The sequence below is a fragment of the Petromyzon marinus genome, chromosome 29 (genome assembly GCF_048934315.1).
Source record: "Petromyzon marinus isolate PM22_M1 ecotype Great Lakes invasive population chromosome 29, UKy_Petmar_22M1.pri1.0, whole genome shotgun sequence".
NCBI lineage: Eukaryota > Metazoa > Chordata > Hyperoartia > Petromyzontiformes > Petromyzontidae > Petromyzon > Petromyzon marinus.
Window position 1 is genome coordinate 7,250,213 of NC_133695.1, and position 123,805 is coordinate 7,374,017.

Here is a 123,805-nt window from a genome sequence, read left to right on the forward strand (position 1 = left end):
TTGTAGTGGCAAAGGAGGTCTAATGATGACGATGTTAGGTTGTTGATGGCTACATTAACTGAGTTGTCGGAAGAGGAGGATGGCGATGATAAAGTACAGTATAGTACCTCGTACGCTGCTGCGTTTACCTGCCGCGCGAAAATTAAAAATAGTTTACAATTTTGTCATATCGCTATCGCCATCGTAAGATCGAAATATCGTAAGTCGGACCGTCGTAAGTCGGGGACTACCTGTATTTTTATTACTACCCGCATTTTTATTACTACCCGCACACGAGCTGGTTTGCTTGCTCCATATCGTCTCGATCACCGGCTAATCGAGCCCGCCTACACCTGCTACACTATCAGAAAATCAGAATATTCATTGATACTGGACTTTATTCTCAACATGTATTCATACTCCACCTGGCCATTGCCTCCAGTCGCTTCATTTGGCTAAGCACAGTGACTTGCTGTTCGTAGGCCACACTCAGTAACGATTAGGAACAATCACAAACCGCGGTCACATTCCCAAGACAACAACAAAACAACAGCAGCCCAATTGTGGCTCCGCAAACCCTGATTCCCTTCACTATGAAAGAGGAGAAGTCCAAAATTCTCCAAAGGTTTCCCTGCCGGTAAACTCCGCAGGTAGCGGGCATGGGGACGGCGTCTAAGCCGCAGGCGAAGGTGACACCGGTTAGCGCGGCGCTGCGAACCCCGCCGACCCGAGTTCGATTCCCGCTCACGGCCACCAACACCGGTGACGATTATCTGAACCGGGTACTGGGCCTCCCCTAGGTCGACTCAACCTCAAATGAGTACCTGGTGGGTTGTGTAAAAACATCGCCACTGGGGAGACAAAGGTGGCCGGGCGTGGTGCTGCCCCCCCCTCCGTGTGCCGTGCCGGCCTTAATAAGTGGTCGCTAACAGCACTTTCCCCAACAGTCTGTTAAGTGGCATGTGCCCCCCCAATGATCGGATCGAAATCCCTAATTTCGATCGGATCATTAGGGTTTATTAGTAATAAATCGGCATTTTGCGACCGCCACTGCCACTGTGTAGCATATTATTATGTGCCAGGGACTCTATGAGATGATAGGACAATAGTCTGAGTCCATAATTGGCAATAAGTAACGGCAAAGCAGTTATAAGTGATTCAGAATTGTGCGCAGTTGCGTATACAGTACACGACTTCCCTGAAGGCAAACACCTTCAACGAGCACGATGCCAATCACACAACGCGGTTCGAATTCGACCCTCGATCGATGGTTGAGCCATCGCCGCACACGCGTCTAATAAAAAGCAAAAGACAAGTCCTTACTAACAACTCCTCTATCATTTTTCATTGCTGGAGGGGTTGCCCCCCCGCCCCCACCTGAAAATCCTGGCTCCGCCATTGAGCACGTGGCTCCTTAATAAAGACACCATCTCAAGACAAGTGCGTCCAAGTCCTCATTACGCCTGTATACAAATTATTATAATTGTTATATGAGAGTGCTTGCACTTAAATTGTCTCTACAGACTACGATCTGTGATCAGGAAATCGGCCTTGGTGCGCCCGTGACTACTGTTCCACGGTGGGCACTCACTCAAAGTGTGTGTCCAAGCAATAACTTGGACCCTGTAAAACCACTAGCTGGCCATGAGTCTTGAAAATGATCATTCGTGTCTGTTATCTGCAGACTGGCGTCAGGAATGCATCGCTTCTAGAGTCGAATTGCAGAGCCAAATGTACCCATAGCTGCCTCCACCCACGCGGGGTGTCGAAGTGTCCAAGCCCACCCCCGAACCCTGCTATCGATGGGCGCTGTGCCAATCTTAGCCGATACGAAAAAAGCGAGGTAAATTCCAAGTTATCTCGCAATGTGAAACGATATCCCTGCAGCAAAGAAAAAAACGGCCAGGGTCTGGTATGTCCAATGTGCCTGGGTAGTTGTCTGGGATGGTTTTGCAACCCGGGAGATGTGTTGTGCCACCAACAGAATGTGACCCTCTGATTCTCAGAGCCCCACAAGACTCCACCGCGTGCGATTCACCGGCATCAACGACCCGGGCGAGAGCTTTACGGTGGCGATTGCGGCTCTCCAAACCACGAAGTGGACTTCTTTGGTTCTTTCGGTAAAGTCACGTAGAATGAGAATAAAATAATAAGTTGATAAAATAACACAATAAAATTCTCACGACGTTTCGGCCACAACACAAGCGGCCTTCATCAGGTGAAGGGACGAGACTGTCTGGAGGACAGCGCTGGAGCGAAGAAAGCCACGCTCACATCGCGACCTTTAAGCTGTGTGAGAAGAGACAAAGCGCCTTGACAAAGGAATTACCATAGAATTTAGCATTGAAATAGCTGAGTGATAAGCTTGTGACTGGTCACAGAAATGGCTATGTTAAAGTTAAAGCATACACATTCACAGAGGCACCCCTTGACAAAGGAATTAGCATAGAATTTAGCATTAAAATAGCTGAGTGATTAGCTTGTGACTGGTCACAGAAATAGCTATGTTAAAGTCAGAGCATACACATTCACAGGCGCACCTAGTACAAATCAAACAGGAGAATTTAGCATTGAAATAACTAGGAGAATTTAGCATTGAAATAACTGAGTGATTAGCTTGTGACTGGTCACAGAAATGGCTATGTTGAAGTCAAAGCCTACATATCTGAGCTATTCACAGTAACTGGGTATACACTACACTATATAATGAATACTTTATAGTGAACCAATAAAAACTAAAATTGAAATTACCTCAATGTTATCAATAAACTCTATATATTCTCCAATCAGCTAAGCTACCAACAATAAGTCGTTATATATCACAATGCTATATGGCGAAAAAATGGGTGGATTCTTACCCTCAACTTTAGCACCACGGATAGCTACAGGCCCCGTTCAGACGGACGAGTTCATCCATGGTCGGAACGGAGGAGGGGGAGAGAGACAGCTGCGAGGCGCTGTTATACTCCATGTTGTAAACCATACCATTAACCGTGGTGTGAGAGGTATTAAGAGTCAATGCCAGCGAAAGAGCTGCGGTCTGAAGGTCATCGTAAAATACAATTAATTAAGAACGGAAATGGTTTAAAACATCTTTCCAATGTTCTTAGTTTTTTCGGTAAAGTCACGTTGAAGAGAAACAACAAAATAACAAAATATATATAAAACAATATATATATTTTGTTATTTTGTTGTTTCTCTTCAACGTGACTTTACCGAAAAAACTAAGAATATGAATTACTGCAGTCACGAAAGCTTTAAATCAAAATCTTTCCAATGGTTACTAAGCCAGAATCCATCTTCTCGGTTGAAATTGTCTCTGTGCTTGTATATGTGAATGGTCTCATGAACGAATCTCTCATGGTAGCCGGTTGGTTTGCAAAGAACCTCCGTCTTGGAGAAGTCAATGTCATGTGAGCCCATTGAATTATAACAGTGATCTGCCACGGCAGAGGAGTTCGTTCTACCGTGTTTCAAGTCTGCTTTATGTTCGCGGATGCGGTCCGAGATATGTCGTTTGGTTTCTCCAATGTAGCTACTACCACAGAGGCACTTTAGTTTGTAAACGCCCGGGTACTGTATGTCTGGAACAGCATCTTTTACAGATGGAACCAGATCACGGATTTTATGTACTGTGTTGAATCGGACCTGGATCTTGTGTTTATTCAGGATTTTGGAGATCTTTTTAGTGACCCCTGCGATGTAGGGTAAGGTGATGGTTTTGAGTGGCTCCACAAAAGGATCCTTCTTCATGACTGGAGTGATGGCTTTGCGGATTGTGTAGTCAGAGTAACCATTAGCCCTGAGAGCCTGGTGTACGTGCTTGAGTTCACTGGTAATGTGTTCCTGGTCGGAAATGCATTGGGCTCTATGGTATAGAGTCTTGATGAGGGAGTTCTTCAGGAATGTATGGTGGTGGGAATCCTGTTTCAAGTAAGCATCTGTATGGGTAGCTTTCCTGTAGACAGAGTGGGTCATTGAACCATCATGTCTCCTTTTCATTAAGACATCCAAAAAGGGTAGTTTGCTATCTTTTTCGACCTCCATGGTAAATCTGATGGCTGGGTGTATGGAATTGATGTGGTCGCAGAATTGGTCTAGAGCAGGCTGGCCATGTGGCCAGATGACAAAGGTGTCATCCACGTACCTCTTCCATAAGGTCGGGCGTAGAGTGGCAGTCTGGATGGCGTCAGTTTAAAATTTTTCCATGAATAGGTTGGCTACAACCGGAGATAGGGGGAGCCCATTGGGGTGCCCTCAGTTTGTTTGTAGAAAGTTCCATTCCAGGTGAAGTATGTGTTGGTTAAGCAATGTCTCACCAGGGGGGGTACATCAGTATGCAGTCCATGATGAACCAAGTCTTCAATGATAGCGATGGTGTCAGGTACCGGGACTTTGGTGAACAAGGACACCACATCAAAACTGACAAGCAGGTCGTCTGGGGACAGGGAGATGCCTTTGATTGTCGATACCAGGTGAGTAGAATTTAGTACCGCAGAGGTGTTTTTTCCAGTGAAAGGTCGCAGTATATCAGCAAGAAAACGTGCCAGTTTATAGGTGGGGGAGTTGATAGTAGAGACGATGGGACGAAGGGGTGTATCTTCTTTGTGTATCTTTGGAAGGCCATATAATCTTGGTGGTCTAGCAGCAGAGGGTTTCAACGAGAACTGTTTGGTCTGATCAATTAATGCTGTTGAATCAGAGATGGTTTTGTTCGTTTTGGTAACCAGGCTGTTGGTGGGATCTCTTTTTATTTTTGTATAGCTGCCATCGTTGAGTAGTTCTTGAATTTTGTTGTTATATTCTGTTTTGTCCATGATGACAGTGGCATTGCCCTTGTCGGCTGAGAGGACGACAATATCATCCCTCTTTTTTAATTGAGATAATTCAAAGCGTTCATCTTTGCTGATGTTGCTGGATGGCAACTTAGCGTTTTTGAGGGTTGCAGCGATTTCAGATCTTGCTACGTCTGCAGAGATGTGACTCAAGCCCTTGAGTGCAACGTCGACATGGGCAATGATATCATTAACCGGTATGTGTCTCGGTGTGACCGCAAAGTTTAAACCCCTAGCTAAAACGGATTTCAGACCATCAGAAATGGAACTGTTACTGCAATTAATTACGACCTTGTTGACGTCTATCTTTTCGGTGTGTGGATCCGATTCTTTGTTGGAGAGGTGATTGAATTTGGAAATCAAATTATCCCTACATTTGGTCGACATAGTGGCAGCCGAAGAGGTAGTCATATTGTCTACATGTTCCCAATCCGATGTAGACATTGTTGCCGTCAATGTTAAGTGTGATTTGTAGAGTGTCTTGTCTAACTGATCGAGTTCGGTGCGTGTAAGTCTGATTTTTTCCGAGATAAGAGCGAAGCTAGTTCTAGCTAGAATTCGTTTTGCATTTAGAGAAGTTGCAGCAGCAGAGGTTAGTGTAAATGCGGTTGGTATTACCTTAGAGTCGCGGCATCTCTTCAGAAAGGTGAGAGACTCGATTAGTTGAGCCTTCTTATCCCGGAGTCTGTTGAATGATCTTAAGGTTGTGTGGAATCCCTCCCCGTAGAGGCGGTTAAATTTCGATTTAAAGTTTTCGTGACTGCAAGGATTCATCTTCTTTGGTTCTTTCGGTAAAGTCACGTAGAATGAGAATAAAATAATAAATTGATAAAATAACACGATAAAATTATCACGACGTTTCGGCCACAACACAAGCGGCCTTCATCAGGTGAAGGGACGAGACTGTCTGGAGGACAGCGCTGGAGCGAAGAAAGCCACGCTCACATCGCGACCTTTAAGCTGTGTGAGAAGAGACAAAGCGCCTTGACAAAGGAATTACCATAGAATTTAGCATTGAAATAGCTGAGTGATTAGCTTGTGACTGGTCACAGAAATGGCTATGTTAAAGTTAAAGCATACACATCCACAGAGGCACCCCTTGACAAAGGAATTAGCATAGAATTTAGCATTGAAATAGCTGAGTGATTAGCTTGTGGAGCCACTCAAAACCATCACCTTACCCTACATTGCAGGGGTCACTAAAAAGATCTCCAAAATCCTGAATAAACACAAGATCCAGGTCCGATTCAACACAGTACATAAAATACGTGATCTGGTTCCATCTGTAAAAGATGCTGTTCCAGACATACAGTACCTGGCCGTTTACAAACTAAAGTGCCTCTGTGGTAGTAGCTACATTGGAGAAACCAAACGACATATCTCGGACCGCATCCGCGAACATAAAGCAGACATGAAACATGGTAGAACGAACTCCTCTGCCGTGGCAGATCACTGTTATAATTCAGTGGGCTCACATGACATTGACTTCTCCAAGACGGAGGTTCTTTGCAAACCAACCGGCTACCATGAGAGATTCGTTCATGAGGCCATTCACATATACAAGCACAGAGACAATTTTAACCGAGAAAATGGATTCTGGATTAGTAACCATTGGAAAGATGTTTTAAACCATTTCCGTTCTTAATTAATTGTATTTTACGATGACCTTCAGACCGCAGCTCTTTTGCTGGCATTGACTCTTAATATCTCTCACACCACGGTTAATGGTATGGTTTACAACATAGAGTATAACAGCGCCTCGCAGCTGTCTCTCTCCCCCTCCTCCGTTCTGACCATGGATGAACTCGTCCGTCTGAACGGGGCCCCTAGCTATCCGTGGTGCTAAAATTGAGGGTAAGAATCCACCCATTTTTTTCGCCATATAGCATTGTGATATATAACGACTTATTGTTGGTAGCTTAGCTGATTGGATAATATATAGAGTTTATTGATAACATTGAGGTAATTTATATTTTAGTTTTTTATTGGTTCACTATATAGTATTCATTATATAGTGTAGTGTATACCCAGTTACTGTGAATAGCTCAGATGTGTAGGCTTTGACTTCAACATAGCCATTTCTGTGACCAGTCACAAGCTAATCACTCAGTTATTTCAATGCTAAATTCTCTTAGTTATTTCAATGCTAAATTCTCCTGTTTGATTTGTACTAGGTGCCTCTGTGAATGTGTATGCTCTGACTTTGACATAGCTATTTCTGTCACCAGTCACAAGCTAATCACTCAGCTATTTCAATGCTAAATTCTATGCTAATTCCTTTGTCAAGGGGTGCCTCTGTGGATGTGTATGCTTTAACTTTAACATAGCCATTTCTGTGACCAGTCACAAGCTAATCACTCAGCTATTTCAATGCTAAATTCTATGGTAATTCCTTTGTCAAGGCGCTTTGTCTCTTCTCACACAGCTTAAAGGTCGCGATGTGAGCGTGGCTTTCTTCGCTCTAGCGCTGTCCTCCAGACAGTCTCGTCCCTTCACCTGATGAAGGCCGCTTGTGTTGTGGCCGAAACGTCGTGAGAATTTTATTGAGTTATTTTATCAATTTATTATTTTATTCTCATTCTACGTGACTTTACCGAAAGAACCAAAGAAGATGAATCCTTGCAGTCACGAACGCTTTAAATCGAAATTTCACGAAGTGGACTGTCGATTCCTAAGGCCAAAGTTTTTTTTGTGTGTGTACCCTGGTGCGGTTGCTATTGTTCGCGTGAGGTGGCTTGCACCACTCACTCGTCATATTGTATTTTTTTTTTTTATCGAGCGACGAGTGCTTTTCCATGCGGCTGTGGGTTGTCATTCTTCCCTAATTGTTGAATTTTTGACTTTTTTAAAGTCTTTTTATTATCCGGGATGGCTATATTTTTAAGAAGGGGGGGGAGGGGATGATGTAATGACAGTTGAGTCTACATGCTGCGTGAATGGACTAGTAGCCACGGGAGGTAGTGACAGGGGAGTCAGTTTTGAATCCGAAGGGACTGGTGGCTACGGGAATAATCGAGAAGGGAGCGTGGTCAGGTGACGGAAGAGGGCAGTAGAGTCTGCTGGTGGAGCGAAAGGGGGCGTGACCTTGGTCGGTATATAAAGGAGATGCGCGGGAGACTCGGGGCTGTTGCAGTGGGGGTCTCCGCCAATAGCAAATAAATGCATCTTCATTAAAGTGCCATCTCAAGAGAAGTGTGTCAAGTCGTCATTACTACTGGTGTCAGAAGTGGGGTGTCATCACCTTCTTTGGGGTACCAGGCGGAGCCCACGTCTTCTGTCAAGGATGCGAAGATTGTCCCCATGGACGTACCGGCATCGAGGACTCGGTCAAAATGTTTAAAATTTCGATAACACCTCCCTAGGTTGCTGGTTGAATCCTTCCCGTTTATTGCAGATCGTTCTGCCCTATTCAGATACTAATTTTGTTATATTGTTCCTGTTATGGCAGAACTTTTTCTGCCTCACGTGTGGTATGGTTATTATTATTAGCCGGGATGGCTATCATTAACCACGGGGGGAGGTGATTATAAGGGGGGCGTATCTGGGGTAAAGGTGAAAGGTAGAGTCAGTCGAGAAGCTCCAGGAACCAGCTCGAAGGTTCTGGAAAGGGGGCGTGGCCAGAGGTGGAGCTTGGCCGCGCCGGGGCAGATATAAGGGGGACCGAACCAGAGGTTCGTGGCTGTTGTGGATCCTGAGTCCTGGCTGCGTTGCAGCTCGTCGTCATCTCTTCGTATCCGACCACGTGGCTGATCTTCTGGAAGACTCTCTCCGTCGCTGTCGCTGCGCTGGTCGAACAGCTTGCGTAGCGAAGCCAGAGATGGGGCTACGTGTTAGGATCGCCTATGTGTAGCTGCGTTACACAATGTATCGCCCAGTGTGCCCTTAATAACTAAGAAGCCTCCTCGAAAGTCGCTCACTACACAAGTAACAAAAACACTAAAACTCAACACATTCGTCGACAACACTGCAGATGAAGGTGCCATTGCCCGAAACGTCGTCCATTGTTTTCCTTGTAAAAACTTTTTAATTACCAGGAAAGGCCCACTGAGTTATATAGCTCTTTTTCAGAAACGACCTGGCCACAATTCATTGCTCAACAAAGTGGTTTATCGTGTGGAAATGTATAGCAGTGAAAATACTCTAAACGTACGTTCATTCTAAATGTGAAAGGAAAAAACAGGAGGTGCCTTAGAAGAATGCACGCGACCACGGGGATAACATGCAAACTCCACATGTACAGGCACCAGGGTCAAGTTCGAACCCACGACCTTCATACCAGGCGAGGGACAGGGGCGGAGCCACAGGGGGGGGGGGCTGGGGGGGGCTTAGCCCCCCCTGAAATTTTGGGAAAGTCGGTAATCGGGATAACCGGATATCCGACTGCTGCAAAATGCTGCAGGCTGCCACCTTGTGCTGCCCTGCAGGCTGCCACCTCGTGTGCTGCCCTGCAGGCTGCTTGAGCGGCAGCCTTTCGAACTTATCGAACTTATTAGCCACATCAGCGGCTTCGACCTATTAATAAACTCCGCGTTCAAATCCAATAAAATTTGTTTTATACATTTGTGGCGCCCATTGGAAAACATAAACACTGGATATCTCAGAATATTGAAGTCAGCCCCCCCAAAGTCAAAATCCTGGCTCCGCCCCTGGAGGGAGTTGACATCTCCCCACCGCGACGCCCAATTGTAAGGGCGCACACACACACAACGTCATTAACGAATGTGTTGGGTTTTCCCATTGTAGTCGTTGGGTATCACAAAAGCTATTAAAAAGTCAACCAGAGACAATAGATCTCCGTATAGCCTCAACACACTTTCGAGGCAAGTGCTGTTAGCGAGCACCTGTCAGCGTGTGCACGGCACACGTGGGGGTGGGTGGCCAGCACCACGTCCGGCCTCCTTTGTATACCGAACGGTGACGTTTACACACCACACCAGGTCGAGTCGGCCTAGCGGATGCCCAGGACTGGTTGAGAAAATCGTCACCGGTGTTGGCCGTGAGCGGGAATCGCACTCGGGTGACCAGAGTCGCAGCGCAGCGCGCTAACCGCTACACGACCGCTCCCCACACAAACTATTGAAAGGTCAACCACACACAGATTCTGACTCTAATTGAAATGCGTTGACCGAATTGGCCGGTGCTTGGTTCAGAACGAAAACAAAAATGGGAAAGTCCGTAACTTTCCGAAAGTGAACCACCCCACCGCAAACCACGCCAACATTTCATCCCGAAGTCAACACAGCCCTGGATGCCCCCCACCCACCCCCTGCCCTACGCCCCACGCGGTTCGTCGTGAGATTTCGCTGCCCTCTAGTGGACAAACGTGGAAATAAAGCGATGCTATCGCTCAGTGAGATTTTATCATTCGGGATTTCGCCGCGTGTTGTTCGGGACGATGTCCGACGTTTCGCTTTTCGTGCCGGGGAGTTGAACAAGGTTCGGTCCCTGGAGAAAGCTCCAGGAGCGTGGAGCGAAACGTCGGACCGCGTGCCGAGCTACGCACGGTAACGACCCGAGAACACGTCGGAGAAGAAAGAAAGCATCAGGACAGCTGCAGCCCACGCAAGTGATATGAAACGAAACAACAAAGCACTCAAATGCTGTCCCCATGACCCTCAAGTCCACACTACACAACTCCTTTTTGACACTGCCAAAAGCCTAAAGAACAATGAAAGATCAGCTGATACAACTCAACAAATCCTTTCAAATGGAATATTTAGGAGTGACTCTACAGTGTTCGATGCTAATGCTTCGTTTGCTGCACCTGCTACCATCGTGTAGGCTGAGCTGCTACATCTGCACCGCGGAGCCTAGCGTTGTGACATCGTCAGTAAAGCCCATGAGCGCCTTTTTAAACAATTTCATTTAACTCACTCTGTTGTTGTTGTCGTCGTTGTTATTATCGTTGTTGTCGTTGTTGTATCCTCAAATTTTGTAACTCAATTTTAACCCACTTCCCAATGTGGTATCGACTGCAAACTTGGTATACTTATGTCATACTGATGACCCTACTATATTCTATCATCAAAACTAAAAAATATATTTTTAAAAATTATTTTTTATATGTTATGTTTCGGCTTGGGTTAAATTGTTCACGGTCAACTGACGTTGGCTGTAACTGGCCACGGTCCCTGACGTTATGGCGAGATTCGGGGCCACTTCCTGGAGTCGTGGAGTTCTTACATTACTAGCACATTTCATAAAAGCGTGTTTTAAAAAAAAAGGTTTTAAAAATATTACTTATTCACTGCCCTGAATGGATCTCAAACGGCGTGGTTAAAATGCGAAGCTGCTAATCGCAATGAATTGAAGGGAGACGTCTCTTACTCGGACGCCTTCACTGCCGCCCCGGAACACAAATCAGACGTGGGTGGTGCAGCGGTTTCTAATATGAACAACACAAAGCGTTATCTTCATTAGGCCATTCACGTTGAAAGAATAATTATATTTTAATTGTTTTAAACACAACAAGACAATTGATAGAAAAGTATTTTTATGAGGAAAAATAATGTGCCATCTCCAGCTGCTTGGTGAGGCCGTGCCCCAACGCCCTTAGTGGATGAACCGCGCCTGCGACTAACAGAACATCAAAGAAATATTAAATATTATGAATGCGTACCTTCATTAATCCAAGTGTTCCTCTGTCTGCCTCTCCATGATGATCAGATTACTACTTACAATACTCGGTAAATTGTCTTTTGGTGATTTATGATGGCGTTAGATGGTCCGCCTGTCAACTTTAGCGACTGTCTGTGGGTCGTTTAACACGTGGGCTTTCGGGACCAATAGAGGTGGGGGTTTTCTCTCCACAAATCTGGCTGTCGCCTGATGATGCTGGTTGTAATTACTGGCAAAACGTCGTACTAAAATTGTAAATGTTGTGGATTTACTTTCCCACACACCAGTGTGCGCTACGAGTACCGAATTGGCACGTTCTGTTTCTGTGGCAAACTTTACTAATTGGCTGTGTCGGGTGGTGGCGGGTTTAACGACACATTTATATATTTACGCGATCTAACCCCCCCCCCCCCCCCCCAAAAAAAAAACCTCTTATATCTGTGGTTCATTTGGCGACTTTCTGCTTCAGAGATTTGGCACAACTTTGCCCACGAGCGACAAATCTAGCGGCTTTTTGGGTCGAGGACATGGTCAGATGTTCAAGTAGACTTTGTTTAACCAGATGAGGACTCAAGATATCAGAATAGGAGTCTCATTTACAAGAGTGGCATGATGGGGCATCAGTCTACCAGTTGGGGGAGACGATTGCTCCATCTCTCTGGCTTCTCCATTGAACTGTGAATAGGGCCATTGGCCGAAACGTCGCTAATTATATATTTTATTTATTTTGAAGGCGATGCTATTGACGTGAGTGTTATTTTGATGTTTGCTATGTGTCATCCCGGTTGGGTAATGATGCGATGTGGGGACGAATCGAGGTGCGTGGTAATTGTCTTCTTAGTCAGCTATGCTTCAGAGCTGACAGCTACATTTTGTTTACAAGTGAGCAAGTAACATCTCTTGACTTTAGAGGAGTGCTTCTGAGACGCCGTGGAGCTTTCTCGATCTTCGAGAAAGCTGCGGGCACCGTCATCCAACAGTGAAATGATCATGGTTGATGATGATGATGCTTGCTATGTGTGTGTGTGTGCACGCATGTCACTTTCTCGAGTGGTATACGCCGCTACGGACGGACTTGATGTGGATTTTTTCCACAATCGCTTCGTGTGTCAGACGCGTGGTGTGGCTCGGATTTATGTTATCGTTTGAATTGCATCCCACCGGGATTTTATTTTTTCACACAGCGTTGGTGTGCGGTGTTTTTTTCATGGAAGACTTTTGCTGGGGTTTTTTCCCCCCCCCCAGGATTTTTCTGTTGCGCGTAGTCACTTTAAGACGTTTCTTGTTCATGTTTTTTTGTTGCGGTTGCACCCGAGTCAAGAGTCGCATGGCTCACAGGGCTCTATACCTAATAAATTAATCTTTAAATAAAAAAAACCGTAATCGCTCACCCGGTGAGCAGTTGTAACGTGGCGCGTTACACCTGGGACGAGGGCGCTACGGTGGCGAGTTGTGAACTACCCTGGCCTGGCATGCAAGGAGGACGTGAGTTTCGATGCCAACCCTGACACCCGCTGTATATTTGTTTGTCTCTCCCCCCCTCCTCACCATGGTCCGCAGATTTTCCCTTGGCACGTTAGGGTCAACACGCGTTTAGGGCATTTTGGCTGCTGTAAATTTCCACACGATAAACGCCCAATTCGTTCACCTATCGTTGGTGGCCAGGTCGCTTCTGAAACAACGACTCATCCATGTAGCACAAGTTGGGTCCCTTATCTGGTAAAAAAATACTGCAGTTTAACATACATTTGAAGCTTTCGTGACTGCAGAAATTACTATACTCATTGTGGTTTTTTTTCGGTCAAAGTCACGTATGTAGAAATAAAATAAAAATTTGACTTATTTCTTGTTGTATTTGACTCCGTGCAGTTTACCGTTCTCTATGTACTATGCGCGTGATTTGTCCCCCTATGTGTCCCCTCGCTATTTGTTTTACCCCATTTCCACCTAATGATGATGATGATCGCTTGTGTTGCGTTCGAAACGTCGTGATTTATTTTTATTTTAGTTCAATGTTATTTTATTTCTACATACGTGACTTTACCGGAAAAAATAACACACAATGAGTATACTGCAGTTTAGTTTGACTTCTGCTGCTGCTTACTACTTACTACTTAGTGCTTCCCTAGATTTGTGTAGCGACACCCAGCGACGCCCCTGGGAGGTTTTGGAGGAGGCGTCCCAACTCATCTTACCCCGGCGCCGAGTACGCACACCGGGGCGGTCCGCTCTGCTGGTGAGACATCTTCTACCGTCATTTAAACGCACAACTACAATTAACGCTGCGCCAATTAACGCAAATTAAGTCGCCCGGGGCTTCAGGTCATCGCCCTGGCCGAGTTCCTGCACCATTCGCGGCGAAATTCGAAGGCCATTCGAGAGATTCGGCCCCGGCGTATCCACCAGGCCGCGGCGAAGCGCGCCCCTTGACTCGACGGCCCTACCGACGAGGCCGCACTTCGCCCGGCCCGGGGCTGGTCTGGCGCGTGGGTGGAGAGTTGCGCTCGGCTCGCCGTGCGTGGTCTAGGAAATGGGAATGAGACGAAGCGGCGGGGTTTGTTAATCTCTGTGTGAAGTTTGAGTTAAAGATGACGGAGCCAGTGTTTGTGTGGTCTCGTGTTGTGAGATAAGTACACGTAGCTCGCAATAATGTATTCATCATCGTCGTCATCGGGCATGGTCTATTCACTGCTGGATGAAGGCTTCCCCAAAGCCGTTGCCGCGTCCCTCGCGATCCTTCGATATTTAGAATCCACATCGTACCTGTACACGAGCTAATTTAGTCGCTCTTATCTCCTCGGAATAACAATAATGTGCTGTTCCATTAAGGATTAAAGCCTCGCTGAGCGCCGGGACTCGACAGGGGCCTACACTGGGCTATTTGACAATTTCATAACTGAGTGCGCGTCTAAGATTAACGTTGTTGCAGGGTTGGTTGTTCGGGACAAGGTCCCTGAGTGGATTAACACGTGCCCGAATGTATGTTTTCACATTACTTTGCCAATCTACTGCTGGACGAAGGCCTCGCCGCGACAGGCACGGGGTGTGGGTGTTGTTTGACCATACTTCACGCTGGTCAGTGCGATTGAATGAAGGATTTGGGAGGGGCCCAAGACGAATTCTGATATCACTCACCACGGATACGAGCCGTGGCCGAGAATCCATATCTGTTAACCCCTTAGCAGTGCCTAACTTATTAGAGACCAATTAAGACCTTATTGGTCACCCCGTGCCCTTATAAAACTCAACGTTCATCCTACAAAGCCCGTATTTAAACGGCTGTATGGAACTGAAAACTCAATTTCCTTGTACAAGAATACGGGTAAACCGTATGGGTTGACAGGTATGAGTCTCCAACTTAAGGGGTTAGGCTCATAGGGCAGCGGACGAATATCCACTTAGCCAACATTCCACCAAATTGCATTAAAAACGATGAGAATGATTTCTCCCTTAAATAAAAAAAACCAAGTGAAACTTCTCACTTTGCTATATACATTAGTACAGTATAAATTGAGCGAAAAGTAGGCCCATGTGCTTTGAATAAGGGCCATTGTCCGAAACGTCAATATTACATGTTTCCTGTTAAGGCCGCAGCGTTATTGGCGAATATGTCGAGTGTTTTTGTTATTTGTGCACCACTGCCAACGCAGAATCGCCAAACAATTTGTCTGATTTAATTAAACTGGGTTCGTTAACGTTAAATCGGATTCCAAAGGAGGCCGTGTTTGTTTTTGCCAACTCGTATGGTAAATGCAGTCTCATGTGTGTTCTGGTTGTACCGCGTGATGTCTGACGTTTTCACTAAATGTACTGAGAGCTACTTCAGGAGCGGAATACTGTTAACTTGTAAGTCCCTCCCTCCCCATAGAGGGATGAGTTACAACACGGTACAACCCAAAAAGGAATTGGAGAGCTATACGGCATGACCGTGAAAAGGTGTGCAGTAGTATCTAACTTGTTACTGTCATTGTTGACTAAAACCCTGTTGCCCACATGTGTATGTGTTCAGCTGCTTGGAGACTACTGAGGACTCATTGAGCCGTTCCGGAGGTGCTCGGCCCAGCCCGGGGAATGGGGGCGAAGGGCGAGCCCCGGCGGCCATGCTGGTACTGGGACAAGCGCGACCTTGTGCGGACTCCATCCATGCAGGAGGGCATGGACGCTGTCACGGAGTCGCGCTACCGCCGCGAGGGCGCTCGCTTCATCTTCGACGTGGGCACGAGGCTCGGGCTGTATCCTCTGTCGTTAGCGCCCGGTGGCGCCAGTCTCTGATGACCGCTGCATGATGTGTTCACTTCGCAATTAATTTGAATCGCAGTGTAATATTAATGCCTGCCGTGCTGCGGTAGTTGTCATTATATTTGCCCGCAAGGCTGGTCCACAACGCCATGCCACACTATGGCACCCTGCCATTGGGCAGAGGACTAAACATTTTCGTGAGTTTTTTTCACTTTGTCTTTCCACGAATGGTTTTAAAAAGCGAGAGACTCACTGCGGTGAGGAGATGCCTAATTACGTGAAGTCGGTGGTCGTAGCCAAAACGGTAAAATATCCACCAAAGTGGTTTACAAGGGGTCCGTCGGGTGTCTTCACACAGCCGTTTGGTAATTCCGTGAGTAATGAATCTAATTGAGTCGTCTGCAACGTTAAGTTTCCTGAGCTCCACGACAGGCACTACGACACACTCGCAACCGGCATGGTCTACTTCCACCGCTTCTACATGTTCCACTCGTTCAAGCAGTTCCCACGATACGTGAGTCTCCTGCTACGACAGCTCTCTCCAAATGCAACCTACATATTTCAGCTTTAAATCTAATTCCAAACCTTGGCCCATACATTTACTTTGCTCTAAGCAGTACGTTAACCTACGTACCGTTATGGAGAATCATTGGTGTCATGTAAAAATAAAATATTTGTTTTTAGTCCACCTAGTAGATTGATGTTTTACAGCAGAATATCTTAAATAATAATTAACCTCCCTTTGTCAATCCACTGCTGGATGAAGGCTCCCAAGCACCGTGTCAGGCATATGGGTAATATATCTACGGTGAAATGTGTTTTTTTTAATGAAAAGTTAGAAAACAGTTGTACAGGCTCGTTGCCCTTGTGTCAGGCCCCTCTACTGTGCGTGTTCCTGTGTGGAATTAACCCGGCTGTTGGGTCTGTGATGCACTCTCTGCGCAGGTGACGGGCGCCTGCTGCCTCTTCCTGGCCGGCAAGGTAGAGGAGACGCCAAAGAAGTGCAAGGACATCATCAAGACGGCGCGCAGCCTACTCAACGATGTGCAGTTCGCACAGTTTGGAGACGACCCCAAGGCGAGCGACCACTGCCCTCTGCTGTGTCACATGCTCTGTGGTCGTGAACACATGTCGTTCATCATCACCAGCAATATTCATTTCCAATCCATCGCTATCTCTCACAATCTTGCCAGTATAAACAAATATTGGTTCCTTTTGGGGAATGAATATGTATTCCCAGCAGTGAACATGCTTATTTACCCCCTATTAGAGGTTATGGTTTGGGTTTATTGTTAGAGTTAGGGTTTTAGGGCTAGTGTTTGGTGTTTGGGTTTAGGGTGCGGGGGTTTGGTGTATCACCCAGTAAAACAAAATCAACAACTGAACTGTGTTTCTGTGAGCAGGAGGAGGTGATGGTGCTAGAGAGGATTCTGCTGCAGACCATCAAGTTTGACCTCCAGCTGGAGCACCCCTACCACTTTCTCCTAAAATACGCCAAGCAGCTCAAGGGTTTGTTCACCGCTGCACGTCGTCCACACACTTGCATTCATAGTCTCAAAAACACGTCTTGCTTGGTTGTATGGGAGTCCGGGAAAGGGAAGGGACGCCGGGGGGGAAGTCCCAAAGATACACACACAGGACACGGCTCGAGATGAGCAGCAGCAAGAAAGAGAGAGCACCAAGTAGAAAGGGGAAGGGGAGGTTGAATGACCTGGCCAAGATTCCGGCGATGAGAGAGGGGAGGATAGAGAGGGCGAGAGAAGGAAATTATTAAGCGGAAGGGAGCAGCTATTGTTTTCGCAGGGAGAGGGGAGGGATTCAGAGTTGAGTTTGGCAACACGTAAGTCACGTGATTTTACGGGAGGCGAGAGCTGATTGAGATTATATAGATGTACGTTCATAGAAGCAATGGTTTTGTCATAATCTATTAAACCAGTGATTCTCAATATTTTTGGTATGACACCCCCACAGTCAACACGACTGGTTCCTGCATCCTCCCCTGTGCCCTCCCCCTCCCTAGGTTATTAAGGCCACAATGCAGACATCCACGCCTCTATATAATGCGGTGTTAGTACAGCATTTGTCTCGTGTTGCGTACGAGTGTGTTCTGTCGCCACAACATGGTGCTAACATTCCCTGCACACATTTTCCTGCACGGTATCGATGCTGCAGCCTGCGCCCCGAGGGGGTTGAGAACCCCGCTGTCTTAAATAATTTAAGAACGTCAGGTCGCTGTGTTGTTTTTTCGCAGGAGACAAGAGCAAGCTGCAGAAGCTGGTGCAGATGGCCTGGACGTTTGTCAATGACAGGTGAGTGAGATGACCGCCTCTCCCAGCTCGACGTCGCATAAGTGTCCACCGCTCATCCTGCACTAATTAACATGTCCTGGTGTACCTGTTGGCCCCGCAGTCTGTAACTCCCGTTAAGCTTTGTAGTTGCCTGTCTGTCAAAGCGCTGTCGACATTTTACCCTGCTGCACATTTCTTTTGATTTGGTCATAAGCCACGGTGGGGTGCCAGCAGAGAGCAGTGCAGCAAAATCCATTTGATGCCCATACGTCTATGCTCTCCACCTTCACCAACCCGCACTGATTAGTGTGGTGAAGTATGGTAAAAAAACTCGCACAACCTCGCATGACGTGTGGGGAGTTCCTCATCCAGCAGCGGATTGTTAAAAGGGATTGTACAAGTGTCTGCATGTGTGCATGCGTGGCTACGCATGTACACGTGCATCACTGCTCCCTCCCTTCCTAACGCCCCCCACCACCCTATAATCCCTCTCCTTCCCCTCTGCACACAGCCTGTGCACGATGCTGTGCCTCCAATGGGAGCCCGAGATTATAGGTGTGGCGGTGATGTACCTGGCCGGCCGCCTCTGCAAGTTTGAGATCCAGGAGTGGACGTCGAGGCCGGCGCACCGCCGCTGGTGGGAGCAGTTCGTGCAGGACGTGCCCGTCGAGCTGCTGGAGGGTGAGTGGTTGCATGTGTGTGTGTGTGTGCGTGCGTCTGCGCCACACCTATTACCATCATTAGGGGAAAAAACGGTGATCCAATCTTTGACCCCCAGGAACAGGTTTGCAGATTTGCTGAGCATTTCTGTGAGGTCCTGGGGGAGGGGAAATCCCTCAGCCAGGAAAACATTGTGGCACAAAGTGGGGATGACCCTGCTGAGGCTGCGGTGCCTCAAATATTGGAAGAAGTCACCCCCTGTGAGTGGCTGGCTGAGGTGCCATCTGTTGAGGAAGTACTGAAGGCGATCCGGAGTCTGAGACCAGGAAAGGCACCGGGTAGAGACAATCTCCCAAGCGAAATGCTGAGAGAGGGTGGCGTTTGTGCACAGACTGCCCTATATGACATCATAACAACAATCTGGACCACTGGACGGGTTCCGCAGGATTGGAAGGATGCCCTGGTGGTCCCCCTCTTTAAGAAGGGGGACCGCACAGACTGTAACAACTACAGGGGCATCTCACTCCTCAGTGTGCCGGGAAAGGTCCTGGCAAGGATTATTCAACATCGCCTTGCCAGGCACGCTGAGGAGAGGCTTGCAGAGCCCCAATGCGGTTTCAGGAAAGGGCGGTCCTGCACAGATGCCATATTTTCTGTCCGTCTACTACAGCAGAGGTGTAGGGAATTCCAACAAGACCTACATCTCTGCTTTATTGACCTGGTCAAGGCCTATGATACCATCAGTAGGCCTGGGCTCTGGGTTGTTCTTCGTGCTTTTGGAGTCCCTGACCCTCTGCTCACGATCATTAAGGACCTTCATGATGGTGAGTGGGCCCGGGTAAAACTACGTGGCCGGGAGTCAGAGCCATTCCCTGTACACCTTGGGGTGCGACAGGGATGTCCTCTGGCTCCCACATTATTTAACATCTATTTTGACCACGTAGTTTGGGAAGCCTTCAATAGCTGTACCGGGGGAATCTCCATATGGTACAGATATAATGGGAGGCTGATCGATGCCTGGGTGCGGTCAAGGGATGGCTCCCTATTGCTCAACCACGTTATGTATGCCGATAATTTGGTAATAGCTGCTCATTCAGAGGAGGAGTTGGAGATGCTGCTGCTGAGACTGGAGCGTGCCACTAAGAGATGGGGCCTTACCATCAGCCCCACCAAAACTAAGCACCTGCCTGGGTATTTTGTACCATCGGACACTCCACCCCCACAACTCCCAATCGGTGATGGGGCAGTTGTGGAGAGAGTGGAGAGTTTCCCATACCTGGGCAGTGGGCTTATGGCCGGCTCCAGTTTAACAGCAGAGGTCTCACTCCGAATCAGTCGAGCGGCAATATCTTTTCATCGGTTGCGTAACGCTGTGTGGAAGCTACCTGGTCTGTCGCTCCGCACTAAGCTTGAGGTCTTCTCGGCCACGGTCATTCCATCCCTTCTCTACGCTTGCGAAACGTGGACCCCCCTAATGGAACATCTTCGCTGGTTGAAAACATTTAGGCTGGCCTGCCTACGATCCATCCTGGGTTTAACCAGACTGGATTGTGTGAGGAGCTAACAAATCCTTGAAAGATCTGGGCAAGGTCCCATCGGTGAGCTCCTCCGGCAGGCAAGGCTGCGTTGGCTGGGTCATGTAGCCCGCATGCCCAGCCACCGCATGCCGAAACAGCTTTTGTTCGGCCGGATCAAGGGGGCTAAGCGGGCGCGGCACGGGCTAGAGAAGAGATGGAGTGATGTGGTACAGGAGGACGTGGAGCTGAGTGGACTTGCCGATGACTGGTACCAGCGGTGTCAAGATCGGCCTCTGTGGAGGAGGCTCGTGAAGGACGCTACTGGGCAGTTGGAGGCAGTCGCCCTCCAACAACAACGGAGGGCGGAGGAGCGACGCTCACAACAACGAGCGGAGTGCCGGGTGATTAGGGCACAGCAGGTTGGCACAGTAGGGGGCACAGGTGGTGCATCAGCCAGTCATCTCAGTCAGTCGACCCGTGGCACCTGGGTCTGCCCCGTGACCTCATGCCAGCGGGCGTTCGACACTTCACGTGGCCTCAAGGTGCACATAGCCTGGCACAAGCGTCGTGGTGACGTCACCGCCACTTAGTGGCAAATGGCGGTTGTTGTTGTGCGTCTGCGCGCACATGTGTATGCATGTGTGTGTTTGCGTGTGCACACGTCTGTGAGGTCCGGTGAGTGCGTGTGTGTGCGTGCGTGCGCACATGTCTGTGTGGTACAGTGCGTGGATGCAGAGGTGTAATGATTCACCCACTCCCTCCAGTGATTCGATCGTATTGAGCTCTGAGCCAGTGGTAGAAGTTTCACATTCCTATGGTGGGGAAAAGCCTAAACGGGACAACCACTGTTGACTTCCCCACATAGTGGTACTCAATTTATTCGCCCTCGCAGGGTTTGAACGCGCAACCTTTGATTATGAGCCGCTTGCTCTACCCCTGAGCTACCTGGTGAGTCAATGATTTGTCCTGGAACAGCACTTAACCCAAACGGGCTGCAGCAGCGCCGTTTATCAATGCGGCACACGTTGTGCTTGGCTGTGTTTCCCTCGCAGACATCTGCCACCAGGTGCTGGACCTCTACTCGCACTCGCCGCAGTCGCAGCAGCAGCTGCAGCAGCCCCCGTCGCAAGCGCAGGCGATCGGGCTGGCACACACGCAGGCCTCATTTCAGGCTCAGGCCGTGCAGCAATTGTCCATGCAGCAGCAACAGCAGCAGCTGCCTGGGGAGGCCCCGGTCGTCAGCATGCAAGCTGGACAAGCCATTGCGCAGTTGCAGCAGGCGGCGCAACAGCTCGTCGCGGCACAGCAGCTTGTGGCGCAGCAGCAACAGCAGCAACAGCAGCAACAACAGCAGCAGCAGCAACAGCAACAGGCGCAACCTTCGCTGCCGCATACACCAAAAAAACCATCGCCTCCCTCCAGCTCTCCCCGGCCCCTTAAGCGCCCCTTGCAGGTACGAGCCTCACCCGGTTTCTGTATCTCCAGGTATCTCTATTTCCTGGTGTCCCTCTCACCCGGTATCTATTTTAACAAGATGTACCTCCTACCAGGAGTCTGTCTTGCTGAGTGCGTCACATAACAGCCTTGCGTCTTCCTGGGGCTGCTGAGTGATGCCTTGTCTGATAAACCAATGCTGTTGTCTTTCCTTTCTCGACGTAGGTCGATGTAAACACCCGAAAGTAAAAAGTAGGCTGGGTCAAATCCCGGAATAAGAGGTAGGGCAGGTATTAGTTTGGTTGGGTAGTTTGTTAAAGTTAGGGGTAGGGCGAGAGTTATTTTAGCCTGTGCATACTTGGCCGAGCCAGGCCACACGATAATCGTCTGTCGTGTTCAGTGCTGTCAGTCTTCTTCAACGCGTTTGTCCCAATAGTGAGGTCCACTGTCCTTGCCAACCTCCAGTGCTTCCCTGTCCTGCGCCATCTCTCTTTCCGTTCCATGGGCCACCATGTCCGATCACACCACATCACCCCACTCCTTTCACTACACAGTCTGTCACCAGTCTGTTGGCCAGTCACACACTCTCCAGGAATCACTTTGCATTTCTTCACTCCTTTCAGTTGCTTCCTCCTCACCAGATAGAAATCTATCTGGCTCTTTACCTCTACTCTCATAGGTCATCAAATGTACCTCCTGCTTCTGGAAGTAGGTATTCTCCACTGCAATATCATTTCCCTGGGCCATCCGAAGAATGTTCTCTCCTCCATTGCTACTGCCATATCAGCATCCTCCATGGTTCCTTTCATATCCGTCCTTACTTCTTCGCACTCTTCCATTTAAATCTTCACCCATCACCACTGCTTTATCTACCGGTAAGCTCTGGAACTCCAAGTCTAAGCTCTCCCAAAATGCATCCTTCTCTTGCCCTCCGCAGCCCATCTGCGGGGCATATGCACTCACCACATTCACAGCCCCGCTTTCCTGTGCCAGGCTGACTATCATCAGTCTGTCATTCACTCTTTTGACTTCCACCACCTTTGTCTTCATCTTCTTACTCGGCAAAACTCAAACCCCATTTATCCTTGCTGTTGTTCCATGGTATAACAATTGCTGCCTTTCCATTTTGCTTCCTGGATGCATGCGATGTCGACTTTCCTCCTCCTCAAGCAGTCCACTAATTTCTGACATTTTCCCGTCATTGTTCCAATATTCCATGTAGCCAACCTTATCTTCCTCCCGAACAACCTTCTGCTCTTTCCATTTTGTTTGTCCGTCTTGATATGTGCAGACAACATAGTTCCATAGTTCTATTTATTTGGTATAGCCCTGTCAGCCATTCGGCTCTTGAATCGGGTGCAACCGCAACAAACAGAAAATAAAAACATGAATAAGAAACATCTTAAAGTGATCATGTGACTGCAAACAGAAAATCCAGGAAAAAAACATCAAAATATTCCTGAAATAGCACCGTACACCAACGCTGTGTGCAAAAATCCCAGTGGGATGCAAGTCAAACAACAACAACCACAATACAACTAAGATTAAGGCCATCAGTCTAACTCTGTACTACAATAAACAAAAACATGGCCAAACCAAAAAAACGTTTTCGAAATCACCAAAATAAAAGCCATAAATGCAATGTAACAGTGATCATAGGGACTGTGACCGAATTTTTAACAATAAACTATATAAATAACATGCAACACCAAACCCTAGAGCCATATTTTAGGCCACTGAATAGCAGTGGCAGCTAGGGGTGTACAACTCCTCTATAGCAGTTTTGAGTGAAGATCTCATAGGTAGTGATTCAAGTTGCAGTTTATTGGCAATAGCATTCCAGACCCTGGGGGCATCAATAGCAAAGGCCCTTCCTCCGGTTTTTGTACGGCAATAGGGAATATGAAGCTGGTAAATGAGCGAAGACCTGAGGTCAAATTTGTTATTTGAAACAGAGAGGAGATCCAGTTGGTAGTCTGCGGATTTTTCTGTAAGTACATCGTGAATAAATAAGATCTGGTGCACAAGCCGTCGAACATTAAGAGATGTTAAGTTTCACCCAATGTAGAGATCACAGTGGTGAGTCCTATATGGGCAGTTCAATGCAAATCTTAAAGCCGAGTGATAGATGGAATCAAGCTTCTTCAGTACAGTACTTGGGGCTGATTTATACACGATGTCACAGTAGTCAAGTAGAGGCAGTATGGTAGCTTTTATCAATTTCAAACGGAACATTGGGGGGAAGCAGTGCTTGTGTCGATACAGAAAACCAATTTGTGTCTCTTTACCAATATAATCAATGTGATCTTCAAAATTCAGTTTTGAATCCAGGATGACCCCAAGATACTTATAGATCTTGACTTGCTCTATTTGATAATTAATTAAGGAATGTAATTGGGGAAAAATAACTTCCTGCTTTAGTCCCGGTGAGAAGCATAGCACCTTGGTTTTGGAGGTATTCAGGACTAATTTAAGAGCAACTAGCTGATATTGTAGTTTGTTGAAATCACCCTGGAGCTTAGCAATCACGTCATCCGGAGAGCAGCCAGCAGTAATCAGTATCGTGTCATCTGCAAAAAGATTTGCCCAGGTTTCTGCACTCCCTGCAGCGGCAGAGTCATGAAGTCCCAGGATTCTTTGCACCCTCTGCCCACTTAAGGGCTGCAGGGGACTGAGGCCCATTTGTTTGCAAGGACTTTCCATGTTTGGCTTTAGGGTTTTACGGCCGGTTGCCACCAGATGCTAACCCTCCTCCTTGCTCCTGGCTTGTTTATGAACAAAGTTCAGTGCTCGAAGTCCTCTGTCCAATCTGGTTAGAGGACAGTCCTCCACAATATGTTGTGTAGAATTGAGGGCCAAACTGCATACTTGGGAGTGAATGGACTCAGGGGGCATGTTTGTTATGTGGTGCAGTATCCTAGCCCTGCCCTAGCCTGAACAAACTAAGCCCTGAGATTTTGTCTTACCATAGTCCAAAATGTGGCACTTTGACTGGGCCCCCCTTTTCACTTTTTGTTTGCTTTTCACGTTTGTTCACGGTTCTACTGAGTTTGATTTTACACAATAGAGTTTAACCGACAAATCAAATCTTCGCACCTAGGAGTGGGGCTCTGGTGAACCTTTGTGTAAATACGTGGTGACACAACCGTTCAATTGTGTTGAAACATTGCACGTGCCGATTTTAATACATGTTTGGATTTGTGATGTTTGTAGGTGTCTCCAGCAAGAGAGGAAAAAGTTGTCGGTGAGTTTTTATTTGTATTGCTACGGTCTGTTGATTGATTTATTTTATTTGTTTTCGTGGGTAGGAAACATCCAAGTGCAGCTGATTTACAAGAAATGCCTCACTTTTTGATTTTTTTTTATATTAAGTTCTAAGGAAGGAAGCAGAAAATGTAATACTTAAAATTATAAAATACAACTATACTTTTTATTAGGCCTTGTTAAACTTTAATGTGGTGCGTGTATTTACAGTTGTACCTGCATACCACTGCCGATATAGATGCTATATGCGCAGCTCCTCCTTTTTAAGTCTAATGCTGGATTAAGGCTCCCCCATGTTATGTGGTTTGTGGAAGTTATTTTGCCACACTTCACACACAATAATCAATGCGGGTTAGTGGTACAGCAACAGATTTTTCTACACGGCTGTCGACTGCCCACCACTTATCCCCTAATCTTCATAACACCTTTTATACAGGGTGGTCGCCCATAAAAGCAATACCTTGCTTGTCTTCTGAGATCTGTCAAGTTCTGGTGCATTCCTAGTGATTTTGTCATAGCCACCGATGCCAACCTCATCCCATTATTTTTTTCTGTGTGAATAACACAGTGTTACTACTTGGAGCAGTTGCTTTCTATTGGACAGAGAAGCGGAAACGAGCGTGTTTGTCCATAATAGAGGTTTTTGGGTTAGATCACGTAAATATATGTCGTTAAAACCCGCCACCACCCGACACAGCCAACTAGTGAGGGTTGTCACGTAAACAGAACATGCCAATTCGTCACTAGTATAGTACACTGGTGTGTTGGAGAGCCAAGCTACAACATTTACAATCCGAGTATGACGTTTCACCAGTAATTACAACTAGCTTCATCAGGCGACAGCCAAATTTGTGGAGAAGTCTTACTGTTTCGTTCCTTATACTTATATAGAGGCGTAGATGTGTTGACCAAGCAGCTGCGCTTTTGCACAATGTGGGGGGGGGGATTACTGAGGCAATGTACATTATGCATGTGCATGATGCGAGCCCTTTAAACTTGTCCTTCCTGTCTATTGTGTTTATTAAAATAGCCCTACCAACGGTAATCTCTATTAAAGTACGCAGCCCTTTGTCGGCATGCATTTAAATAATGTATTATTTGATTATTTGCTTCCACGCAGCACTAAGGCGGTAGCTATCCGAACGGTTAAATTTATTTTGATTTCTTTCAATTTCGATAGATTCTCTAATTAGTCTTGGCCAGTAGTAGCTAGTTTTGCACAAAACTTCAACATTATCAAAATCAATTGAGTGTCCTTGTTGGCACGCATGTTCTGCTACTGCTGACAGTTGTATTTGAGATGATTTAATGTTTATCTGACGTTCTTTAGTCTCGTGCTGATCATTCACCTGTTTGCCCAACATAACATGACAGAAACTCCACTTATAAAAATACCGAAGCCAGACCCTTCTCCAGTCCACACTGCCGGTCCTCCGATCACAGGTGAGAGGAACATACTGTTTGTCCTGATAAAATATATATACATAGCAACTATTTGATAACAAAAATGTAAATGCAACTCAGGATGCTTTCCACAACAAAGATGAAAAAGAGTGGAAACGGCCATCATCGCCGAGACAAAGCAGGCAATAATTAAATGTGCAAGGGAGACCTAGAGTTTAGTGTGTAAGCTCTTCTGTACACAGTCTTCGTCTGCACCACCATCCCCCCATGCAAGGGTTATGTACTGATTTAAAAAAAGCACGGAATATTACATATGTGCTTTAATTAAGAATCTAGTGGGAAATCTGTTAATTCATGCATTGTTACATTCCTTGCCGGCACACATGACCCTTGTAACCAGCTTAATCAAAATATTTGGAGGCCACGACTGGACAAAAATAATGAAGGATAAACAGGAATGGAATAAAATGGGGTGGTGGGAGCAGGGGGCTTTATTCAGCTGTGGCTGACAATAACGTAGTCCATCAAGACAAAATCCTCATTTGAAGATTTTGTCTTGACCTTGGGCTTCAGCTGTCAAGATATATTGCACCATTGGTGAACTGCTTGCTGGTCGTCCTCCCTCCCCACAGAGCGGCGCACATCGGCCAACACGTCCGTAGTGTCCATGGACCTGGACTCCGGCGTGGGGAACGGCAACGACATCGCCAAGGGCCCCGCACTGCCCCCCTTCCCCCCACAGCCCCCTCCTGCCCGGCCCCCACCCCCACCGCACCCCTACGCCCCCCCGGGCAGCGGCTCCTACTTGAGCGCAAGCGACAGCTACCAGAGCGGGATGGCGGCGGAAGCCGGCGGGGCCGGGGGCTACGCGGCCGCCCCGCATTCTTATCCGCCCCCCGGTCACATGAGCTACCCGCCCCCTCTCCCGCCACACAGTTACCCCCCTCCGCCCACCTCCTACCCGCCGCCACCACCCCCCACCAGCCTGCCGCCCCCTCCGCCGCCGTCCGCCTACCCCCCGCACACGTACGGCACGAGCGCGGGATATGCCTTGCCTCCCCCACTGCCCCACCACCACCATATACCGCCCAACCCGGGTGGGGGTGCCGGCGTGGGTCCCCCGCCACCGCCCCCACACCACGTGCTCCCCCACCCACCTCCCCTGCCCCCCGTGCCCCCGCAGGCTGGGTACCATCACCAGCCGCCGCCCCCCCTGCCGCCTCACCCTCCGCCCCCTCCCTCGCCTGGCGGAGGGCCACCCCCGCACCACGGCCCACCTCCGCCCCACCCGCACCACCCTGGGGGGCCACCGGGTCAACCCCCCACGGCGGCGATGCCCCAGGTGCGCATCACCTGCATGCAAGAGGCGAGAGGTCGCAACGCGTGGAAGAGGTGATGATGGCGCCAGAGCCTTTGCTTTGGCGCATTCACAAGGATTTTATTTTTGCACCAATAACTACATTATGTTAAATCCAGCGCTGTCAGTACGTTAATTAAGAACCATGCGCAAACGCGAATGTAACCGTCTTAGCATCTGGACAGTTGAACAACAGATCTGAGCAGGTTTGTGGGGACTAGCAGAGGTGGAGTCTTCTTGTATGTGGTTGCTCAGGAGGTCAAGTGGTGATTGTTTGGCAGAGTTGCCCGTTGTCCTTGTACTTCCATGAGTTTCTATGTAGAATTCGTGGTTGGTGGCATGTACGGGAACATAAGTGGCTTGTGTTGCGAATAATTTGTTTGGAATCGCACCACCTTCGTGGTGAAGGATGCTTGAGATCGATGATGTGTAATGCGTTTTATAAACCATATGCCGACTGGCTGCGATGGTGCGTTGCTTGTAATTTTGTTTGATGAGAAGGGCAGTCGTCAACATTGCCTTATTATCGCCTGTGCCCATGGTCTTGTTATGACCAGTACACTATTTAAAGTTTGCTGTTTTTATTTTATAAACTACTGTGTACTGCAAAATGACTTGATCCGGAGGTGTGAATGTCATCCTCAATGCAGCGAATACAATTATATTTTGACATTTGAAAATAAAAATTGAACATGCTTGGAAAATATGTATAAGGCTCGTTTTTTAACATGCCTCAAATTTATCTCATTACTAGATGTGATACATCAATTTGTCAATTAAAATTTTAATATTCTCACTATTAGACACCACGTGTGAGAATCCCTTAACTTTCCATTCGTATTTTTTATGATTGGTTAATCAGCAGTGGTTCTTAACCTGGGATTGCGAGATGCCCTTTCTGGGGGTGCGAGACATGGCAGATTTTTTTTTTAGAAGGTAAATCATCGAAACAAATTAACCACGGGCACATAAGTACAACTACTTTGTTTCATCAAACCTATGTATTAACATGTTTTTTTTACGATTGAGAACCAAAACGGTCCAAGGCTGCAGTAAAGGTTAAGAACCCCTGGGTTAATGTAAACACTGCAGCTACTTGAGGTGCTGCAGTGAACACAACGACTAAACCATCTTATTTTTAACTAAATCGTCACCCCCAAATCATTACGCTTCATCACAAGGGGGCAAACACGAAATTTGTACAAAAAATCAACAAATTCAATATAGCAATGCCCTGAAAGGAATACATATAATGCATACCTGTCAACCCCTTATTAATGCCTACTTTATTACAAACCAATTCACACCTTATTGGTTACCCCGTGCCCTTATAAATCTCAACGTTCATCCTACAAAATCCCATCACAAGGGAGAAACACAAATAGACGCAAAAAATGTGCCCGTATTGAAACGGCTGTACGCCGTATGGACCTCAAAGCTCAATTTCCCTGTACAAGAATACGGGTAAACTGTATAGGTTGACAGGTGTTATAATGGGAATGTTTTGGGCAATGGGCCTGCACAGTTTATATAAATGGCCACAGGATATTGTGTTGTTTTAAGTCCAGCTCTGATAAAATAAAATAGCAAACGTCCTGGACCTTTGGTAAGGGGCCGTCCATAAATGACGTCACGCACCTGGGGGGGGGGGGGTCAGACATCTGTGACGATGTGCGACGAGGGGAGTGGGGTGAGAAATGTGACGTCACATCAAAATGTGCAACTTTAAATAAATATAGACAACACGTTCTATTTAATTAAATAGACTTTTTAATAAATGTTTTCTCCTACAACATCAGAGTGCAGCGCCACATCAAATACGCACTACAATGACAATAGTTTAAAGCGATTTGAAGTATGTTTTATTTTTTAAATGGAATTTTTTTTGGGGGGGGGCAGAGCTTTGTGATGTCATATTTGAGGGGGGGGGTCTGACTTTTTGTGACGCCGTGTGACGAGGGGGGGGGTCAAAAATCGTCAAAAATCGCGTGACGTCATTTATGGAGGGCCCCTAATGCGATTCCTGTAACGCATTATTCTCGCACCTCCGATGACCGTGGTTGGCTACGCACTGTGCGAAAGAAGTTCAACATACAGCACATACTCTTTGGTTCTATTCGGTAAAGTCACGAAAGCTTCAAATCTGGAATACAGCACATACATTCCACAGCCATGTAACTTGTATTGCTTCACCCCAACGCACTCCTGAGATCCATCCCTTTAAGAGGCAAGGGTTGATGGAGCACGTAAAGTATTTGAAGCTCCTCAACCCGCTGAAAGTTTTGATGTGCCCAGCAGATGGCAGTACAGCAAGCAGGTTTCTGGTATTGATATTTTTTTTACAAGAGGATCGGGGGAAAAAGGCGCATTGCGCGAAAAGCATGAGACATGACAGACAAATAAAGCCGGAGTACTTGTGCGGCGATCCATCACACGTGTGATGGTCCATCACACGTCCATCACACGTGTGGCGGACCATCGCACGTGCGTGCGATCCATCACACGTGCGGCGATCCATCACACGTGCGGCGTGCTCAACGCTCACGACTCCGCACAGACAGACACAAGAATCCAGTGCCGCGCGGCCATCTGCTGGCCACCACCACCACCACAGCCCGAGATGAAAGGAGCTCAACGTGGAACATTTAGATTTAAAGCGTTCGTGACTGCAGTGATTCATATTCTTGGTTCTTTCGGTAAAGTCACGTTGAAGGGAAACAATAAAATAATAAAATGTATATTAAACAATAAAATTCTCACGACGTTTCGACTGTAACACAAACAGTTTGTGTTACAGTTTAATATATATTAATATATAAGATATATATTAAACCAAAAATTCTCACGACGTTTCGATTGTAACACAAACAGTTTGTGTTACAGTTTAGTATATATTAAATATATATTAAACCAAAAATTCTCACGACGTTTCGACTGTGTTACAGTTACAGTCGAAACGTTGTGAGAATTTTTATTGTTTAATATATATTTTATTATTTTATTGTTTCCCTTCAACGTGACTTTACCGAAAGAACCAATAACATGGATCGTTTCCACGCGTTCACATGTAGCAGGACTCTCTTAGAAGTAGAGACTTGACACTCAGTGAGGCTTTCCTGGATAAACAAATTGCATTGTTGCGTATATTATTGTTCGTCGTAGCTGTTGTTGTTGTTGTTATAAATGTTATACTGTAGTGATTAAAGAATTAAGCCGCTTGGCCTACGTCAGCGCCGCGGGTTGCCCGCGACCGCTTCTCCCGGCCTCCTTCCTGCCGTGGCTTCCAGCAGCTAACACGGCGAAACGAGGACGACTGCCATGGCGCTAGAGCTCGACGTGTTCGTGGGGAACACGACGCTCATTGACGAGGAGGTTTACCGGCTCTGGCTTGACGGACACTCGGGTGAGGCGACCGCGTACGGCGACCCCAGCCCAGCCCCCTGCGGCCTGGGGCCGCCCTAGCGCGGGTAGAAAATCAGGCCAGACCGTAGGCTGCGGCCCTTATCGCTTTTTACGCGTTTGCGCGCCTCGTGTTTTATTATATACGCGTGCTATCTAGGGGTCAGAACAGTCGCCAGTATTTAAGTGCGTTCTAGTTTTTGTTTTAAAATATATATTATTTTCAAGCGTGGTTAATAGTCGTAACAAGATTGGAAATGCGCGGAGTTTGACCCATGCAAGTCTGCGGCGCTACGTGGATCGTTATCACGACCACGATTATTGACGGCGACTTGGGGGAGGGAGGCCTTTCATCCAGCAGTGGAGTACACCATGTGCTGACGGTGCTGGTGCGTTCAGGGTCACAGCGGGGAATGTGTGGCGTTGCAAAAAAAAAGCCATAATCGCTTTATTTGTGTGGGTTTATATCATCGCCAGCTACGGTCAACCCCGCTGCTTGACGAAAGTTTCTCACGATCCTGCGATTGTATTTGAGCCGTCTAGCTGACAGGGATGGGGAACCTTTTACTGTGTAGGAACCTCCTGCTTACTACACCACCAGCACACAGGGGATTATTGTGCCCGTCCGTCCGTTGTGCATCCAAAAATGGGAGGGGTGGGGCTGGGTAGGGAGGGGCTGGGTGGGGAGGGGTGGGGCTGGGTGGGGAGGGGTGGGGCGGGGTGGGGCTGGGTGGGGAGGGGCTGGTCACCCCGTGGTGCCCTTATAAAACTCAACGTTTAACCTTCTCACGCCGGCTTGTGCCCGCCCTCACAGTCAGGCATATTTGCGGAATACACCACGTGGTGCCGCCGTTGACCCTGGCCATTGACCGAGCAACCCAACGTTCCTTATCAGCTCCCTCCGCAGGAATGTGTTTTCTGCGAAGGGCCATTTGGATATTTATTACATCATTCGCGGGCCATACAAAATTATCAAATTAAGAATTAGCCTGTTATATTTGGTCAAACATTTAATTAACTCACCTCATGCGATGGCTGGAACTGCTTCTCTTTGGCGAGGCGTGTGATGATGTTAGCTGGTATTGATGTTGCTACTCACAACTGCTTTTCCAGGTTTGCTCTTAGATGTATTGAATTTTGAGTCCCGTCTGCGGTTACCTTGGCAGGGCCACACCAAATGATTTCGCGGGCCTCATACGACCTGCGGGCCGGATGTTCTCTCACACCTGCACGCAGTTGCATCTCCTGAACTCTCGGACCCTCATACTACCCTGGCTGTGACTCCGCTGTTATTCGTCTCGCCCACCGGCCATCGTGACTTCTAGCCACGACGTGCCCTGTCCAACAAGCACACCGTTTGAATTGTAATTCACCTTTAATCAAGGTGCGGAATTCTCAAATATAAGTTTGAATTGCCCATAACCTGCCAATGTTCTCAAATCCATGCTTTTGCACTTTTTTTGTCACTCAAAGCAATTGCACAAACGCATCTCCCCATGCTTCGCTGCACACTTTTCAACGAGTGTACTCGCTGGAGTGTTGGACTTATACGCCTGCTTGCTGTAGACGAGGTCTCCAAATTGTTCTTTCCAGGAATTCTCAAATCCAAGTCCTTGCAAATCACCAAGGCCCAATGATATTCTTCTCGTTCATTGGCAACCTACAATATTGAACTGCTGTACATCTTCCATTCTCAATCGCATCCGCACAAACCATGGAAGATCCGGATACCTGATCCACAAATGGAAATTTTTAAACTCTCCAGTCTGCGCCTGTGGTCATCCATAAAATACCTACAACATATCAAAACGCAAAGCCCAAACCACAAATATGAAAGAGACATTACAATGATACACTCTGCTAATCCTGACGAAGTTATCTGGCTTGACCACCTAAATATAAAATTGTAGTTGTTGCTCTGCATCTCCATCAGCCATCAAAAGAAGAAGACTGCTGTACAGCCTTTGTATTATAAAATATATTTTTGTTTATTACCCATGGTTGTCACGAAACTCTATTTGAGTAAATTCCATGGTAGGTCACCATCGACAAACACATTGGGTCAACTTAAATCGTGGACACTTGGAACTTAAGGGAGAAACAAGCACTGCAGTCCGAGAAGCCCCAAGCGAGCACAAATAATGCCCCTTATCTACTGACACATCTGAGCCGAGCCTGCACGGGGCCCTCACGGTACAGGTGCTTTTCCACTGGCTATTCACTGTGCCGAGCCAGGACCAAACCATCTGAAACTGGCTCGACCACGCAGGGTCAGGGGCTGGTTTAATAATTTTAATAACCCATGTATGGCCGCCAAAATCGGGATTTTGACAAAAAAAGGTCTCATTGCATCAAAAAAGGGTCTCATTGCATCAGTCGGTACTCTTGAGCGTGTGACCTTAGGGTCGCGCATTTATGATGCGTGACGTCTGCGGCATGGCTCAGCTTCTGCATTAGAAATACACCCTGGTGACCTCCGAAGCTGCGAAAAGCTTGCACGGCCCCAGCATGGCTCATTTGCCCACGGAAAAAGGACATAGGGGTCTTGAGTTGAGGCAGCGCGTTGAAACGCTTCGTTTAGTCACCGTTGCATTTCCTCTGCCGCAGTGACCGACGCGGTGGGGATGCGGACACAGAGCGGCACTCTCCTACAGCGATCGGGTGCCACCATGGCACTGCTGCACAGCGACACCATGGACCAGTTCCGCTCGTGCCAGATGCTGGAGCGCCTCCTGCACACGCCGCACAAGCTGGCCAACCAGCTGCTCTACCAGATCCCACCTCTCATGCGTGCCACGCTCATCGAGAAGTAATCTCCCTCACGGCAGCGCACAGTTTGTGTGCAGTCGACAACACTAGACAACATTAACATTTACCTTTCTTACAATAGTACGGCAGGGTGATGAGCAATGTTCTACGTTAATGCGGACCGTGTCCGTCCAGTGCTCGCTGAACTGCAGTGGCTTCCGGTTGCCAAACAAATACATTATAAGGTCGTACTCATTACGCGAAGCCCTTGCCACAAATGAACCACAATACCTTGCTGATGTCGTCAAGGAGCATAAACCATCATGCAAACGCCGGTCATCCTTGTAGCGATTTTTGGCTAACCATCGAACATAGACGGTCACTGCATCGCGTGCTTGCAGATGTGCTTCTGCGGCCGTCTGGAACGCTCTTCCTGCGGATATGAGGAAGCTACTGGAGTTATGCACTTTTAAATATAGAAAAAAAGTATTTTTTTCAGTTTTTGTGTTTAGTTTGTTGTCCTTCCCCTGCACCTTTGATTAGCATGGTTGGATACGTAAGGTGCGAGAGAAGTTCAACATACATACATACGAGGTTGGTGAACCAGTTAAGGGTTACAGGAGTGATGTTGTGAATATCTTGAGATCCAGCCAGTGAATGAGTGAAGCTTTGGGCATTGCTGAATGATAATACTATTTGGTAATACTGCATTGGCTGTGGTGCCAAGTCTATTATATGTTTTTCCTTCTCAGGCAGTATTATTGGCAAATGTGTTGAGTTCATTGCTGAATAATGTGGTCCATAGTTTGGTGGTGATAGCCACAGTCGCAATATTCCACTGGCATAATATGCGGCCGCAGCTGCTTTGTGGTGTTCAGATGTGGTTCAAAGCAGACCGCGTCTTCATGAAAGTGATTATAATGTGGAAGGAAAATGGTTTTGGGGAACATAGACAACCAGCTGGATAGATGCAGTAGCTCCCGATCTAAAAGGGAAAAAGTTGAGATTAGACAAAATAGTCATTCTGACGACAAAAATAGAACCATTGCAGGCAGATGATGATGGTGATGATGAATTACAATACCATTTATTAAACCAGAAAAGCCTAATTGAATCTCTTTACTTTAACCTCCTGCACGTAAAGTACGTTACTCCAATGACGGAAACACACCATGGGGGTGCAGCTAAATCACAAGCCATCTATTTTAATGGTAAGCAAATACATTCCTATTTTCACATCCAACTGCCTCCTCCTCTCCGCGTAACCCACTCTGGGGCTCCTCCCACGCATGGCCAGGTACTACGAGTTTGACGAGGCGTTTGTGCGCGAGGTGCTTGGCAAGAAGCTCTCCAAGGGGACCAAGAAAGACTTGGACGACGTGAGCGCCAAGACGGGCGTCACGCTGCGCAGCTGCCGCCGCCAGGTGCATCCCGCACTCTCCCATATTTCGCTCCACGTGCTGCAAATTCTTGTCCACATCCTTCACCTTTGCCACTATCATCTCCATCTTATCACCCATCTCCATTACCCTGACCGCTATTACTTTTGCCACTGTTGCCACCATCTCTGTTGTCCTTGCCATCATGTTCATCGCTGTTGCCATCATGACCAGTCACTATCATCTCCTTGACCCTTTATCGCTATCTCTGCCACCATCATCTGCATCATTCTGATCATAATTTGCTTCACCATCATTCGTCCCATTTCCATCACTCACAAGCATCTCTACTTCCCTCACCACTAATCTCCATCACTGTCACCACCGTCTCAATATTGTCTGTCACCATCATGGCCATCTCCATCACTCTCACCATCGTCTCCATCAAACTTGTCAGTACCTCCATCACTCAAACCACCGTCTCACTCACCCTCACTGTCATCTAGAATAGAGTTCCCCATTGCTCAGCAATAGCATCACTGCTCTCCTGTAATATGGTGAGGAGGTAGCATGGAATTGTTTGGGTCTAATTTAGGCCAAACTCTGAACACCGTGTGAACCAAAAATCAACGTATTATGAACCGAGCCGGAATGTGTCTTGTTTTGGATTTGATTTAGTTTGACAACTTTAAGCGAGTCTTCAAAGTGGTGGAGGAGATGAAGGGTGCACTGGTGGACAACATCCAACAGCACTTCCTTCTGTCCAGGAAGCTGTCCAGGTGAAGTGATACACTACACTAGCCAGGTGAGATAAATGCACAAACTAGCCAGGTGGTGGACCACACAGACACACCATATTGCATGTGCACCACACGCACACACACATTTACGCTAATCAGGTAAGCAATACACAAACCAGCCATGTGAGATACACTAGCCATTACGCACACACACATATTGGCTGGGTGAACAATACACACACCCATCACACCACATACACAGACTAGCTAGGTGGGCTTAACACACGAGTAAGCATGCATAGCTACACACAAATTAGACAGGTGAACCACACACATACACAACCTGATCATGTTAACCACACATACCTACACACACCGCCCAGGTGAGACAAACACGTTAGAGAGGTGAGAGACACAGACGAACAGGGTGAGCCACCCACCCACACACGTACTAGCCAGGTGACCCAATACGGACATGGCTCAGCGACGCACGGCATACATCAGGCGGACCCATTCGACACGGTGCCTTGGGCGGTGTTCACGCACTGGCGCGGGGGGGCTACGATGTCAGCTGACCAGCGCGCATGTGATCCGCAGGGACTATGCGGCAATCGTGTTTTTCACCAACAACCGCTTCGAGACCGGCAAGAAGAAGCTCCTGTATCTCACGTTCGAGGACTTTGCGTTCTGCGCCGAGCAGCTCATCCAGAACTGGACGTTGGGTGCTGTCGGTGAGTGGGCGCCGTCGGTGAGTGGGAGCTGTCAGTGAGTGGGTGCCGTTTACTAATGGTGGGATAAGTTTTGGGCAATGACCCATTGCCCGAAACATCACATAATGATGATGAATAATGGACACGGTGATCGTACAGTCTTGATAAAATAGGGGAAAAGTATAACAAAAAAACTTTATTCGCCATCTGGTCAGCAAGATGTTTGCCGCCTGGAAGCCATTTGATTTAAACTCGGCACTTGACCCTTAACAGCTGGCCCCCTGCACCCCGCCACCCCCTGGCTACAGGCCCACAGGAGGATGACATGGACGTGGATCTCGATCGAGAGTTCCTGCAGGATCTCAAGGACCTGAAGGTGCTCATCTCCGACAAAGATCTGCTGGACCAGCACAAGAGGTGGCCCTTGCTGGACCTTGTTCTGACCTCTTGTGATGATCTCGTGCCTTGCCATGTCTCCACCACTCCTAGCTGTGGGAATGGGCTTTGTGCTGTGAGCCAACGCAGCTGCACTGCAGCCATGTGTAACATGGGGGAGGCACGTGTCTGCATTTTCTGCTTTGAGATAAACTTGCTGAATGTGCGTGTGCATTTGTGCGTAAGTGTGTGTGTAGCGTAGCAGTTAGCGCACTGCGCTATGAACCCAGGGACTGATTCCCGCTCACGGCCAACACCAGTGACGAATATCTGAACTCATCCTGGGCCTCCACTAAATCGTCTCAGCCTCAAATGAGTACCTGGTGTGGTGTGTAAATATCGGCGTTCGGGAGACAAAGGCAGCTGGGCGTGTGCTGCTGGCTACCTACCCCCTCGTGTGCCGTCCCGGCCTTAATAGGTGCTCGCTAATAGCCCTTGCCCCAACAGTTTGTTAAAGCTACATAGGGGATCTTTTGTGTTTGTGTCCACAGCTTGGTGTGCACCACACTTAGAGGCAAGATCACCGTCTTCAGCGAAATGGAGGCGAGCTTCAAGGTGCTTATTTTAATTAACCCACCCTCAAATCCCCATGTTTTTTAACATAACATTTACAGTTTGGTTCAAAGTAGCCGTAACATTTTTTAGAACATCTCCCACCACAGTTGGGCTCGCCTGCTGCCCCCCGTATCACGTTTCGGCCTTATCCGACCATCAGCTCGGCGGAAAATTCTCCTGAGCCTTAGGGGGCACGGGTTTTACGGAGGCCGCCAAATGTGCATGATCAGGCGGGGTCGTGTACGCACGCGCAGCATCGCCGTGCTGTAGAGAGACCGCCGTCGAAACTGCACTGGGCCCTGGCGCCCGTTCTCCGTGTTGACTTGGCGCTCGTGCAGCACTACAGGACTTTAAAATTCTTTGACAGGCATCCGCTCGTTAACGCATTGCGTAGCAAAGCAGATAAAGAGGCTTGCAGTAGCAGGTTAGTGTCGTTTTGTTGGCCACTTTGAAGTCGGTTTATTTCAGGTCAGGCTAACGGAGCTTAGGACCTGTCTTTCAAAGGTGTTAAAAAACACGCAATTCCCATCAGGGCACGAAATGTGATGCAGAAAGAGGGTTTTGAGATGGGTGCTCTGTGCCCGCCCCTGCCATATCACTTCCTCCAACCTGCTACCCACACGCTCTCGCACAAAACACCGATGCTCGTCCTCGGCTTTCTAAATTGAGCTGTGACGGCAGGCGCTGTCTCGCGGGATCGTGAACATCGCCGTGAAGCTCATGCACAGCAAGGACGTGCGAGACTTCTTTATCGACCTCGTCGAGAAGGTGAGTCATGTGAACTCCGCAACCCGCGTTTGATTCCGAGATTCGATACCACCAAACGAGGCACCTTGGTTTGGAGTCTACTGCCTGCACGTGCCTGCTATGTGGCTCCCACTTGGCTAAGATAGAACTAGGTTCCAAATGCGTGTGCATGTCATCAATATCAGCCTTGTTCAATCCACTACTGGATGAACACCTCCCCGAGATATCACCATCACTCAAGATCTTGGGATGTTACAATCCACTTAGCGCCTGTACACGAGCTGATTCCATCACTCCAGTTAGGCGGTTGACGTCCTCTCGGGCACGAGCCGGCCTTTAGCTGCTGCTCTCTTGTTAGTTTTGACCACCGTGTGCACTTTGTGTGTGTGTGCGTTAGTTCATCGAGCCCTGCCGTGCCGACCGATGGAGCCACAATGACGTGCGACTCTTCCTGACGCAGTACGCCAACTCCGCCAGCGCGCTGGACGCCTTCAAGTACGTATACAATGCGTGCTTTGCGTGCTCGTTTACCTGCGTGCGCATGCGTCCTTGAGTGTGAAGTACACGCATGTACATGTGCGTGCGTGTATATGTGCGCACAGGCACCAGCTGCTGTGGGAGCGCTACATGGGCACCGTCCGCAGCTGCGTCCTCAAGATGTACCACGAGTGAGCGGCTGCAGCGGCGTAGGCGCTGTCGCAACCGAGAGCACTGCCCTGAGTTGAGAGCCACCGGCACGGAGGAGGAGCCACCGGCAGAGCCCACCAGTCCCGCCATTGCTCCCCACCACCAATGTTCATACGGCGCTTGTGGAGAGGAGTTAACTTTGAAGTAGAAATCCTCCGCTTGCTCCTCAGTTACCCGCTCGCAAGTTGCTGACGTCGTTAAGCGATGGACGACAATAGCGTTTGACAGCAGCCATTGACCACGGTGGTTGTAAACAACGGCTGACAGCAGTGGTTGACAACGGGGGTTGGATTTCGCGGTGTGTGGGTGGGATGAGGCTATATCTTTGCATTGGGGAATATCGGGAAGGTCGCCTCTCCACGCTGGCTGCTAAGGCGCCCTCGTCACGTGGCTGAGTTAGAACTTGGCGTGTGCCCTTGTGGGGGTCATGGGGTAACAGGTAAGAGACAGAAAGTGCGTTATGCCAGGTGAAATGAGAAACGTCTTTAGCCCAGAGGTTCGTAAGCCGAGGGACAAAAACTGTATTTTGTTTTTGCTGGGAGAAACTTCCTATCAGTTGGCTGTATATGTGGTACCCATGGCTTTGTTAAGTGCCGATGAGGCGTGTCTAATCAACACCAGTAGTTATGACTATAATAAATAATAGGTTCATTCATTATCGCGTGGTCTTTTCCTGTCATTGAAAGTGACTTAACATGTGACTGTTAAACCATATGATTGTTGCTATTTTATTCGTTAGATAAGCTCACGATCCCTTGATGCGCGGGACGGTTAGCTGCTGCTTCAATTCCAACGATTACTCTCGGTAAGCAGTGGAAGAATAATCAGAAGTAATCGGTCGTGCGATGGGTGTCAGGGGTTGAGGTGGCACGCGGCGCAGGCAGTGGTCTCGCGCCACGGGGCAAAGTCTCCACATTGGACGCGTTTTGCCCATTTTCTGTGCACCGCTGAGCGCTTGGTGGAGTTGGGATCTGCGCGTTGAGGTGTGAACGTGTGTTGCGTGTGCGCGAGAGGGTGAGGTTCTACGAGGAGTGGTGGCGCAGTGGTTCGCGCTTTTCGCCGTGAAACCGGCGACCCGATATTGATTGCCGCTCAAGGACCACATCGGTGACGAATATCGGGGACTCCACTAGGTCGGCTCGCTTTTAAATGGGTACCCGATGTGGTGTGTAAACAATCGTATTGGGGAGACAAGCGGCCGGGCGTGGTGCTAGCCACACCTTGCCTTTGCCGGTCTTCATGGCGCTCTCACACAACACTTGCCCAACAGCCTGTCTTGGATATGCAGGGGGATTTTTGTCTTTGCGTGTCAACTATTAACTAACTATATTTTACCAGGTAAGGCCCATTGAGATATATAGCTGTATTTCAGAAGCGAGCTGGCCACAAATGATAGCTCAATGAAGTGGCTTAGGGGCCGTCAATAAATGACGTCATTTATGAACGGCCCCTTATGTGGAAATGTATCGCAGCCAAATACTCCAAACTGCTTTAGAGCTGTGCCAATGATTGTGGTGGGATGCTGCCGTGCGTGTGTTGGTGGAAACCGCGCCTCCACCTGGACTCTAACCCCTCCTGGTGAGCAATACCACCAAAGTTTGTAGCACATTTGAAAATCGCTGTGTAAATAACGCAAACGAATTGAATGATTTGCCCAATATAGAACATAAAATAACACACGTGCGCTTATCTCGTTCCTCTTCAACAATCGGCGATAACACTCCGCTACTCCTGACGCCGGTGGTCTTGACCTGACCAAGTGAATGTGAAATTGTAATTGTCGCTCAGCATCTCCATCAGCCGTACGAAAGAAGAAGACAAATCGGCGATGTGCTGGGAGAATCCTGGGCAGTTGTCCCCCGGTGTGAGAAATGAAATGGGGCCCCTCTCTGTCGATCGTCTCGCCCGACGTGCCCCGCCAGCTCTCTTGGGGTTTTCCCGGTGCAGTTGCACCGCCTGCACATTCACCCGATCACTACACCCATTGACCTCTCTCTAGTCCACGGGCCCAGCAGAAATATTTTACTTGTTGGTATCACCTGCGGTGGCTGAACTTGAGTTACAACTGCGCATAAAAGTGAATTAATCAATAACCTCAATAAGCATGCGTATCACATTCTCCGCTTTTATTGTCCCATATAGGCTGGCATCGCTAAATGTTTTCCACCTCGTGGGACTTTTGAGGATCTGGGATGAGTGAGCTGGCCTCTGGGGCTCGAGTAGTCGAGGAGACTGGGCTTTGAGGGAGGGGTGGGGGGTACAAGGGGGCACCCTCATGTCGAGAGCCGAACCCCAGATGAAGGAATCGGCCTTCTCTCCATCATCCTTCACTAACCACCCTTGCAGAGAAAGTGGGTGCCTCCCCTGCGGCGGTGGGTATTGTTGCTGTTAATCCGCAACACCAGCGTGCCGAACCCTTGTGAGTCGAGCCCCGTGTATGTGGTGGTGGTGGTGGTGAAGTGAGCGAATGTTGAAGGCAGCTGGCCGAGTCTGGTGGCGGGCCGAGAGGCTGAACACGTGGAGGGCCACAAGTGTGGACAATGGGGAGGTTTGGGGGGTGGGGGTTGGGAGTTTAGTGTGAAGGTGCGTGCGAGTACGGGGTCCGGGTGAGAGGCTGAGTGGCAGCAGCTGCTGCGTCTCCGGGGCCTCGGGTCGATGCCTCTAAATCATTACCATCGCCATCACCAATAACCCCCCCGCCCCCACTACCGCCAACCCCGGGGTGGTGAGGGTCTGGGGTTCAAGCCGTTTGGAGACCAGGATGTGGGTGCAGGTGAGACGGGGTGTGTGTGCGCACGTGCGCAAAACTGTATGGACGCACGTGTACACGGTACAGTAAAAGTACAGTGCGCCGCGTGCACGTGCCGCGTTTACACGCACGTGTTTTCCAGTACCGTGCTACTGTACTCCCAAGTCGCTCGAAGAGTACTCGCAGATCACTGCATTGCACGCGAGACACGTTACACGCCGTGTAAAGTGTGTATGAGACAATGTGAGGATGTTAAGAGTTCTCTGTATGTGCTCATTCATCTTCGTCTGCAGTGATTTGATTGTGCGCTTTGCAAAGTGCCAATGCGCTATGCCACCATTCCCTGCCCTTTGGCAAATGTGCTGTACAAGTAATATGGTGTGCTGTGTTGAGCTACGGTAAAGTTTGTGCTGTGGCACGTTCCCTGTGCTGTGTGTGTCTGCTGTGTTGTGCAATGGCAAGTGAGCTATGCTAAGTGTCTGTGCGATGTGGTATGTCTGCTGTGCTGTATACTGGTGCGCCGATGCAGTTGTGCTGTGCTGTGCGTACTGCTTGTGTACACGTGTACACGCGTTCCTGTGCGCAACGCTAAATCCCGAGACCGGAACTGCCCTTGACAGAGCCTCAGTCCCAACACTAGCCTAGTCCCAACACTAGCCCAGTCCCAACACGAGCCCAGTCCCAACACTAGCCTAGTCCCAACACTAGCCCAGTCCCAACACTAGCCTAGTCCCAACACTAGCCCAGTCCCAACACTAGCCTAGTCCCAACACTAGCCCAGTCCCAACACTAGCCTAGTCCCAACACTAGCCTAGTCCCAACACTAGCCTAGTCCCAACACTAACCTAGTCCCAACACTAGCCCAGTCCCAACACTAGCCTAGTCCCAACACTAGCCTAGTCCCAACACTAACCTAGTCCCAACACTAGCCCAGCCATAGCACTAGCCTAGTCCCAACACTAGCCTAGTCCCAACACTTGCCCAGTCCCAACACTAGCCTAGTCCCAACACTAGCCTAGTCCCAACACTTGCCCAGTCCCAACACTAGCCTAGTCCCAACACTAGCCCAGTCCCAATACTAGCCTAGTCCCCACACTAGCTTAGTCCCAACACTAGCCCAGTCCCAACACTAGCCCAGTCCAAACACTAGCCTAGTCCCAACACTTGCCCAGTCCCAACACTAGCCTAGTCCCAACACTAGCCTAGACCCAGCACTTGCCTAGTCCCAACACTAGCCCAGTCCCAACACTAGCCCAGTCCCAACACTTGCCCAGTCCCAACACTAGCCTAGTCCCAACACTAGCCCAGTCCCAACACGAGCCTGGTCCCAACACTAGCCCAGTCCCAACACTAGCCCAGTCCCAACACTTGCCCAGTCCCAACACTAGCCTAGTCCTAACACTAGCCTAGTCCTAACACTAGCCTAGTCCTAACACTAACCTAGTCCCAACACTAGCCTAGTCCCAACACTAGCCTAGTCCCAACACTAGCCCAGCCATAGCACTAGCCTAGTCCCAACACTTGCCCAGTCCCAACACTAGCCTAGTCCCAACACTTGCCTAGTCCCAGCACTAGCCCAGTCCCAATACTAGCCCAGTCCCAACACTAGCCTAGTCCCAACACTAGCCTAGTCCCATCACTAGCCCAGTCCCAACACTAGCCCAGTCCCAACACTAGCCTAGTCCCAACACTAGCCTAGTCCCAACACTTGCCCAGTCCCAACACTTGCCCAGTCCCAACACTAGCCTAGTCCCAACACTAGCCTAGTCCCAACACTTGCCCAGTCCCAACACTAGCCTAGTCCCAACACTAGCCCAGTCCCAATACTAGCCTAGTCCCCACACTAGCTTAGTCCCAACACTAGCCCAGTCCCAACACTAGCCCAGTCCAAACACTAGCCTAGTCCCAACACTTGCCCAGTCCCAACACTAGCCTAGTCCCAACACTAGCCTAGACCCAGCACTTGCCTAGTCCCAACACTAGCCCAGTCCCAACACTAGCCCAGTCCCAACACTTGCCCAGTCCCAACACTAGCCTAGTCCCAACACTAGCCCAGTCCCAACACGAGCCTGGTCCCAACACTAGCCCAGTCCCAACACTAGCCCAGTCCCAACACTTGCCCAGTCCCAACACTAGCCTAGTCCTAACACTAGCCTAGTCCTAACACTAGCCTAGTCCTAACACTAACCTAGTCCCAACACTAGCCTAGTCCCAACACTAGCCTAGTCCCAACACTAGCCCAGCCATAGCACTAGCCTAGTCCCAACACTTGCCCAGTCCCAACACTAGCCTAGTCCCAACACTTGCCTAGTCCCAGCACTAGCCCAGTCCCAATACTAGCCCAGTCCCAACACTAGCCTAGTCCCAACACTAGCCTAGTCCCATCACTAGCCTAGTCCCAACACTAGCCCAGTCCCAACACTAGCCCAGTCCCAACACTAGCCTAGTCCCAACACTAGCCTAGTCCCAACACTTGCCCAGTCCCAACACTAGCCTAGTCCCAACACTTGCCCAGTCCCAACACTAGCCCAGTCCCAACAATAGCCCAGTCCCAACACGAGCCCAGTCCCAACACTAGCCTAGTCCCAATACTAGCCCAGTCCCAACACTAGCCCAGTCCCAACACTAGCCCAGTCCCAACACGAGCCCAGTCCCAACACTAGCCCAGCCATAGCACTAGCCTAGTCCCAACACTAGCCCAGTCCCAATACTTGCCCAGTCCCAGCACTAGCCTAGTCCCAGCACTAGCCTAGTCCCAACACTAGCCCAGTCCCAATACTTGCCCAGTCCCAGCACTAGCCTAGTCCCAACACTAACCTAGTCCCAACACTTGCCCAGCCATAGCACTTAGCCTAAGTCCCAACACTACCCTAGTCCCAACACTAGCCTAGTCCCAACACTAGCCTAGACCCAGCACTTGCCTAGTCCCAACACTAGCCCAGTCCCAACACTAGCCCAGTCCCAACACTTGCCCAGTCCCAACACTAGCCTAGTCCCAACACTAGCCCAGTCCCAACACGAGCCTGGTCCCAACACTAGCCCAGTCCCAACACTAGCCCAGTCCCAACACTTGCCCAGTCCCAACACTAGCCTAGTCCTAACACTAGCCTAGTCCTAACACTAGCCTAGTCCTAACACTAACCTAGTCCCAACACTAGCCTAGTCCCAACACTAGCCTAGTCCCAACACTAGCCCAGCCATAGCACTAGCCTAGTCCCAACACTTGCCCAGTCCCAACACTAGCCTAGTCCCAACACTTGCCTAGTCCCAGCACTAGCCCAGTCCCAACACTAGCCCAGTCCCAACACTAGCCTAGTCCCAACACTAGCCTAGTCCCATCACTAGCCTAGTCCCAACACTAGCCCAATCCCAACACTAGCCCAGTCCCAACACGAGCCCAGTCCCAACACTAGCCTAGTCCCAACACTAGCCTAGTCCCAACACTTGCCCAGTCCCAACACTAGCCTAGTCCCAACACTTGCCCAGTCCCAACACTAGCCCAGTCCCAACAATAGCCCAGTCCCAACACGAGCCCAGTCCCAACACTAGCCTAGACCCAATACTAGCCCAGTCCCAACACTAGCCCAGTCCCAACACTAGCCCAGTCCCAACACGAGCCCAGTCCCAACACTAGCCCAGCCATAGCACTAGCCTAGTCCCAACACTAGCCCAGTCCCAATACTTGCCCAGTCCCAGCACTAGCCTAGTCCCAGCACTAGCCTAGTCCCAACACTAGCCCAGTCCCAATACTTGCCCAGTCCCAGCACTAGCCTAGTCCCAACACTAACCTAGTCCCAACACTTGCCCAGCCATAGCACTTAGCCTAAGTCCCAACACTAGCCTAGTCCCAACACTAGCCTAGTCCCAACACTAGCCCAGTCCCAACACTAGCCCAGCCCCAACACTTGCCCAGCCATAGCACTTAGCCTAAGTCCCAACACGAGCCTAGTCCCAACACTAGCCTAGTCCCAACACTAGCCCAGCCATAGCACTTAGCCTAAGTCCCAACACTAGCCAAGTCCCCACACAAAGCTATCCGTTTTGATTTAAAGCTTTCGTGACTGCAGGGATTCATATTCTTGGTTGTTTCGGTAAAGTCACGTGACTTTACCGAAAGAACCAAGAACGAGGCTCTCCGTGTATATAAACACCAGGCTGGTATTTACACACACGGCTCGCCTTGACTTGTCCCACAATCCGTTGTCAATCCACATCTATATGAAGGCCTCCCCATGCAGTTGTGAGCCTTTGGGATCTTTGACCATGCCTACAGCAAGCGGCAGTTCGCTTATTAGCTGCCATTTATGTCAGCCGTGGGCAGGGGAATCGACATTAATAATGTATAATAGACGGCAGTCTGATTGTACAGTGTTCGTGGTGGAAGAAAGAGCCGTGTTTGTCCACTCTGCTGCCCGCACTGGCACTGCCATGGTGGCCGAGTGAGTAAGTGAGCGAGGGTACTTGTGAGGCATACTGTGTGTTTGTATGTTGGACTTTTTTCGCACCGTATGTAGTAGCCAGCCATGCTAATAGGAGGCAGGACGTTTTAGACAGGTCATCATTACACCCCAATCCTAACCCTCACCAACAACCCTAACCCTCGCCACTCTGCCTCCAATCCTAAAGACAAAGATCCCTTTACAGACCTTTGGGGACAAGTGCCTGGTAGCGAGGAGCACCGATGCTGGATGGGAGACCAGCACCCCCCTCCTCCGGCCACCTCGTGTCTCCCCAGTGGTGATATTTACACACCACACGAGGTAGAGTACTAATTTAAGGGTTGAGGCGACATAGGGGAGGCCCAGGACCCGTTCAGATAACACTGTGTAACAATAACACATTTTGTTCCTGGGTAGTAAGTGTTATTTCCTATTTGCTTATGCCTCAAAAGTACAGATAATGGCTATTATTCCCCACAAAATTTCCTTTTGTGAGCAGGACAGTGATATTTTGAAATGTACCTATTTTCAATGAGAAAACGTGGTGTGCATTTGTGTCATTCCTTCACATAAAGTCCTGGTCACAAAAGCAAAGTTTGTGGGGAATAATAGCCATTTTCGAAACTTTTTAGGCATAAGCAATTAAAAAATAACACTTCCTACCCAAGGATAAAAATCGTGTTACATAGTGTAATCGTCACTGGTGTTGGTGGCCGGGTTCGAAGGTGAATGCGTCAAGTGGAGAGAAGATGAGAGACTGAATTTATAGATGTGGGTGAGTGAATGAATGGTGAATATTGGTGAGTGAATGAATGACAGTGTGAATATAATGGGTGAATTAATAAAGGTGAGCAAATCGAGTAATTGAATGAAAGTGTGTGGGTGTGCGCTTTAAGGCGCGTGTGTAATTGAAGGTGACGAATGAATAAACAGGCGAATTCATTTTGAAAGTGTGGATGAGTGTGTGAAATTGAATGAAATAGGGCGAGCGAGTAAATTAATAACGCGTGACATGGAGCAGCTTGCGGGGCTCTCAGGAATCAAATCCCCCAACCCCCTCACCCAAACCCCATCCCCTTGGGGTTGCAGGCACTTTGACCCTCATCTCACCTAGAACTCGCGTGACCTTGGGCGGCCACGGACAGCCGAGCGCGTCTGTAGACTCCACCACGACTGCCACGCTGCGGTCCAGGGACCCCGTTTCTCGTCGCGCTCGTGGAAAAGATAAAGGCGCAGCAATTTCCCGCTCATGCCACTGCTGGTGGATGGGGCTTCCACTGCAGCGTATTTTGGCCTATTCTTCCAAGCTGATCTAACATGGGCGTAACCACACTTTACCCCACCACACGCGACGTGTCGATTGACTAACTGGAGTACACCCTGCAGGGTGATGATGCCCGCTTGCAGGCCAGCTTTTGCCGCACAGGGCCAGCTGCCAATGGGGGGTGTCCTTTGAATCCTTTAGATTTTGAGATGTGATGCAGGTTGCTCTGAGACTTCCAAGCCTGAAGGAGGGTGACTCTTCAAACACAAATGGTTGGAGCTCCTATATGGCTGGTTCGTGTCCTGCACCCCCAGATGCCTCTACTCCTCCTCCCATCGCCAATGTATGTACGGCCCTTGCACTCTTTTTTACTGCTCTTAGCCACGTGTTCACAGTGTACCCGCACGTGCCAGTGTGTACGTGTGCATGCTTGCGTGTCCACGGGCACGAGGGCACGCGTGTGAATGTGCGCATGTATCTGTGTGTGTGTGTACACGTGCATGTTTCTAAAATGAGTACCTGGTGTGGGTATAAACATCGCTATTTGGGGGGACAAAGGCGGCCCGGCGTGGTACTGGCCACCCACCCCCTCATGTGCCGTGCCGGCCTTCATAGGTTTTCGCTAACAGTACTTATCCCAACAGTCCGTGAAGGCGATATGGGGGATCTTTGTCTTAGTGTGTGCATGTGTGTCACTGGTGCATCATGCATTATTGTCCCGGTGCTGGGGTCTTTGCCTTTGCACCGCAGAGTAGTGAAGAGGGAGGAGCAGACATGGACACACGCTTCCCATCGGCAGCGATCCGCGCTCGGCAACATGGCCTCCACACTCGGCAATATCCCACACTCCTGTAACGTTCAGCATTCCCACAACGTCCCACGATCCCGGAACGTTCCACGATCCCGAAAAGTTTTTCGCACTCGCCTACGTGAGCACTCGCTGAATGTCCCGCGGTCCTGGTGCGACTCGTGCTCCCAGAACGTTCCATCCCGAAAAAAAAAGGTTCCGCAGTTCTGGACCCTTTTCTGTATAAACCTACAGCGGGAAAATCGCTACATCCCGTGTAATTACTCCTGTCTAATGAGAAGTTAACAAATTAATACGTTTTCCAATTTATAATTCCTTTGAAGACGTGTTTAATGGCATGCCCAGCGATCGTTTTCCGGGTTCCGCGAGAATCTCTGCAGTGGCGGAGCGAGGTGGCGGAATAGTGATGCTCAACGACACCACGAATGGACACGCACGCCAAGATGCAGCCACGCGCGCGTGTGCATAATCCCGAAATGTGCTCACACGAGACGACGCAGGTGCCCACGTGAACACCACTCACTCACCCACTCGCCCGTCTGCTCACCCGCCCACGCCCGTTCACTCACCCACCCGTCAGTCCACTCACCCGCCCACTCGTCCGCTCACTCATTGGCTCACCCACTTACCCACTCACCTACTGGCTCGCGTACTCGCCCTTTGACTCGCTCGCCCACTCACCCGCTCTCCCATCTGCTCACTGCTCGCCCACTCGCCCCGTCAGTCCGCCCGCAACTGTGTTACGCCGTTCATCGTGCCATGCCCATCGTGTCTCCCACCCTCCCTTGCCCCCTCTCTCCAGAAGCAGTAGCAGCATCATCAGCAGCAGCAGCTTCATCATCATCAGCAGCATCATGAGCCACCAGTCCCGGTCGCACAGGTTTTATTTTTATTTTGTCTTCGTCGTCGTGGTCGTCCTTCACGCCTCGCCTGCAGTGGCTGCTGGGAGGTCACAGGGCGACCCCTGGCAGAGAGAGGAGAGAGGGAGAGAGAGGGCATGCGAGAGAGGTGGAGCTCCTGTCTCCATGGTAACATGAGGACCGGTTTAAGTGGTGGTGGGGGGATAGAAGAGGAGGATGCGGGGGGAGATAAAAAAAAATGTGGTGGGGTGGGGGGGTGGGAGGGATTGAGGGTGGTGAGCACTTCCGGGTTGTGAGGATTGCCTTGAAGAGGGGGGGCGGGGGGAAGGTGGGAGGGGAGGGGAGGCGCAGGGGGGCGGCTGCTGCTGCTGCTTCAGAAGGCGGGGTTAATATAAGGGCCAGCACTGTGAGCCACGACCTGTTCAGGGAGCAGAGGGGAGCGAGCGGCGTGGACACACGGGGTCGCTCCGACAAACGCCCCACGCTCAGGTAGGCCTCCCGTCCGCGGCGCCCACGGCCGCCGACGGACGGCCCCGCGCGCGCCCTCGTGGCTCCTCCGGCGGGCCGTCGTCCTCGATCGATCGTCCGCAGCGGCGTCGACCCGCGGGCCGTCTGATCCGCCCCGCGGGCTGACGTACGCCCTGCGGCGTGACCCGGTCACCGGCTAATCGGGTGTCTGGGTCACCCGTGTCGTGCGTCCGTGTCTGGGTGACAGAGTGACCGGAAAGCCGTCTGCTTGGAAGACTTTTAAGTGTCTGGGCGAAAAGCTAACCGGGTGGCATCCGGGTGCCTGGCGGTGAGGGTTGTCTGGGTCTGTTCAGCTGATCAGGTGACCGGGTGTCTGGGTGTTTTATAAACTGGCTGTCTACGAGTCTGGGTGATAGCGTACGTGTTTGGGTGACCAATTGACCGGGTCTCTGGGTATCCGGGTGACCAAGTGACCAGGTGTCTACATAAGTGACTGGGTGTCTGGGTGAGTGGGTGTGTGGGTGTCTAGATGACCGGGTGTCTGGTCCTATGGGTGTCTTCTGGGTGATCATGTGACCAGCTGATTGTATATACACTCACATCTCGGTGTCATTCCAATGCTGGATAAACACCTCCGCTACATCATGTCGGTCATGGCGGTTGTTTGACCATACTTCACCATGCCGGTCGCCACCAGACCAGCTGATCAATTGACCTAATCTCTGCCAGGTGTTGTCAGCACACTAGCTGCGACCCGCATGGCGTTGGCGGTACTCACCGCGATTGCGGCCGGAGTCAGCAGCAGTGAGCTGCCTGGTGTGGCCGACCCCTGCTCTCCTCACGCTCCTAAACCCCTAAGCACAGCAGGCTAAGAAGCAGCACGTAGCCTCATTCTGCCTCTCCCTCACTCTGCCGTCGTTCTACCCCATCAATCTCACCATAGCTCCGTCCCCATTTGCCACGTCGGCCGCCCTCAAACTAAATCTTTATTCCTCCTGCATTATTCATTCAAATTCGGGCTTCTTTTCCACGCCCCAACTTTATTATTTTATTTTACTCATGTGGCCGATAATTTAGCTTCTGTGTCATCACTGCCTCTCGGTCGATTGCCCACTGCAACCCCCACCCCCATCCTGCCCCCCCGTGACCCTCAGCGGGGAGGGGGGGTACCCCCCCCCCCCCCCCGTTAGCGTGACACGTGACGTCCGAGCTGAGGGCCACACCCAGTCTCTACTAATGCAGCGCAGTGCTGCTCGTGCTGCTGCTGATGGTGGTGATGATGCTGATGCGAGGCTGCGGTTGATGCTGATGATGATAATGCTGGTCATGATCCCGCAGTTACTACTGATGCTGCTGCTGCACTTACTCTGACCAACACCACACAGACGCACCTGCACACAAAGACACGTAGAAACACGGACATACATATATACGCACTCACGTGCACACAGACACACATGCGCACTCACACACGCACACACGCTTGTGCATATGCTTACACCCAGACGCCTGCTCGCTTCACCGAGTCTCAAGACTTAATCAGAATCTTTATTTTTACTGAAGGAATCCGATGAGCTATAAAGCTCTTTTTCACAGATGTACATGAGGGTCTTGCCACAGTGGGATTTTTGGCCACGAATGCCATAAATTATATTTTGGCACCATGTGGGAGAAAACCGGTTAAATCGGAGAAAACACACCACACATAAGGAGATAACGTAAAGCCTTGCACAGATGTATTCAAGAATCCATTGCGCCGTTTTTTTTACTTTTTGATTCTCAGCAGCAGAATGCGATCTCTTATCAGCAGGCCGATGATGAGACAGAGAAGTCTAGACCGAGCCAGGGTTTTTGCTTGTTATGCACATTCTGCTGAAACATCGACCTCAAGAGCTGACGGGTACAAGATAGAACTAAATATTTAAAAAATGTCTATATTGAAACAGATGCACGTTTCTGAACCACGATCAACATTTTAACCGTGGTTGCACCGCGGCTCAGAGAGCAGTGTCAAGGTTGTGACGCATGGGAGAAGATACAGTCTGGGAAATGAGAGGAAAACGACGGGAAAGGAATGGAGAAACTGGAGCAGAGGGGTCAAGAGAATCAGAATACTTATACTGGAGGAATCTAATGAGCTATGAAACATGTTTTGCATAAATGTCTAGTAAGGGCAGGTCAGATCGTTACAACAACGTTCGATACAAAAACTACGATAGATGGGGAGGAAGAGGCTGCCGCTGCACGGAAGAGCGGCGTCTGTTCTCACAGCGGGCGGGAAGAGATTCAAAGTGGGGGGTGGCCACACAAGTCACGTGATTTACTGGAGGCTTGAGATGTTTTCGGTACTGTTACGTCTTGTACTGGCTGTGTGCACTGATTGAAAAACTTTTCCTCTTCGCGTCAACAAGCTTCCTTTTCATCATCAGGTTCGACTTCCCAGGAGCCCCCCGTGGGACGCTCCGCCCTGCTCTCGTCCTCTAGTTCATCGTCGTTTTGATCCCGGGCCGCCTTCAATAACTCGCCCGAGGTCCGCGTGTTCCGCTGCGGTGCCCAATCGTACCTCCTCCAATTCTACCTCCTCATCGGTTACTTTGTTGAGCAAACATTGCCGTACATTCGTTACCCATATCTAGCAGAGAAGGTCCTTGCCTATAATCATCCGCCAGTTCACCAGCCATCGCTTTCAGCGAACATGACTGCTGATGAGACACTGAATGTCGAAACCGGACCAGTTTCACGTGTTAAACTCATGCTCCTGCAAATGTCTGATGGGTTGTGTAAGAATATATGTCGATATCTTTTTGTTTGTGGAGTGGAAAATATATTCAGGGGTTTATCCATTCAGCTTGGACATTGGTTCTTGTTTGCTCAGATTTATCTTAAGTTCAACTTTGTAGTCAGTGTGGAGCCCCCAGCCACTGCGTCCGGTTCTCTCACCGACTCAAATACAAAGATCCCCGTGTGGCCCACACACACTGTTGGGGCAAGTTGCTGTCAGCAAGCCGCACCTATGAGATCCGGCACGGCGCACAACAGGGCTGCCTTGCGACCTGTCTCGGTTCGACCGGGACAACCCTGGAATCGGCGGCATCCGTGTTGGGGCGGCGGTGGCCATTGGTTCGTACCGAGTTGAACTTTATCACGGGACACTACAGAGGCTGACCGAGAGCTATGTCCGGGTGTGGCCTGCATTGGAAAAGGTGGAAACTCTAGCGCACAAATAGGTGGTGTGGCGAACACCATGGCCGGCCGCCTTTGTCTCCCCAGTGCTGACGATTACACTGCACCAAGTACTCGTTTGAGGCTGAGTCGATCTAGAAGAGGGCCGGGTTCGTAGCGCATTTCGCTAACCCCTACACTACCACTCCCGACATTGGATAAACATGCACATAACGACACGGACAAACACGCAGCAGATAACAGGTGCACAAAGCTACAACACATAGCCTTTATAGACTTGGGCCAAGTGCTGTTAGCGAGCACCTATGAAGGCTGGCACGGCACACAATGGGGTTGGTGGCCAGCACCACGCCCGGCCGCCTTTGTCTCCCAAGTGGCGATGTTTACGCACTGCACCAGGCCCAGGACCGGTTCAGATATGTCTCCGGTGACCGTGAGCACCTCCAATTATCACGGTCAGTTATGTACGGTGCGAAAGAAGTTCAACATAGAGTAGAAATTGTCATCCGGTCGTCGGGTTCGTAGCGCAGCGCGCTGACCACCACGCCACCTCCACTCGTACACCACACAGACATGCGTAGCCAGAACCACACCCCGCCCGCCTTTGTATCCCCAGTGTTCATGTTGACACGCCACAGCAAGTACTCATTTGTTACGGTAAGTCGACCTAGGTAGGGATGGGCCGGAATATTTTGCCACTGATGTGGATGGGCGGCCCTCTCGCTGCCCGCAAACTACCTGCCCGCCCTCTCCCAGCTCTCCCTGTCGGTCCTCTCCCTGCCCGCTCTCTCCCTGCCCGTCATCTCCCTGCCCGCAACTACCTGTCCCCCCTCTCCCTGCCCTCCCTCTCCCTGTCGGCCCTCTCCCTGCCCGCTCTCTCCCTGCCCGTCATCTCCCTGTCGGCCCTCTCCCTGCTCTCCCTGCCCGCAACTACCTGTCCTCCCTCTCCCTGCCCGCCCTCTCTCTGCCCTCCCTCTCCCTGCACGCCCTCTCCCTGCTCTCCCTGCCCGCCAACTACCTGTCCTCCCTCTCCCTGTCAGCCCTCTCCCTGCCCTCCCTCTTCCTGCCCGCTCTCTCCCTACCCGCCCTCTCCCTGCCCGCAACTACCTGTCTTCCCTCTCCCTGTCGGCCCTCTTCCTGCCCTCTCCCTGCCCGCCCTCTCCCTGCCCGCAACTACCTGCTCTCCCTGTCAGCCCTCTCCCTGCTCTCCCTACCCGCCCTCTCCCTGCCCGCAACTACCTGCCCTCCCTCTCCCTGTCGGCCCTCTCCCTGCTCTCCCTACCCGCCCTCTCCCTGCCCGCAACTACCTGTCCTCCCTCTCCCTGTCGGCCCTCTCCCTGCCCGCCCTCTCCCTGTCGGCCCTCTCCCTGCCCGCTCTCTCCGGGACCGTTCCGCGCCACGGGCCGAGAAGCCGGAGGCGGGATTCATTGTTTGTGTGTCACGTGTTGACTCGGCTCGGGGTTGTTTGCTCAGTCCCAGCGACTTAAACGTGGCGAGTCCGGGTAACCCCCCCCCACCTCTCTCTCTCACACGGGGTGCGTGCCAGGCAGGAGGGTGCGAGAAGAGCCATGTGGTGTGTACGTGGTAAGAAGGGACGCGTGTGTGTGTATTGAGTGTGGAGCGGTAGCCGTAGTGGTTTGCGCGTTGTGGTCACCGCGAACCCGGCCACCCGAGTTTGATTCCCGCTCACGGCCACCAACATCAGTGACCATTATCTGAACCGGTCTTGGGGCTCCCCTAGGTCGCTTCAGCCTCAAATGAGTACCTTGTGCGATGTGTAAACATCGCCACTGGGGAGACAAGGGCGGTCGGGCGTGGTGCTGATGTGTGCCGTGCCGACCATCATATGTGCTTGTCGACAGCACTTTCCCCAGCAGCCTGTGAAGGCTATACGGGGGGTCTTTGTCGTTGTGCGTGTGAGTTCAGGTGTGCGTGCTAATGTGTTTCTTGACGGGGGTGCTTAACTCGTGCGGAGGCAACTCGAGGGCTCTTGCTGCACAGTCGAGGGGTCCCCCCCCCGTCTGCCCCCCCCCCCATCCTGTTCCCCTCTATCCCTGTTCCTTCATCCCCTTCGCCTTGCCACTTCCCCAGGGTTGCCACCTGTCCTGGCTTTCCCAGGACGTCCTCTCGCCGAGCAGGCGGTTGTCCTGGGACAACCGCTAAAGTCTCTCCCGGGACATTCACGGTGCCCGTCATCCCAGTGTTGTGAGACGCAACCGCTAAAGTCTCTCCCGGGACATTCACGGTGCCCGTCATCCCAGTGTTGTGAGACGCACCCAGTCCCGTGATGTATCCTGGTGTTTCTGCAGCTTCGGTAGCAACTCTACTGCCCCCCCCCCCCCAACAATCCTCCACCTTGCTCCTACCCCATCCCCCTGACTGGCCCCCGTCTCCCCTCCCACTCCCCCGCGTGGTTTGAGAGTCGGGGGGTCGGCAGCTGCTGCTGCTGAGAGCGAGGCTCGGGGCCCACTCAGAGCCGGGGGCCCGGGCCACCAAGAGCCCTTGAGGCACCAGGATGTTTAGCTCAGCGATTCCATCATCTTCACCACCACCATCATCAGCATCACCTCCTCCACTCGCGTCCCAAGCAAGCGCAGTGCGGGGGAGGAGAAGGTTAGGAAGGAGAGGCGGGAGGGGGGTAGACATGGGGATACAACTCATACCCCCCCCCCCACCCTTGTGTCCGGGCCGATCTACCCCCCCAAACCCCCACCCTCTTCAAACTCCGCACCCCTTAAAGCCCCCGTCTCCACGACACCCCCACGTCACGTCCCTCAGTCTTGCGTTTGGGCGCCGACTGTGAAGGTCGAGTGAGGTTGGTGCGAGTCCGGGTTAGGGTCGGTCTGGGATCTCCTGGGAAGAGGTTGACCAGGTAAGGAAGAGGAGGAGTGAGGGACTGGGCGGGTGAGCTGCAGGTGAGTTGACCAAACCCAACACCCCCCCCTCCCCACCTCCCTGTACGCCTCCTCTCCGCCACCTGTTCTGTGGGTCTCCCCTATTAATAGCTGACCTCGCCATATCAGTCGAGTCGATGTTTCACGTGAAGCGCCGCACCTGGGACGTACCCCCCTCCTCCTCCTCTCTCCCACACCTGTCCACATCTCACACCTGCTACCCCCCCCCCCCCCCACGGACTCCGCTCACTGTTTGTTAAATAGCGAGGACATGTGCGTTCCCTGCCAGCGCTTCCCAGGTGAGTCGAGGCGCCCACGTGCCCCCACCCACCCACCACGTCACCTGTCCGCGTCTCCCGGTGCGCGTGGCGGGCGTCTTGTCGGCGTGTGAGCAGCAAGTAACGAGGTCATCGTCATCGGCCATGATCAATCCACTGCTGGACTGGATGAGGAGCTCCCCACTGCCGTTGCGCGTTGGGGCACAGTTATTTGTACCGTGCTTTAATCGCGCCAGCATCACCAGCGCGGGTTGGTGGGAGCACAGACGTAGAGTACAACGATGTCTTGTTTACCCACTCATGGGTCATTCGCTCGTCTGCCAATGTCGCCTCGGTGCGGAGATTAGAGCCGGTGGATGTATGTTGAACTTCTTTCGCACCGTACCGCAGCCAACCGTGCTAATCGGAGGTGTGGATGTGCAGATGATGTATCGGGCTGAATAGGGGAGAGAGAGTTCGTGTCGTACTGGATTAGGTAGGTAGGAGAGTGAGTTCGTGAGTGATGTATAATGTGCACTCAAGTGTCAACGTGCGTTTAGAGCATTTGGCTGACAAACATTTCCACATGATAAGCCTCTACGTTGAGCTATCATTCGCGGCCAGGTAATTTCTGAAAAAAGAGCTGTATAACTCAGTGTGCCTTATCTGGTCAAATAACAAAAAGTTAAGTTTAGTTAACGTTGCTCTTGCAGGCAGGTAGGTTACTCTGAGAGTACATTTCATTCGTAACCGCTAGAGGGCTCTGTGGACTTTCTAACTGCTTCAGAACCAACGTTCCGAACGGGGAAGGGAATCACTCGGTTCACTACTTAAATTGTGCTTCGACTGTGTGTGGGGAGCGGTAGTGCAGCGATTAACGCGCTGCGCTCTGAACCCGGCGACCCCAGTTCGATTCCACTCACGGCCAACACCAGTGATGGTTATTTAAAACCGGTGCTGGGTCTCCCCTACGTCTACTCAGCCTCAAAATTAGTACCTAGTGCCGTGTGTAAACATCGCCACTCGGGAGACAAAGGCGGCCGGGCGTTGTGCTGACCACTCACTCCCTCGTGTGCTGTCTCGGCCTGCATAGGTCCTCGTTAACAGCACTTGCCCCAACAGTCCGTTAAGGCTATACGGGGGATATTTGTCTTTGTCAGTGTTCAACAATGTGGAACGCTGGGCTGAGTCTGCCCCGTGAGTCAAACCAATCAGACCCTGCGCTCCACATTGTTCGGGGGAGGGTCGAATTTCGAGCGATTTGGTTGTCCGATGTTTTTGGTCCATGACTGTGAGACACCCTCGGCCAAATCCGTGCCCAAATGTCAGCTCTTTAACCTCGCGAGAATGGATGCCAGCCACTGAGAATCCCCTCGTGTGTGTGTTCGATGGTGTTTGAAATGCCCTAATCGCGCAAGTTCTGGTTTTAAATTGTCCGCCGAAAGTATCCGCTTACCTCCTGTTCTGTCCACCTGATGGAGTAATATTGACAATCTTGTGTTCACTTTGTTTTGGTTCATCTTTGCTCAACCACGTGGCTTTGCCGCAGTTGTTGACCTGCCTCGATTACCTCTTCCGCCTGTCCCGTTCACCCGCAGTGCCCACCCACAGTGTCCACCCGCATTGTCCACCGCTCGTCCACACGTCCCGTGCTTGATGTTGGTTGTTGTTCGTATTTCAGACTCTGGCATGCCGCACCCCCCTCGCCGCCGGGTGAAGTTCCTGCTGCAGTCACAAGAGGTCGCTACCACCCCGCGCCCCCCCCCCCCACGTCCCCCCCCCCAGGGACCCCCCACCTTCCTCACTCCCCTCCAGGTGAGCCCACGAAAAAAATATTGCCGTGGTTTTCACACCTGATGATGATTGCTTGTGCTGCAATCGAAACGTCGTGATTTATTTTATTTTATACCTACGTGACTTTACCGAAAGATCCAAGATTCTAGATTGTGGCTGTTTGTTTTCCTTCCCACGCCACCTCCGATTAGCACGGTTACGGTTGGCGACGTAGGGTGCGAAATAAAGTTCGACTTACATACGGGCAGGGTTCACGCCGTGGGTGACGAATCTCGGTGAGAGCTCTGAAGAGGTGCACTTGTGTCACGAGTTGCCTGTAGGAGGCCGGGGTTCAGAATATGTATTTATTTATTTAGACTGAAGAAATCCGATGAGATATGAAGCTTTCTCGCAGATGTCCAGCATTCCATCCGGTTAGTGACCGATTGCTCGAGCGATTATCGGTGCAATTTCTAGACTTCAAAAGCTTCCCTTCCTCCTCCGTTCCCACGTGTGCCGCTGGACGGGAGGTGATGGGCGGGGCTGGGTGACGTCACCAGAATAATCAGTCGCGCTGGGCGTGGCTTGTGGGGGTTTCCTGCATTCGGAAGGCACGTGTCGATGATTTTAAAGGGGTCCGAGTCTTAATTGATCGAATTTGTATTAATCGATTATTAATCGACTAATCGTGCCGGCTCTCACTGACTGTATTGTCACAATTCGCTTCGCAAGGCGATCGAAGTAATTGATTCTTTAAATCTGCCTCGTCTCTCCCACTTTTCTAATCGATTGTTCCCTCTAAGAGCCGACGTGTAACCGCGTGTTCATTACCACCATCATCAGCCCATGGTCTATCCAATGCTGGATGAAGGCCTCCTATCGCTCACGGGCCCACAATGCAACAGTCCATCTTTGTTTTGGAGATTATTGATTTCATCGCTCCGTCTCCGCGGTATTCGTCCCAGCATGTACATTATTTGCGTGCAATTTCCATACAAATATGGTAACACGGAATGCCGGAGGGGGGCGGTGGAGACGATGGGTGGGTTGGGGGGGGGGTTAGTCGAGCGGGGGGCGGTGAGGGCCAGTGAGGGTGGAGGCTGAACTCTCAGGGGGGTCCATGTTTAGCCCGGGAGAGGAGAGCGGCGGGTGGGCGCGGGGTGGGTATTGGAGGGGGAGAGAGAGGGGTGAGCACTGGTGGGAGGTGAGGGGTTCGATTAGGGGGCAGAGACATCTGGAGTTGATTTTCTCTCTCTCTACCCCTGGGGGGTCTTGAGGGGAGGGGCTGCGGGGGGGGGGGTCCGAAGGGGTGGTTCGTGGGGAGCCTGGGAGATGCTCGTTATGAGCGCACGTGCGCGACTCATTAAGGCCGGAAATAGTTTCGCTCATTAAGAAGGAATCGTTCCTCCAGAAAACAGCCACCCCCCCCCTCCACCCTCACCCCCCCCCATCCCCTGCATCCCAACTGTACGTTAAGGCGACACGGGGGATCTTTGTCTCTCTCTGTGTGTGGCCAAGCGCTGAGGCCGCGCTTTGGCGCGCGAGTCGGCACCTCCTGATCCTTCCCTTTGATCGCGTGTCCCGCAGCTGCAACCTCGCCGACGAGCCCTAAGAAGGTCGAAGCGCGCGTTGAGAGTGCAGTGCAGCGGCAAGCACTCGCCGCGGCGTGCCTTACATTAACTCCCATCAACATCCCACTCCAGCAGGGACCCTCCGATGTTTTCTTGGACGAAGGGCATAAAGTGTTGTTGTCGCAGCGGTGGCGCAGTGGTTAGCGCATTGCATTGTGCTGTGAACCTGGCAACCAGAGTTCGAATCCCGGGTAAGGCTCATATTGGTCCTGCCGACCCCTCATCCCCTTCACCAATGCGCACTGACCCAGTATGGTGAAGTATTGGCAAACAGTCCGCATGACAAGGGTGTGGTAAATGATGATGATGATTATTACAGTGTACAGAGTGTGGGTTCTGGATGAGTGTGCGTCGGAATGTGTGCCAACGGCACTTGTCCGAACAGCCTGTGTCGGCTACACGGGGGAATCTTTGTCTTTGTGGACCACGTACGCGATGAGTGGGGTGGTGGTGGTGGGGGGGGATCACGCGGGTGCTCCCCTTGACCCCCGTGGCGCTGGGACCCGGGGACCACCGGGCGTGGGTTCCCCGCCCCACGGGAGGAGGATCCACGCACCCTCGCCTACCCAGGTTCGATCTGGGTTCAGGGTTTCGGAGGTTGGGACAAGCGCTCGCGTGGTGGAGGGGAGGGGGGCGGGGACACAGAGTATCCAGAGACCCCGCTCATCGTTATCGTGAATGGGGGTCTACACGAAACCCTTCAGTAGGGGTGCGGGGTCAGGGGTAGGGTAGTCATGTGAGATGTGTATTTAGGATTAAGGGTATACGTTAGGGCTTAGAGGTAGGAGTGTGGGGTTAAGGGTAGGGTTAAGGGTAGTCGTATTAGTTAGGGGGGTAGTGGTAGTGGGAGGTAGAGGGGGCTGGAGGGGATGTTGAGCTGCTTGTGTTTACGCAGCTGCGCGCGTCTCGTCTCTTGGCTTCTTAATTCTCCCCCTTCACTCTCCCCCCACCCATCTCACTTCTTCTTTCCATCACTCCCTGCCCATCTCTTATCTCTCTCCACTCTCCTCTGCCATTTCCCACCGCTCTCGTTTCTCCCCACTCACGTCCACCACCTTTTCTCCCTCTCATCTCCCGGCCCTCACTCCCTCTCACCTGCCCCTCTCCTTGCCTCTCTCTCCCTCTCATTTCTATTCCATCCTCTCATCCATTCCCATAACCAACGCTCTTCCATCTACCCCTTGTCTCTTTTCATCGTCTCCCCAATCTTATATCTCACCCCCCCCCCCAATTAAATAATTCACCCTATCCCCTTCTCTCTCCCCTTCTCCCCTTCGCTCTCCCCTTTCCCCAAGATTCGTCACGACCATGCAGCACGACGTGGGGATGCGCCCATCCAGCAGTGAACAAGGCTGTGCGCGTGTGCACGTGCGTGTACGCGCATCACCCCCCGCCGTCCGTGAGTGACGGTGCCAGGCACGAGGTGGGGGCGGGGGGGTTGCCAGCTGGTGAGATGACGAGAGGGGGGGGCACGACTGGTGAGGTAGGGGGTGTTCATGTGAAGGAGGAAAGGGGGTTCATGTGAAGATCAAGGGGGTTGAAGGGTTCATCCACCTCCTTCGCCATCTCCAACCACTTCTCCCCCCCACCCCGCCCTTCGACCTCGCCGTCCGCTGCCTCCTGGGAAATCTCTGCAGGCAACTGTGATGCAGACTCGGACACACGTTGGCCTGGAGAGGTTCCACAGGCAGCAGCACTGTCGCCATGGCAACCGGGATTCCCTCACCCCCCTCCCCCACGCCCCCCCCCATCCACCACTACTGTTGACCCCCCCCCCCCGTGTCGCCCCTTCCCCACCTCTCCTCATTCCACCCCCACCCTCCTCCCTGACACGGCGACAACTGTGTCGTACCCTAACCCCTGAGCCTAACCCTTGACCCTAACCCTTGACCCTAATCCTCAATCATAACATTAACCCATAATTTGAAAAGTTACCTCTGACCCTAACCCTCTAAATCGGATCTAACCTCATAACCCCTGACCATAACCTCTGGCCCTCAACCCCAAATTCGAATCCTAATGCAGAACCCATAATCCTAACCTCTAAACCTAAATCATAGCCCCCTTAACCCTGCCCCTTAGCCTCTACGCCAAACTTATTAACCCCTGATCCCAAAACCTTTCACATCTAACCCCAAGTGAAGACAACGAAGAAAAACGACGATGAATGTCACCATTGGCGAGTCACCTCGTTGCTCTCCTCGTCACGGCACGCGAGCCCATGCGGCGATGGTGGGGATACAACTGATAATTGTGATGCTAATGAGGACCCTGATGATACTTTAACTTGTGATGACACGGACGATAGTGATAATGATGCCAACTGATGCTGATGCTACTGATTATCCTGATGATGATGAGACTCCTGATGATCCTAATTACGATGGTGGTGATCCTGCTACTGATCATGATCATAATCATGACGTTGATGGCTGATGTTACCGTTGATGATGAGGATGATGGTGCGAATGGTGGTGATTATGCTGCCGCTGATGATAACTGTACTGATTATTCTTTTCGCGATGATGATGATGATGCTATAAGCCACGTGTAAAACACACGCGCCTACACATTCAATCTCATGCTCAACCGCGCGCTGGGGAGTTCTGGACTCCCACAACTCCGTCGACTCAGTCAACTCAGTCAACTCCACATTCCCACTGCGCGCCTCCTCATCCTCATCTCGCTCCCTGTCTCCCTCACCCGCACGCGCGCAGGAGGCGCCCAGGTGAGTAAGCGGTGCTGGTGAGTGATGGTAGTGGTGGTGGGGGGGGGGAGGTTGTGGTTGGGTGAGGGTGCCGTGGAGGAGTGTGGGTGGTTGTGGGTGAGACGAGGAGGGGTGATGTCGCGTTCGTGGACAGAGAGATCAGTGCCGGTGAGGAGAGGGGGAAACAGGCGAATGGGTGAGGGGTTAAATCCGTGGAGGTGGCGGTGGGTTTGGTGAGGCAATGGAGAGCGTGCGGAGAGGAAGGAGCGATTGCGGTGAGCGAGGGTGAGTGACGATGGGGGGGCGGGGGATGGAGATGGCTCCGTTTCTGGAGGGACGAGTGAGGGGAGCGATGGCGCTGTAATTGAGCCCAATCTCAGCTGGCAACTGTGGGCGGGACTCTGTCCCCACGGCGGCCGCTGGGATTCCGCCCCGTGCAGCAAAACCACGGCGCATCCCCCCTCCAGAGCACGTGGAGGAGAACGAAGCTGACATACGGACACAGCCACGCAATCGCACACGCGTGCAATACTTGCACGTGGACACAATTACACACACGCGGTAAGCCGCACCTACAGAACGATCACAAAGACAAAGGTCCCCCCAATATAGTCTTAAAAGACTGTTGGGACAAGTGCGTGCTGTTAGGGAGCACCGATGAAGGCCGGCAACTGTGGCACACGAGGGGTGTGAGGAGTCAGCATCACACACACCGCTCCCACTGAGTACACACACACACACCACTCCCCCTGAGTACACACACACACCGCTCCCACTGAGTACACACACACACCGCTCCCACTGAGTACACACACACACACCGCTCCTCCTGAGTACACACACACACCGCTCCCACTGAGTACACACACACACACCACTCCCCCTGAGTACACACACACCGCTCCCACTGAGTACACACACACACACACCGCTCCCCCTGAGTACACACACACACCGCTCCCACTGAGTACACACACACACCGCTCCCACTGAGTACACACACACACACCGCTCCCCCTGAGTGCACACACACACCGCTCCCCCTCGGTACACACACACCGCTCCCCCTCAGTGCACACACACACCGCTCCCCCTGAGTATACACACACCGCTCCTCCTGAGTACACACACACACACACCGCTCCCACTGAGTACACACACACCCACCGCTCCCCCTGAGTACACACACACACCGCTCCCCCTGAGTACACACACACACCGCTCCCCCTGAGTACACACACACACCGCTCCCCCTGAGTACACACACACACAGCTCCCACTGAGTATACACACCCCGCTCCTCCTGAGTACACACACACACACCGCTCCCACTGAGTACACACACACACACCGCTCCCCCTGAGTACACACACACACCGCTCCCACTGAGTACACACACACACACCGCTCCCCCTGAGTACACACACACACACCGCTCCCACTGAGTACACACACACACCGCTCCCCCTGAGTACACACACACCACTCCTGAGTACACACACACCGCTCCCCCTGAGTCCACACACACCGCTCCCCCTGAGTACACACACACACACCGCTCCCCCTGAGTACACACACACACACCGCTCCCCCTGAGTACACACACACACACCACTCCTGAGTACACACACACATCGCACCCACTGAGTACACACACACCGCTCCCCCTGAGTACACACACACACACCGCTCCCCCTGAGTACACACTCACACAGCTCCCACTGAGTCCACACGCACCGCTCCCACTGAGTACACACACACACACACCGCTCGCCCTGAGTACACACACACACACCGCTCCCACTGAGTACACACACACACACCGCTCCCCCTGAGTACACACACACACCGCTCCCCCTGAGTACACACACACACCGCTCCCCCTGAGTACACACACACACAGCTCCCACTGAGTACACACACACCGCTCCCCCTGAGTGCACACACACACCGCTCCCCCTGAGTATACACACACACCGCTCCCCCTGAGTACACACACACACACCGCTCCCCCTGAGTACACACACACACCGCTCCTCCTGAGTACACACACACCGCTCCCCCTGAGTACACACACACACCGCTCCCACTGAGTACACACACACACCGCTCCTCCTGAGTACACACACACACCGCTCCCACAGAGTACACACACACCGCTCCCCCTGAGTACACACACACACACCGCACCCACTGAGTACACACACACACAGCTCCCACTGAGTACACACACACACCGCTCCCCCTGAGTACACACACACACACCGCACCCACTGAGTACACACACACACACCGCTCCCACTGAGTACACACACACACCGCTCCTCCTGAGTACATACACCACTCCCACTGAGTATACACACACACCACTCCCTCTGAGTGCACACACACACACCGCTCCCCCTGAGTACACACACACACCGCTCCCCCTGAGTACACACACACACCGCTCCCCCTGAGTACACACACACACCGCTCCCCCTGAGTACACACACACCGCTCCCACTGAGTGCACACACACCGCTCCCCCTGAGTACAAACACACCGCTCCCACCGAGTACACACACACCGCTCCCCCTGAGTACAAAACACCGCTCCCTTTCAATCGCTCACCTGGGTCCTTGTTACTGATCATTCGCCCACGAACTCTCTCACCCACTAATCCACTCACACATGTACTCACCCACCTATTCACACATGCACTCGCCCCTCACCCACTCTCCCATCTACCACTTCATTCACCCATAAATCAGCATCGCCAAAACACCATCACAGCAATACATGGCAGTGGCGAATGAATGCAATACCACCTATAACGGCGATCACGCACCAGGGCTCTGAAGAGAATGGCACGTGGAGACCACCGGGGGGAATGAATGAATGAAGTTGCATCAGCTGTCACCGAGATGTCACCGAGCATGTCACGAATCTGTCACGGATCCCACCCGCATCCCCCCACCCCTGCCCCGCCCCTCCATGGAAGATTCCCCCGGGGGTGCGGTGGGGGGTTAAGCAGGGGGGGGGGGAGGAGGAGGCCCTAGTACTGGTGTTGAAGATACTGCATTCGGAACTGATTGGGTACTCTGAGCTCGCCATCAGTTCCTGATGCAATGCCTCCAGCACCATCCATAACGGAGCGACACGCCAGCACCAGCCCCCCCCCCGCCCCCGCGAGAAGATGGGGAATGGGAGGAGATGTACATATGTGTACTCATGTGTACACACGTGTGGTCGTGTGTGTGGGAGATGATCTCCTGTCGTGTGGATGTGGATTGAGCAGCGGCAGCACTCCCTTGCGTGTGCGGTGCGGGTCGTGAATCCAAGCAGCAGCACCGCGAACGCAGAGACCGAGGGTCCCACGCACGGCGCGCCCTCGAAGATCGCACGCAGGGGACGCGAGTGCACGAGTCGTTCACGGGTCGTTCACGGGTCGTTCACGGGTCGTTCACGAGTCGTTCACGAGTCGTGCACGAGTCGTTCACGGGTCGTTCACGGGTCGTTCACGAGTCGTTTACAAGTCGATCACGAGTCGTGCACGAGTCGTTCACGAGTCGTTCACGAGTCGTTCACGGGTCGTTCACGAGTCGTTCACGAGTCGTTCACGAGTCGTTCACGGGTCGTGCACGAGTCGTTCACGGGTCGTGCACGAGTCGTTCACGGGTCGTTCACGAGTCGTTCACGAGTCGTTCACGGGTCGTTCACGGGTCGTTCACGAGTCGTTCACGGGTCGTTCACGAGTCGTTCACTGGTCGTGCACGAGTCGTGCACGAGTCGTTCACGAGTCGTTCACGGGTCGTTCACGGGTCGTACACGAGTCGTTCACGAGTCGTGCACGGGTCGTTCACGAGTCGTTCACGGGTCGTTCACGAGTCGTTCACGGGTCGTTCACGAGTCGTTCACGAGTCGTTCACGCGGGAAGCGGCGGCGCAGTGGTTAGCGCGCGCCGCACCACGAATCCGGTGACCACCCAAGTTGGATTCCCGCTCGTGGACAACATCCGTGACGAATATCTGAACCGAATAGCTGGGCCTCCCCTACGTGGGCTCAACCTTAAATGACTACTTGGTGCGGTGTGCGAACATTGGGGAGACAAAGAGGGCGCACGTGGTGACCGCCACACCATCCCCTCGTCTGCGGCGATGCGGTGCTCATCGCCTGTGTACAGCCCTGGTGGTGGAGATTCCACATTGACATGGCGGAGGCGAGTCGATCCATTGGACGGCCACTGTTGATTTCCCCACGAAATGTGGTAACGATGATATCGACCTTCGACCTTGCGGGGGATGATGGTCTGAGGCAACCCTCCACTAGACCACGGGTGTGCATTTTATCGCTGGCTGAGCACAGTTTACCCGATAGAACCTGGGTCTTTGTCGTGAACTCCTGCCCGCAGGGAGCCTTCCATCACTTCACGTGACGGCCTCGAGGTGCACCTAGCCTGGCACGAGCGCTGACAATGACGGCTGTTGTTTTGTTCCTTGGGGGAGCACGAGTCACGTGTATTTGATTAATAAACAATACGCGTGTTTTTACTCTGTGTGCGCATACGAGTGTGTTCGTTCACACGCGTGTTCATGCGTGGGTGTACATATGTGTTCATGTGTGCATGTCAGTGCGTGGCTGTACATGTGTGTGCTTGCGTGGCCGTATGTGTTCATGTGTGTATGTAATCATTTGTGTGTGGGTTCACGTGTGGGTGTACACGTGTGCCCTCATGTGTGGCCACGCCTGGGTGAGTGTACACGCGTGTCCGTCAGTGCGTGGGGTGTACACGTGCGTGTTCATGCGTGTGTGTACAAGACGTGTGTGTGTGGGTTCATGCGTGTGTGTGCACGACGTGTGTGTGTGTTACATGAGTGTTCACAACGTGTGTGTGTGTGTACACCCATTCATGCATCGCGTAGCCGGCCCGCATAGGGGCTCGCTAACAACACTTGCCCCAACAGCCGGTGTGACTACACGGAGGATCTTTGTGTATATATGTGTGTGTATGTGTGTGTATGTGTGTGTGTGTGTTTGTGTGTGTTGCGTTCGCAGGAATGTGTTTCCAGGTCCCCATTCACAAGTCGGGTCATTATTTAGCCAGCACGTGACACTTGGCATCGGTGTGAGGGTGTGTGCGTATAGTATTACATCCTATATACATACACGACTTCTTATTTCGTATGGCTGATATAGATGCAGAGCAACAACTACACACACACTCGCACACTCATACACACATTGTACACACACACATACTTACACACACTCGCACATACACACGCATATACATGCCCATGCATGCCGATACATACGCACTCGTGCATACAACAACAAACATCCCCGACACGGCATAGTACTGTCAGGCGTTTGGGGAAAGTACCGTTAGCACCACGCCCGGCCACCTTTGTCTTCCCATTGCTGATGTTCAAACGCTCAGGGGGACATTGGGGAGACCCAGGGCCGTTAGACGTGTGAGGTGCGGGTGGAGCGGTGGTGCAGCGATTAGCGCCCTGCACGACGAATCCGGCGAACCGAGTTCGATTCCCGCCCACGGTCAACAAAACCGGCGACGATTAACTCTGAACCGGTCCTGGGCTTCCTCTTAGGTGAACTCGGCCTTGAATGAGTACCTCGTGTGTAAACACCGCCACTTTGGAGACAAAGACGGCCGGGCGTGGTGCTGGCCACCCAACCCCCTCGTGTCCTATGCTCGTCAACAGCGCTGGCCCCAACAGTCTGTTAAAGGCTATACGGGTGATCTTTGTTTGAAGGTGGGGTGTGTGTGTATGAGGTATGTAGGTCGTGTGTGTGTGTGGTGTGATGGGTGAGTGTGTGTGATATGTGTAAGGTATGAGAGTGTGTTTACACACAATCTAACGTTACACACACCTCGTCTAACGTTACACACACCTCGTTGCCCGTTACATAAGGACCGCGTCAATGACCAATTAGGTGCGCAGGGCGTTATAGCTCGAGGTTCTGCAGCTCACAAAGAGGCGCCTCTCCTGCCGCGAAGGAGAAGGAAAGGGTTCAATTCCAGACCCCGGCGTGATGCATACCGGGCGTCGTTCATCGCCTCATCCGTCACTTCTTCATTCGTCATCACACCCCAACATCAACATTTATCATCCTCCTCCGCCACCTCGTCCACTTCCTTCACCTCCTCAACATTCGCTTACTCAGCCGTCACCTCATCACCCTGTCCACCTACCCAACACCCACCTCCTCCATCACCTCCTCCATCACCTCCACCTACCCAACACCCACCTCCTCCATCACCTCCTCCATCATCTCCACTTGCACAACATCCACCTCCTCCATCACCTCTTCCACCTCCATCACCTCCACTTGCACAACATCCACCTCCTCATCACCTCTTCCACCTCCATCACCTCCACCTGTACAACACCCACCTCCTTCATCACCTCTTCCACCTCCATCACCTCCACTTGCACAACATCCACCTCCTCCATCACCTCTTCCACCTCCATCACCTCCACTTGCACAACATCCACCTCCTCATCACCTCTTCCACCTCCATCACCTCCACTTGCACAACATCCACTCCTTCATTACCTCCTCCACATCCCTCACCTCCACCTGCACAACAACCCAGCTCCTTCCTCGCCGCCTCAACATTTACCTCCTCACCACCCGCCTACTCAACATCTACCTCCAGAACCTCCTCTACCTACTCAACACCCAGCGCCTCCTTTACAACCTCAATATTTACAGCCTCCATCACCTCCTCCACCTAAACAACACCCACCTTTCTCACCTCCTTCACCACCTACTCCATCAGCTCCTCCACCTACACAACCTCCTCCTCCACCTCTTCGTCGCTGATCTCGTCGCGATCGCGTCTCGTGCCACGCCCCTCCCCTCCTCTCGTGCCCCCCCCCTCCATCTGTAAGCGATTGTCGGTGAACAAACACGGACACGGGGGGGGGGATCAGAGGAGACCGCGGGTCGCGTGCGTCATCATCCCTGCCCGAGTCACGATGACGAGGAGGAGGAGAAGGATGATGATGGGGATGACGGTGATGGGCGCGCTAATTCGCTGCGATTGAACTCTTCCTGCTCCGTGCCTCCCCCCCCACCAACCCCACCGGTAATCGTTCCCGGCGGCTCGGGGCTCAAAGCGGCAATTCTCCTCCCTCGTGTGGAACATCAAATACCACCTTCGTCACCCACTCGGCCCGAGCGCTTGCTTGCTGCTGCAGCTGTAGCTGCTGCTGCTGTCACTGCTGCAGCTGTAGCTGCTGCTGTCACTGCTGCAGTTGTAGCTGCTGCTGTCACTGCTGCAGCTGCGGAATGTGCAGTGTGCGCAGTGCGACGCGTGGTGATGGTGTTGGTGGCGAGCGATGGCGCGCTGGTTACAGCACTGCGTTACGAACCCGGCGACCCGAGTTCGATTCCTGTTCACGACCAATAAGAGTAGCGATTATCTGAACCGGTCCTGGGCTTTCATCTAGGTCGACTCAGCCTTAAATTAATACCTCGTGCGGTGTGTAAACATCGCCAATGGGGAGACAAAGGCGGCCGTTGGTGCTGGCCACCCACCCTCTCGTCTACCGGCCTTCACAGGTGCCCCAACAGTCTGTTCAGGATATACGAGAGGATCTTTGTCTTTTGGAGTGATGCTACTGATTATAGCAGTGGTGGTCGTGGTGGTGATGGTTGTGAGGATGGGGGGCGGGGTACAGGCGGGGGGGGGGGTTCGTTTTGTCTCGATTTTGTGTTTTTTGTTGTCCAGGGTTTGGGGCGGGGGGGGGTGACCACTTTGATTGTTCCGCTTGCGCCGTGGGGGGGGCACAACGCGGCCACAAGGAGGCGATTGTGCGCGGGTTCGCACCCCCGCCCCCCCCGCTCCTCTTTCCCCCCCCAGCCCCCCCCCCCCCCCCCCCCCGCAGAGTCGTCTCAATAGCAAGAGAGGCCCCCAGGAGAGACGCGGAGACGGCCGCAGGGAGACGTGACGAGAGAGAGAGCTGCGCATAGACATAGAGACAGGGAGAGACACGGAGAGACAGAGAGATCGACACGGGGTGACCAAGAGGACACGAAGACGGGGGGGGGGGGGGACACGTCGACACGAGGAATGCAGACACAGAGACACAGAGATAGCCTTGTGGGGTGGGGGACTCTAAAGAAGGGGGGGGGAGGGGGCTGCACAACGCACGTGTTGCTCACGGGTGGACCCCCCCCCCATCACCCCCTCCCTCCCCTTTTCCTCCGGGCATTCATTGCGCAGTCCTTTAATGAGCTCAACGCTTTTAATTGCCGCGTGCCCAGCGCTAGGGAGCGGGGCTGGGTGTAGAATGAGTCGATTATAGTCGAGGAGGGGGGGGTTAACACACATACCTACACATACAGACACACACAGACAAAGATACCCCGTCTAGCCTTAACATACATACTGTTGGGACAAGTGCTGTTAGCGAGCACCTATGACCGGTTAAAATTGTCGTCACCGTTATTGGCCGTGAGCAGGAATCGAACTCGGGTCGCCGGGCTCGTAGCGTAGCGCGCTAACCTCTGCGCCACCGCTCCCCGGGTGGCACAGCGGTTAGCAAAATTCTGTAGCTCATTCACACACTCACTCACACACTCACACACTCACTCACTCACACACTCACTCGTGCACTCACTTACACACTCACTCGTGCACTCACTCGTGCACACACTCACTCGTGCACTCACTCACACACTCACTCGTGCACTCACACACTCACTCACTCGTACACTCACGTACACACTTAGCAGCACACACGCACAGAGAGACTCACAGAGCCCACCCCCCCTCTCCCCCACGCACTAACACCCCGAAACCCCTACCCGCCTCCACCCCGCACCACTTCACCATCAACTGCACCTCCCCCCCAAACACCCCCCCCCCCCCCCCCCCACCGTCTCCCTCCCCACTGCTGCCTTCTCTCATCTTCCTCCCTCCCCTCTCTTCCTCCCCTCCACCCCATCCCCTCTCCCTCCCCTCTTCCTTTCTCCCTCCCCTCCCGGACTCTAATTCGCGACTCCCCTCGCTCGCTCGGCACAACGCGGAGTGAGCGACAGGAGGAGAGCGCGGGCAGTGGAGAGAGTGACAGAGACTAGAAGCAGGGGAGAGACAGTGGAGAGACAGGGGAGAGGCAGGGAGGGGAGACGCAGAGATCGAATTAAACTCGAGAGCGGCACCAGCAGGAGATCGTAATCTCACCGCGTCATCTCACCTCGTCATATCCCAGGTAAGTACCGTACCTCTTCCTCATCTCCCAGGCACCTCACCCCTTATCTCTCAATTATTTCTCCCCACACACCCACTGACCTCACAAAGATCCCCCATGTAGCCTGAACAGACTGTAGGGGCAAGTGCTATTAGCCAGCACCTATAAAAGCCTGCACGGCACACGAGGGGGTGGGTGGCCAACACCACGCCCGGCCGCTTTTGTCTCCCTCATGGCGATGTTTACACATCGCACCAGATATTCATTTGAGTCTCAGTCGACCCAGAGGAGGCCCAGGACCGGTTCAGATAATCGTCAATGGTGTTGGCCGTGAGCGGGAATCGAACTTCTTCATCTTCCGTCACCTCCCAGGCTGTCGTCTCCCTCTGGAAGTCATGCTCTATTCGCTGCTCGCCTCGTGGTGTCCGCCGCTGCTGCTGCTGCTCCTGGCGTCTGGGGTCCGGGTTCGAGCTCAGGACCCACTGGGTTCACCAGTAAGTCCCGCCTCGCCGCTCACCCAACCGCTATACAACACAAATCATCCTTCCGGGGTCGGTAAAATTCGTACCACTTTCTGGGGAGGTACTGAGTAGCCATACTCTTTGGTTCTATTCGGTAAAGTCACGTAGGTACCTACGAATAGAACCAAAGAGTATGGATCCTTGCAGTCACGAAAGCTTTAAATCTAGAATTACTGACCAGCCAGCCTATGAATGTACTGGCTCCCGCCATGGGGCAGTGGAATTTCCTCGCACGAGCTTCGCGCCGTGAAAGTAGATGTTCGAGACACTTTGAGTTGAGCATTGTCTGCGCGCGTAAAGAATCATCGATTCGAATTGACGATTAGGCTCGCGTCAAACACTGACCAATCGATTACATATGTACGACTTGTTCTCGGGCGTTAGGGAATGTTCCCTGAGCGCGAACGGCTCCCTGCAACGCGGAGCTGAGACGCGGGCATCCCACGCCAATCGCGGGGGGTACCCGCGGGGTTCCACTGAGAGACAGAGAGAGAGGAGGAGGAGCACGTGGATTCGAGAGCAGGCACAGAGTAGAGATACCGCTAAAAAAAAATCTATTGAGATTGGGCAGGACACGGCACGGCTAGGAATCATAATACTAATCAATAATCGTTATTAATATTTAATTAATTTGAGTATTTACCCAGGAGAGCCACGCTGAGTCGCATGACTTATGTTCAGGAGGGTTCTGTCGCTGATACTGCTGCATTGGGTTTCTATTTTAACATGTTTCCAGGCAATGAATGTTGAGTTGTGTTTATTATGCTGTGCACGTGGGTGGGGGAAACCGGAGCACCCGCCCTCCCACTTGCATAAACACTCGCTTAGTTGGCTCAAAACATCTTCATTTATAGAGGACGGCAGAGCTTGGGCAATTGTTTGGAAGCGCCGGCAAACCACTGCGTGGTTGCTGCTGCTGCTGCCTTCCCGCTCGTCTGTGGTTCCTCCTCCTGGCGCCTCTGAGTCGTCCTCCCTCCCTCTCTATCCGAGAGAACGAACACTGTGTGGCGACGTGGAACGATTTGAGATTATGATAATTCATCATCATCATCTGATCATCGTAATTTCACTCATTTCGTGAGAACTGCTTTGTGTGTTTAGTTTGTTCTCCTTGCCCCGCACCTCCGATTAGCGCGGTTGGCTACGTACGGTGTGAAATAAGTTAAACATGCCTACACACATGAATACATATATGATTATTTACATTAATTAAATATTGGCGCGGCCCTCCCAAACTTCACACTCAAAGCCTTGGCTCTGGGACTCAGCCGACGCAGCCGTGACCCTGGACCGTGACCCCATCCCCCCGGGAACGCCGTGTGCCTCCACGCATGCTTTTGTTTTCACCACGAACTCGCCGATGGAACTTTTTGATAGCTCTGGCATGAGGATGCTGACGATGCTGATGATAAGTAAATAATAACTGTGCGCATGCCACGTTGTGTATAATTATTATCGCACTGGAATGTAAATCCCTAAGGCGCCGGTTCCATTCGATCGCTCGACGCGGGAGTTGAACCAATGGGACGAGTTTCCCAAATCCTTCTCCCCCCCCCGCTCGCTCGCTGGGTCCCCGTCCACCAAACATGGGCCCACCATGCTGAGTCTATGATGGACAGGTCGCGAGCGGTGGGGTAAAGTGTGGGTACTTCCACCTCGTCCAAGCCGTCTGGCCAGCGTGGAAGAGTAGGCCCAAATTAGCCACGAGTGGTTCCCTGTAGAGTGCTCTCCAGTGGAGCCCTTTCTGCCAGCAGTGGCCTCAGCGAGCACTTGCAGGGCTGCGCCTTTATCTTTTATGTTACCGCGAAAAACCAAAAACTATCTTCAGGAGGGTCCTGCTACATTGGGATGTTTGGCCGATTCAATTAAACTCAAAGCTCCGCACAGATAGAATCAATAATCTGTTTTGCTTTACTGCCATCTCCTGACCACCTCGCCTCCAACTCGAGGTATTCCCAGGCAAACTCCCATGCGAGCATGAATCAGACGAAAGCCCGCTGAGCGCCCGAGATCCGGAGGTGATTGGGCGCGTTCGCGGGTGATTTGATCTGCGCGTGATCCACCAACCCCGCATAGAGCAAAATAAAATACGGGGACCGTTTCCCGGACTGCTCACGCTCATCCCCCCTCCCCTTCCTCGCCCCCCCACCCTCTCTCTTCCCGCAGTGCCCCGAGGGATACACCTGGGACAGCGAGCTTGACCAGTGCAGAGGTGAGAGGTGGCAGGGGTGATGATGGTTCCGATGATGATGGTGGTGCTAATGATGATGTGTGTTTTGACCATGATCATGGTGGTGATGGTTGATGATGATGTTGCTGTTGGTGATGACGATAACGATGTTGGTGACTTCGATGCTATTTATATTGATGATTTTGACTATTACGTGATGATGTTACTGCTGGTTATGCTGCTGATGCTGTTCGTACCTACAGTATTGGTGATGACGGCTGTGAGATTCGATCAAGGTGAATATATTCGTTGTGCAGCTACCGCTGCTAATCACGACGACGACGATAATAACGATGCGCCCCTAACTCGGAGGTTTTAAACCTCTTTTGGTATGGCGACCCCCAAACCAAGAAAGACCCACCGGTCCCACCACCAGCCCAGGTTACTGAGTCCGCAATACACAAGAGATCGGCACGTACACACCCTGTAGATAATGAGTAAAGTCGCGCGATTCACGTGTCACGGTGTGCTTTGCCGTCGCAACGTGGCGCCGAAGTTGCCTGCGCGCATTCAAAATGTATCCAGCACGGTACCCACGCCGCCGCAGCCTGCGCCGCCCATCCCCCCTCTCACCCCGAGATGCCACGGCCCTGAACCCGAACCCCGCGTCCGCAGACATAGACGAGTGCCTGACGATCACCGACGCGTGCAAGGGCGGCCTGCGCTGCGTCAACAACTTCGGGGGCTACCTCTGCCTGCCACACTCCGCCACGCTCATCTTCACGGTGGGCACCGAGGAAGGCGGCGCCGCCCAGGACGGCCACAGGGGGACACAGCCCCCCGCGGCACCCCCGCGAACCCAGGGGACCTCCACCGGGCCTCCTTCGGTTCTTCGTCCCCCCGCGGCGCTGCCCGCGCTGGAGCGGTTGGCATTCAGCGCTGGGGAGCTGGTCGAGCCGCCCCCCGGTCCCCCGGCCCCCCGACCCCAGGGCCCTTACTCGGACCCCCCGGTGAGGGCGCCCCACGTGGTCTGCTCGCCGGGGTACGAGGGGGACTCTGCCGGGCGCTGTGTGGGTGAGCCCCCCACCCCACCACCTCCTCGAGCAGCTTCCTTCTCTCCTCCCTCACGGACTCCACTCCTCTCCTTCCTTCCACCCCATTCCCTTCTCTCAATCCTCCTCCTCCAGCTTCCCCCTCCTGCTCCTTCCCCGCTGCGCCCTGCTCACTCCTCCTACTCGGATCATAGATCTCGTTTTTCGTTTTCCCTGCGAGTGATGCGTCGTGGTGGTCGTCGTCTCGTGACTGATGCCAGGGCCGCCAGGGTGTTAGCAGTGCCGTGGGTCGTGCCTCGCAGCACAACGCCCCTGGGTTCAAGTCTCAACTCAGACGCCTCTCCGTGTGGAGGAGTGTGCATGCTCTACCCCCTGTTCTGCGTGCATTTCCTCCGGGCTCTCTAGCCTCTTCCCAAAGTTAATCACGCACACACAATATAATCGGTATCAACCGAAACATCCCAATTTTGAAAAGTTACCTGCAAATGACTAATTTGGGGTCTCACGCGCAGCAGCAGCATCACCTCCCCCGACTGCGATCGCTTGGCGGGACCCTCCTGCAACTCGGCGAGGCGTTCCTGGGAAAACTAACATCATCTAAAGACTCATGTTTGATTACACGAGAACGCTTGTGTCGTTTAGCGACTTTCCGCTTTAAGAAGTTGGCAAGACTGTGTGTCTCCCCCGTGTATCTCCCTTGTGTTTCTCCATTGTTGTCTCCCTTGCGTCTCCGTGCGTCTCCCTCGTGTCTCTGTGTGTCTCACGCCTGTGATTGTGTCCCGTGTCTCCGTGTGCCTCACGCCCGTGTGTGTCCCGTGTCTCACGCCTGTGATTGTGTCCCGTGTTCTCCGTGTGTCTCCCCCGTGTCTCCTACGCGTGTCTCCCTCGTGTCTCCGTATTGTCTCACGCCTGAGTGTGTCTCCGCCCGCGTTGTCTCACCCACCCCGTGTAGACGTGGACGAGTGTGCCCGTGGCTCGCACCGCTGCCGCCCCGGACAGCGGTGCGTGAACGAGGCCGGCAGCCACAGCTGCCGCTGCCCGGATGGCTTCACCCTGCTGGGCGCGCAGTGCGTGGGTGAGTACCACGTGGGGCCGGGGTTGGGGCAGTGCCGGATCATCGTAGTAGTAGTAGTAAAAGTAGCTAAATGTGCTACGGGCCCCGCACTTTCAAGGGCCCCGCGCTAAATGCTTTCAAGCTATCAATTCCCGTTCAGTGATTCTGCACTTGCTCTATTACTATGCTGCCTTATACTTTTACTAACGACTAGGTGTTTAAGGTTCGCGATTTGTCGTATTATCTAGCTGTATAGCAAATGAAAAAATACAATAACTTTACTATGCAAGTAAAAAAATTGTGTTTTAATATTTACGTGTTTTTTTTTATTTAGGGCCCCTTTATAACATATGCTACAGGCCCTGCACTAGCTTAATCCGGCACTGGGTGGGGGGGGGTATGCCCGGTGGGGGAGGGGGGCCTAGGTTTGGATGAGGACTGCTCAATGGTATTGGCATCTCGGACTGGTGTCTGAATCTGGACTGGCAGTGGGGGTCTGAGAGCCCGCATTTTGCACCGGGATTCAGAGCGCGGTGAGAGGTGGTGACGGACTTCATCCAGCAGTGGATTGATCATGGCTGCTGCTGCTGCCGATGATACAGATTGCGAGCAGGGCCAAGACTAGGACTGGGGTTTGCGACTGGGACCCAGGGTTTGGGTTAGGAGCGGGTGCTTGATCCCATCTCTACCTCCCCTGACCCCTGCCCGCACAGACGTGGATGAGTGTCGCTTGGGCCTCTGCTCCCACCAGTGCCTCAACTCGCCCGGCTCGTTCCGCTGCGCATGCAGCATCGGGTTCAGCCTCGCGGCCGACAACCGCACCTGCGCAGGTACCATACATCTGTACAGGGTATCACACACCTGTACAGGTACCATACATCTGTACAGGGTATCACACAACTGGACAAGTACCATACACCTGTACAGGCTACCACACACCTGCACAGGTACCATACATCTGTACAGGGTATCACACAACTGGACAAGTACCATACACCTGTACAGGCTAGCACACACCTGTATAGGCTACCACACCTGCACAGGTACCATACATCTGTACAGGGTATCACACAACTGGACAAGTACCATACACCTGTACAGGCTAGCACACACCTGTACAGGCTACCACACACCTGCACAGGTACCATACATCTGTACAGGGTATCACACAACTGGACAAGTACCATACACCTGTACAGGCTACCACACACCTGAACAGGCTACCACACACCTGCACAGGTACCATACATCTGTACAGGGTATCACACAACTGGACAAGTACCATACACCTGTACAGGCTACCACACACCTGTACAGGCTACCACACCTGCACAGGTACCATACATCTGTACAGGGTATCACACAACTGGACAAGTACCATACACCTGTACAGGCTACCACACACCTGTACAGGCTACCACACACCTGCACAGGTACCATACATCTGTATAGGGTATCACACAACTGGACAAGTACCATACACCTGTACAGGCTACCACACACCTGTACAGGCTACCACACACCTGCACAGGTACCATACATCTATACAGGGTATCACACACCTGCACAGGTACCATACATCTGTACAGGGTATCACACAACTGGACAAGTACCATACACCTGTACAGGCTACCACACACCTGTACAGGCTACCACACACCTGCACAGGTACCATACATCTGTACAGGGTATCACACAACTAGACAAGTACCATACACCTGTACAGGCTACCACACACCTGTACAGGTTACCACACACCTGCACAGGTACCATACATATGTACAGGGTATCACACAACTGGACAAGTACTATACACCTGTACAGGGTATCACACAACTGGACAAGTACCATACACCTGTACAGGCTACCACACACCTGTACAGGCTACCACACACCTGCACAGGTACCATACATCTGTACAGGGTATCACACAACTGGACAAGTACCATACACCTGTACAGGCTACCACACACCTGTACAGGCTACCACACACCTGCACAGGTACCATACATCTGTACAGGGTATCACACACCTGTACAGGTGGCATATACCTATACAGGGTATCACACACCTGCACAGGTGCCATACACCTGTACAGGGTACCACACCTGCGCAGGTACCACGACCACACACCTGCGCAGGTAGCAGCCTCACACGCCCACACGCCATCGTGGACGCAAAGTGATTGACCCCTGCATTGTTGCCACCCTTGGTTGATCTCATCCCCCCCCCCAAACATAGTTGACCTTATATGGTGCACCCCGTGTGTTGGTCACCTTGGTTGACCTTGCAGATCTGGACGAGTGCGAGGTGGAGCGCCCCTGCTCGCAAAACTGCCTTAACCTCTACGGCTCCTTCCTGTGCCGCTGTGACAGCGGCTTCGAGCTGGACGGGGACCAGAGGTCATGCCGAGGTGAGAGGTCATGCAGCGGAATTCTTGAATCCATCTGTGTGGAGCTTTATGCGCATGGTGGGGTTTTTTGTTTAATCCGGGATATCCGCTTGCTTCCGGCGCGAAGCTAAACTGTTGTCACTAACGGCGTTAGTAAAAAAAAATATCCCCAAAATATCCCAGTGAACGCGAGTCTTCAGGCTCACACTTTCCTGGTTAATTTTTTTTTAATAATTTATGTTTACTAATTGTTTTCATTAAAATACATTGCCTGGAAATTCCCTGGATTCAACGTCTGGTTTGCAAGCGTATCCAGGGAGTCGATGGGATTTGCTGATCGCAGTGATGATGGGATTAAAAGTATTGATGATTATAGCAATGATCATGATTAACAGCAGTAGAGATAATTGTATTGTGAATGTTGTCGATGACGATGATGGTGGTATGAGTGATAGATGATGATTGGTGGGCATTGCGACGCTTCGATATTTGAAGAAGAGAATATTGAACGCTCACACGAGAGTGATTTCAATGTTGTGGTGGTGATGGTAGTAATGGCGATAATTAATACGTTGATGTTCATGTTCACTACCATCACTACCATCATCATGGTAGTGATGATATGAGAAAAGCCCTCCAAATAATCTGGGTCCACAATTTTACTTATATCCCAGTGATCCCCTGTGTCTTCGTGAAACTCCTGTCCCCTCAATACCCCTGAGTCCACTGAACCCCTATACCCCCCATGGTTCTATGTATCCCCTTCCCTACCTGCTCCCGCTCCCTCTCCACAATAAACCTGTCCCAAAAACTCGTACATCCCCCATTGATCTCTGCCTGTATCCCCTTCCCTCCGTACCCCATTTGTGACCCCCTGCTCCCCCGCGTACCCCCGCGGCAGACGTGGACGAGTGCGCGTTCTCGCAGTACCTGTGCCAGTTCCGCTGTGAGAACCACGCGGGCAGCTACGCCTGCTCGTGCCCGCATGGCTACCGCCTGCAGAGCGACATGCGCAGCTGCCGCGGTAATGCGCCCCACGCCCGCACCACACTATGCATCACCCCATGCATCACACCGTGCATCACACCGTGCATCACACCGTGCATCACACCGAGCACCGCACCATGCACCACACCATGCATCACACCATGCATCACACCATGCATCACACCGTGCATCACACCGGGCACCGCACCGTGCACCACACCATGCATCACACCATGCATCACACCATGCATCACACCGAGCACCGCACCATGCACCACACCATGTATCATACCGAGCACCGCACCATGCACCACACCATGCATCACACCGAAAACCACACCACGCATCACGCTGAGCACCACACCATACCGACCGAGCACCACACCATGCACCGCACCGAACACCGCACCAATAACCACACGCTGCACACCACACCACTCACAAAAACCGCTTAGCAGTAACAACGACCGCACTACTCCCCTGCCCTGCTTCGCTACCCTTCCCCCCCACCTGCTCCCCCTACCCTGCTCCCCCGCTAGACGTGGATGAGTGCGAGGAGGGCAGCCACGGGTGCCCCGAGGGCGCGAGCTGCTTCAACGTGCAGGGCAGCCACCGCTGCCTCCCGCGTCTCACCTGCAGTGCGCCCTACACGCTCATCGGGGACAAGTGAGGCGGACGGGGTGTTCCACCCTGCACTATGCACTGCGACCCTGCAATACAGCCACGTGCTATAGTCCTGCACCCTGCACCATATAAGCATGCACTACAGTCCTGCACTACGATCCTGCACGTGTCTGTCGCCGTAGCCGCTGCGTGTGCCCCGGCGAGATCCCGGCGTGCCGCGAGGAGCCGTACATCGTGCTGCACAAGGCGATGCAGATGCAGGCCGGCCGCACCGCTCCCTCCGACGTCTTCCAGATGCAGGCGACGGCGCAGTACCCGGGCGCCTTCTACACCTTCCGCATCGCCGCCGGCGACGACGCGGGCCACTTCCTCATGCGGGTAGCGACACGGCGCGACGACACGGCGGTGACGCCGCGACACGACGCGACGACACGGCGGTGACGCCGCGACACGACGCTACGACGCTGCAGTAATGACACAACAGGATGACACGCGACTGCGACACGATGCGAAACCGCGACGCAACTTGACGCGATGACGCGCGGGGCCGCGATACAAAACGATGTGACAGAAGGATGCGATGCTGTGTGACTTGATGATGGGGAAGGGATGGATGATGATGATGATGATGACGCTGGGGATGATGATGTTGATGATGATGATGTTGATGATGATGATGTTGATGCTTCACAGCAAATCGGCTCTGCGAGCGCGATGCTGGTGCTGACTCGCCCGGTGACGGGGCCCCGCGACCTCGTGCTGGACCTCGAGATGTTGACCATCAACCCGGCGGCCGGCACGCGCGGCAGCTCCATCATTCGCCTGAGCATCTTCGTCACCGAGCACCCCTTCTGATCCCCCCCTCCCTCCCTCTTTCCCTCCCTCTCCCTTAACTCTCTCACTCTCGCTCGACAGTCACCGAGCACCACTTCTGATCCCCATCTCTGTGTCTCTCCCTATCTCCCTTATCTCTAACTCTCATGACACAGCTCTCTCGCGAACGTATTGCTCAGTTGCCGACCTCTCTTTAACTCTTCCTTAGCTCTCTCATTTTAAAGTCAGCGAGCACCCAAGGGAGACTTTTTTCACTCTCCCTTGGCTCTCTCTCACGTTACATCTCCATTATGATCTAAAAGCTCAATGTCACTCTCCCTCTCCCCACCCCTCTCCAATCCCTCCTTATGTCTTCAATGTCGTCATCAGCCATGATCAATCCACTGCTGGGTGAAGCCCTTCCCAAGTCGTTGCGTCAGCCCTCACTACCTGCCTTCTCTCCTCAATCTCTCTCTCTCGCGTCCCCTCTCTCTGCTGCTCCCCCATGCTCTTCCTCGGCGGTGGTTGTGGACACGGTGTTGTCTGAGTGAGACGCTTCGTCCCCAGCGCAACGCGATGACTCGTCACGCGCGCGCGTGTGTTTATATCGACCCGAGTTCGATTCCCGCTCACGGCCACCTACACCAGTGACGATTATCTGAACCGGTTCTGGGCCTCACCTACGTCGACTCAGTCTAAAATAAGTACCCGGTGCGGTGTGTAAGCATATCGCCCACGAGGGAGACAAAGGCGGCCGGGCGCAGTGCTGGCCACCCACCCCCTCGTGTCGCTGTGCTATATGGGGGGGGGGGGGGGTCTTTGTCCTTAGATCGAATATTGAGTGGACGATTCAATTGTAGACAGAACCATGAAACCAGAAATCCCCCTCGCGTCGTTCCCCCCATTCCAGAATAACCATAAAAAGTGCAGTTTGAGGCCCCAGTCAACATTCGCTCTGTGGGAGGTCGCTCATTCCACTCATGCTGCCCAACGTGGCCTGGAGCCCCCCCAGCAGTCCGTGCAGTGGACTCCCTTGCCCAGGTTCAAAGTCCCCGGCTCAAGGCTTTCCTTTGCTCATGCGCCCATGGCTGACCGCCTCTTCTTCCTCCGCGAAATAAGCAGACGCCCGCTGATCCGTTGCCAGCGGCTCGAGCCACGCGGCCCGCCACGCGGCCCGCCTCGCGACGCTGCGTAAACCCCTCGCGGTGCTGAGCGTGAGCCGTCTGAGGATAAAGCGGACAGCACCTTGCGTCGCCTCGCCTCCTCTCGCCAGACCCGTCGTTCGTCTTCTCGCTCTCTTTCGCTGTCGTTACAAAGCCCCCGCCTCTAACTTAAACGTTAACCGTTTTGTGTCTGTTCGTTTCTCTGTACATTGCGTGATTTTCATTTCTTAGGAACTCGCTAAAACACACACAAAGTGAAATGTTAAGCGTTGCCCGCGTTTCAATTAGCCCCGTCGCGGTAGCGTGTGAACGGTTGTAATTATTATTGGCGCATTGTTGTCGTTGTTGATGATGGTAGCTCCACAATTGTAGACACAGACGCCGGCCATCCTGGTTCCACGAGCAGTGACTACCAACGTGGTCGCCTTGGCTTGGGGTTTTCACCTCCGAGCTACAAAAAATTGGGGACGAATCATGGGAAGAAGATGAAACATATCCCATTACTGCATCACGGAATCGTGGAGAACTACATGGGAATGCGTGGCCTTGAGTGGTGGAGTAGTATTATTGTTATACAACCGACAAAAGCCCGGATTTTAAATGTCAACACTATATGAACTCACTCTGTTATCTCTACTGAAGCCCTCTCGTCGCAGCGAGCAGATCTCGATATCGGCATGGGTCTCAACACATCGCTGCCATCGTGACCACGAACACAACAATAGGTCTACGGCGCCTGAATGGGGTTCAAGTATTTTTTTATCTGTACTTCTCACGTGTTGTTCATAACCAGTGCACGTTTATAATAAACCTAATTAAAACCCTAAACTCGTGTAATTGGCTGATATGGTGAATTACCGACTCACGATCAAGATTGAGAGCTTGCATTTATCCATAATAGAGGGGTTTTTTTGGGTTAGATTTCGTAATTATAAATGTGTCGTTAAACCCGTCACCACCCAACGCAGCCAATAAGTAAGGGTTGTCACGTAAACAAAACGTGCCAATTCGGGTGGTGGCGGGTTTAACGACACATTTTCATATACACGATCTAACAACAAAAATCCTTTATTATAGATAATATTTGGGTCGCGAAAACCTACGTGTTAGAAGCTTGTATTCATCTTGTAATTTCGCACCTGTTATTCCCTCTCGTGCTGTCCGCGTGTTTGCCATGAGACAAATGCTCACGCGGGGAACTCTGTCGGTAAGCAGCGCCATCACCTTGAGTTACAGGCTGACCCGCGGAAGCAGATATCACAGAGTGGTGGCTGAAATCGCTTCGAGTGCCGCACCAAGGGGCGCACTTTCCCACACACGGTGCTCAAGAGAAAAGAGTGCGCCGTGAAGAAGGACCATTGCCCGACACGTCACCTAGTAAAGACACATACTCTTTGGTTCTTCCGGTAAAGTCACGTAGGTATCAAATAAAATAAATCACGACGTTTCGGGCGCAACACAAGCGTCCGTCATCAGGTGGGAAAGCATGGTCTGCTGCTGAGGCAGACTGTTTTAAAAGGTTTGAAATGGGTGTAGCCCAAGGATCATAAAGAAGTGGCCGGGGCTAGTGATGTTAATGTGAGAAATTACAGTTACATGCTAATTTATCACATTAACATCAATAGCCCCGGCCACTTGTGTTGCGCCCGAAACGTCGTGATTTATTTTATTTTATACGTACGTGACTTTAACGAAAGAACCAAAGCGTATGGATTCCTGCAGTCACGAAAGCTTCAAATCAAGATAGTAAATACTCATTTTAAGACCACACAGCGTTGTTATCGACGAATGTGCTGAATGTTGTTGTTAATCGTGCGAGTGCACCACCACCACCAACGCAACAGCAGCATCACCAGATAATGTTGCAGGGATAACTATGCGATACTCAAATCTCATGCCTGGAATTTTGCCAAATTCAGTAAAACCCTCACTTTATGTAACAATTCCGCACCTCCGGTGAGCACAGTTGGCCACTTACAGTGCGAAAGAAGTTGAACATACATACATTTGTGTGCAGTAATCGGTGACCGGGTTGAGACCACCAATTGGCCAGACGAGAGAACATGGGTTTCACCATTCGTGGTTGATACCGGGACGCAAACCCAGGCGTCTCAGATATAACGATTAACTATTTAAACTAAAGTTGTGCAGGATCACCGTCTCTGACCTCCGAGACACCCGTCCACTATCGAGCCAGAGTGTTGCTTGTATCGAACCAATCGTGCTCAAATCATGCGCTCACAGAAAACCGCGTGGCTGATGAGATGTGTAAAAAAATTCCTTTAACTTTTTTTTCATGTGGAGGGACAATATAGGGCACATTACCCCATCGTGTTAACAAGTGCAGTCTGTTTAACATGAAGGCTTTCGCGACCAATATCCATAATATAGGTTTCTGGGTTAGATCACGTAAATATATAAATATGTCGTTAAACCTGCCACCACCCGACACAGCCAATTAGTAAGGTTTGTCACGTTGTGGATTTCTTCTCCAACACACCGGTGTGCTGCACTAGTAACGAATTGGTATGTTTTTCTCACGTGACAAAACTTACTAATTGGCTGTGTCGGGTGGTGACGGGTTTAACGACACATTCATATTTACGCGATCTAACCCCAAAATCGTCTATTATAAAGTGCAGTCTACAAATATTATGATCCGCCCAGGCTCTCTGATCTTTCTAATTGCGTGCTATGAAGAAGGGACGTTGCCCGAAACGTCGCCCGTTATATATATTTTTTCTTTTAACGCCACACAGCGTCCTATTGACACATAACGTGTTGGAGTTATTGTAAGAATGCGTTTTGGCCATTTATTTCACTACCTAATCTCAACCGCTAGATGTCGCTGTTGCTGAAGCTCAAGGCTTTGAGGCTCAAATGGGGGGGAGAATCACGAACCCCCCCCCCCCCCACGGGTTGGAGAGTCTCGGGGACAGAAGGGTCTCCTGTATCGGGGATGCTCCTCGAAGCGGGGTCCCTACTCCCCCTTGCACCGCAACACATTCCTTTTCTTTACCCCTGTGAGACGCATCGCCTGTAATGATCCGGGCGTCGTGGCAACGCGTGCTGTGGCATTGCGCTTTGGAGCTAAAGGTTGGTGGATCGCGCAGAGATGTCCGGGTTGTGCTGTGTAGTTCGGCGTGCCCGTTGCCACCTGCCCGGGTTTCACCGGGTTTTTTTTTTTGTTGCACGAACAGTCCCGGGAATCGTCGTCTGTGTTGGGGCGGCGGTAGGAATTGGTTTGTAGCGAGATCTGGCACCGGCGTTGCTGTGTTGAACTTTATCGCGGTAGACCGCACGTGGGGGTTTTTTTTAATCTCTCCGCCTGATGAAGACCGTTTTTTTTTGCGATCGAAACGTCGTGGGTTTTTTGCTTTTATTTCTTTTAAATTAACTATTTGCATTTTATTTTGTTATTTTATCTTATTCTTTTTTATTTTTCATTTTTTTCTATTTACGTGACTTTACCGAAAGAACCAAGAATATGAATTCCTGCAGTCACGAAAGTTTTAAGTCTAAATTTAGTCCCAGTGCTGTCTGAGAGATTTGTCCGGGTTTGGTCTATGGTGGAAAAGGTGGCGACCCACGCTCGGCACGATGTTGCAACGTTCCCCTCCGCGTGCAGGGGGGAGCACGCGGAGGGGGACGTTGCGAACCGTCGGACCCAGTGGCGTAGTAACGACGTTATCAGCTCAGAGGGTACGGCAATCGGTCAGGTGGGGCCCCAATGGTTAAATTATCTCGCACGGTCGGGCATAGGTTATTATATATCGCAGCTACTCTTGCCTAATCACATCGTTACGCTCACGGTTTCGAACATGTAATGCTGTTAGGGGCGCTCCGTCTTCGCAAAATGCAGCCACTACCAAATTAAAGCATTACGAACACAATACATTTAAGCCGCGTTTGAAATCAGTTTTGTTTTTTTCTAGACCAGGGGTGGGGAACGTCCGGCCCGCGGGCCGTATGAGGCCCGCGGGCCGTATAAGGCCCGCGAAATCAACTGGTCTCTGGCCCTGCCAAGGCAACCGCAGGCGGGACTCGAAATTCAATAAATCTAGGAGCAAACCTGGAAAAGCAGTTGCGAGTAGCAACATCGTCAATACCGGCTAACATCATCACACGCCTCGCCAAAGAGAAGCAGTTCCAGCCATCGCATTAGGGGTGAGTTAATTAAATGGTTGACCAAATATAACGGGCTAATTTTTAAGTTGATAATTTTGTATGGACCGCAAATGATGATGTTATATAAATATCCAAATGGCCCTTGGCAGAAAAAAATTTCCCGCCCCTGTATCTGGACTGTTGTTGAAAACATATCTCATGGTCGTTGTCAAGGGGAGGGGGCAATTTGTAGCTTTGGCCACCCCCTGCCCCCACGCTACTGGTCGGGCATCAAGCCGAACAGCACGTGGCACGTACAACCAAAGGACACACGCAGCTTGAGCGGGAGATGTATAAAGCTCCCAGACCTCGCTGGGGTGCGAGGCGGTGGCCAGGGTAAGGGGTTGGAGGTATAGCGCAGATGGGCTCGTGAACCCGTCTGTGTGGACCTGAAGCACACGTCCATTTACCGTATCACATTGTTGGTGATACGGACAATAAGATCTAGGCTGTTGATGTAACTTTGTCCATGTTGTTGTTGACACGTCAAGTCGTAGTCGACGTTGACATGTTATATTGTTGTTGGCAATGTGGGTGTTGTTGATATGTCATGTTGTTGTTGTTGATGTTGTTGACTGAGTTAGATTCCTCGCAAATGCGCGGGCAGTGCTCGTCCTTAGCAGAACCCTCCTGAAAATAAGGACTGAGACTCATCGAGGCTATCCTGGCGAATAAAATGTACGTGGTTAATGTTTTTGTTATTATTATTGTTTGGTCATTTGCTCAGAACAGTTTCCCGGAACCTCGTGCATGATTCATGTAACCAGGAGAGTTAGCCGCTGGGAATGTGTGACCATTTCCTATATTTATCCATATCGTTGACCTCGTGCGAGGAGAACACGCCATGTCAAACATTCATAGATTACGGACAGCGACCACGTCACAATAGCAGACAGAGCCGATAACCGCACACAACCTTTTGAGGCGCTATCTTCAAACACACTCACTCACATCGAAGCTGTGGTACACCTACATCCTTGCTCCTTGCAATACCACAGCAAGCGGCGCGACAGAGGTTGCGTGCCGGGTTATTCGCTCTGTCTGCGGGGAGTCACAGAAGCCACCTTGCATCCTTGATCCCCGCTTGATCGATAACGCTTCCGCAGCAGCAGACAGAGCTGATGATGCTCGCACGCAACCCTCTGTCTCCGCCTGCAAGACAGAGCCACACAACTCACAGATACAGTTTAATACGTCGGGCTTTCGCGACCAATATTAACAACAGAGATGTTTGGGTTAGAGCGGGTTTACTTTAAATGTTGTGGGTTTACTCTCCAACACACCGGTGTGCTGTACTAGTCAGGGGCCGTACATAAATGACGTCACGCACCTGGGGGGGGGTCAGACATCTGTGACGATGTGTGACGAGGGGGAGGGGGTTTGAGAAATGTGACGTCACATCAAAATGCGCAACTTTAAATAAATATAGATAACACGTTCTACTTAATTAAATAGACTTTTTAATAAATGATTTCTCCTACAACATCAGAATGCAGCGGCACATTAAATACGCACTACAATGACAATAGTTTAAAGCGATTTGAAGCATATTTTATATCTATATTTTGGGGGGGGGCAGAGCTTTGTGACGTCAAATTTGAGGGGGGGGGGGTCTGACTATTTGTGACGGCATGTGACGAAGGGGGGGGGGGGTCCAAAATCGTCCAAAATCGCATGACGTCATTTATGGACGGCCCCTAACGAATTGGCACGTTTTGTTTACGTGACAAACCTGTATCGGGTGGTGGCGGGTTTCACGACACATTTATTTTTACGCGATCTAACCCCCCCCCCCCCCCAAAAAAAAGACCTTTGTCACAGATTACAGATGCCGAGGTCCACCTCCAACTCCCCCAACCCCCACCCCTAACCCCCTTACCCCGCAAGCTCGCGCGCGCCGCTTTTCCCACGTTACGTCACGCGGCACGTGACCACGCCGCGGCTCCACCCCCGCGCGGCTCCCATTGGCCCGCGAGGGCGAGGGGGCGGAGCCGGGCAATTGAAAGCGACGGACGGCGACAAAAGCAGAGATAGAATCGCAAAACGCCCCGGGGGCGTCCGGACGCCCTCGCGTAGAGTGCGAGGGACGAGGCGAGTTCCCGCGGCTCGCGTCGCCCAACTCTGCGCCGGGGGCGTTTTGCGTTCGCATTTTCGTCGAGGGGACGCCCCGGTTCATCAGCCCCCTCCCCCAAAGCCCCGGCCTACCTCCCCCTACCCCCCCCCACCCCCACCTTTTACAGCCATTTCGGGAGGAGCGGCCCCGCGTCCTTCTGCTGTTTGGAACCCCGGCGGGGCGGCCGGGCCCGCGGTTGCCTCGTCAACTTCACCCCGACACCACCGCCACCACCACCAACCCAGGCGGCCTCGGCAAATTTCGCTCGGCGGGCAAAGTAACGCGTTCGCCTGCTAGGGGTCTTTCCCCCCCCCTCCTCCTCCCCCGGCAGTGCAGTCCGCGGTCTTCTGCCTGCAATCGCGGTGGCGGTGTGTGGGGGGCGGGAGATTAGCCAGCAAAGGCCCGAGGCCGCCGGGGGGTGGGGGGCTGTGGGGCTGTGGTTTCGCCCGCCCGCTCGTCCACCCGCCCCCCCCCCCCCGTGTCTCCCGGCACCTCGGCCTCTCTCCTCCCCTTGCGGAGACCGCGGTTCTCCTGCCGCGTTCATTCGATCGAAACGCGTAGCAATTGTTGCATTATGTTTGACCGTAACGCGCGCGTGTAGAGAGAGAGAGAGACATATTGTGTATACACGGGCACGCATGCATTGCCGGCGGCGCTTGCTGAAGGCCAAGAGCCGGTTTTGCCTGCGATTGACGAGCCTGGGAGTCACAGTCACCGGGCGATATTGATTTAGAGTCGTGGGTTGGAGGAAGATGTCTAATGACCGCGACTGCAGCGTGAATGCGTAAACGGGGAGGAGGAGGAGGAGGAGGCCTCTGCTGCTGCTACTACTGCTGCTCTTGCTGCTGCTGCTGAGGCTGCTGCGGGCGAGGCTGGCCCGGCCGGGCCTCTTCCCGGCGTCATGTCTGCCCGGACGCCACTGCCGACCGTCAGCGAGCGGGACAGCGAGCACGTACGTACAGTATGGGGCGGGGGGGCGCCGGGCTACTGCTGATGATGCTGCTGATGCTGATGCTGCTGCTGATGCTGATGCTGCTGCTACTGACGCTGCTGATGATGCTGATGCTGACGCTGCTGATGATGACGCTGCTGATGATGACGCTGCTGATGATGATGCTGCTGCTGATGATGCTGCTGCTGCTGATGGGTTTTTTGTTGCGCCAGCATTTGACACCCAACGTAATGCGTTCAACACAAGCGCTGAATGTCAAGTGGTGTAGTAGCTTCCACCTTAGCATTCATTTACACCGGTGGCTGTGGCACCGGTAGTCTCTGGCCCCCCGGCACTGACACCGACCTCGTTCGTCGGTTGTTGTTTGCACCAACGTTGACACGACGTGCTGTGGCACCGTCGTCATTGACACCGGTTGCAACGTTTGCTTTGACACCGATATCGGCGTTGATGCCGGCAGGATTGACACCGGCATTCGCTCCAGCGGATGCAGTTAGCACCAGCGTGCGTTGTTGAGCAACGTTGGCACAGGTAATGACACCGGTAGGTGCAGTACCGGCATTGACACCTACCTACCTTCACATTGGAGGATTGGCACCAGCAGCAATGGGGGGGGGGGCTATTGCACGAACGCTGAAGCCAACGTTGCGTCAGCATTGAAGCTAGAAGATGTGGCACAACCATGAGTTGGCAACAGCATTGGCCCCGGCCATCGACACAAGTTGATACAGAACCGTCATCGATACCAATGTTGCCATCGGCATTGGTGCCGGCATTTGGCAGCTTTTGCATTCACGCGAGAATATATTGTGCCTGCGTGCTACGACACGGCCATTCACAAACGCATTGTCATATTGTGTAAGGGAGTTATCGGCATCATTAGCGGGCAGCACTGGCTTCGACGCAGTGATGCCATCGTTGACGCCAGTAGATGTGGCACCATCACTTACATCCAGTGTTGACTCAATTGGATTAGCGCCAACGTGCGTCGATGCCAGGATTGGCACCAGGAGTTGTAGCACCACAATGCATTTAGCACTAGCATTGAGACCAGCAGGAAAAAAAAAACCGGTGCTGCGAGTTGCAGCGCCAGCATGAACATCTGCAGCATTGAACCGGGTACATTTGGCACTGTAAGTGACCCCAACATCGACACAAGTGGATGAAGCACCAGCGGTGACGGACGCAATTACTCAAGCGTTGACACCAGCGGCTGTAGCAGCTGCATTGGAATCAGCAGATTTAGCAACAGCATTGACAGCAGCAGTAGCATCAGCTGCAACAACGAAGAGCTGTGCTGCCCGCATCACCGTTGTCAGCTGCTACACCAGCAACGCGCGCATTAACACCACCAGCGTTATCACCGCCAGCACCAACATTAGCACTAGCAGCTGTTTGCGTTGTGTCATGTGTCTGTCTTGTAAGGGTGCCTTACTTTGGCTATTTGGGCCTTTGGCAAATCCACTGCATGCTGAGATCTCCTAACAACAGCAGCACTGGCTGTGAAAGGAGCTATAACACTCGAATTAGCATCAGCAGCTGTTGCATCAGCAGCTGTGGTAGCAGCAGTACCAACATGAACAGCTTCAACTATCTATTATAACCAGGCAGCAACACCAGCTGTAATACTAGAGTGTCATTATTATCAGCTGTACCACTACCATCAGATCAGCTGTTACACAATCGGCTATACCACCAGTAACAACAGCAACGGCATCTGTCGCACCATCATCATCACCATCAGCACCAGCACGCAGCGGTAAATACGTTGCATCACGGGGATCGGCAATACTACTGCCACCCCCGTGGTCGCAACCACTTTAAGCGCAGTCAGCACCGTAGCCGCCGGCAGGGCATTTGATGGTGCTGATGTCTGCAGATGGTGCTGGAGGTCGTGTTGACACAAGTCACCGGTGAATTTTTGAATCCCGATATTTTGCCCGATACCTGTTATATAATTGCACCGTGGTACCCTGCTGCGTCTGTGCATGGCCGCTAATTTCTAGGTCGTTTGGCGTGCCGTGTAAATGAGCCAAAGGCACATGAAGGGGCGCAAACATGCAGACAAACAGGCAGAGACACAGAGAGATTCGGACAAACAGACCGACACACACGGGTCGACACCAAGGCGGACAAGCAGCCACTAAGTGACGGTAACGTCACCATGGTGCTTGTGCCAGGCTATGTGCACAGACAGACAGGCAGACAGACACAACTACAAAGGCAGACACTGGAAGACGGATGAATAGTTAGAAGGGTAGATAGACTGGCAGGCAGAAACAGGCACACAGGTAGATAGACACAGGAAAAGCAAACAAAGACAAACAGGCAATCGTGCAGATAGGTAGATGCACAGGCAGACCGACAGATACGCAGACAGGCAGGCCACTCAGCCTCTTGGATCACCACATCCAAGCCATGGCACAGGAAGGCTGCACCCTCACCTGCAGAGTAGACCTGGGCAGTTGTCGGAATTAAACATGGGTTTCGCCGTCTGTGCCGCCCCACTCATTACTGCCGTGGTGGCCATCAGCATTAAGGGTCGGATCCACGGCTTGTCTTCGCATCGACTAAATAGCGCACGAATTAAGCAAGTCAGCCCATCGTCGGTGACACAGACATTAGCACAATTTCACCCCGAAACCCCACTCAAAGGAACGTTCCTTGACGCGCGAGTTGGGCTCTAAAGTAGAATCCGCGGATGACGCGCGCTGTAGGGAGGAGCGGCGCTGTCAGTGAAGGCCGTCATTAGCGTCACCTTGACCGTTGATCATTTCTTTGCCGCCGTCAATGCTAAACGCGTTTACCCTGTAATAAATAGGCAGTGGTGGCTTGTTTATGGCGACGTCTGGACTCTAGATTAACTTCCCTTCCGCAGTAAATCGGCAAAGCGGAGCACACGCCGACGTGAGACAGGTGCATTTCTGGGCATAAATGCAGCAGCAGCATCCACGATTTCATGGGTGCTTCGTGAGCTTAAAATCGATCTTAATCGATTAATCGGTGCATTGCTTGCACCTGTACTACATTTGCGTACGCGTATACGTTGCAAGGTATGCATGCAATTGCCCAGATGGCTGAGTGGTACAGCGAGCGACACGTAATTGGAGGGTTGCGATTAAATCCTGGTTGATGGTTGACTCAGCCTATCATCCCTTCAGGGTTTTTTTTAACGAGTATTGCTTTGCGGGGAAGTCAACGGCGGTTTTCCTATGGACAACTGCCCCCCCCCCCCCCCCCAACATAGGAATGTGGAATTTCCACGACTGGTCCAGGGCTGTAAACAGGAGATGAGCACTGCCTCAATGCTGATTTAAGCAGCTGCAACTCACTTTGAATTTTATTTGCGATCGGCCAACATCCCTGCAGTGATGGGACTTTTGGCGCAGTGGTTAGCGCACCGCACTGTGGACCTGGCCCGTGTGTGTGTGTGTGGCTCCATCTGCAAGCCGGAAACAGATATCGTCACTCCTTGTGGGATGTGGTTGTGTGAGTGATGAGTCCCATGCGACACAAATCCCCCAAGTGGTAACTCACTGAAGCGGGAGGGGGGGCAGGGGAGGGCGGCAGGGGAGGCGGTGCGGGGGTGGGGGGGTAGTTGATGAGCAGCAGGGTTGAGTGTCAGTCACTAATTAAACACTGCCCCGGGCATTTGCCGTTCCGGCATGAAGCCTCGCGGTACACGTTGTGTTCCGCGCTGTGATTATTCCGATAGCGTGAATTTAACGACAATTTCAATGCGGGGGCACGAGTTGGCATGCAATCGGAGCTCCTTTTGCTTTTTTTTATTATGAGCGCTGATTCAGCAACAGCTGGGCATTCTCGGGATTTTTGGTGGTGGGATCGTCGCACAGCAAAGTTCATTCATTCAGACGCAGGGTTCGGTTCCTCACTGAATATTTTCTGGGTCGTTGCTGGAACGGAGTAGGTAGCATGTGACTAGTAGCCGCAAGCATAGCTGGAGGGATATTTGATGTGGTGTGCCGGGCACAAAAAAATATATTCTGGATTGCTGATAGATCGGGGTGACAGGTGACAGGTGACAAGCAGCCAGAGCGAGACGTATACTGGAGGTGTTGTGCCAGTTGCGAAAAAATATTTTTCTGGACCGCCGTCCCGGAGAGGAGCCCAGCTGAATTTAACCCCCTATCCCGAAGGCAATGTATGACGTCCACAGACCACAGCGCTGAACCTGCAGGAAAACCCTTCGCGCTTTCTAGGAGCTAGAACGATGAGAAGCCCCGAGTCTATGAGCGTAACTGTACTCGGCAGGATGATTATGGCCGAGCTGCTCGGAGGAGCTGTTTTAATAAAATAAAATCTCTATCTGTGCGCATGATGGTCGCTTAGCGTGCGAGAGGGGTGCGGGCGGGCTGGAGAGTGTGCCGGAGGCATCTGGTGCAGGACGGTGGTGATGCTGATGATGGTGCTGAGGAGGTACAGTGAGGGAAAAAAGTATTTGATCCGCTGCTGATTGTGTACGTTTGCCCACTGACAAAGAAATGATCAGTCTATCATTTTAATGGTAGGTTTATTTGAACATGTGAAAAATGTTATAAGTTGATTTGCATTTTAATGAGGGAAATAAGTATTTGACCCCTCTGCAAAACATGACTTAGTACTTGGTGGCAAAACCCTTGTTGGCAATCACAGAGGTCAGACGTTTCTTGTAGTTGGCCACCAGGTTTGCACACATCTCAGGAGGGATTTTGTCTCACTTCTCTTTGCAGATCTTCTCCAAGTCATTAAGGTTTCGAGGCTGACGTTTGGCAACTCGAACCTTCAGCTCCCTCCACAGATTTTATATGGGATTAAGGTCTGGAGACTGTCTAGGCCACTCCAGGACCGTAATGTGCTTCTTCTTGAGCCACTCCTTTGTTGCCTTGGCCGTGTGTTTTGGGTCATTGTCATGATGGAATACCCATCCACCACCCATTTTCAATGCCCTGGCCGAGGGAAGGAGGTTCTCGCCCAAGATTTGAGTGTACAGTGAGGGAAAAAGTATTTGATCCCCTGCTGATTTTGTACGTTTGCCCACTGACAAAGAAATGATCAGTCTATCATTTTAATGGTAGGTTTATTTGATCAGTGAGAGACAGAATAACAACAACAAAATCCAGAAAAACGCATGTCAAAAATGTTATAAATTGATTTGCATTTTAATGAGGGAAATAAGTATTTGACCCCCTCTCAATCAGAAAGATTTCTGGCTCCCAGGTGTCTTTTATACAGGTAACGAGCTGAGATTAGGAGCACACTCTTAAAGGGAGTGCTCCTAATCTCAGCTTGTTACCTGTATAAAATACACTTGTCCACAGACGCAATCAATCATATTCCAAACTCTCCACCATGGCCAAGACCAAAGAGCTCTCCAAGGATGTCAGGGACAAGATTGTAGACTTACACAAGGCTGGAATGGGCTACAAGACCATTGCCAAGCAGCTTGGTGAGAAGGTGACAACAGTTGGTGCGATTATTCGCAAATGGAAGAAACACAAACTAACTGTCAATCTCGCTCGGCCTGTGGCTCCATTCAAGATCTCACCTCGTGGAGTTGCAATGATCATGAGAACGGTGAGGAATCAGTCCAGAACTACACGGGAGGATCTTGTCAATGATCTCAAGGCAGCTGAGACCATAGTCACCAAGAAAACAATTGGTAACACACTACGCCGTGAAGGACTGAAATCCTGCAGCACCCGCAAGGTCCCCCTGCTCAAGAAAGCACATATACATGCCCGTCTGAAGTTTGCCAATGAACATCTGAATGATTTAGAGGACAACTGGGTAAAAGTGTTGTGGTTAGGTGAGACCAAAATGGAGCTCTTTGGCATCAACTCAACTCGCCGTGTTTGGAGGAGAAGGAATGCTGCCTATGATCCCTTTGATGCGGTGGAGTTGTCCTGTCCCCTTAGCAGAAAAACACCCCCAAAGCATAATGTTTCCACCTCCATGTTTGACGGTGGGGATGGTGTTCTTGGGGTCATAGGCAGCATTCCTCCTCCAAACACGGCGAGTTGAGTTGATGCCAAAGAGCTCCATTTTGGTCCCATCTGACCACAACACAGTCCTTCACGGCGTAGTGTGTTACCAGTTGTTTTCTTGGTGACTATGGTCCCAGCTACCTTGAGATCATTGACAAGATCCTCCCGTGTAGTTCTGGGCTGATTCCTCACCGTTCCCATGATCATTGCGACTCCACGAGGTGAGATCTTGCATGGAGCCCCAGGCCGAGGGAGATTGACAGTTCTTTTGTGTTTCTTCCATTTGCGAATAATCGCACCAACTGTTGTCACCTTCTCACCAAGCTGCTTGGCAATGGTCTTGTAGCCCATTGCAGCCTTGTGTAGGTCTACAATCTTGTCCCTGACATCCTTGGAGAGCTCTTTGGTCTTGGCCATGGTGGAGAGTTTGGAATATGATTGATTGATTGATTGCTTCTGTGGACAGGTGTCTTTTATACAGGTAACAAGCTGAGATTAGGAGCACTCCCTTTAAGAGTGGGCTCCTAATCTCAGCTCGTTACCTGTATAAAAGACACCTGGCAGCCAGAAATCTTTCTGATTGAGAGGGGGTCAAATACTTATTTCCCTCATTAAAATGCAAATCAATTTATAACATTTTCGACATGCGTTTTTCTGGATTTTGTTGTTATTCTCTCACTGTTCAAATAAACCTACCATTAAAATGATAGACTGATCATTTCTTTGTCAGTGGGCAAACGTACAAAATCAGCAGGCTATCAAATACTTTTTTCCCTCACTGTAGGAGAGGCGGCGATGACAGGGTGAGCTTGGGGTGGCGTTGGGCAGTGGCAGCAGTGAGAATGGTTGTGGCAGGCGGTGGGCAGCGTTCCCTGGCATCGTAAATACCAGAACTGTACGGTAATCAATAAGTGAAGACGCTGTTATTTTGTAATGGGGGGGTGGGGGGGAGGGGGCGGAGTGGGAATTTGTCAAGTGGTAGAATACACGACTTAATCAAAGTGTACACTTACCGCTAACCCTAACCAACTACCCAACCAAGTACTAATCCTTCCCCTAGCCTTAACTAGCTGGAACACGCTAGAACTACCTGTGAATTAGTTCTAATTGATTGACATACTTTATCCCATCTGTAATATGTCTGAAATGTACGTCCGAAAATGCGGATCTGCCCTGGCTTGACCAAACCTGTACAATTGAGACGTAAAAACAACACAGAAATAACGACCGATTCCTAAATCAAATCGAATTGCGACTTTGATTCACAAGGATTTAATCAATCGCGTTTCTCTATTGGTGGTGAATCACGGCACGCTGAGTATCCAGGGATGGGAAATAACCATCGCGGCCGGTACTGCCTCGTCACTTTCCGCTGCCGGAGGTGGGGGGCCAGGCGGGGACACACGAAGTGAGGGGGGGGGGTGCTCATGATGGGCAGAGCGGCGGTTGTGCCGATAATTGGTTTCGGTCGCAGAGTCTCTGGCGTGTGCATGGTGTCACCAGAACCTCCACCAAACCCCCACCCACCCCGACCGCGTAGGCGACACTGCTTGGTAACCTCGGGTTAATCATGGGTAATGGCAGGCGCCCGGCGCCCCACAGGAAGTGCCACATTTAGAACGACGTGTACCGTATTAATAGAACACGCAGATTGCGGGCTTTGTAGCTGCCTGCCGGCGCCTGCCAGTACCGGGTTGGCGGCCTTCGCCGGTGGCGCACGGGAATGGATGCTGGGATGTGGACGTCAAGACAAACGGCCCTCTCCGATGTGTTTTCATGCCGTACCGTGTGTTGTGCGGTGCGACGTCGCGACGTCCGACTGAAGAAACCAGGAGCTTATCTGGGATGTTCACAGTCGGAGCGATGCTGATGCCATTAATCTACCCAACAAAGCCACAGAGTCTCAGATCCATTTCAGGAAGGTCCTACCACTGCCATCTTCATCATGACCATTATTTCTGCTGTGGTATGCATTGCCATGGTCAATACTATTCACTGTCATCATCATTGTCGGTGACAGCATCATTCTGGATATTAATACCAATTATCTAGACGGCATAACTTCGTCTACAGGAGGGTCCTGCTTATTTGAGATGTCAATTCCAGGAATGAGTATTTAGCTTCATGTGGGAGGAAACGGGAGTCCACGGAGAAAACCCAGCACCGCACGGATGGGTCCACGAGCACCCAGGTGTCATCACAGCAAGTGGGTGCATGAACGCACCTGTGTGGACCTCGTAGCGTCATCTCCCTGTGGCTTTCCTCAGGCTACGCTGGTTTCCTCCCACTCGTGAAAAACACTTGCCAAACGTGCCAATGTACCAGGCCCACCTGGGTGCTAGGTGGATTATCACATTGGCAGGGTTGTGAGAAGTGGCGCGCAGTGGCTTGGGGGAGGCCTTCGTCCAGCAGTGGACTGTACATGGTTGACGACAACGATGAACATTAGAATCGCCCTCGCACCGGAGACTTGCGCGGTGCGCTGGCATCTCAACGCTTGGGATGGAACGAGGAAGCACCGTGAAGAATCCCCCGCGCTACCATTCTGCTCTGCACGATTTCCCCATGGATTCTACGTCACGTGACGCGCAACCGCTGGCGTAGTTGGAATATATAATACAATGTTGGGACTAAAGACGACGACGACAACAACAAAGAAGCTGAACCGTTGAGCGCAAGCGCGTGGTCGGGAAACGTGGTGACACAGTCGGAGGAGCTCGAGAGGCCCGCACGCATTGGCCCTCGACGCGCCTTAAAGTGGCCCTCGACGATTTTTTTGGCCATTCTCCCGGCACCGCCCATGGCTGGGGCTGTGCGGTTCGCTCGGGAGGTAGGCCCAGCCGCTCGTTCACACGTGGCCGGTGATTGATAAGGATTGGGCACAGGAAGCGGTCGGGGTTAGTGGCGAGGGGTCGGGCCGGAAAGTTGTTGTGAGCGGTGCTTGCCGGTGTTTTGCCGCGCGCGTCGCTATTTTCTGATGCGGCTGCTGGGATGACCGGAGCGAACTTTGCGCCTGCAGCGGAGTTCAAAATAACGAGAGGTGTGCCGGGGGGGGTCCGATGTTGGTGCTCCTGTTGAGGTCAAGTTATGAGTGTGTTGCTAGGCACGTAGTGATGCATCGATGTCATGATCCATCAATCAAAACTAACTTGTATGCTCATGATGCATACATTGACTTTTGCGTGTAACTATTTGATTGTTTCCAAATCTTGCAGACTATTTGCATTTTAAAATCTGATATTATTTTTGTCTATTGGCACAGAACTAAAACCAAAAAAACTTAAATGTTTGTTTGCAACAATGCAAACAGTATGGAAAAAATTACGGAAATGTACCAATTCCAGAATCAAATTGCAAACTGGAATCACTTCAGCTATATCGAATCGTTGTTGGAGCGTTGGTGAATCATTCAACATTTGCACAGAGTTTCTAGTGACTATGGTACAGTAACGCGCTACTCCACGGGGGGAAAACTAAATTAGTAAAAAAAAGTTCCGTCCATTCCAGTCATGGCGATCACGGCAAAGAAATACTCCGCACAGGAGAGGGGTTTTAGAAAGATACCGCCATTGAACAATTCCCGTCGCAGTGTTTTATTCCAAGACCCGCTGAAAAAGGGAAAGAGGAGTCCACTTGTGGAAAGTAAATTCGTGTGGAGCGCAGTGTCGTGTGTACAAGAGAGAGGGGGGACAACGCTGCGGTTGTTGACGACGTTGCCTACAGCCCTTGGAAATGCTCGGTAGTGGAGAGAGCGTAATGATCGTGCTGGACACTGTGCGGCGTGCTGTACCGCCGGAGCGTCCGCGCCATTGAGTGGTTTTTAGCGGCAAGCGGCCATCCTGTGTCCGGGGCGAGTGGCGTTCTCCGGATTCTTGGGAATAAATAGCAGCACTTGTGGCTTGCGGAGCCAAACAAAAGCAGCCTCACAAAGGGAAGAGCGCAGTATACGCCTGCGTGATGCAACGGGCTGCGTCCGCTGGGTGCTGGACATCAATCTGGCAGCCGAGCGTCCACGAGTTCTATTTTCACCGGCCAGTGTTATTCTTGTGTTTGGAATTCTGTATTTGGGAGCCCGGTTTGTGCCCTTGTCTGTCCTGAATGGTCACAGAGCTGTCAGGTAAATGTATGCGTGGGGGTTAACAAAGGCCCAGTAAAAATAGTCCGCTCACAACCTTCTCCTGAAGGTCTGATGGAAGTGACTGTGTGATGACCTGACTCTCTTTGTGGCCTGCAGCTTATCATAGTATGACCTCCAGTTGGTATCGTTATGGCCGCCCCCAGATGATTTTTGATTAAGCTCCAAACCACCTCAATGTGACCTCCAGACCTACTCAGTTTAACCTCCAGATCTTCTTGACATTGACCTCAGACAGTATCGATGTGGCCTCCAGACAATATCACTTTGACCTCGGTATGGCCTCTGGAACAACTTGGTGTGTGACTCACAGATTTTTTTTATCTTAAAACCAGCTCATTTCAACTTCCTTACCATCTTCGTATGGCCTCCAAATGACCTCAGGGTTACTTCCAAAATATAGCACTTCAGTTTCAAGGTCTCCTTGATTTGACTTTCAAACCATCTCATCGTCATCTCCAACTTTGCATAGCGTGATCTTCCGAACGTTCCGGTGTGATCTCTACGACCATCTAATTGGGGAACACTGCCGTCGTCAGAGTGGCGCGTTGTGCTGACCGTCATCTCACTTGCTGCCGTGATTGTAATGAGTTTAAGCGAACTGTTCCCTCTGCCACGCATGATCCGTGATGCCTGGTGTGCGGGTAGGCGATAGGTAATTCTCTTGCACAGTTTTTTTAAACTGAATATTGGCCGAAGTACACCTTTCCGCCAGCATCTGAAGGAAGCTCTCGATGTTTTTGGAAGCTGCGCTAACAAAACTGCCAATGAAAATGAATGTGTCTGGGCAGATTGTGGCATTCCTACGTTCATAGTGCAGCAGCTGCGGGGTCTGGCGGAGTGAAAAGCGTTGGCAAGAGGTGGTGGTCGTCACATCTATGGGTTTGGCCAAGATGGCATCTTGATTTATTTTTTTACTCCTGTTCCTGTGGCATATTGAGCCATGTCGTGGTAAATAATGCCGCCGTGACCGCACTTGCCGTGTTCCCCCCGCCCCTGGACAGAACTGCGGCGGCACGGGCGATGTGCGGTTGGAGCCCGTCGGCGCAGCCAAGCCGAGCGTGCGGGCCGGCGTGCCACGGTGCCGCTCCTCCGTGGCCGACGAGATCCCGCACGTGGGGAACTACCGCCTCCTCAAGACCATTGGCAAGGGCAACTTCGCCAAGGTCAAGCTGGCACGCCATGTGCTGACAGGCCGCGAGGTGGGCACGCTCACTCTCTCACTCACTCGCACACACGCACTCGCTCGCTCGTTTACTCACTCGTGCAGTCGCTCTCTCCCACTGAAACTCGTTCACTCACATTCACTCAGTCGTTCGCTCGCTCACTCACACACGCACTCGCTCAATCTTGACTTGAAGCTTTCGCGACTGCAGGAATCCGTACTCTTTGGTTCTTTTGGTAAAGTAACGTAGGTATAAAATAAAAGAAATCACGACGTTTCGGGCGCAACACCTGATGACGGACGCTTGTGTTGCGCCCGAAACGTCGTGATTTATTTTATTCCTACGTGTCTTTCCCGAAAGAACCAAAGAGTACGCACTCGCTCGTTTACTCGCTCGCTCGCACACACAATCGCTCGTCGACTTGCTTGATCTCTCGTACACACTCAAACACGGTAGCTTGTTCAATCAATAGCTCACATGCTGGTTTACTCACAGACTTGCTTACTCATAAGCTAGGCCATTCACTCGCTCACTCGTCATTCACTCGCTCTCCAGATCGCGCTTTAGCCAACATACACTCGATCACTCGTGCTCGCTCGCTCACTCGCACACTCATTCCTCCATGTGGGCCATGCATTGCGTCAACTGTGGTCGTGTTTGTTTGTTTTTTTTTTGTTGTGAACGCGCAGGTTGCCATTAAGATTATTGACAAAACGCAGCTGAACCCGTCGAGTTTACAAAAGGTGAGAGCCTCGGGTTTTTTCTGTCGACGCAAGAGTGGCTGGTGTGCGGTCGCCTGAGATTGCTCGCGCGTTAGCGCTGCAGCGATTCACCGATCCATCGATTAACATCGATCCTTAACACCACCGCCGCGTGGGTTCTCGCGGTTGGTGCGGCTCTGGCAGCCCTTTGACGTGCGCTCCCGTTGTACTGCGTGTCGTTTGGCACGATGTCCGATTGCCGCGCACAGGCCCTGTCCAGGCTCCGTGCGGTGGGACCGCAACGTCGGATATCGTGCTGAACAACGCACGGTACAACCCGAACAAGCATCCAAGAGCTATCGATCCTTCGTCTCGCGAAACGTGCATCGAATGTTGCTTGTTAAGTTGCAATGGTGTTTCAATTGATATGCGGAGCAAAGAATTGGTTCATGTGACCCATGCAGCCACGGAAGCCTGATTCGTGGCAATTGACTGAAACCAGCGAGGAGGCGAATCGTTGCAGCTCTGTTGCGCGAGCGTGTGGAGCCGCTTTCCTGTGCTGGTGCCAATCCTCGAGAGCGTGTTGAGGTTCAGAACCGTGGCGAAACCGCGACAGGAAGTTGTGGCGTTTTCCTTGCAGCACGTGCCCAGCAGTCTGGCCCGCACTCTCGCGCCAGCACCCAGGGCTCTGCGTATGCCAGAAGCAATCGGTGCCCTCATGTGCTTTTAGCTAAAGTGCGCAGATGTCCCTAATGTCCATTTAATGGCTTTCACTCATCTTGAATCGGACCTGCTGGCCAGAGGGCATCACTGCTATTTATGGAGTTTTAGGTGACAGTGGTGGGGGGTGGGGGGAGATCGGGAGCTTGTTGTGCCCGAGTGCCATTGGGTGACCACTGACACCCTCGTCAGCTTTGCATAAGTACGTATGCGGGCTCCTTCATCAATCCACTGCTGGATGAGCCCCTCCACACGCCGAGCGGGTCGTTGATTATTGAGCGTAGAGAATTGACAGTGCGGTGACGTGGCCGAGCGGTAACGCGTATACCGCTCGTTTCAGATGTTTGCGACTCAAGCCACTGGCTGCCCTGGTTAATACTGCGGTTGTGAACCGTAAGATACACATTATCCGCATTAGTGGACGTTAAATATCCCGTGACTTTACTAAAAATAAGGGTAGGCCATGTGTGCCCAACTCATTGTCCAAATTGGCCAAATAATAAAATTACTTGCAAATGACCGAATTTGGGTAAAGACCACAGCCTCATCGTCCCTCTGCTGTGAAACTACTGCAGCCTCTGCTTGCCTTTGAAACGTAGTGCCCGTGCGCTTTCGTTGCACAATGAGAATATCCGTCCATGCGCTACGAGAACGGCGCGAATGGCACACGCGGCATGCCGGGTGAGAAGCTGCCCTTGCGGCGATGTGCGCGACTCACTTCCAACCCTGTGTTGCTTTTCAGCTTTTCAGGGAAGTGAGGATAATGAAGGTGTTGAACCACCCCAACATAGGTGAGTGTGCGGGAGGAGACGCGCATGTGGATGCAGGAGCCCGTGATCGCCGCAAACGATCGGCACGCAGCGGCTTTAATTATCAGCAGCGGATGGGGGGGGATGGGTGGGTGGGGAATCAACGGGGGATGTAAAAGGAGCTCACGGGCGGTGCGGTGTTGTGAGCTCACTCGGTTACTTAGCTCGTACGACATTGGACGATGAGCACAGTTTCCGGAAAGCAAATTGACGTTTGCCCGCTGTGACATCTAAATGGGTTGAGGCTCTCCTCCACCGCGAGATGTTGAATTTTATTTGTAGGCCGCATACCCTAGGTGCGATGCCATTCATTTATCCAGGAAAGCGTCGCCGAGTCTCAAAACTCTTAGTTGGGAGGGTCCCAGCCCCGACTCACTTTAAAGGCGCCGCCTATCGGTGACAAACGTTTATGAAGAGGGCCGTTGAAAGTGGTTGCCACCTTCAGCGCTTGAACGAAGCTGGCGTGAGCCGCCCGTGTTACCCCCCCCCCCGCTCCCCCACCATCTCTTCCGCAGTTAAGTTATTCGAGGTGATCGAGACAGAGAAGACGTTGTACTTGGTGATGGAGTACGCCAGCGGAGGTGAGCAGCCGCCCCTCGGCGGAGGGTACCGCAGCGCGCAACGCCACCGCTCTCAAAACGCGGCGCCGCAGCCAATCACGAGTCACAGCCCCCACCAGTAACCGTCGCGCAGAGCCCTTCATCTCGTATTTGAACCCCAGTGTGGGCCTATGGGATAAAATGAGCGCGTGCCAAGTGACGTCGTAGTGCCCCGAGTGTTTGGACGTTGTTAGATTGCATGGCGTCCTCACCTGGTTCAACAAAACACAATTGCAACTTGAAAACAGATCCCGACGGGACCATTTAACAGCAAAAAAAAAATTCACATTGAAAATAAGACAAAAAGTAAATCGCTTACTGAAACGGATGGAGACCCTGAGTTGTGGTGGCTCTCTCTTAGAATGGCTGAATGGTTTAAGAGTCCGAGTAGGAATGCATTGAGTGAGCGGAAGCCCTCCCTCCAGCTGGCTCATTCACTCACTCTTAGCGCTCACAGCCACACGCCCTTCTCTGCTGCCAACAACTTCATCATCATCATCATCCATGATCAGTTTGCTGCTGGATTGAGTCCCTCCCAAGCCACAGACATTGCTCACAATCTTGCGATATTGCAATCTGCATAGCACCTGCACACAAACTGATTTCATCGCTCCATCTCCCTGTGGGGGACGTGAATCTCGGTCACTCGCTTGGCTGCCACTCGCCAGTTGGTATCAACCACCTGCCATCGTCTCTTCTAGCCATGACGTGTGCCTACCCCCCACCCCACACTTACTTTACCTTAACTGTAAACATTGCATCTTTAACGCTCGTACGTCTTCTCATTCAAGTATTCCTCTTTCTGCCTTTCAGTGTACCTCCCCCATGCTTCTCGACGCACTTTTTGTGCCTCTTTGCGCGAGCAACGCCAAACGATTCCTTTTCCTCACCCCCTCTCACTCTCACCATTTAATGCCGTGCACTCTCGCCGCGGAGGAGCTGCATCCGGCCGTATGGGGGGGCCAGCTCCAGCAATCCGCAGCGCTCATTGAGATTGATTACCTCTCCGAGCCACTGGAGTGGAATCCTTAAAGCGGCCGTTAGCAAAATTCCGTTGTAAATGCATGTCACGTAAACATAATAATAATGATGATGATGATTGGTTGGGGGGTGGGGGGGGTTAGACGGGCCGGGGTGGTGCGCTCTACGTGCGATCAGGGTTTAGTGCAGAGTTTGTGCGTCGAATCGACGGGGGCGGCGCACGGTCCGCGTGGCGTGACCTTGAGAACACGGCCCCGGGGGCAGCACGGAGCGCCCGGCCCGATCGATGAGGCGACATCGATACTCGAACCCGACCCCCCCCGTCCCGGTCCACCCGCACGCACGCTCGCTCGCCCGTCAACTCGATTGCCTGCCTGCCCACCCGTCTGCTCACTTGCCCGTTCGCCCGCTTGCTCACTCACTCGCTCACAGTGCCGCTCTCCTTTCCACTCGTCCACTCACCCACACGCTCACTCGCCCACTCGCCTATTCGCTTGCTTGCTCAGCCGCTTGCCCGCATGCCCACCGGCTTGCTCATGCATAATGCCGCATACTCGCCCATTTGACCACTCATTCACCAGCTTTTAACAACTTGTTCGCTCACTCAACCACTCACACTCTCACCTGCCAGCTTGCTCAACTGCTCACCAGGTTGCTCACTTACCCACGAACCCACTCTCTCATATCGCTTCATTGCCCGCTCAACTGCTCGCTCGCCCCACTCGCACACAAACCCAATCGCCCATGCACCTGCCCAATCGCTTATCCACTCGACCACTTGTCTCATCCACCTGTCCGCCTTCCCGCTCGCACGCTTGCTCTTTCCCCCATGGCACCAGCAAGCGATCTCTCGCTCGCATCCCAAAAACAAGATCCTTCTCGCTCATCCTGTTGTTTAGCAGTGTGCGATCTCGTTTCACCGTGATTACACAGTGCTGGGCGCTTGCTGTTGTGAAACACTGCAAACACCGGTGCGGACGCCGCAGAACCGCGTTCATAGTGAGAGGGTCGCCGAACTTTGGTTGATGACCTCTAACTTGGAAGTCTTTACGGAAACCCACACCCCGGCTCTTAACTCGGGACTTGGCGCAGGACCGTTTGGTAGTGGATATCGCTTGTTCTCTCTTCTCCCCCGCCCGCCCGCCCCCTCCGCGTGCCGGCTAATGGTCCTCGCGGCGCTGTGCCCTGTGCGTGCCCCGCAGGGGAGGTGTTCGATTACCTGGTTGCGCACGGGCGGATGAAGGAAAAGGAGGCACGGGCGAAATTCAGACAGGTACCGTTCTAGCCGAGGCGTCATGACGGTTCAGCGCACTCGGAGGACGCCGGTTTGATTTGATCTCCAGGCGCGGTGGTTTAAATATTGGGTAAAGTTTATTTAACCCACACTTGCCCATGTTCATCAATCTCCATCTGTCCCACCTCTATGGGGTAGAGTGTTGCACCCTCGCACGCGCGGGGGTTTTGTCTGGGTGCTCCGGTTTCCTTCCACGTATTATAAACGCTCGTTGATCGGCTGAAAACACCTTGCTCCATGTGCGCCTCCGTGCGTTGTGGGATTCAGTTGCGGAAATGCTGCGATATAAAACTCAGTATTACCATTATAAATGGGTACGCCAAAGTCAGTCTATGAGCAAGGCACGTGTGATGGTGGGATTAGGTAAGAATACTCCCCCCTCTTCCACGACATCTGGTCAGGGTGGAAGAGTAGGCCACACTTGCGTATTGGGCTCCCTCTACTGGAAGCCCCTTCCGCCGGCAGCTGGCATCATAAAGCAACTGGAAGGGCTGTACCTTTACCTTTTTAGTATTCCAGCCGTAACCCTCCCTACAGGCAAGTAAGATGTGCGTGTGGTATGGAGGCCTGGCCACAGCTACACACCGTGCCCGCCTGTGTGTGTGTGTGTTTCAGATTGTGTCCGCGGTGCAGTACTGCCACCAGAAGCTCATCGTGCACAGAGATCTGAAGGTAAAGTGTGTGGGTTGTAGTCGTGACATTGTATACGGAGACACCGCTGTTGGCGATCTTGCCCTCCTTTCTGACCTGGCTGTCTCTTTGTAGAGGACACCTGGGCACAATTAAAGTATGGCCTGCTGTGAAGTGTGGTCTGGTGTGAAGTGTGGCCTAATGTAAAGTGTGGCCTAATGTAAAGTGTGGCCTAATGTAAAGTGTGGTCTGGTGTAAAGTGTAGCGTGGCCTGGTGTCAAGTGTGGTCTGCTGTGTGGTGTGGGCGAACACATCATGGGTGGGGTGTTCCACCACCCCACCACTCACCTCATTTCCCCCCCCCCCCCCTTCGTGGGCCACACCCCTCAGGCGGAGAACCTGCTCCTGGACGCCGACATGAACATCAAGATCGCCGACTTTGGCTTCAGCAATGAGTTCACGGTGGGCGGCAAGTTGGACACTTTCTGCGGGAGCCCCCCCTACGCCGCGCCCGAGCTCTTCCAGGGCAAGAAGTACGACGGACCCGAGGTGGACGTGTGGAGCCTTGGGGTCATCCTCTACACGCTCGTCAGCGGGTCGCTGCCCTTCGACGGACAGAACCTCAAGGTGGGCGGTGGAGTAGAGGAGTCGGCGTTGTAACGCTGTTCAGCTCGGGTTGAAAGTGTTAATCCATTGGATGAGTCCCATCAGTGGGAAAATGACAGGTGAGCCGCACTGGTGCGATTGTGGCCATGCAACCCACACTGTGGTCTGCAGAGTAAACCACTGTAAACCACAACGGAGAAGGGGCAAAACTAAACGAACTCTCTCCTGAAGCCCTCTTGTCGTGGCCTGCAGACCTCAACACTGGCATCTGAACATATTGCGTTTGCCATCACGCATAAGAACAGAACAGTCAGTCTGTCCATCCGTATAATCAGTCTAACACATGGGTCGTGTTAACTGTTAAAAAAATGATCTTGTATTGACGTTTTCTGATGAGGTGGTGTTGCTATTAGGGACTTACCCAAGAGTTAATCGGGTACACCAGTGCGTCGAGGATGATTCTGGCAGCGGTACAGAACCAGTGTTGAGGGGAGCGAGATGGTCACAACAGTAGTCATGGGGGCATGGCCGACTCACCGCAAGGGCTTCTGGGGTCCGTGAAGCAGGGATCGGGAGGCTGAACGTGAGAGTCGAGAAGGGAACGAGACAGATGAGTGGTGGGATGGAAGTAGATTAGGGACCTGGAAGGAAGTGGCCTCGGAAGGGTTAAGGAGATGTTTACGAGATCAGAATAAGAGCCCATTACGATGAGGAACCTCTTTACAGAGGAAACACAGGTTTTTAGAAGTACGTTAAAATGAGACACGTCTTTGCTTGTGCGTACTGCTTGCCACCCACACACTCGTATGCCGTGCTGGCCTTAACAGGTGCTCGCGAGCAGCACTTTCCCCAACAGTCTGTTAAAGCCTACACGGGTGGATTTTTATCTTCTCTGTGTGTGCACCGCCTCATTAGGAGCTGCGGGAGCGGGTGCTGCGAGGGAAGTACCGCATCCCCTTCTATATGTCCACGGACTGCGAGAACCTGCTCAAGAAGTTCCTCGTGCTGAACCCTCTCAAGCGCGGCACGCTGCAGGTCAGTACGGGGTCGCGGCAGCCACTGCACCTGGGGTCGCGGCGCCACCGTCACCATCTGGATCGTTAATCTTATCAGAGACATGTCGTTGCCTATAAACATCTGGCAGTTCACCAGCATTGGTTGCAGTAAGCCCGACTGCTGATTGAGATACTGAATGTCGAAACTCGTCCCGAGTGTTGCTTGTGTGCAACCATTCTTGATAAAATTATAGACTTTCGGAAGGCCGTGTGGGTAAATGGGATGTAAAAAATATAAAAATTAACGTGGAGAGACAGATATAGGAAGGAGCCATATTGTCTGCTTATCTATTAGATAATCCGAGTAGATCACTGATGAACCACCAACTATCATAATACCCATAACCTGCACCCTCTCTGCATCTTAGAAGGCCGTTTGCTAGCCCTGTGTCGCCATCGCAATCTCACCGAGCCCTCCACATTCTGATCATCATGAGCCCAACAATGAATGCCGCGCTGCTGGCCGTTCCGCTCGCAGCTCGCGAGAACTTCTCGCGTGTACGGCAAACGAGTGCCAAATGTTGGAGAGGTGCGCGGGGAGCTCATGGCACCCGTCGCAATGGCTCTGGTGAGAGCCGTGCGACGGTGGCGCGGGGCAGCCACCCGCACGGACTCTCTGGCGGTCACCGTAGCTCCACGCGTTTGGCGTAAACAGGAACCGTGTGGTTTGCCCCGTGGTGGGGGGGCGGGCGGGAGGCGGCCGTGGTGGTTGGGGGGGGGCAGCCGTCGTGGCCAGATGCGTGTCGCCACACGCGTGCGCATGCACACGTGTTTATTCCGGCGCCCAGGGCTTAATTTCTTTTTTCGCCGGGTGCGTTCTGGGTCTCTGGTAGACTGGAGTAGGTGGCACGTGACTATTAGCCACAGCCGTAGCGAGAAGAGATATACTGAGTGTGGTGTGCCGGGCGAAATCTTATTCGGGTCACTGACCCGGACATACCCAGCTGGAACGAAGCCCTTGCTGGCGTCGATTATGCCACCCGTGGGGGGATGGGGGGGGACGGCTGAACTCTCCTGGTCCCCGTGAGAATGGAACACGTGTTCACGGTTAGCACATCGAGCGCGGTTCCCATTAAGTGGGAGTCGATGGGCGCGCTAGCGGAGTGTAAAAAACACACAGAGCATCGACGCGCCGATTAGAAATGTCGTTACGGATGTGTCCAATCGCTTGTTGATTCGGAGAGCCAGCGGTAACCCAATGCCGCTCACTCCCGTGATCCTACGTGGATTAGTGGCTAATCAGGCCTTGATTTCTCACTGATTGGAGTAGGTGGCATGTGACTAGTCGCGAGGAGCATACAGCACGTGCTGTGCCAGGTGTCAAAATGTGTTCTGGATACCACCGACCAGGACAGACCCGGCTGAACTTAAGTCCCGGGTTTAATCTGTAATACGATGCCCAGAATGTAATCTGTAATACCATGCCCATGGTGTAATCTGTAACACCATGCCCAGGGTGTAATCTGTAATACCATGCCCATGGTGTAATCTGGAACACCATGCCCAGGGTGTAATCAGGAACACCATGCCCATGGAGTAATCTGGGACACCATGCCCAGGGTGTAATCTGGGACACCATGCCCATGGTGTAATCTGGGACACCATGCCCAGGGTGTAATCTGTAACACCATGCCCATGGTGTAATCTGGGACACCATGCCCAGGGTGTAATCTGAAACACCATGCCCATGGTGTAATCTGGAACACCATGCCCATGGTGTAATCTGGGACACCATGCCCAGGGTGTAATCTGTGACACCATGCCCATGGTGTAATCTGGAACACCATGCCCAGGGTGTAATCTGGGACACCATGCCCAGGGTGTAATCTGGAACACCATGCCCAGGGTGTAATCTGTAACACCATGCCCATGGTGTAATCTGGGACACCATGCCCATGGTGTAATCTGTAACACCATGCCCATGGTGTAATCTGGGACACCATGCCCAGGGTGTAATCTGAAACACCATGCCCATGGTGTAATCTGGAACACCATGCCCATGGTGTAATCTGGGACACCATGCCCAGGGTGTAATCTGTAACACCATGCCCATGGTGTAATCTGGAACACCATGCCCAGGGTGTAATCTGGGACACCAGGCCCAGGGTGTAATCTGGAACACCATGCCCAGGGTGTAATCTGGGACACCATGCCCATGGTGTAATCTGGGACACCATGCCCATGGTGTAATCTGGGACACCATGCCCATGGTGTAATCTGGGACACCATGCCCAGGGTGTAATCTGGAACACCATGCCCAGGGTGTAATCTGAAACACCATGCCCATGGTGTAATCTGGAACACCATGCCCATGGTGTAATCTGGGACACCATGCCCATGGTGTAATCTGGAACACCATGCCCATGGTGTAATCTGGAACACCATGCCCGTGGTGTAATCTGGAACACCATGCCCATGGAGTAATCTGGGACACCATGCCCATGGTGTAATCTGGAACACCATGCCCGTGGTGTAATCTGGAACACCATGCCCAGGGTGTAATCTGGGACACCATGCCCAGGGTGTAATCTGGGACACCATACCCATGGTGTAATCTGGAACACCATGCCCATGGTGTAATCTGGGACACCATGCCCATGGTGTAATCTGGAACACCATGCCCATGGAGTAATCTGGGACACCATGCCCATGGTGTAATCTGGGACACCATGCCCAGGGTGTAATCTGGGACACCATGCCCATGGTGTAATCTGGAACACCATGCCCGTGGTGTAATCTGGAACACCATGCCCAGGGTGTAATCTGGGACACCATGCCCAGGGTGTAATCTGGGACACCATACCCATGGTGTAATCTGGGACACGGTGCCCATGGTGTAATCTGGGACACCATGCCCATGGTGTAATCTGGAACACGGTGCCCATGGTGTAATCTGGGACACCATGCCCAGGGTGTAATCTGGGACACCATACCCAGGGTGTAATCTGAAACACCATGCCCATGGTATAATCTGGGACACCATGCCCAGGGTGTAATCTTGAATTCGATGCCCAGGCTATAAAGTAATCTAGAATTGTAGAGGATGACGTTGGTTATCGGTTAAGCTTTGTTGGGTTTGCACTGTGGGTTGTGTACGCCCCCTGTTGGCTGGCCTCCCACACACCGTCGCTCTAAGGTTCTGTGTTGCTGCCGTTACCTGCGACTCGGATGAATTGTCACAACGCTTCCTGGTCGCAAATACCCCTTTTTTGTTTCTATATTGATAGAAAGTAAAAGCACATTAATATGTAAAATGTCATGTGCATGTTTTGCAAATTAACGGGCCATTAACATCTTAATATTTCGAGGACCGCAGAGTTTAGGCAATTGTTGGTTGTGCCGGCTGAGCTGAGTTGCTGCCTTCCTGCTCGTCCGTGGTTCCTCCTGCTCGCGCCTCTGAGTCGTTTTCTCTCTTCGAGTGCGATGAACAAATACCGCGCAGTGCGTTAGAAGTTTGGTATTATTAGCGTTATTTCAGCTCAGAGAATTAAAAGTAAGAATTTTACTGTTACATGACAAACCTTTCTGTGTAGCCGGGTGCTATGTTTATTTATGCGTGTATTCGTGTATGTGGGTAGCATAGCGTTTAGTACGAACCTGGCGGCACAAGTTCAATTCCCCGCCATGGCTAACATGAGTGGCGATCATCTGAACTGGTCCATGGCCTCCTCTGGGTCGTCTCAGCCTCTGCAGTGTGGCCACAGCACCCCTCTCGTGCGTCGTGCCGGCTTTCATAGGGTGCTGCTCGCCAACAGGCACTTGCCCCAACAGCCTGTGTGGGCTCCAAGGGATACCTTTGTCTCTTTGCGTGTGCAGCAAATAATGCGTGAGCGCTGGATGAACGTGGGCTATGAGGCGGATGAGCTGAAGCCGTACGTGCAGCCCGAGCCCGACATCACCGACCTCAAGAGGATCGGTACGAACCCACGGCTGATATTTCACATTCGTATGGCGGGGACCAGTGTGAAATTTGAGTACAGGACTGAGCCGCAACAGCATTTGAAGCGATAATGATGATGGGACCCTAAGGTTTAACTCTTCCCTCGACCCCGCCCCACAATTAAATTCACCAGTCACGTGTTGCTGCCCTTGTGGTTCACTTAGAACCTCGAGTGACTCCGAGTTCTAGATCACGGCCAACATCGACGACGAATATCTGAACCAGTGCTGGGCCTCCCCTAGGTCGAATCAACCTCAAACGAGTGCCTTGTGGGGCATATAGTAAACATCAGCACTGGGGGAGACAAAGGCGGCCGGGCGCAGTGTTTGCAACACACCAAACCCCTCATGCGCCGTGCCGGCCTTAATAGAAGATGCTCGCTCACAGCACTTGCCCCAAAAAAGTGCTGAGATACGGAGGGATCTTTGTCTTTGTGCGTCCCCCCACAGAGGTGATGGTTGGCATGGGCTACACTCGGGAGGAGATTAACGACTCGCTGACCAACACCAAGTACAACGAGATCACGGCCACCTATCTGCTGCTGGGGTGCAAGCCCTCCGAGGTGAGTGGGTTCGCGAGCCATGGGCGAGCTCACTGTTGTCTACTATGACCTTGATCGTGTGTTGTTTGTTGCTGGCTGCTCAGCATTTTATATTGGGTCTCTGCTCACTAACTGTGTAAAAAAAACTCAAACATAACGTATTCTCAAGTTTAAGGAGTTAATGGTCTCTGCCCCAATGAGTGCACACACACACACGGTCACGTTAAATCTGGGTACGTACTCAATTTGGCCAAATTCCACCTGGTGGATTAAAAATTAATCGGCTTTACCCCACGCGAAATTCAATCTCAGCGCCAGTGCGAGAGACACAGTGTGCCCCTGTGGCATACAAGATGAACAGGCCACCAGAAACTGAGCTTTTGGGACTAGTCCTGGGACGATATAGCCCGGCTTGTTTTAACCTTCAACTTTCAGCTATGGTCATTGCGAAAAAGGCCACTTGCAGGAAGTCCTACAACAAATTTGTTTCCGCGGTCCATTCCCGCACACACGAGACATATCGCTGATGGCACACCATCATCATCGCGATCATCATCAACATCGTCGTCGGCGATGATTAATCCACTGCTGGACGAATGCTTCCCCACAAGCTGTAGCCATCCCTTGCTGTCCTGCGACAACAATCTGCCATATAGTCCGCCGCCGATAGCGCAGTCGGAATAAAATTGTCAGAAAGGAAAAGAGAGCAATTCGCAGCACGCAGGCAGACATGCTTACGGGCGGCGCGCGTGTCCGTGCGCTGCAGCTGGAGGGCGGCGACTCGCGCTCGGCAAGCAGCCTGTCGCTAGCTCGGCCGGCGCGCCCCAGCAGCGACCTCAACAACAGCTCCGTGCCGTCGCCCTCGCACGGCAAGGTCCAACGCAGCGTGTCAGCCAACCAGAAGCAGCGGCGCTACAGCGACCATGGTACGCTGCCCGCTACCCCCTACCCCCACCCTTCCCCCCCTTCCCAACTCTCAGAACCCCCCAAAAAACAATGCCCTCTTTCCGTTATAATATAACAAATATTGTATGCTGGGAAAAATCTAAAGGTTGCCAGTTGAAACTCCTGGCATGCCAGTTGCAACAATTGTTTCATAAATCCCGCTCCACGCCCTCGAGAGAGCGCACCCAGCGGTATAAATGGTGGGACCTGTGCTAAGCAGTCGCTGTATTTATAATGATATAGCTTCGGTCAATCGTGGCTCGTTGATTTTTCAGGCCGCTTGTGGTGGCCGTAGAGCGTCATTATGCTCCCCTTTTTCCAAGACGCGTAGCCAACGTGGAAGAGTAGGCCAGGTGGGCTCTCGCTGGTGCTCACCATAGCGGCGTGAGCGAGCAATCGCAGGGCTCCACCTTCACCGCTTTGTGTTGCAGTTGGGCCGCTGATGGTGCCGTCAGCCGTGTACGGCAAGCGCGGGGGCGGCATGTCACCGGTGGCCGGCGGGGAGGGTGGCGGCATGGGAGGCCACGAGATGGCCGTGCACGCCATCCGCAAGGCCGGATCTGGGGGCGGTGGTGGCGGGGTTACGGTGCTGCCGGGTGGTGGCGGCATGGGGCCGGCGGGCATGCCGGGGAGGCCCGACCTGGTGCCCGCCAGCCCGGCCGCCAACGTGCACAAGTTGGACGTGATGGGCCGCAAGAAGGCCGGCCCTCCTGGGGTGAGTGTGATGTCCTGCGTCAAAATCTTAGTTCTTGAAAAGGCAGTTCGGTGTGCCAGTATAGCGCCGCCCCGTCGCCACCGTACACGTTGACGCGTCCGTGCAGCGGCCATTGTGTCTTTCTGGAACACGCAATGCCGGTTGGTGAGAGTAAGTGGCACGCCGCGACTGGCAGTAGCCGCAGGCCATGGCTAGAGGGGGCTTGCTGGACGCGGTGTGGCGTGTGCGGGACTCGACCCGACTGTGAAGCGTCGCGCGTCCATGTTACTACGCGCAGGGCATGCTGCTGCCGGGCGGCATCAGCAGGAGGAACACGTACGTGTATGGGGAGAAGGCTGGAGGGGACCGGCAGGCGGCCGTTCAGAACGGCAAGGACAGCAGGTGCCGCCCCCTTGCACCCACATTCTCCATCCCGGGTTCAATTCCTGTCTCGGGCATCTCCCTGCTTAAGTTTGTTCACCGCTTTACTCCCATAGCCTAACCCACACACACAGTGGAACTGGTATTGGGCCAGCCCAATGCCAAGTAATTACCTGTAAATTACTAAATTGGGTTCACACACACTGCAGTAACGTCACCCGCTATTGTGAAAACTTGAAGCTCCGACAGGCTTTCCTGCATAAACGAGTGTAGTTATAACATACACCCACACATTGACAACCATAGCACATAGATCGTTCCCCATGTAGGCTACATAGACTCTTGGGGAAAGTGCTATTATCAAGCACCTTATGAAGGCCGGTACTGTGTGTGAGGGTGTGGGATGCCCAGTGCTAATGTTTTTTACACTGAGGTACCCATTTATGGCCGAGTTGACAGAGTGAAGGTCCAACTATTTTACACTGTTAGACATTGTTAGGGGGTTCATAGTAGTGCACTGTCCGCTGCTCCACCACTCTACCTTTTGTATTATATGCCAAACGTATTATATGCCAAACTCAACATAATGGGTCTGTTGTGCAGTCATGGGAGACCAGGCTGAGACCATCGTCAACTGGTCGCTGAGACTCGTATTGGAACCCAAGATCATAGCAGGGCCCTAACACCTGAGCCACACGGCTTCGATCCTTCCTGACCGTCCTTTGTTTCTGGTGCTGCCGGTTTTGCTGCGACGCACGCAGCCTGACGGAGGTGTCTGGGGGCACCGGCGTGGGCGGGGCCCTGTCGGCGGGCTCTGTGCGGCCCCGACACCAGAAGTCCATGTCGGCGTCAGGACATCCGGGCAAGGGGGGCCTGCCCCCCATCGAGGACAGCGAGGGACCCGGGCGGCCTGCGTGAGTCACCGCCTCGGCGCTCGCTTCATCGGCAGCGTCCACACCGCGACGGCTTTGCGTGCGGTCGTCGGTGACCGAGCTGAGACCATCCACTTGCAGCACTGGAGGAGAATCCCGTAAAAAATCACGGTTGGGTAGCCGAACGCATCCACTGTGGAGACGAAGGCAGGCTGGCAGGCGCGGTTTCCCACCCTGTCGTGCAGCTTGTCAGGCTGCGTAAGATCCCTGCTCGCCCCAACAGCCCATTTAAAGCCGCAGAGCGAATCTTTGTCCCCGACCTTATGCGCAGGACCCCACCCGGCGGGCCACAGCGAGCCGCGGCCCCCGCCTCGTCCCCGTCGGCACACACCATCGGGGGCAGCACCCCGGAGCGCACGCGCTTTCCCCGCGGCAGCACCAGCCGCAGCACGTTCCACGGCGTGCAGCTGCGCGAACGCCGGCACGCCGCCCACAACGGGCCCCCTGCCTCGCCCAGCCTCTCGCACGACGCGCGCAGGTCAACCGCCGCGGCCGGTGGGGGCCCCGGCGGCCTGGGGGGACCCGGCGGCGGGCCCGCCACCCCGAACCTCTTCTCGAAACTCACCTCCAAGTTCAGCCGCAGGTCGGTTGGTGCAGGCGCTGTTCGATGAATGCTCGCGTGTTGCTGTTGTGGCCTGGACTGCGGGTAGTTCTGGCGTGCGTACGACTGGCTCCATGCCATATGAATGTGGCACTTGTGGTACTGGTTCTGGATTACCAGCGGGCGATGAGCAAGGGTTGTGTCGTGTGCGTGTGTGAAGACGCTGACGTTTGTTGTTATTAGAATGCATATAAATGTAATTGTTGATTACGGATTTTTTTTTTTGATTCATAAGCACGCTGGTCAATGCGGGTTGGTGAAGGCAGGATCGGTTTTGATATTACCTACCCTTGAGCTCAGGTTGCAGAGTTGATAGCAGACTATGCTAACCTGTGTACCATCCCTCCACTCCCATTGTTCTTACTGCTGCTATTCAAACTGAAGTTTACACCTGTGGCTCGTATTGCCAAGACCAGACGTATTAATATCTAGTCCATATCCAGCTGTCGGAGAGGCCAAGGCAGATATTGCAATCCACCCCGGCCGGGCATGGAATTTGCTAGTTACAATTGGTCAAATTTCGATTTAAAGCTTTCGTGACTGCAAAGATTCATCTTCTTTGGTTCTTTCGGTAAAGTCACGTAGAATGAGAGTAAAATAATAAATTGATTCAATAAAATAACACAATAATAATATTATTTTGTTATTTAATTTTATCAATTTATTATTTTACAATTGGTCACTCTAAACTAAGCAAAACCCAACACGGCCCATTGAACAGATGGGCCTGGATTCAATGTTGCCTCCCGATACTGTATCCATTCGTTGTCCATCTGTGAAAACTGAGCTGGTTGTCGTTTAAAACCTGTCATTAATCTTGATTTTTTTTCTTCATTTGCCTGTTTTGTTTTATTTCCCATTTTGTAGAAATGTGTCGTTAATTTTTTCAAAAAGGTAGGAGTGCCTCGCACATCTCTCTGCTGTCCAGTGGGTTGGGACCATAGTTTAAACCGAAAGTGATGGGGGGGGGGGGTTGGGAGGAAATGGGGGGGAGAGGCACGGTGAAATGGCTCCGTGTGAATACTCCATCGTGTGATTTGCACGGGCACTTTGACTCACCACCTAACCCTCCCGTGCACGCACGCTCACTCACGCGCGCGCTCACTAACGGCTTGTCACTTCGCCCACGCGCGGCCGCTGTTCTTCGTTTGTAAGTCGCGCGGGTTTGCATGGGCGCCGTCGGGTCGAGCGGCGGCCGGTTTGTGGGCCAAGTTTAATCACGCGGTGTTCTCCCTTACGCACGCACGCACACACGCATGCTCTCCCTTGTTAAAAACAAACACACGTGTACTAACTCGCCTCGCATCTATACAATCATACCCACAATTGACACCCATAAAGCTTTTTTCAAATCGTGAATGCTCACACTTTTAAACTCGCCCAAACACAAACTCATCCATACATTCACCCTTGCACTCACTCACACAAGCACACCCACACCGTTCCATATACCCAACTCACCCGCACTCCTTCCCTCTGCCGTGCCGCGGAACCGGCGTGCGCAGCACCCGACACTCGTCGGCGATCGGAGGTGGAGGCACGCTGTCGATGTCCGCCACTTCCGGGGGGATCGGGGGGGCCGGGGGGCCATCCGAGGCTCGCGACGACGGCAAGGAGGTGAAGCCGCGCTCACTGCGCTTCACCTGGAGCATGAAGACCACGAGCTCCATGGAGCCCGACGAGATGATGCGCGAGATCCGCAAGGTGTTGGACGCCAACGGCTGCGACTACGAGCAGCGCGAGCCCTTCCTGCTCTACTGCGTGCATGGCGACGGGCACGGCGACGACCTGGTGCAGTGGGAGATGGAGGTGTGCAAGCTCCCGCGCCTCTCGCTCAACGGCGTGCGCTTCAAGAGGATCTCGGGCACCTCCATTGCCTTCAAGAATGCCGCCTCGCGCATCGCCAACCAGCTCAAGCTGTGATGGTCCGGCCAGCCGCCTCGTCAGCTCCGCTCCCAGCTCGCTCGCTCGCCCGTCCGCTCGTCCGTCCGCTCGCCAGCCAGCCCTGGCATGAGCCCGCCGTCTCGTCCTCCCGCAGTCTCGCCGGCCGCCTTAATCGTCGTCGGCTTGGGAAGAGCCACCCCTGCGGCTCCGTCGTCGCAGGGGTCCTGGGGGGCGGTGCCGTCTCGCGTCGACTCAAAGCACATTGGGGATTCCCCGCGCCGCCTCCCAGAAGCGGCCATCCCTTGCGCATCCGAACCCCCTCTGCCAGTGGCGGCCTCGCTTCCTCCTCCTCCGGCTTCTCTCGCGACGGTGGCGCCATCCCAGCCCCCTTCGGTACCAGCCCCTCCGTCTGGTGGCCGCCAAGCTTCAGAATGCCCCAGCTCTGCCAACTTCCAGTACAGGGAGCGCTGCGCCGTCGTCCTTCAACAGCCACCCACTCAACCACCGTGCTCGTCTGCCTGCCTGCCTGCCTGCCGCCACTCGGTGCTGCTGCTGCTGCTCCTGCTGCTATTCTGCTGGCGCTGCTCGAGTCTCTGGTGGCGCGCGGTCACCGTGACCGCGAGACTCGACGCCGAAGTTCGAACACTTGGCGCCGCGTTTCATTTCGCGATCGTTCTGGTTTTATTTCTTGGCGGCGAATTGGGAAGTTTTATTTGTTACGCGTTTTAAGTTTTTGTGAAGAAACACGAGAATCAAGCAAGCAGCTGTGTAGCACACACGGGGCCCCAGAGTCCCCCCTCTTTGCACATTCGTCCTCGGGCTCTCAAGTATTTGTGGTGGTGGCCGACGAACGAAGCCGTTGGGAGTTTTCAAATGAAGGAAAATGGATACAAGCAAAAAAAATCTGGAAAATTAATAAGTATATATAAGTATATATACACGCACACGGGATGCAATAAACGCGTGGGGACACGCGTGTACGGAGAGTTCCGTCATCGCCGCAGCATTCGTGTGGATAAACCTGTGTGTGCGTTACTTTAGCCCAGCTGTCTGCACGCAGCCTCCATCACTGGGCACACTCCCCCCCCCCCCACGTCACCACCCCCAGCCCCCCTTCTAAACCCTATCTTAGCCGACTTCTATACATCTCTGGGCACCACCTCCTTCCTCTTCATTCCCTCCAGCCCAGCTACTCTCCCACACCTCTTTGTTGTGGCTGTGGCTGCTGCGCTCCACTCCGCTCACGTCTCCTGCACTCCGCTCCCCGAAGTCCCTCGCGGCACTTCGTGTCACCCTGGGCCGCCAGCCTGAAAAGTCGTCCTCGCCTCTTCCCGGGCGCCGTGTCCCCCTCACTTTCGTCGGCTAAGCCCGAGGCTTCAGAAAGCATCAGACGCGGCCCGCAGCAATACGGAGTTGAAGTTCTGGGACATGCGCAGTCAGCGGGGGAGTACTTGAGTGGTCTGAATTTGGTGTTTTGCAGCAGCCCAGCCTCACATTTGACCCTGCCACTGAAAAAACGCGAGCTTATGGACCGCGCCCTTTCGTGCCAGGCTGGGGGCAGTGCCCACCATCCGTCCTCTTTAGTGTGCCCATCATTGCCATCCTTTAGCCACGGCCATCTTTATTATTTGTCGAGAAACTGACACGTCCGCCCGTCGCCTCTTGTGAATGTACGATAGGTCAAGGCATCTCCACTGGCCCCCTCCCCGTCCCCTGCTCCGTCGTGCCACCCTTCCCCTTAACAAGAGAGCACTACCGCCACACTCACCACCCCGAACAACTATTACCGGATCGGCACGTGCCATGCCCGTCTGCTTTGTTTACGTTTGCTCTCGTTGCGTCGCCGTGGAATGTGCCTCCGTTAGCGCGGTCCGTCGGAGCTGTGACGCGCAAAAAGAGAATACAGCGGCGATTTCTGGCGATCGGGGCTTAATTTCTCGGTGCGTTCCGGGTCGCCGGTAGGCTGGAGTGAGTGGCGTGCGACTTAAATAGCCACAGCCAAAGCAAAAGTGGTATACTGGATGTGGTGTCCTGGGTGCAGAAATGTTTACTGGGTCAGACCCCGGCTGAAATTTAGCCCTGGCTGCATTAATCGGAGCCAAATCCTCCACCCCCGGCGCAGAGCCCAACCCGTGACCCTGGCCACCCCCTCTAGTCCTGTGGCCCCAGCGCGTTAATCTGTAGCAACTGTCCATGCGTAGCCCTGAAGTCTCTAGGTTTCTAGTCCCAGCCTATTAATGGAAATCCTTTGCCCTGTACAACTCTGCCCGTGGATGTAAATGTTTAAAAATTGGAGGGCGGAAGGGTACAGATTGTTAAATGGCCATCTATGTTAGTGTGCTGATGACTGTCACCATCAACACATCCGCCATCACCACTAATCGTGACCATAACCACCTTCATCACCACTGCGGCCAGCATCATTACCATGTCATCCACCATAAAAAAACATCACCACCAACCATTGCAATCATCACTACCACCACCTTGACCATTATCATCCACCACCACATCTGTCACCAACATTCCCACAACCACCACCACCTTCAGCCATGTGCACATCCCCAACCACCCACCACTTTCCCGTGTCACGGTGCAACAACTCAGCGGTGGACACCACTCACTCCGTGCCCCCCCATCCCCCACAACCGGTGGAGCCCCCCCCCCACCTCCCAAGGCGTCCAACGCCTCTTGTTTTTGTACGAATGTTTGTTTGTGAAGTGGAGTGGTGGCGCTGAATAAAGTGAGAACAGGACTCGTGCGTGTGTGGCCGCGAGGATGTGCGTGTTGTCAAGATCGGCCCCTGTGGAGGAGGCTCGTGAAGAATGCTGCTGGGGAGTTGGAGGCAGTCGCTCTCCAGCAACAACGGAGGGCAGAGGAACGGCGGTCACAACGGGGCGACTAAAATGCAGAAAGTTGGTACATCTTGCCAGCCATCTTAGTAAACCCATGACACCTGGGTCTGTTTCTCGACCTGCCAGCAAGCCTTCGACACTTCACGTTTCCTCAATGCACACAGCATTGCACTTGCTAACCCGCCTATACTGGATATCTCGGAAAAAAAGCTTCATAGCTCAGATTCCTCCAGTCTAAATGCAAATTCAGATTTCTGGAACAGGCGCCCTGGTGATGTCGCCACCACCACCACCACTTCGTAGTGAACGGCGATTGTCGATAGTGGGGAGGGCAGGCGGTACATCTGCCAGGCGTCGCAGTCAAGTAACGTACAACAACCTGGGTCTCTCCTGTGACCCGGTGCCAGCGAGCCTTCGACACTGCGTGACCACAAAGTGCACCTAGCCTGGCACAGGAGCGGTGGGGGATCTTGAGTTTTTGGTATTTATACATTACTCGGACAAAGGCAGTAACCACGCTTTAGCAGCAGGGGGTTTAGCGTGTCGGCTCGATCCGTCGTCGCACAACCTGGCGCGAGCTCGAACCTTCACTCGCAAGCCCGCGCACGGCTGGCTTGGTGAGCAAGTTACTCCACTCACCTGCATCAACCATTGCAGAGTAGAACGCCGCTTAACGACGGTAATTGGTTCCACGAAACCGGGCGTGAAGCGAGCATAAGAGATACATGTGAAAGGCTTAACTCGTTCAGAGAGAATCGAAAGTGACACTTTTTGCACCCAAAAAATGTACTTTATAATATCTAAGTAATGGCTATTAATAACAAAGATACTAACAAACATTAAAATAAGCACGGTTAATCAATGCATTCATTAATATTTACCGTAGCTACAACAGCCCGTTATTAACGGGGGAATGGTCGAGAAGTGAACACATTGGACTTTGGAGGCACTACACTATACACTACACATTGGGCACTGTAGGCCCGTCGTTAAGCGATTAGTCGATAACAGAGGCGGTCGTGTAGAGGGATCTACAGTAGTCGACACGAGGCGTACCACGCCACCTACTGCTGCACACCGCCCGAGCATCTCAGACCCGGGAATTCCGACGCTCACGCGAACATTTTATAGCTCCGGGGTCAACTCGGCGTGAGACGAGGGGGGGGGGGGGGGGCGTGCCGCTAGCTCCGCCACCCTCCCTCGCTCCCTCTGCTGCTGGGCACATCTCCAACATCCCCTCCAAGGGCCATTTGGATATTTATAACATCGTTCGCGGGGCCATACAAAATTATCAACTTAAAAATTAGCCTGTTATATTTGGTCAAACATTTAACTCACCCCTAATGTGATGGCTGGAACTGCTTCTCTTTGGCGAGGCGTGTGATGGTGTTAGCTGGCATTGACGATGTTGCTACTCGCAACTGCTGTTCCAGGTTTTGCTCCTAGATTTATTTGAATTTCGAGTCCCGCCTGCGGTTGCCTTGGCAAGGCCAGATTAAATGATTTCCCGGGCCTCATACGGCCCGCGGGCCGGACGTTCCCCACCCCTGCCCCAAGGAGACGACGCTTCACTGGCCTGGCACGCCGCCCAACCACACGCAGCGCTCCGAGGCAAGTGCTTCCGCGTCGTCTCCAAGGCGTCACTCGTCGCAGCACGTGCCCGAGTAGCCGCCACTAAAAAAAAAAACCCTCTGGGATCTTGCAATGTTGCGAGCCCGAGATTATAGCAGCGGTGTCATTGCCTCCCCCCTCCATCCGCCCCTTAGTGGCTGTGTGTTGGTTGCAAGTTGATTGTTAGCCACAATAAAGGCAACCCGCAATGAACAACGACAGTTAAGTGACAATTATCCGCCACGCGCCTTCAATTCGCCACCGCTGCATTTCGGGGGTTGCGTGCCGGCTCAAGCGCCACGTGTTGGTGCGAGAGGCCTGGGGCACACGTCTCGAAGTGAAACTTCTCGCAGGGCAGAGCGCGTTGTCGTCGTCGTCGACACGCAACTCGCCCGTGACGCGCCGTGCCTCCTGCCCGCGCGAGTCGACAGCTCGCGGTGCGCTCAGCCGTCTCGGTAACGCGCACAGCTTCACGTCAACAGCGCGCCCAATGCACCCGCGGCGCTGCCAGATGCGCGCCGCTTCTCGCGTCCACGACCAGCACGACGCCCCCACCCAGCAACACGCACGGACCTGCACGAGCCCACCCGCAATGCCAAGTCGCACACGAGACCCTGGGCCACGGTTCCTCCCGCAGCGATCGCCGTGCGGCCAAGGGCACCGCGCCACGGCAGACCCTGGGAAGTCTCTGAGCCGCACCCAACTGCTCCCACCCTGGCCTCGAGCCTCCATCCGGGCCATCTCTGCTCCTCACCAACCCCCTTCCCTCACAAAGCCCCCCCCCCCCGGAAATACAGCGTGAACCTCATTATTAGCGTCTCTCTACCCCCACAAATGAACTCAAACTTCTTTCTCCAGTGAGCGTGAAATTTCACTCGCATTCCTCGCCAGAGCGCCACAACGCCTCGCTCCTGTCCGTTGCTTCTCCTGGATCCCGAACGTCCTCTGGGTCGGATGCTCGCTCTCTACTGAGCCAAATCGGCTCTTTTATAACCCCCCTCCCACCCCCCCTATGGCTTGTTTTGTGCCCATCGCCCGTGGAGGGCTCAGAGCGCTAAGATTGTCTCGCTTTGCGTGAGCGATCAACCAGACCCAATTTGGTACTTCGACCACCGAGCGGTCAATCGTTCAATGCTTCACAGAGCTCTGCTCCACCACTGACTGGTCCCTCCAACCCCTCTTACCCAGAGTGAACCTTCCCCTGGCTCAGCGTTGTCGCACGCACGGCTGCTGATGATCAGCAGCAACAAGATCGATGCCGTATTGTCGACTGCTTGCTGCCATTGCCAGCTGTGTCGGTATTCTTGTACGCATCAGCTGTGGGACAGCCTTCAACTAACCCCGTGACGCAGAGCAGCCCCCGTGTTTATTCATCTCAGCGCCGTTCGGACACGAGAGTGAATGATCTCAGATTGGGTGTCAATCTCTAAATAATCATCGCTGTCAACCCATGCAATTTACACGTGTTTTTGTACAGGGAAATTGAGTTTCCATGTCCGTAC

At 52.3% G+C, this 123,805-nt stretch overlaps 4 protein-coding genes across 7 annotated transcripts; all 4 read left to right on the plus strand.

The window, feature by feature from the left end:
- Positions 1–13,558: 13,558 nt before the first annotated feature.
- Positions 13,559–28,299, plus strand: CCNK (cyclin K). Of its 2 annotated transcripts, XM_076070533.1 has the most exons (12): positions 13,620–13,668; positions 14,454–14,507; positions 15,442–15,664; positions 16,104–16,185; positions 16,617–16,748; positions 17,075–17,180; positions 17,923–17,980; positions 18,471–18,640; positions 21,189–21,589; positions 24,784–24,814; positions 26,209–26,277; positions 26,871–28,299. In XM_076070533.1, the coding sequence occupies exons 3-12, from the start codon at positions 15,504–15,506 to the stop codon at positions 27,632–27,634; spliced, it is 1,974 nt and encodes a 657-aa protein (XP_075926648.1). In that variant the 5' UTR covers positions 13,620–13,668; positions 14,454–14,507; positions 15,442–15,503; the 3' UTR covers positions 27,635–28,299. The 2 variants fall into 2 exon arrangements, with proteins under 2 accessions (XP_032818671.2, XP_075926648.1); XM_032962780.2 differs by lacking the exon at positions 14,454–14,507 and having other exon boundaries at positions 13,559–13,668.
- A 1,928-nt stretch (positions 28,300–30,227) lies between these two features.
- FIBP (FGF1 intracellular binding protein) lies at positions 30,228–39,653 on the plus strand. Of its 2 annotated transcripts, XM_076070535.1 has the most exons (11): positions 30,228–30,998; positions 32,161–32,378; positions 33,602–33,803; positions 35,040–35,166; positions 35,800–35,900; positions 36,459–36,592; positions 36,880–36,988; positions 37,498–37,561; positions 38,243–38,329; positions 38,706–38,803; positions 38,911–39,653. In XM_076070535.1, the coding sequence occupies exons 3-11, from the start codon at positions 33,619–33,621 to the stop codon at positions 38,978–38,980; spliced, it is 975 nt and encodes a 324-aa protein (XP_075926650.1). In that variant the 5' UTR covers positions 30,228–30,998; positions 32,161–32,378; positions 33,602–33,618; the 3' UTR covers positions 38,981–39,653. The 2 variants fall into 2 exon arrangements, with proteins under 2 accessions (XP_075926650.1, XP_032818668.2); XM_032962777.2 differs by lacking the exon at positions 32,161–32,378 and having other exon boundaries at positions 30,230–30,998.
- A 31,295-nt stretch (positions 39,654–70,948) lies between these two features.
- Positions 70,949–82,835, plus strand: LOC116947255 (fibulin-5-like). The gene is made up of 11 exons (XM_032962776.2): positions 70,949–71,252; positions 71,604–71,725; positions 73,919–73,964; positions 74,598–74,996; positions 75,927–76,049; positions 76,742–76,858; positions 78,322–78,441; positions 79,322–79,444; positions 79,947–80,073; positions 80,214–80,409; positions 80,725–82,835. The coding sequence occupies exons 2-11, from the start codon at positions 71,627–71,629 to the stop codon at positions 80,884–80,886; spliced, it is 1,512 nt and encodes a 503-aa protein (XP_032818667.1). The 5' UTR covers positions 70,949–71,252; positions 71,604–71,626; the 3' UTR covers positions 80,887–82,835.
- Positions 82,836–88,394: 5,559 nt separating this feature from the next.
- Positions 88,395–118,010, plus strand: LOC116947254 (serine/threonine-protein kinase MARK1-like). Of its 2 annotated transcripts, XM_032962774.2 has the most exons (18): positions 88,395–89,239; positions 100,363–100,560; positions 101,214–101,267; positions 102,688–102,736; positions 103,270–103,335; positions 105,537–105,607; positions 106,244–106,300; positions 106,649–106,885; positions 107,780–107,899; positions 111,736–111,835; positions 112,309–112,421; positions 113,167–113,326; positions 113,777–114,060; positions 114,338–114,441; positions 115,182–115,334; positions 115,624–115,935; positions 116,821–116,847; positions 117,459–118,010. In XM_032962774.2, the coding sequence occupies exons 1-18, from the start codon at positions 89,189–89,191 to the stop codon at positions 117,874–117,876; spliced, it is 2,574 nt and encodes an 857-aa protein (XP_032818665.1). In that variant the 5' UTR covers positions 88,395–89,188; the 3' UTR covers positions 117,877–118,010. The 2 variants fall into 2 exon arrangements, with proteins under 2 accessions (XP_032818665.1, XP_032818666.1); XM_032962775.2 differs by lacking the exon at positions 116,821–116,847.
- The last annotated feature ends 5,795 nt before the right edge of the window (positions 118,011–123,805 follow it).

Bases quoted from the DNA above. Each gene is read 5' to 3' on its own strand.
- FIBP (XM_032962777.2), top strand. From the start codon at position 30,914: ATGGCGCTAGAGCTCGACGTGTTCGTGGGGAACACGACGCTCATTGAC. The intron at 30,999-33,601 runs GTGAGGCGACCG...CCTCTGCCGCAG, and splicing joins CTGGCTTGACGGACACTCGG to TGACCGACGCGGTGGGGATG. The intron at 35,901-36,458 runs GTGAAGTGATAC...TGTGATCCGCAG, and splicing joins CTGTCCAGGAAGCTGTCCAG to GGACTATGCGGCAATCGTGT.
- CCNK (XM_032962780.2), top strand. From the start codon at position 15,504: ATGGGGGCGAAGGGCGAGCCCCGGCGGCCATGCTGGTACTGGGACAAG. The intron at 15,665-16,103 runs GTATCCTCTGTC...GCTCCACGACAG, and splicing joins GTGGGCACGAGGCTCGGGCT to GCACTACGACACACTCGCAA. The intron at 26,278-26,870 runs GTGAGAGGAACA...CCCTCCCCACAG, and splicing joins TGCCGGTCCTCCGATCACAG to AGCGGCGCACATCGGCCAAC.
- LOC116947255 (XM_032962776.2), top strand. From the start codon at position 71,627: ATGCTCTATTCGCTGCTCGCCTCGTGGTGTCCGCCGCTGCTGCTGCTG. The intron at 74,997-75,926 runs GTGAGCCCCCCA...CACCCCGTGTAG, and splicing joins CTCTGCCGGGCGCTGTGTGG to ACGTGGACGAGTGTGCCCGT. The intron at 80,410-80,724 runs GTAGCGACACGG...GATGCTTCACAG, and splicing joins CGGGCCACTTCCTCATGCGG to CAAATCGGCTCTGCGAGCGC.
- LOC116947254 (XM_032962774.2), top strand. From the start codon at position 89,189: ATGTCTGCCCGGACGCCACTGCCGACCGTCAGCGAGCGGGACAGCGAG. The intron at 102,737-103,269 runs GTGAGTGTGCGG...TCTCTTCCGCAG, and splicing joins GTTGAACCACCCCAACATAG to TTAAGTTATTCGAGGTGATC. The intron at 105,608-106,243 runs GTACCGTTCTAG...TGTGTGTTTCAG, and splicing joins CACGGGCGAAATTCAGACAG to ATTGTGTCCGCGGTGCAGTA.